Raw genomic sequence first — 121,896 nt, 5'->3', positions numbered from 1 at the left:
TGAGGGGACACAGAGCCTGATTCAGACCCGGTCGCAAGCGCTGAGCGCTCGCAAACGGGTTGATGGTGGCCCACAGCGCATGCGCACCACGGAGCCGGCTCCGTCGTGTGCATGCGCGAGACCCGGATAGCGACGGGCACTCCGTCGCTCCGGGTCTCGCAACAAAGGGGGCGAGCTGTCAATGTTGAGTGACAACACGCCCCCTTTGGTGGGCGGGCCGGGGGCGTGGCTGCCCAAACGGAGGCGTTCCCATGTGAACGCCTCCGTTTGGGGGCGGCCCCACTGACATCATGAGTGATGTCAGTGGGAGAGACTTCAGCTCTGTTAGAGCCGAAATCTCTCTGGGGCTTGCGGAAACGAGACCCTACCACAAGGGTCTCGTCGCAAGTCCGGTGGTCGCGATGGTCTTGACCATCGCGACCATCTTCCAGGCCGCTCTCAATATAGCTGTGGGTGGTCACCCACAGCTATGCCAGCGGCCAGGAGGCCGTTCTAAAAGGAAAAAAAGCCCGGCCCCGATTCAGAGCGAGCGCCCTGTCAGAGCGACTGCCTCTGAATCAGGGCCACAGTTCACCATATATTATATAAAGTATTAGTTCTCCTTTAAATATGTGTCATGCGTCTTCTATGTGTCTGGGATAAATACCTTTATTTTGCAGCCCTGATCTACATCACCTGCGAGCTGCTATATGACACGGTCATTACCCTTTTGTGAAGTACGAGCAAACCGGACTGTAGACATCCAAGTATATTGAGTCATGGATATGGAGTTAGGGATGGTACATATCATTTACTGTAGTATTCTGGCAAGAGTTCTTGTTGACCAATGGACACACAGACTGGAAACAGTCCCGCCCACCCACCCCCCCCCCCCTCCGCACCTCTTCCCCGGCTGGACATGTCCTACTGCTGCCTCCATGTTCTGTACATACCATACAGGTTTTGTTATCACCATGAAACACACACACAATCAACCACTAGACACATTTGGTTAAACAGTCTCTTGGTATTTGACTTGCAAGACCAGTCACTAGGTGTGCGGACAGGAAGCAAACACAGTGGACTTTGACACCTTCACATCAGTAACGATTCTTAGGAACTTGGCTTTTTGCTGGAAATATTGTCTTTTCTTTCCAGGCGGGTATAAGGTTCAAAGGCTGAGCTCCCTAGTCCATACCCAGGGGGTATTTCATGTAGGCCCCCCAACAAGGGACCAGGGAAACACAGAGAAGCTGGTAATCTCGGTGATGTTGAGGAAGCTAAGGATGGAACTTGAAGGGTGAAGGCTCCAGCCCCGGGAGGGGTACTGTTAATACCAGGCGACGTGCTTCCTGACGTTCCCAGGCTCGACCCGTTTGCCGATGAGGTGACTATTAGGTTTTGACTAGGAGAAAGCAAATTGGGTGGCGCTGGGACTGACAATAGTCTACCTTGTTCCAACAACCTTAAAATATTGCAGGTAGCAAATGATTCAGAGGTGGAGGAGGAGCGTTTCTCAGAGTCCCTGCTCTGGTCCTTCTTCTGCTTGGTCCTCCGGTTCTGGAACCAGACTTTGACCTGAGTGAGAGAAAAAAAAAACAGGGAGTGAAAACCATGATCAAATTCTCCTACACACTCAAAGCAAATACATAGATCTTATATAGAGGCTCTCACTAAGGGGCCTATTCATTAAACCTAAAAATTCTCTAGAGATAATTAGCTTTAGAACTCTCATGGAGTTCTACCTAATTATAGGTGGAATTCATCATTCCACCTCTCCATAAGTATCTATTCCGGTACCTGTCATTTTTGCGATGACAGCTTTTCGGGAAATAGATACTTTTCCTGCCTATACTACCTTATCGCATCTGGAAACAGTGCTGCGCATGCGCTGTTACATCTGTAAAACCAGCGCATGCGCAGCACTGCCTACAGATGCGGTAAGTTTGTGTACCCGAAACCCCCAACCCCCCCCCCCCGCCGCTCACCTCCTCCCCCCCCGACTTACCTGTCCGCGCAGCAGCCTCCGGCTCCGTCCTGCTGGTCTGTCATGTGGTTTCCCAGCAGACCACGTGACAGATTAGAAAAAAAAAAATTTTTTTTTCTCTTTCTTTACTAGGGTCTCGTCAACCTTAAGCCCCAGGGAGCTTCCTGCTCTGTTTGAGCAGGAAGCTCCACACTGACATCACTGATGATGTCAGTGGGGCCGCCCCCAAACGGCAAGCGTTCCGAAAGGAACGCCTCCGTTTGGCTGGGCACGCCCCCGGCCCGCCCAGCAAACAGAACGAGCTGTCACTCAACATCGACAGCTCGCCCCGTCTGCTACGACGGAGCCGGCTCCGTTGTGCGCATGCGCACTGGAGCAACGTCGACCCGGTTGCGAGCTCATAGAGCTAACGACCGGCTCTGAATTAGCTCCTATATAACGTAATGGGAGAATTGATCCGCTTGTTCTATTGAGTGAGCTGATACAACTAAAATATCACATTGTGTCAATCTGGAATATCGATTATTCTGACATATCCGATTATTGGATTAACCATAAATTTAGCAAAAAAAGTTTGGTTTTACGTATTTACCTGTATAGGCAAGTCATGTGACAGCGATAACAGATGGGCTTATTGCTAACAGGCTGATCGGGAAGATTAGTGCGGAGTTCAGTATAGGACCTTAGGATTTCCAGCAAACTTGTAGCGGGTGAGAGCTCTTATTTATTTTACCTTTTTGTATTATATTGAAATTTATATTTTGCTTTATGTATGTATGTAGACTTGAATGTAATGCCATCGGACACACAGATAAACAGTTGTTTTACCCTGGTGTAACTTTGATGTTGGCAAGAACGGGAATACAGTATGTATACTCTTAGGGGTACATTTACTAAAGTGAGAGTTTTTAGAAGTGAGTTTTAAAACTGATGTTGCCCATAGCAACCAATCAGATTCTACTTAACATTTACCTAGCACCTTCTGGAAGATAATAGCTAGAACCTGATTGGTTGCTATGGGCAACATCACTTTTAAAACTCACTTTAAAAACTCTCACTTTAATAAATTACCCCTTATACTCTTTAGAAACCGGTAGATTAAGGGGAAGGTTCAGTTGTCATCAGCACATTACAAGGTGTCCTTATTGCACGTAGGCCATTTTACCACAATGTTTATATTTCAGGTTTTCCGCAAATGAGGTGAAGGGATTGTAATTTTTGCAAAATAGTGATGCAATAGTACTAATAAAACCTTTGTTGATATATTGGATAACCATGACCCATTGGTGTGGAGTTTGCATGTTCTCCCCTTTGTGTGTGTGGCCTTCCCCCTGGTTGCTTCAGTTTCCACACACACTCCCAAAGCATACTGGCCCTGATTCAGAGCCGGACGCTATTTGCACTCGCTCGTTCAGAAAAAGGGGCTGGCTATTTAAATGAACCGTTCGCTGTTTGCGGTCTGTTCACGCCTCTATGTCTGAACGAGCGAACAAAACATGCGAACGTAATTTTGAAAAAAACGCCCCCTGGCCGCTCGCATCATACGTCATGTCCGCTATTTATTAGATTAATCGACTACATCGAAAGGCGTCTGAACTGCTCGCTATTCTTATGGTTGGTTTTTCCTACCGCAATCATGCGAGCAGTTCTGACTATAAAACAACCCAGTGACGTGGCCGATGACGCTGCTTTGTTAATTATGCACTCCCTTAAAACGCCCGTTTTGACCGTTAGGCACGCCTGCGTTCGGATCTCCACTCCCCGTTTTCAAGCACCTTCCCCTGTTACCACACACAAACGCCTCATCCTGTCACTCAAAATAGCAGGCACTCGCTATTTAGCGATCACATGATTTTCAGCCGCACTGACTGGTTTGCGCATGCGTATTAAAATCCGTACGCATGCGCAGTTGTGCGAACATCGGTAGGAACGAACGAGCGGCCGCTTACGAGCGGCTCTGAATCAGGCCCTCTGTTCATACTATTAGAAGCATGTTTCATGTATTACTTGACTTCTCACTTTTACACGTGAGATATCCCTAATTCTACAATCTACTTTGAAGAGCTCGTAAGTTCCCTTCACCTTCTCACATGGCAGCACATCTTGATGGTTACTTCCATGGGTGGTTTAGAAGAAGAGAGGGGCCCGTGTGCAGTCTATGTACGCCCCCCCCCCTCCATGTCACTGACGCAGTTGCGAGGGAGAGCACTGCGGCACTGAGCCAGAGTGTACTGCGCATGCTGAGGAACGCGGTGCCTAGCCATGTCCCCAGACCCCAGAGAGGTGAGTAGTATGTATGGGAGCAGGGTGTGTGGTGCGGGAGCTCCTGGACCCAGGGAGCGCATGCCCATTGTAGCTACGCCCATGGTTATCCCCAATCAGGGGAGTGTCGCAGATTTCACAAATCTACAAATTTGGTAATGACTGGAAGATAGGCAGTTTCCACGGAATGTCATGCCGGCTGTCGGGATTCCTACTGTCAAAATACCGACAGCGGCATCTCGATGGTTGGTATCCTGACAGGGGTTTGGTAAGTATACTTACCCTCCCCCCTTCTCCCCCTAACTTCTTGTAGCCTAATCCTCCGCATTATTGCCTAAACCTAACCCTCCCCACCTCGCACCCTAACCCTCCCCATTAGTGCCTAAACACAAATCTCCCCCCTTCGTGCCTGAACCTAACCCTTCCCCCTTAGTGCCTAACCCTAACCCCTCCCCAACCCCCAGTAGTGCCTAAAGTCCCCCCTCGGGGTGACTATCCCTAACCTCACTCCAAACAAGGAATGCTAACCCCGCTATGCTACCTAATCCTAACAGCCCCCCCACCTGCGGCTAACAGCTCAGGGTGCCCCGGACTTACCTCATTCGGGCTGGTGTGCCTCTGGATTCCGGCACCGGGATTAAGATAGGCATTGGTATTTCGACGCCTATCTTAAGTCCCTTGTTTTACTTCCCCCGTCGGAATTTAGACCAGCGGCATCGCGGTCATCGGTCTCATACCTACGTCCCTTTCCCACAGCCCTAGTTGGCCCCACAGTCTGCCAGAGGATGTACAGGCCATGTGATGTACCGGTCCTACAATTATAAATGGCACACATTCGGGAATGGGCCCTTCTGTCGGCAAAATGATCCCTTTTCTTCCAAAGCACAGAGAGCTATAAACGTCACAGAGATACTGCCATATTTCATAACAGTTTAGTTTCCAGCTGGCTTAGCTCTGAGGTTGTTAGTGGTTGCAGCTGCGATCTCTCAGGAAAGAAGTTGCTCTCTGCACATTGCCACACCTGCAAAAATGTCCAACATCCTTCATTGACTTTTATCAATGGGAAAACGAATCAAGAGATTAGCAGCAATTCTCAGCTACCGGTTTTCAGTTCTCATCCAGTGCAGGAAATGTCCGTAACCAGTGGGAGCTATTACAACTGCAGACACCGAGATGACTGAACGGATTTAATTTGTGCACCCATCTTACTTGAAGTTGTAATGTACAGATTTGTATTGTTAGTTCTCTTTATTGGGCATATTTGTCAGGGAAATTCTGCGGGAAATCCCCCAACATAACAGCAGTTTGCGGGGGCTACAAGTAAAAATGAAGCCTCCCCAGGATGCATGAAGGGGTGTCTGCAGCAGATATTGGGGATACCTGCTGCCGTACAGTGGCCCTGATTCAGAGCCAGACACCCACAGCTAATGCGCGCGGCCAGGATGATGGTCACGATGGTCAAGACCATCGCGACCACCGGGCTTGCGGTAGGGTCTCGTGGCCGCAAGCCCCAGACAAACAGAGCCGAAAGCTCTCCCACTGACATCACCTGTGATGTCAGTGGGCCCGCCCCCAAATGGTAGGCGTTCTCATATGAACGCCTCCGTCTGGGCAGCCACCCCCCCCGGCCCGCCCACCAAAAGGTGCGTGCTGTCACTCAACATCGATTGCCCATCGCTATCTGGGTCTCGCGCACGATGGAGCCGGCTCCGTCGTGCGCATGCGCTCTGGGCCACCATCGACCCACTTGCGAACGCTCAGCACTTGCGACCGGGTCTGAATCAGGCCCAGTATCTCCAATTTTTAAATACAAAGCAGCCCCCTCCCTTTCAGCCAATACGGGCGCTTACGCAGCCCAGTAGCCACACATGTGCATGATGGCAGCGGGTCCTTACCCAGACGTAAAGTGATAAGAGGTAGCAATCACTTTGCCAGGACTGGTTTCTCACAAGCTCCGTCCCGCCACATAAACTGCATAAATTTCTGCTTAAATATACATTTTCGTATTGCGACTTTGGTCAATATCGTCACGTCATTAGAAATGTGGATTGCGGTAAAAATGTGTCCTTAAAAGTAATAAAGTTATAATGAAATATGATTTGGGTAGAAGTTTTGCCAGTTGGCCACGGAACTCCTTGTATAAGCGGCGTTACTCTAATGTCTTCTATTGGGCAGCTAATTAGGCCGTCTCCCCCGGGCAGCAATTCATGGAACAGTTTATAGACACCCAGCAGGTTCACCATTTGTTACCAGTCTGGAGAACATTCCTACAAATAGGGATCAGGAAAAAGCTTCACCCTTTCGCTTCTCAGACATCATTTGCCGTCCTGCGCTGAAAAGCCGACAGAGGAAGGCGACGAGGAACAATGACCCCCTCCCTGCACAGCCACAGTTATAGCAGACCTGATTGTACAGTGTGATATGCAGGAAAGCATCACGTTATGCTAAACGTTTTATAATCTCTCCTGTAATGCGTCCGTTCAGTTTCTTTCCGCATGTACTGTTCATGGCGAAATGAGTAGAACAATGTGCAAACCCGGTCATATATTTTCTGTAGCCTGATGGTTTCTTTGATTTTGTGTTATCTAGAACAGAGGTTCTCAAACTCGGTCCTCAGGACCCCACACAGGTCACATTCTCCAGGTCACCCAGCAGGTGCACAGGTGTAGTCATTACTCACTGACACATTTTAAAAGATCCACAGATGGAGATAATTATTTAATTTGTAATTCTGTGAGGAGACCTGGAAAACATGCACTGTTTGGGGTCCTGGGTACCGAGTTTGAGAACCTGTGATCTACAGTAGAATGAGCAAAAAAAGGCAAGTGCACGTGGACATACCAAAGCACTTGAAAGGCTGTCAAGAGGAGATATACATGTACCTTGATTTTAGCTTCTGTCTGGTAGACAGAAGCTGATTAGTAGCCTTGATTGTCAGACCACCTGTAAGAGGCTGATAAAGGGTGTGTCCGTGCCTGAGGCCTGCCAAGAGACACTGGGTCTCATTCAGACCCGGTCGCTAGCGCTGAGCGCTCGCAACCGGGTTGATGCGCACGCGCAGCGGCCGCACTGCGCGTGTGCAAGCCCCAGAGTGAAAGAGAAACTCTCTCGCTCCGGAGCTCATTACAAAAGGGGCTGCTGTCGATGGTGATCGACAGCTCGCCCCGTTTTGTAGGTTGGGCGGGGGGGTGGCTACACATTGGAGGCGTTCCCAAGTGAACGCCTGCCGTTTTGTTTGTTGGGTGGTAACCCACAGCTTAGCTAGCGACCAGGAGGCCGCACTTAAACATACAAGCGGCCGCCCTCATTCAGAAAGAGCGATCGCTTCTTGCGACCGCCTCTGAATGAGGGCCACAGTGCTTACTGAGTGTACTGTACGTTCTGTGCTAAAAACTTCTGTTTTGTGAGGGATGTTAGGTCCTTCCACTCTGAGGGGCCCATTTATCATTGTCTATTTGAGGTATAATCCCCAAAAACACCTGTTTTCGGGGGTTAACCTCAAATTTTACGTTTCCCCCATATGTATTAAAGAGGAACCGCGGCAGGTATCTATGGGGGATGCGATGCTGCCAGATTTAGCAACATTGGCATTAGCCGCTGTATCCTATGGGGTATGCCGTGCAAAATTCGCCGACGGAGAGCTCCTCCGGAACCCTGACTGGCCGGCAGCTCTTCGGGGACCCGTGTCCCTCCATATGCACCCGGGCGCTGTGACCGCATACTGCAATGCGTTCATGGGCGTTAACGTCATGCCCAGGTCGCATTGCAATAGCGATCATTAATAAATGGGGGGGGGGGGGGGCCTGACAGAGGGAACCATTTTGTGTAGTTACAGCAGAACAGGCCAGGATTTATTTTGATGTTTTATTTTTGTGCTGCTAATAAAACTAGCTGGGGATACTTCTACCAAGGCCCTGGAGTAGTGTACTACAACTTGGCTGCTGCATGACAAGTGCAAGATCATGGTGCAGGGGCCACCTACTGGGGCAAATGGTTGCACTTGCCATATATATATATATAGAGAGAGATTTTATATATACACACTTGTAGACACCTCCATGTTTACTCTTTGTTTAGGAGCGGCATGCGTTTGGCAAAGATCCTTGGTCCTCATACCATGTAAACTGCAGGTAACGGCCACTCTAACCTGTCGCTTTCACTATGACACATTCAGTGCTCGTCTTCAAATTGCCCATAATGTTAATCGCTCACTTTCGGCAACACTGTAGCATTTATTTTGGAGAAACGGTAATTGCTTTATAGTGTTTGGGACAATGGTCCGGCTTTTGTGTCTACTGGTTGCTGTACAACTGTCACTCTAGTGGATGCCAGCTGACAAGCCAACGCCGGCGATAATAGCCAATCAATAGGAACATACAACACACCATTGTCTGCGCCGTGTGATTTGTACTCTAAAATGGTCCATTATCTCCCTCTCGGCCGGAGATCTGGAAACACCGCGTGGTTCCTTCGCCGGCAGAAGGGATTAAAAGAGCTGGGTTTTATCCACAGCCCTCAGACGCTTTCAATCCATTTAGAAAACATCCTGTGCATCATTTCATACGAACACAGTCCTGCTTCTCTCTGTATTTTACTAAACTGCAACAGGCGAATTCGCCATCGAGCAGCAGCCCGGGGCACAACTAGAAATTGCAGCGTCTGGGGCAAGATGGAAATTTGACGCTCCCCCAAAGTCATCCGTTGTAACCGAATAAATCTAAAATGTTTCTTTCCTCCCACCATTACAGATTCACGCGGCCCGGGGCGGCTGCCCCTCTCACACAGACGTGGTAACGCCACTGTCTGCCCCAACCACCAAATCGGACCACACTAGTGACCTCTGCACACATGCGCTTAATGCCCAATAACAAAAACAAGTTAAACGTAATTCATATTAATGACGCGCTTTCATGAAAAACACAAATTAATATAAATGTAAATTTAAAAAATGCAAACGAAACGAAACTAAACAAAAAACGCTTAAATAACTTGACCCTTCCAGCTGCAGTAAAATTAACTTGTGTCCAGGAGTATTACTGTGTGATTTATGGGGTGTGATTTGATATGATTGATGACGCCGTGGCGTTAACATGGTTAATGTTGACCTAGTGACTGCATCCCGGATTTATGGCACTTGCAGTCTCCTGGGCTGATCTGCAGAGCTGACGCTTTTTATAACGCTGAGCAGAGCGCCCTCACAATAAAAGATACGGAGGTGATGGGGGTGCCAATGATTTATCTCACAGTATTTCTTCCTGATTGTCCAACCAGCTCTCCAGTTTCAAAAATAAATTTGGGCCAGATTCATCACGGATCGCACCTGCAACAGCGTACGCAGATCGGCCCGATGGTGAGTACTGCGCATGCGTATATGCACTGCAGTGCACGTGCGTGAGTTGGCATTGCGATCGCACTGTGATCACGCACGCGGATACAGAGCCATCACAGACCCAGGGACGGAATGTGAGTATTTGGGCGTGGTGATGGGGGAGTGGTCGGGGAAACGCAGGCGTACCTGTCCGTTTGAACGCCAGTACTTGGACGTGCATAAATTAGACTCTGCGACGGAATACGCAGTCTGTGTACTCACTGCGTAATTTCTGAGTAAGGTCAGGGCTGCTGTAATTCTGGGTGACGGGCCGATGTTACTCGATGTCCCCGATGTATATGCAGGACTGCAAGGTATAACAGATGTGAGATAGTGGTAGTGGGCGTCTCTATGCTGGCCATGCGACAGCTTTGCGATTGCATTCATTAGCATATTTTCTCAGCAGCCCTGCGTGTGTAATCGCAGCCGCCATCGCAATAATGATCCGTGATGAATCGGGCCCTCTGTCCTCTGGTTCTATCATAGTTGCCTACCTTTAATTTCCCCTCCCTGAAAGATGTCCGGGGAGGAGGAGCAAGTGAGTTGTGATGGGGCGGGGCCTGACAGTCCGCACCGTTAAGCCCCGCCCCTTCACGGTAAATAGCTTCAATTTGCCGCCAATTTACATAGGGGGCGGGGCTAAGTAATTTAGTCATTAAGCCCCGCCCACTACACGCGGACCCGTGATTGCCGTGGAAATCCTTTCCATTCTGCCCACTTCACTAGGAAGTGGTCAGAATGCAGGAGAAGTGCCTACCCTTCCGGGGGTGTGGGGGGGTTACCCGAAAAATCGGGAGCCTGTATGGGTTCTATGCTCTCCGTCATGTCAGGTGAGCAGCTCCCGTTTGATTGGTTTGAAAAACAGTCTCATTTTAATGTTTATTTGCTGCTTTTATTACAGTAAACAACATGGCAACAGTGGTTTGACCGGTCCCTCTTTGCTGTGCTCAGGGCTCCAGGTAGCTGCCTAAACTCTACTAATTGTATTTTGCAAATACTAACAGGTTAAGTTGTATAGTTCATATAGTAATTATTGTCAGGGCCGGCTCCAGGGGTCGGAGCACCCTGTGCCGGCTCTCGACAGCGCCCCCCAACAAAATGGGGGCGTGGCCTAATTAACATAGGTTACGCCTAATACGCGCAGCATCCATTCAGACTCCGGGGTTCGGCACCGCCTCACAGCAGCATCGGTGGGGGTCCCCAACCTCCCGATTTGACCACCCGCGGGCCACTTCGGCCCACGGGTAGAACAACGGGACCGTACTGTCCCCCTGAAATCGGGAGGTTGGGGAGGGGTGCGCCCTCTATGGGTGGCGCCTCTGTTCGACCGCACTGGTCAGACACCCCTAGAGCCGGCCCTGATTATTGTAGCTTGAGGACAGTGTAGTTCAAGGTTTGATAAAGCTGGAGAATAACAGTTTTGTTCATGGCTAATATTTCTAGTAGAGAACTGTCTGAGGACTATGGGGGTGATTCAGACACGGACGCTAAGCTGCGCTCTCTCGCAGCCATCAGGGGGCGGATATGCAAATTCCGCGATCACACAGCCAGGCTAAAGGATGCGATGGCAGAGTGACATGACGCCCACTTTTCTTACTTAGCACAGATCATCTCCAGGAAGTATATAATTCATCGGTAACATCGAGAGCCATCGGAGCTGCTCACAGCCCTTGAGGGAGACCCTACCCCGCCGCAAGCACTGCAGGCTGAAATACAACCAGGTGACGTGTACAATGACGCTTCCATGCTAATTATGGACACCCATTAAACAATGTTTTGACGCCCAGACGCCTGCGTTCGCACATCCACTCCCCCGTTCACAAGCACCTTCCCTCGTTACCACCCACAAACGGCGCTATCTGTCACTCAAAGTAGCGTCCAGTCTGTGTACTATGAGCGCACGATTCCCGAACACAGTGAGTGGCTCATGCATGCGCATATTGCCACAGACGCACGACAGTCGCCCATAATGTGCGTTTGCGGCTTAGCGTTCGGGTCTGAATCAGGCCCTATATTTCTAGTTAATTATTTTATATTACTAACTGATTACTGTCTTAGGAAAAAGGTGATATTGCTGGCTGGGGAGTCTCTCGATAAAGGGGCGATACTGCTGACTGGGTTCTATCTTGGTAAAGGGCAATGTTGCTTGCTGGGGAATGACTTAGCACAGGGTGATACTGCTGGCTGGGGACTGTTGTAGTAAAAGTTGTTATTGCTGGCTGGGGAATGTTTTAGTAAGGAGCGATACTGCTGGCTGAGGACTGTCATAGTAAATATCGATACTGGTGGCTGAGGACTGTCATAGTAAAGGGCGATACTGCTGGCTGAGGACTGTTATAGTAAAGGGTGATACTTCTGGCTGACGACTGTCTTAGTAAAGGGTGATAGTGCTGGCTGAGGACTGTCTTAATAAAGGGTGACACTGCTGGCTGAGGACTGTCTTAGTACAGGGCGATACAGCTGGCTGAGGACAGTCTTAGTAAAGAACTATAGTGCTAGCTGAGGACTGTCTTAGTGAAGGGGTATACTTCTGACTGAGGACTGCCTTAGTAAAGGTCAATTTTTCTGGTTGATTACTGTCTTAGTACAGGGCGATACAGCTGGCTGAGGACTGCTTTACTAAAGGGCAATACTGCTGGCTGAGGAAGGGCAATACTGCTAGCTGAGGACTGTCTTAGTAAATGGCAATACTGCTGGCTGAGGACTGCCTTAGTAAAGGGGTATACTTCTGGCTGAGGACTTTCTTAGCAAAGGGAAATACTGCTGGCTGAGGACTGTCTTAGTAAAGGGCAAAACTGTTGGCTGAGGACTGTCTTAGTAAATGGCTATACTTCTGGCTGAGGACTGTCTTAGTAAAGGGTGATAGTGCTGGCTGAGGACTGTCTTAGTAAAGGGTGACACTGCTGACTGAGGACTGTATTAGTAAAAGGCAATATTGCTGGCTGAGGAAGGGCAATACTGCTAGCTGAGGAATGTCTTAGTAAATGGCAATACTGCTAGCTGAGGACTGCCTTAGTAAAGGGGTATACTTCTGGCTGAGGACTATCTTAGTAAAGGGTGATAGTGCTGGCTGAGGACTGTCTTAGTAAAGGGTGACACTGCTGGCTGAGGACTGTATTAGTAAAAGGCAATATTGCTGGCTGAGGACAGTCTTAGTAAAGAACTATAGTGCTGGCTGAGGACTGTCTTAGTGAAGGGGTATACTTCTGACTGAGGACTGCCTTAGTAAAGGTCAATTTTTCTGGTTGATTACTGTCTTAGTACAGGGGAGATACAGCTGGCTGAGGACTGCTTTACTAAAGGGCAATACTGCTGGCTGAGGAAGGGCAATACTGCTAGCTGAGGACTTTCTTAGCAAAGGGAAATACTGCTGGCTGAGGACTGTCATAGTAAAGGGCAAAACTGTTGGCTGAGGACTGTCTTAGTAAATGGCTATACTTCTGGCTGAGGACTGTCTTAGTAAAGGGTGATAGTGCTGGCTGAGGACTGTCTTAATAATGGCGATACTGCTGGCTGAGGACTGCCTTAGTAAAGGGAGATACTTCTGGCTGAGGACTGTCTTAGTAAAGGACGACACTGCTGGCTGAGGACTGTCTTAGTAAATGGCGATAGTGCTGGCTGAGGACTGTCTTAGTAAATTGCGATAGTGTTGTCTGAGGACTGCCTTAGTAAAGGGGTATACTTCTGATTGAGGACTGTCTTAGTAAAGGGCGATACTGCTGGCTGAGGACTGTCTTAGTAAAGGGCAATACTGCTGGCTGAGGACTGTCTTAGTAAGTGGTGATACTTCTGGCTGAGGACTGTCTTATTAAATGGCGATACTTCTGGCTGAGGACTGTCTTAGTAAAGGGCGATAGTGCTGGCTGAGGACTGTCTTAGTAAACGGCAATACTTCTGACTGAGGACTGTCTTAGTAAAGGGCGATACTGCTGGCTGAGGACTGTCTTAGTAAAGGGCAATACTGCTGGCTGAGGACTGTCTTAGTAAAGAACTATTGTGCTAGCTGAGGACTGTCTTAGTGAAGGGGTATACTTCTGACTGAGGACTGCCTTAGTAAAGGGCGATACTGCTGGCTGAAGACTGCCTTAGTAAAGGGCGATACTGCTGGCTGAGGAAGGGTAATACTGCTAGCTGAGTACTGTGTTAGTAAATGGCAATACTTCTGGTTAAGGACTGTCTTAGTAAAGGGCGATAGTGCTGGCTGAGAGCTGTCTTAGTAAATGGCGATACTGCTGGCTGAGGACTGTATTAGTAGAAGGCGATACTTCTGGCTGAGGACTGTTTAAGTAAAGGGCGATACTGCTGGCTGAGGACTGTCTTAGTAAATGACAATACTGCTGGCTAAGGACTGTCTTAGTAAAGGGCGATACTGCTGGCTGATGACTGTCTTAGTAAAGGGCGATACTGCTGGCTGAGGACTGTCTTAGTAAAGGGCGATACTGCTGGCTGAGGACTGTCTTAGTAAAGGGTGATAGTGCTGGCTGAGGCAATTTATGGGGGTTTTTTTCCAACAATGTATGAATCATAATTTTTCATTTCTTACAAACTTGGCAGATTGTACGGTAATTATATAGTTTTACACAAATTAAATCTGATTAAAATGTGACCTTTTTTCCCCTATGCTAAGGAACCGCAATTCATGTGAACAAAATATACTTTTTTCCAGTTTGTCTTTCAAGATAATGAGCTTCATGTCTAAATGTAGTTTTCCTTGTAAATATGACTAGGAAATATAAATTAAAATACATATATTGTGACCACAGGATCCAGTGTGTAAAAGATTAAGTGGCTGAACTAAATCATTCATTATAATAAAAAAATGCTGTTATTGTTAAATGAATGTGACAGACACAAAAGGTAGCACAAGTGCCTGCTGGGAAATCCCTTGCCCTAAGCCCACTCTCTTGTTTAAGTAAATCATTTTCTGTGCAGCTTAAGAAAAGGACAATTATAGTTTTCATTTGTGCCTTTACCACTCAGAGATTGTGAAGTGCGGTCCGTGCTTAGGACTAAAATGCGCCGCTCAGACCGACCCCAAGTTATTAAACACAGGCTAGCTGCGAATTGGGCACAGCCGGAAATTTGCCAACAAACAAAAGTCAAATAGTTGGATTTAAAGTCTCTTATGGCCGTAGAGGTGTATTGTGCATTATTCTACTTCGGGCATACGTGCTGGAGGTGCACACACCACAAACATATATATCTCTCTGTCTCCCAAACGTCATCCCATCTGTGTAAGCTCTGTCTGTACACTGCGCATGCATCTAAGTTATACGTCACCTGCCTCAAAGTACATAACCGTAGTCACTGGCAGCGACTATTTACTCGCAGTGTGATTGACAGGGGGTGTTTGTGGGAGGTGACGGGCATAGAACGCAGGCTTGATGCAACCGTTCTCGTGGCGAGTCACAGTCTCAACTGCGATCCCGTACACAGTGACAGCGACTCTGGCTCCTCAGTTCCAGCGACTATTCTGAACAGCCGTAGGTGGGGAATTTAATTTGAGGCGATAAATCATGAAGTTAACGAGTGTTAACTCAACGAACCTAACGCCCGTGAAACACATTTATCGCCTGTCTGCGCGTTCCCATTATCGGGCAATTCAATCCGATAACTGGTCTGCGGGAATTCACCCGTTAATTCTTGCAGGGATGACAGGCGTTGCGTTAAGTACAAGAGAAAAAGGGGAAATTAAGCCTGTACCACAATAAAAGGTAAAATAATATCTACTAACAATATAGAAGTCTATTAGTGACAAAACGACAAAGTGCTTGGGGTTCTTACATTGCATCAAATGGGTATTATAAGCAATTTCAATAGTATTTTGAAAATTATAGCAAGTATTTTTCAGCAAAACACATGCTCTAGAAACATTAGGGATACATTAAAGTGGGAGTAAGTAGGTTTTTGTGTTATTTAAAGGTACTCTAAAAATAAACCTGTCACTTCCAGCTACAATGTTTAAAACCCCCGTCCCACCCATACAGTACCCCCATATACCTGCCCCATACATAAATCAACCCCATATACCTGCCCCATCCATACAGCACCCCCATATACCTGATCCATTATTACGCAACCCACATAACCATATACCTGTCCCACCCATACAGCACCTTCATATACCTGTCCTATCCATACAGCGCCCCATATACATGTCCCATCCATACAGCACCCCCATATACCTGTCCCACCCATACAGCACCCCATATACCTGTCCCATCCATACAGCACCCCATATTCCTGTCCCACCCATACAGCACCCAAATATACCTGTCCCATCCATACAGCACCCCCATATACCTGTCCCACCATACAGCACCCCATATACCTGTCCCATCCATACAGCACACCCATATACCTGTCCCATCCATACAGCACCCCATATACCTGTCCCATTCATACAGCACCCCCATATACCTGTCCCACCCATACAGCACCCCATATACCTGTCCTATCCATACAGCGCCCCATATACATGTCCCATCCATACAGCACCCCATATACCTGTCCTATCCATACAGCACCCATATACCTGTCCCATCCATACAGCACCCCATATTCCTGTCCCATCCATACAGCACCCCCATATACCTGTCCCACCCATACAGCACCCCATATACCTGTCCTATCCATACAGCACCCCATATACATGTCCCATCCATACAGCACCCCATATACCTGTCACATCCATACAGCACCTCCTTATACCTGTCCCATCTATACAGCACCCCCATATATCTAACCCATCCATACAGCACTCCCATGTACCTGCCCCATCCATTCAACATCCCCATATACCTGACCCATCCATATAGCACCCCCATATACCTGACCCATCCATACAGCACCCCCATATACCTGCCCCATCCATACAGCACCACTATTTACCTGTCCTATCAATACAGTACCCTCATATAACTACTCAATTCATACAGCACTCCCATTTGCCTGTCCCATCCATACAGCAGTCCCATATACCTGCCCCATCCACATAGCACCCCCATATACATGCCCCATACATACAGCAAACCCATATACCTGCCCCATCCATACAACACTCCATATATCTACCCCATCCATACAGCATCCCCATATACCTGTCCCAACCATGCAGCACGCACCCCCTTATACCTGTTCCATCCATACAGCACCCCCATATACCTGTCCCATCCATACAGAACCCCCATATACCTGTTCCATCCATACAGCACTCCCATATATACCTGCTCCATACATACAGCAACCCCATATACCTGGCCCATACATACAGCAACCCCATATATCTACCCCATCCATACAGCACCCCATATACCTGGCCCATACATACAGCACCCCCATATACCGGACCCATCCATACAGCAATCCCATATACCTGTCCCATCCATACAGCACTCCCATATACCTGCCCCATACATACAGCAACCCCATATACCTGGCCCCTGGCCCATACATACAGCAACCCCATATACCTGCCCCATCCATACAGCACCCCATATACCTGCCCCATACATACATACATATATCAACCCCATATACCTGCCCCATCCATACAACATCCCCATATACTTTCCCTCATCCATACAGCACCCCCATATACCTGCCCCATCCATACAACATCCCCATATACCTTCCCTCATCCATACAGCACCCCCATATACCTGCCCCATCCATACAGCACCACTATTTACCGGTCCTATCAATACAACACCCCGTATACCTGCCCCATCCATACAGCATCCCCATATACCTGCCCCACACATACAGCAAACCCATATACCTGCCCCATCCATACATCACCCCATATACCTGCCCCATACATACATACATATATCAACCCCATATACCTGCCCCATCCATACAACATCCCCATATACTTTCCCTCATCCATACAGCACCCCCATATACCTGCCCCATCCATACAACATCCCCATATACCTTCCCTCATCCATACAGCACCCCCATATACCTGCCCCATCCATACAGCACCACTATTTACCGGTCCTATCAATACAACACCCCGTATACCTGCCCCATCCATACAGCATCCCCATATACCTGCCCCACACATACAGCAAACCCATATACCTGCCCCATCCATACAGCACCCCATATATCTGCCCCATCCATATAGCATTCCCATATACCTGCCCCATCCATACAGCACCGCATATATCTGCCCCATCCATACAACATCCCCATATACCTGGCCCATACATACAGCAACCCCATATACCTGCCCCATCCATACAGCACCCCATATACCTGTCACATACATACATCAACCCCATATACCGGCCCCATCCATACAACATCCCCATATACCTGGCCCATCCATACAGCACCCCCATATACCTGACCCATCCATACAGCACCCCCATATACCTGCCCCATCAATACAGCACCCCCATATACCTGTCCCAGTCACAGCACCCCATATACCTGCCCCATCCATACAGCACCCCCATATACCTGTCCCATCCATACAGCACCCCCATATACCTGCCCCATTCATACAGCACCCCCATATACCTGCCCCATCCATACAGCACCCCATATACCTGTCCCATCCATACAGCAGCCCATATACCTGCCCCATCCATACAGCACCCCCAAATACCTGTCCTATCCATACAGAACCCCATATACTGTACCTGTCCCATGCATACAGCACCCCCATATACTGCACCTGCCCCATCCATACAGCACTCCCAAATACCTGCCCCATAAATACAGCACTCCCATATACCTGCCCCATAAATACAGCACCCCCATATACTGCACCTGCCCCATCCATACAGCACCCCCATATACCTGTCCCATCCATACAGCACCCCCATATACCTGCCCCATCCATACAGCACCCATTATACCTGTCCCATCCATACAGCAGCCCATATACCTGCCCCATCCATACAGCACCCCCATATACTGTACCTGTCCCGTCCATACAGCACCCCCATATACTGCACCTGCCCCATCCATACAGCACTCCCATATACCTGCCCCATAAATACAGCACTCCCATATACCTGCCCCATAAATACAGCACCCCCATATACTGCACCTGCCCCATCCATACAGCACCCCCATATACTGCACCTGCCCCATCCATACAGCACCCCCATATACCTGTCCCATCCATACAGCACCCCCATATACCTGCCCCCATCCATACAGCACCCCATATACCTGCCCCATCCATACAGCACCCCCATATACTGTACCTGTCCCGTCCATACAGCACCCCCATATACTGCACCTGCCCCATCCATACAGCACTCCCATATACCTGCCCCATAAATACAGCACCCCCATATACTGCACCTGCCCCATCCATACAGCACCCCCATATACTGCACCTGCCCCATCCATACAGCACCCCCATATACTGCACCTGCCCCATCCATACAGCACCCCCATTTACCTGTCCATTGGAGTTTTTCACAACCTGACATATAATTATTGGCCAAGTTAAGCAAATTAAAAATTATTTGTGACTAATTATTCATTAAGGAGGGTGTCGTTCTGACATTTTTTACCTTAAAATAGGGGTTTTGCAAAACGTATCACCTGCTCAAGGAGTCCCATTAAAAAAGATGTGAAAACACCAGTAAAGCATTAACGCGTGTTACCTGGCCGATTACCTTAATTGGGTGAATTATATTTTAACATCTGTTTTGCTTTTTAACATGCGATAATGGGTTATCGTGGCTAACTGGATCCAGCTTATAGAGTCAGAACTAGAGATGTTGCTGGACCCCCGTGTTTTGGTTCGGTTTTGGATTTCTTTAAAAATGTATATTATTATTAACATCAATAACTTTAATTTCCAGCCATTTGCTGTCAATTCTCACCACCTCTCAGCACCTGAAACGGGAGGGCGGGTCCTAAATGCAACCAAAACACCTGAGATCCGATCTCTAAATCCGAGTTCTGAATATGCGAGAAGACCCAGGTCAGGGCTTCCGTCTACTCTAAGGGCCTGGTTCAGACACTGTATGCGTGTGCTCGCAAGTAGCCCGATGTTCTGCGTACACGCATGCACATGCCTCATTCTGCGCATGCGCGAACTACTCACTGCGATCGCATACCGCTCGCTCAACCTTCAAAGACAGCCCAGTGTAATGAGTGACAGGAGAGGCCATTTGTGGGTGGTAACAGGGGCAAGACACTAATAAGGGGGGTGTGGAGGTGCGAACACAGGCGTGCCTGAGTGTTTCAACGCCTTTTCAGAGGCGTGCATAATTAATTTGCAGCGTCATAGTACACGTCACTTGCCATTTTTTTACACTGAAATGCTCGCAGAGCTTGCGGTAGGGTATGGCTACCACAAGCATTGCGTTCGCATCCGATGGTCCTGGATGTACCAATGTTTTCATACACTTCCTGGAGATGACGTGTGCCAGTGGGCAGCTCTACATATACGCTAAGGTGTGTCAGCATACACAGATCGATCACTCGCACAGCCAAAAGTGGGTGTGCTTATGCCTTGGCGAGCGATCGCATCCCATGACTTCAATTTGGAAAATTTGCATTCGCTCAGTGCGAGCGTACGCATCTAGCGACCGGGTCTGAATCAGGCCCTAAGCCCCAAAGTGATTCTGAACTGGGACTCAGAGCCCCTGATTTTAGTTCGTTCAGATTTCTCAAAAACCGAACCTCTCAAAACCCGTGATACTCAAATGACCTGCGTCTTTGTACACAGAGGGTGCTTGGATTTGCAAAGCCGCAGGTGGGCGTTTCATTACATATCATGGCGTCTGCGACATTTACATATTTTTGCCCAGTAGCTGCCTACGGGATGGTACAGTAGCTGCGATGGCCCTAGCGTCCATCTCCTAAGCGGGCCCTGCGTTTTCTCACAACCAAGTGGTGTCATAAATCTAGCTACATCCTGGTTTAGTCATGTGTAATATCATCAGCCAAATCCTCTTTCTTTCGCTGGACCACAGATTTACCACTGCTATATAATAGCTACAGTATATAATTGTTTTACTTCATAGAACCTCGATCACTGGGTGAGGTCGAGAGGTGGCCCAGAAGCTAGGGGGTAAATTTACTAAAGTGAGAGTTTTTAGAAGTGAGTTTTAGAAGTGATGTTGTCCATAGTAATAGTAACCAATAAGATTCTACTTAACATTTAACTACCTCCTAGAAGACAATAGCTAGAATCTGATTGGTTGCTACAGGCAACATCACTTTTAAAACTCACTTCTAAAAACTCTCACTTTAGTAAATTTACCCCTAGCTCTCTACGCTGCTGTATCTTCCATAGACAGAGATGGGGAGATGTACTAAGCCTTGGGGCGGGATGTACTAACGTCACAAATTAGGTCAAACCCCCCTGAAAATGCTGTTTTTGGAGGTCTGACCGGATTTCTCATTTGCATCAAACTCCGGAACATTCTGGGGACTGTGATGCGGTGAGATGGCGTTGCCGAATAGAAGACGATGGACTTCTATTGGCGATGCAACCCATGGGAGGGATCCAACCAGATCCCTGCCAGTACCCCCCAGCGGCGCACGTCCTTCTGCGCATACACAGAAGTATGTCAGACAGACGTCTGGGTCATAGACCTGGCAGTCCCTCTAAAGGGCCACTCTTAGCAAGAGAGCTGTCCTGTGTGATTGTCTTCATGCATACCTGTGTAATTAATGCCGACATGCACGCAAAGGGTGGCGGGGTGCATCCTATCCTGAAAGAGATAAAGTGCAAACCAATCAGCTCCTGACTGTCATTTTTTCAAACACAGTGACAATTAGGAGCTCATTGGTTGGTACTTTATCGCTCTCCATTTTATCTCTCGCCAAGGCTTAGTGCATCTCCCCCACAGACATACGTCACTTGCATAATTGCCGCCCACTTGTGCACAGAAGGTAATAATCTGCAGTGAGATCCATCATGGTTACCATTATCCTGGCAATTGCTATCTCATAGGAGAGCCTGAAGGGCTATGATGATATGATGCCTTAGTGACACAATGACGTTAGGAGGAAACACTCCTCGCCGTTAGATGTCCCTATGGCCATTGCCTTTTCTCCGTGGGGTCAGTATTTAGATGCCTATCATTAGTCCCATGCCGGGATTTCAGTGTTGGGAAGCCGGCGGTCGGCATTTCGACCGTCAGCTTCCTAACTACATGCCGTTACTGTAATACACAGGTTCTCAAACTCGGTCCTCAGGACTCCACACAGTGCATGTTTTCCAGGTCTCCTCACAATCACAATTGAGATAATTAGCTTCATCTGTGGATCTTTCAAAATGTGTCAGTGAGTAATGAGTACACCTGTGCACCTGCTGGGTGACCTGGAAAATGTGACCTGACCTGTGTGGGATCCTGAGGGCCGAGCTTGAGAACCACTGCTGTAATAGTACACTATGGACCTCATTCAGACCCGCTCGCTAGATGCGATCGCTCGCATCCAGTGTATGCAAATTTGTCAAAGTGATGGCATGGCAGGCGCTCGCTCGCCAAGGCATAAGCACACCCACTTTGGCTGTGCGAGCGATCGCTCTGTGTATGCAGACACCCATTAGCATATGTAGAGATGCCCACTAGCGCACGTCATCTCCAGGAAGTGTATTAAAACATTGGTACATCGAGCACCATCGGTAACGATCGCAGCGCTTGTGGTTGCCTTACCCTGCCGCAAGCATTGCGAGGACTTCAGTGTAAAAAACAGGCATGTGACGTGTACTATGATGCTGCCTGTTAATTATGCACACCTTAAAAATGGCGTTGAAACACCCAGGCACGCCTGCGTTCGCACTTCCACACCCCCGTTATTAGTGTCCTGACCCTGTTACCTCCCACAAACGGCCTCACCTGTCACTCATTTCACTGGGCTGCCTTTGCTGGGCGAGCGAGCGGGCTGCGATCGCACAGAGTACTTCACGCACCCGCAGAATTAATCGTGCGCATGCGTGTTCGCAAACCATCAGGCCACTTGCGAGCGCACTGCATGAATGAGGTCCTACAATTCACCGTGATGCATTGCAGCAGCAATATTTAATATTTCACTATGTGACATTGGGGTTAATGCTGCCACCAGTGAAACCCTTTTTTTCCCATTTTTCCCCCAAAAAATGTGGTTATTTCATCCTCTGCTAAATGTATTATAAGGCAGTCTGTGGTATCGAACTGAGGGCCGGATTCAGCAAGGATCACAAGTGCAAAAATGCACGCACCTGGTCGATTGTTGCTTTCGCAACAGCCACTGCGATCATGCGCGTGCGCGAAACAGCCACTGTGATCGGAACTGCAGTGACTACACAGACCCATTACAGGGTGATTGACAGGAAGTACCGTTTGGTGTGGTGACGGGGGGGGTTGGTCGGCGAAACACAGGCGTGGCAGTGCGTTTCATCGCCGTTAAGCCCCTGAGCTCTAGATACCAACAGGAAGTTTAGCAGTTTGTGAGTGAGGTCTGAGCTGCCTTAATTGTGCGTGAGGCTCCGATGGTACTCGATGGTACCGATGTTTTTGCAGGCTTGCGAGGTATTACGGATGTGAGCAAAGGGAAGTGGGCGTTTTTATGTTGTGCAGTGGCCGTATTGCAATCGCATAATTTTGCCGCAGGACTGAGTACGCGCTTGCTGCCGCAATCACATCAGTGATCCTTTCTGAATCACACCCTGAGTCCCAGCTCGGATCCTTTTTGGGGTTCCGATTAGAACCAAGTCCCAGGTCTCCTGTAAGTTTAGAACTCGGATTTAAAAAACGAATATTTTGGATTGCATGTAAATAGGTCCACACTCCACAGTACATGATTATAGCTGGTTTTATCAGTTTTACAGAAATCCAAAACCAAATCCGAATCTGAACCAAAACACATCAGGTTTTTTTTACCAAAACGAAAACCATAACATTTACCAAAACCAAAACACAGCAGCTATACTTCCGTATACCCTCACACACCACCACACAGCCAGTATACCTCCGTATACCCTCACACACCACCACACAGCCAGTATACCTCCATATACCCTCACACACCATCACACAGCCAGTATACCTCCATATACCTTCACTCACCACCACACAGCCAGTATAAATCCATATACCCTCAAACACCACCACACAGCCAGTATACCTCCATATACCCTCACACACAGCCAGTATACCTCCATATACCCTCACACACCACCACACAGACAGTATACCTCCATATACCCTCACACACCATCACACAGCCAGTATACCTCCATATATCCTCACACACCACCACACAACCAGTATATCTCCATATACCCTCACACACCACCACACAGCCAGTATACCTCCATATACCCTCACACACCACCACACAGCCAGTATACCTCCATATACCCTCACACACCACCACACAGCCAGTATACCTCCATATACCCTCACACACAGCCAGTATACCTCCATATACCCTCACACACCACCACACAGACAGTATACCTCCATATACCCTCACACCACCACACAGCCAGTATACCTCCATATACCCTCACACACCATCACACAGCCAGTATACCTCCATATACCCTCACACACCACCACACAGCCAACATACCTCCATATACCCTCACACACCACCACACAACCAGTATAAATCCATATACCCTCACACACCACCACACAGCCAGTATACCTCCATATACCCTCACACACCACCACACAGCCAGTATACATCCATATACACTCAAACACCACCACACAGCCAGTATACCTCCATATACCCTCACACACCACCACACAGGCAGTATACCTCCATATACCCTCACACACCACCACACAGCCAGTATACCTCCATATACCCTCACACACCACCACACAGCCAGTATACCTCCATATATCCTCACACACCACCACACAGCCAGTATATCTCCATATACCCTCACACACAACCACACAGCCAGTATACCTCCGTATACCCTCACACACCACCACACAGCCAGTATACCTCCGTATACCCTCACACACCACCACACAGCCAGTATACCTCCATATACCCTCACACACCACCACACAGCCAGTATACCTCCATATACCCTCACACACCACCACACAACCAGTATATCTCCATATACTCTCACTCACCACCACACAGCCAGTATACCTCCATATAACCTCACACACCACCACACAGCCAGTATACCTCCATATACCCTCACACACCACCACACAACCAGTATATCTCCACATATCCTCACACACCAGTACACAGCCAGTATACCTCCATATACCCTCACTCACCACCACACAGCCAGTATACCTCCATATACCCTCACACACCATCACACAGCCAGTATACCTCCGTATACCCTCACTCACCACCACACAGCCAGTATATCTTCATATATCCTCACACACCACCACACAGCCAGTATACCTCCATATACCCTCACACACCACCACACAGCCAGTATATCTCCATATATCCTCACACACCAGCACACAGCCAGTATATCTCCATATACCCTCACTCACCACCACACAGCCAGTATACCTCCATATACCCTCACACACCATCACACAGCCTGTATACCTCCATATACCCTCACTCACCACCACACAGCCAGTATATCTCCATATATCCTCACACACCCTCACACAGCCAGTATACCTCCGTATACCCTCACACAGCCAGTATACCTCCATATACCCTCACACACCACCACACAGGCAGTATACCTCCGTATACCCTCACACACAGCCAGTATACCTCCATATACCCTCACACACCACCACACAGGCAGTATACCTCCTTATACCCTCACACACCACCACACAGCCAGTATACCTCCATATACCCTCACACACCACCACACAACCAGTATACCTCCATATACCCTCACACGCCACCACACAGCCAGTATAAATCCATATGCCCACACACCACCACACAACCAGTATACCTCCGTATAACCTCAAACACCACCACACAGCCAGTATACCTCCATATATCCTCACACACCACCACACAATCAGTATATCTCCATATACCCTCACACACCACCACACAACCAGTATATCTCCATATACCCTCACACACAGCCAGTATATCTCCATATACCCTCACACACAGCCAGTATATCTCCATATACCCTCACATGCCACCACACAGCCAGTATACCTCTGTATACCCTCAAACACCACCACACAGCCAGTATACCTCCATATAGAGCAGTAACTAGACATTTTGTGCCACAAAGCGCATTGACACCCCCCTATATTTTAAATAGGGATAGCGTTCGCCTTTGCAACTTTTTACACATTAAACCGCACAGTATAGATTTCATCTACCTCATTTATATATATATATATATATATATATATATATATATATCCAGCTGGACTTTTGTTCACTACCATCTATATGGTTCATATTTTATGTTGTTTGTATGGTTTATGTGTCATTATTTTTATATGCTAGTTCATTGTATGATCAGCAGCGTTGATTCTATGTATATTCTAGACTGAACACAGATACATTGTTGCAGTGACTAGTCAGTTGTTTTTACTATGTAGCAAAATACCTTTATTGTTATAATAAATTATTATACTGTGTCAATTGGCGGCTGTTTCTATCCAGCACAGTTTTTTCTTTTTAATTATGTATCTTTGTGGAGTTGCCAATTTTTCGCTTTTTACTAACTGCAGCAGGTTTGTTTCAGTACATTGGTAGTTTCAGGCGCTGGAGAGATTCTTTTTATTCCCTTATACATTATGCCACGCAAGGGATGTAGTTAAAAACCCGGCGGACTGGATACTGGCCCGGCCGCTGAGATACCAACGCTGGAATCCCGTCCGCCGGCAAAATGATGACACCGAATGTCCGGGGAGGTTAGGGTTAGGCACTGGTGGGGAGGTTAAGGTTAGGTACCACTAAGGGAAGGTTAGTGTTAGGGGGACAGAGGGGAAGGGTTATGGTACTTACCTGCCCTGTTTGGATCTTCATGCATTAGGAAGCCACTGTCAGGGATATGAACTGACGACTATTGAGCCGCTGGTATTCCATGCCAAACCCACCACACAGTAGTGTCCCTTACACATTATTCCACACAGTAGTGCCCCTTATTCACTTTACTCCACATAGCAGTGCTTTTTATTCACGTCATGCCACAAAATAGAGCCCCTTATATTTATTATGCCAAACAGTAGTGCCCCTTACACACATTATGCCACACAGTAGTACCTTTTATACACATTATGCCATGCAGTAGTGCCCCTTACGTATTATTGCACACAGTTGTACCCCTTATACACTTTATGCCATTGTCACGGTCTGAGTATTCTGTAGATCCAGCTTGGGACCCATAGGTATGGCTAACGTGCATAGGAAGCGAGGTGGCTTGATGATACTTTGGCTCATGGGTTTGAACAGGAGCGTAGGTACACTAGTGACAGTGTAGGAACCACAGACTTGTGATATCCATGGATACTGGACTGGAACCAGAAAAAAACAGACAAGGTCCACTGGGCGACCCCTTCCCTAGTGACCCATGAAGGCCAGCAAGACCAGGGATATACTCCAGGAACCAGGAGGACCTCGGGAACAGTATATTACTAGTAGATAGGAACTCAGAACTCAAGTTAGGAATCAGAGTCTTATGTAGTCAGAGTACAACTTGCGAGAGCTGTAACCCTGGTACTGCTCTGATGCAGACCTGGGACTGGAACCAGTGAGGAACTCAGATACTGAGAGTCGGGATAAGTAATACAGCTATTGAGCACCTGAGTGTACAGACTGGGGATGCAGTTGATAGACCGGCGGACTAAATGCCGCCGGTCTATATCCCGACTGGAGACTTAAGATAGGGTCAAAATACCGACATCTATCTTAATCCTGATGCCAGAACGACAAATGATGCCAGCCTGAACGAGGTAAGTCTGGGGCATCCTTAGCATTACCTGGGGGGGAGGTTTAGGTTTAGGGAGTGTAGCTGGGTTAGGGTTAGGTTTTGGGGGGAGATTAGGGTTAGGCACCTCCAGGGGCAGGTTAGGGATAGCCCCCCCCTGAAGGGTTAGGTTTAGGGTGCAGGAAGGGGGGGATAGTTTTAGGCACCCCCAGAAGGGATTTAGGGTTAGGCACCACACCGGAAGTTTTAGGGTTAGGCACCCCTAAGGGAGGGTTAGGGGGAGAGAGGAGAGGGTTAGAGTACTTACCAGCCAGCGTCAGGATCTCTTCCTGTCGGGCTTCTCCTATTGGGATTTGAACCGGCGGCTAAACAGCTGCCGGTATTTCATACCGATGCCCACACTGAACCCTAGCCCTGGAACCAGCACCCTTCTCTGTACCAGCCCAGGGCAATGGCACACAGTGCAGGGAAACAAATACAAGGTCAGCACAATAGTATAACCTGATAACCTGGACAACCACTAAGCACAATAAGCATCCAATAATTTAAATGGAATGTTTCTGCACAGGCCTGGATACAGCAATGAAGGAGTGTCTGAGCTTGTCAAAAATGCTAAGACCCAGATTTGTGACAGCCAAGCAGTAGCGCCCTTGCATATTATTCCACACAGTAGTGTCCTTTATTCACTTTACATAACACAGTAGCGCCCCTTATTCACTTTACATAACACAGTAGTGCCCCTTATTCACATTATGCCACACAGTAGTGCCCCTTATTCACATTACACCACACAGTAGTGCTGCTTATTCACATTACACCACACAGTAGTACCCTTTATACACTTTATGCCACTGTTGCGCCTGAGGTTTGGAATTCGTCGGAACAGGCGTGTGAGGCTGAAGAGGAGACTTGGGAGACATGGAATAAACTGGGTGACTTGAGCCAGGACTTCATGCATAATATGAGGAGGTAGATGAACTGTAGAGGATGATGGGGCGAGGGACAGTAATGTAAATGTCTTTATTACACAGCAGGTTGGAATGAGAACTCGATGATAATACTGGAGAGATGAGCAGAATTGGATTGGGACAGATGATGCTGGATTACTGAGTAGAGCCGGTATGAGACTGGTGATGCTGAATTGGAGAGCTGGATCGTTTTGAGGGCCTGAATCAGACCCGCTCACTAGATGTGTTTGCACGCAGCCAAAGTATGCAAATCCCAGGATCACACAGGAAGGCATTAGCGTGCCCACTATGTCTTGGTGTGCGATCGCGGTGTGTATTTAGACACCCACCAGCCTGACTAAAGACGCTCACTTTCCCTTAGTGATACACATCATCTCCAGGAAGTGTATGCAACAATCGGTAACATCGAGTACCATGGGAGCCATACGCAGCACTTGTGGATGACCATACCCTACCGCAAGAACTGCGAGCATTTCAGTGTGTAATTCAGCCGTGTGATGTACATTATGATGCTGCGTCTTAATTATGCACGCCTCTGAAATGGCGTTAAGATGCTCAGACATGCCTGAGTTCGCACCACCACTCCCTCGTTTCTATCGACCAACCCATTACCACCCACAAACGGCTCATCCTGTCACTCAGTCTAGCGAGGCGTCTATGTACAAGGGGCGATCACTTCGCGATCGCATGGACTAGTTTGTGCACGTTCACTGCATCTTATACACATGCGCACAATGCAAACATCGGCAGGCTACGTGCAAACGCAGTCTAGCGAACGGGTCTCTGAATTGAAGAACTTGATCGGTTTGAGACCGATGTTGATGAATTGAAGAACTGGATTGGTTTGAGACCGATGTTGACGTATTGAAGAACTGGATCGGTTTGAGACCAATGTTTGGAGATATCGGATGGGATCGTTGTTTGGAGATATCGGATGGGACCAATGTTTGGAGATATCAGATGTTACCAATGCTTGAAGATATCGGATGGGACCGATGTTTGGAGATATTGGCTGGCACCGATAGAGGTGGATATGAACAAGTCTCTGTGGTAAAACCAGACTGGAGTGCGAGAATAGGAGACTAGATTACCAGACTTGGAACTGGAATGTTACGGACTGGGGGCCTGATTCAGCAAGGAACGCAGTTGCTAATACGCACACAATCAGCCGACTGTTGCGTACTGCGTTAGCATCGCAGTGTACGTGCGCGATCTAGCTATTGCAATCGTAGTGGCTACGCACTGCCATCTCAGAGTGATTTACAGAAAGTGCCAATTGTAGAAGGTGATGGGGCGGTGGTTGGGCGAATGCAGGCGTGCCACTGCGTTTCAACGCCATTGCAGGGGTGTGCATAAATTATCCACTGCGATGGCCTATACAGCCTGAGGCCTCATAGCGTACGTGGCTGTTAGCAATTTCTGAGTAAGGTCAGACCTTGTGCAAGTGTGCGTGAGGCTGTGATGGTACTCAGTTTTACCGATGGTTTCACAGTCTTGTTAAACATTACGGATGCGTGGTAAGTAAAGTGGGCATCCTTGTGTAGGGCCGCGAGGGAATAATAATGAATTAGCATACTATCGCAGTAGAATTGCGTGCATTATCGCTATTGCATACGCAGTTGCGTACGATAGTGAATCAGGCACTGGGACCATTCAGATACTGAGTACCTGGGAACCCAGCACTGAGCTGTAGCTGTAGCTTCAGCAGAAGCAAGGTTGTACTGGCAACAGGAGCTAGTCAGGAAATGGATTTTATAGGGGAGGTTCCCCAGTGATTAGATGCTGCAGTCAGCTAATCTGGGTGCAGCGCTCTGAGTGGAGGAAAAGCATCAGGTGACAGAATCCAACATGGCTGCGCTCATACTGTGGTTTAGGAGGGAACTCTGGGCCTGATTCAGACCCGGTCGCAAGCGCTGAGCGCTCGCAACCGGGCAGATGTTTGCCCACTGGGCATGCGAACGGCGGAGCCGGCTCCGTTGTGCGCATTCGCAAAACCCGGCTAGCGACGGGCGCTCCGTCGCTCCGGGTCTCGCACCAAAGGGGGCGAGCTGTCGATGGTGATTGACAGCTCGCCCCGTTTGGGAGGCGTGGCCGGGGGTGGCTTCACAAAAGGAGGCGTTCCCAAGCGAACGCCTACCGTTTGTGGGCGGCCCCACTGACATCACCAGTGATGTCAGTGGGAGAACTTCCGGCTCTATTAGAGCCAGAAGCTCTCTGGGGCTTGCGGCCACTAGATCCTACCACAAGGGTCTCATCGCAAGGGTCTCTACCACAAGGCCCTACCACAAGGCCTTCGCAAGGGTCTCTACCACAAGGCCCTACCTCGCAAGACCCTACCACAAGGGACACTACCACAAGGGTCTCATCCTCGCCGCTCGCTATAGCTGTGGGTGGTCAGCCACAGCTATGTGAGCGGCCAGGAGGCCGCATGAAAAAAAAAATGCCCTGATTCAGAGCGAGTGCTCTTTCAGGGCCTCTGTTGTGCAGCTTGTGTACCATCAGGCTGGGGAGACATGGTGTGAGCAAGCAGCTGCGGGGAGCCATCTCCATGCTCAGTAACAGGACACTGAAAGGACAGGGCAGGGAAAGCACAGACAGAACTCAGCACCAGCCAGGAGCAATGTGCATACAGAGCAGACCTCTGTGCTATCCGGGAGTCATGCACAGCAAAGCGGACCTCAGGGCTAGCCTGAAGAGACCACCGGAGAGGTAAAAAGATGTTTTTTTGGGGTCCTCAGCATGCCATGCAGTAATGCCCCTTACATATTATTCCACACAGTAGTATCCATGATTCACTTTGACACAAAGTAATGCCCCTTATGCACATTATGCCACACACTAGTGTCCCTTACACATTATGCCACACAGTAATGTCCCTTATACACATTATTCCACACAGTAATGTCCCTTACACATTATGCCACACAGTAATGTCCCTTATACACATTGTGCCACACACTAGGGTCCCTTATACACATTATGCCACACAGTAGTGTCCCTTACACATTATGCCACACAGTAATGTCCCTTACACATTATACAACACTGTAATGTCCTTTATACACATTACATCACACACTAGTGTCCCTTACACATTATGCCACCCAGTAATGTCCCTTATACACAATACACCACACACTAGTGTCCCTTAAACATTATGCCACACACTAGTGTCCCTTACACATTATGCCACACAGTAATGTCCCTTATACACATTATTCCACACAGTAGTGTCCCTTACACATTATGCCACACAGTAATGTCCCTTATACACATTATGCCACACACTAGTGTCCCTTACACATTATGCCACACACTAGTGTCCCTTACACACTATGCCACACAGTAATGTCCCTTACACATTATACAACACTGTAATGTCCTTTATACACATTACATCGCACACAAGTGTCCCTTACACATTATGCCACCCAGTAATGTCCCTTATACACAATACACCACACACTAGTGTCCCTTAAACATTATGCCACACAGTAATGCCCCTTATACACATTACATCACACGCTAGTGTCCCTTACACATTATGCCATACAGTAATATCCCTTATACACAATACACCACACACTAGTGTCCCTTAAACATTATGCCACACAGTAATGTCCCTTATACACATTACATCACATAGTAATGTCCCTTATACACATTCCATCACACACTAGTGTCCCTTACACATTATGCCACACAGTAATGTCCCTTATACACATTCCATCACACACTAGTGTCCCTTAAACATTATGCCACACAGTAATGTCCCTTATACACATTACATCACATAGTAATGTCCCTTATACACATTCCATCACACACTAGTGTCCCTTACACATTATGCCACACAGTAATGTCCCTTATACACATTCCATCACACACTAGTGTCCCTTACACATTATGCCACACACTAATGTCCCTTATATACATTACATCACATACTAGTGTCCATTATACATTATGCCACACAGTAGTGTCCCTTACACATTATGCCACACACTAATGTCCCTTATATACATTACATCACACACTAGTGTCCATTACACATTATGCCACACAGTAGTGTCCCTTACACATTATGCCACACAGTAATGTCCCTTATACACATTACATCACACACTAGTGTCCCTTACACATTATGCCACACAGTAATGTCCCTTACACATTATGCCACGCAGTAATGTCCCTTATACACAATACACCACACACTAGTGTCCCTTATACACATTACACCACACACTAGTGTCCCTTATATACATTACACCACACACGAGTGTCCCTTAAACACATTATGCCACACAGTAATGTCCCTTATACACATTATGCCACACAGTAATGTCCCTTATACACATTACATCACACACTAGTGTCCCTTACACATGATGTCACACAGTAATGTCCCTTATACACATTACATCACACACTAGTATCCCTTACACATTATGCCATGCAGTAATGTTCCTTACACATTATGCCATGTAGTAATGTCCCTTATACACATTACACCACACACTAGTGTCCCTTATACACATTATGCCACACAGTAATATCCCTTATACACATTATACCCCACAGTAGTGTCCCTTACACTTTATGCCACACAGTAGTGTCCCTTACACATTATGCCACAGAGTAGAGCCCCTTATACACATTATGCCACACAGTAGTGTATCTTACACATTATACCATACAGTAGTGTCCCTTATACACAATATGCCACACAGTAGTGTCCCTTATACACATTATGCCCCACAGTAGTGTCCCTTACACTTTATGTCACACAGTAGTGTCCCTTACACATTATGCCACAGAGTAGAGCCCCTTATACACATTATGCCACACAGTAGTGTATCTTACACATTATACCATACAGTAGTGTCCCTTATACACAATATGCCACACAGTAGTGTCCCTTATACACATTATGCCACACAGTAATGTCCCTTATACACAATATGCCACACAGTAATGTCCATTATAGACATTATGCCGCACAGTAGAGCCCCTTATACACATTATGTCACACAACAGAGCTGTTAGGATCTGTGGTTAGCACATCATCTTGGTTGCAGCTCCCAGTCTTAGTTACTACCAGGACATTGCATTTAATCCTGTCTTGTCTGTGTTTAGTTCATAGCCTGTCATTCCTGCCTGTATGTGTGCTGATCTCATGTGTTCACTAATTACTGTCTGTCTGTGTGCAGTATTAGCTGCACACTAGTTAATTGTCTTGTCTGCATGCACAGGCCAGGTGCACACTGGTCTCATTAGGGAGACTAGCAGGTTTTGCTCTGATTGGACCCTGTATCTGTTAAATTACAGCCAGTCCTTCACTCCATGCTGGTGATAGAGTATTTGTGTTTCTGTTTCTGACTTTGTCTCCTGTCACGCAGTCGAGCTCCAGTTCTCTTGTCTATAGTATTGTGTTATTCTGCCGTTAGTGTCATCCAGGCGGCACGGACAGTACACTGAGTCCAGAGTATGCAGCCCAGTGTGTGCTGCTTGTGTCAACCCGGTGGCACAGGCCGCACTACAGCGTCAGCTGCTTGCATCACAGGCCAACTCCAGCATGTTTAGTGCGCAATCCGGCGTACCAACGCCAGTGACTTTAATGCCACATCTTGCCAAGCTGATTCAGACCTCAAGGCTGCTGCACGGCCCAAAGGCCGCTTCATATCCTACGGCCCACCGGCCACAGCTAGCCAAGTATTCCAGCTCTCAAAGCTGCTTCACGGCCGCATCTAGCCAAAACATTCCAGCTGCCAAGGCTGAAGCAGGACAACACCCTACAGAGTCATGTACGTGGCATAACAGGCACTTCCTGCCCTCAAGGCTGCTACCGGCCCTGAGGCCGCATCTCATCTACTGGCCCACAGGCCACAGTCATTCTTATTATACCAGCTGTTCAAGCTGTTACACGGCCGCATCTAGCCAAGGTGATACCAGCCCTCAAGGCTGTTGCAGGACAATATCCTACAAGTCACTCTCCAGGCTTAATAAGAGCCCCTTATACACATTATGCCACACAGTAGTGCCCATTACACATTCTGCCACACAGTATTGCCCCCTTTCATAGTGTAAAACACAGCACTTACCGTGCTGCCATTCTCTGAGCTGTGGTCAGTGACACTGCGTAAGTATGATTGGTTGCGGGCTGAGCTGGCCGCCCAATGGCCCCTTCCTCAGCACTGTGGGAGAGACGTCATGGTGTTTTTCCCTACACGAAATGCGGGAGCTGGGAGGCGGAGCTCCGTAGTAAGAAGGAGCAGGACGCACCGCTAGTAACAACATTGCAGAAGACGCCTAGCAAATGAGGATAGCGAAGGCAGCCAGTTCCGCCCACAGGGCATCCAAGATGTTCTACTAATCAATGAGATATTGTCTCTACTTATACCAAACACATAAAAGTCACAGGTTGAGTTAAACAGGTGACTTCACATTCCCACCTGTGCACTCTCACACAACTCCCGGCCTCCATGTCTGTATCAGCAGGCTTAATTGTGAGTGATGGGAGTGAGTGGTCCCCAGACCACAGTGTTCCTGGGCATTGGACTCTGAATATTACTATTATTCTACTATTTGTCTTGAATATAACCCATTGTAGCCCAATGCTCGGAATATCTAACCCAAAGCCTGAGGGCCTGATTCAGACCCGGACGCTATTTGCGGATGCTCGTTCTTAAAAAGGGGCGGGATATTTAAATTGAGCGCTCGCTCTTTGTGGTGTGTTGACGCCTCTATGTCTGAGCGAGTGTCCGAAAAATGCGCTCACTATTTTGTAAAGATGCCCCTTTGCTGTTCGCATCACACGTCATCTCCGGTATTTATTAGATTAATCGGGAACATCGAAAGGCATCTGAACTGCTCGCAGTGCTTGTGGTAGGATTTACTTCCCACTATCACTGCGAGCAGTTCAGGCTAAAAGACAACCAAGTGACGTGGTCGATGACACTCCTTTACCAATTATGCACTCCTATTAAACGCCCTTTTGACCGTTAGGCACGCCTGCGTTTGGATCTCCACTCCCTTGTTTTCAGGCACCTTCCCCTGTTACCACCCACAAACGGTACATTCTGTCAATCAAATTAGCAACCCCTTGCTGTTTTACGAGCGCACGATTTCCGGCCGCAATGACTGTTTTGCGCATGTGCATTACGACCCATACGCATGTGCAGTTGTGCGAACATCGCTCAGAGCGAACGAGCGGCCGCTTACGAGCGTCTCTGACTCAGGCCCTGAGTCCCAAGTCCTGACTTTCCGAGCATTCCACTCACGATTCGCCAGCACTGTACAAAACAACCAATTTATATTACACTTTGATGCACCTGGAGTCATTGTCCAGAGCCGAACATAAGATTATTTGCGTTACCAACGTTTGCTCGGCACCACAATAAGCTGACCTTTGTGTACCACTGCTCCTGCTGTCATTCTTATTACAGGGAAGAACCTAATTTACACCAACAAAAGGATAGAAAAAAAAACAAAATTTTTTTTTTTTTTTGCGTACGTTAGTGGGAGTAAAATGCCAGAGCGTTTTATTCTGTCAGTGTGCGCTTTCCTTCTCCTGCCCTCGCTCCTCGGGCGAGATCTATTCTAGTAACCTGGCATAGCTCCATGAAATCACAATTAGGCTTCCAGCACCCAATATGGCATCTTACGTGCGGCTCTGTTCAGGCTCCCTGCTCGCCGCATACAGAATAATGCAAACACCTAGCAATCTAGTACTGGCCATGGCCAGACAATAGAGGTCCTCACATGCAGAAGCTATGATTGTATGGGAAGACGCCAGGCACACATTTATGCAAGGAGCTAATCCCGGTAACAAGCTCCGCCACGCTATGCCGTTTTATTTTTACACCCCGGCTCTGCAATGGGCGTGCATGGCGACCAGGCGGGACAGCACAAAGGCAGCGGATGGGGGTCACCTTTCTGCATTTATTGCCCTGTTTGCTAGTGCCGGACCCGACATTATAACACTTATGGACAAAAATTATACAGGAACTGAACGGCTTTCAAGTAAAAGCTGATTTTATGTCAAAATAACCCTTTAGCGGCAGGGGTTCCCGGTCGCTGGGAACATTGAAAAAAAAAAAAATTTGTGTTTGTGTGGTTTTTTTTGGTCAGTTGTAGCTGTTTTGGGGTTTGTACTTTTCCACTGGATACACGCTTTCCACAATTATTACAGACCTGGGGCTGGGGAAGAGCGGTGGCGCCCCGAAAAGCAGATGCAGTTTACATTCACTAAAAAAAGACGCTATTGCGCGTCTATTAATAACTGCTTGTACACGTGCGCAGGTGCGCACAATACATCCAAACAATATATTGCATCTGCCGTGCTACGCATATATATACAGATGCGCTGAACGCTATATCGTGCAGTGCGTACCCAGCATACGCCATCAATTACCCTTCAAATACTTCTATGATACATCAGAAGCAACTGTCCGTCTCGCACACAAGATAAACACAAACATTTGCTGAAAAACATTCGCAAGACCAGGGATATGGTCAATAGCGCTTGGAATACCTGCGCCAGAATCCCGACACCTGTCAGAATCTCAATGACGGCATCCCAAAGGTAAGTAACGGGGTTATCGGGAGGGTTAGGGGTTAGGCTCTAGGGGGAGAGTTAGGTTTAGGCACTAAGGGGGGAGGGTTAGGGGTTAGGCTCTAGGGGGAGAGTTAGGTTTAGGCACTGGGGGGGAGGGTTAGGTTTAGGCACTAAGGGGGGAGGGTTAGGTTTAGGCACTGGGGGGGAGGGTTAGGTTTAGGCACTAGGGGGGAGGGTTAGGGGTTAGGCTCTAGGGGGAGAGTTAGGTTTAGGCTCTAGGGGGGAGGGTTAGGTTTAGGCACTGGGGGGGAGGGTTAGGTTTAGGCACTAAGGGGGGAGGGTTAGGTTTAGGCACTAGGGGGGAGGGTTAGGTTTAGGCACTGGGGGGGAGGGTTAGGTTTAGGCACTAAGGGGGGAGGGTTAGGTTTAGGCACTAAGGGGGGAGAGTTAGGTTTAGGCACTGGGGGGAGGGTTAGGTTTAGGCACTAAGGGGGGAGGGTTAGGTTTAGGCACTAGGGGGGAGGGTTAGGTTTAGGCACTAGGGGGGAGGGTTAGGTTTAGGCACTAAGGGGGAAGTTAGGTTCAGGCACCTGGGAGGGAGGGTTATGGGTAAGGAGGGGGTTAGGATATCTACCGACAGGTGTCGGTATCTTAACTCTGTAAGGATGCCGCCATCTAGATTTTGACAGCTGGGATCCCGAGCATCGACATCCTGTACCCAACCTGCAAGACCATAATATATGCAAGAGCGATGTAGAAATCGCCAATCAGCGCCGGAGGTGTATTACTTAATCGCCAATCACAAGTGGTCCCCTAGTGCTGGTGGTGGTAATCATTGTCATCACTCGCTATCGCAAATAATACACTGTTTTCCAAGGTGTATAATGTTTGCCAGCACTAACGAACACTTGTGATTGGCTGATTCTGGATTCTCCTTTGATTTTTGTTGATCACGTGTACATTAAGATAACAGGGGGCTGACTAAAGGTGGGTACACACTATGCAGATATATCTGCAGATGATGGTTGTTCGTACACACTGAACAACCATCATCTGTGCCTGCCCCCAGGTCCCGGCGACCAGGGGGTGTCCCGCCCCCCTCCACGCGGCTACCGTTGTGTGTGTACGGGCGGTCTGCAGACCTCCCATACATACCTCCCGATGGACAGATATGTCTGCCGCCGGCGATGTGTTTGTTTTAGCAGCCAATGAGAGTCAGATAGACTCTCATTAGCTGCTTTATCCACAGAGGGAGCCGGGCGGAGCTGAGCCCCGCCTTCCGGCTCCCGCAGTGGTGATGGGAGAGACGTCATGACGTTTCTCCCATAGTGCCGAGCTGAAGGACAGAGGAGCGGATGGTGGCAGGTGCAGGAACGGGGATTCAGGTAAGAAATCTGTGTGTGTTATGTGTTATATCTGTAAGGGGCACTACATAGGCGGGACCAACTACTGAGGGCATCACATAACGGGGCACTGCATAGGAAGGGCCACTACTGAGGGCACTGTATAAGGGGCACTACTGGGGGCACTGCATAGGAAGTGCCACAACTGAGGGAACTGTATAAAGGGCACTACTGGGGGCACTGCGTAAGGGGACCACTACTGGGGGCACTGTATAAAGGGCACTGCATAGGGGGACTGGCATAGGTTATGGGGGGGGGGTAAATTTTAATTTGGGGGTGGGGGGGCACCAACATTTATCTTGCCTCCGGGCACCTGGGATGAAGTTACGCCTCTGGATAAGGGAGTTAATGTTTTGATGAACAGATAACATTAGCGCTATCAGACTGTTTAGCCTATCAGAGGTTACTATTAGTTTAAATCGTGCAGCTGTGAGAGCTGTGTCCTTTCTTTAATTTTATGCTTATTATGTTTCATTATGTATGATGTTTGGGTTATGTATTTACTACTATTTCTCTTGCGGAGGAGGAAAAGCAATACTCTTCAACGGCCACAGGTGGCGCAAGAGGTAGGTGTGGAGCACTTCTCCTTTGGAGGGGTGAGCTGTCACTGCCTGCGAGTTAGGGCACAGTAGTGGGTTGACCACAATCCAGGTTGCGTTGAGGGCTTACGTCCGCCCCCAGTTGGTTTTGTAGTGGCCCAGTTATTAATTATTGTGTTTTTGACACGATGATTAGAATGTCTTATCATCGCCATTCGCAGCAGTAAGAAATGCGGATCCCTCGCCCTGGGCTTTTTTGCGGAGTGGAGCCTATGGACTACGATGGGAAACACCATATCCAGCTTCACATTCAGGAGCTTGGCAAATCTGGAAAGGGGGCCGCTATAGAGATCAAAATGGGGGACCCCCTGTAGATAGACCAAGGGATACATAATATTTGCTGAGATAGGGTGTTGGCTGGAGCTGATGATCTGCAATGGTCACCCATCTTATTATCATTCAATGGATGAAAGTGGTGAGTTTATATCGCCAGTCAGGTGTCTGTGTGATTTTCTAGTCTTGTTTAGTAAGTTGGGGAGGTCCTTTAGAATAGCGTTATTAAGCCTAGTCATTAACCCACACTCTCCTGGAATTCTGGGACACTCCCCAATCTCGGGTGGCTCTCCCCTATGCCCAGGAGAGAGGGCAAGTCTACTGTAGTCCCCTCGCAGCTTGGTGACGCAGTGTGCGCTTAATCTCGTCATCGTGCCCCCTCCCTGACGGGTTAGCTAGAAAGTAGGAAAGTATGCATTAACCTCTAGGACACTTTTTGGGCTCTGGAGCAGCTCACCACTGAATGCTATTTATAGGCAGTTCTTAGATCTGATGTACTGTACATCTGATTAAGCCTGGCAGAGGTGCTGCTGGGTGCCCCATGGGATGCGCGTAATTGAGAATATATAATACATACACTATTTTTATATGCGTTTATTTTGCCAGCAATACACGCCATGCTCCCTGCACAGTCATCCAGCCAGCAATAAACGCCATGCTCCATGCACGGTCACCCAGCCAGCAATACACGCCATGCTCCCTGCACAGTCACCCAGCCAGCAATAAACGCCATGCAGCCTGCACAGTCACCCAGCCAGCAATACACGCCATGCTCCCTGCACAGTCACCCAGCCAGCAATACACGCCATGCTCCCTGCACAGTCACCCAGCCAGCAATACACGCCATGCTCCCTGCACGGTCATCCAGCCGGCAATAAACGCCATGCTCCCTGCACAGTCACCCAGCCAGCAATACACGCCATGCTCCCTGCACAGTCATCCAGCCAGCAATACACGCCATGCTCCCTGAACAGTCACCCAGCCAGCAATACACGCCATGCTCCCTGCACAGTCACTCAGCCAGCAATACATGCCATGCTCCCTGCACAGTCACCCAGCCAGCAATACACGCCATGCTCCCTGCAGTCAGCAATACACGCCATGTTCCCTGCACAGTCACCCAGCCAGCAATACACGCCATGCTCCCTGCACAGTCACCCAACCAGCAATACACGCCATGCTCCCTGCACAGTCACTCAGCCAGCAATACACGCCATGCTCCCTGCACAGTCACTCAGCCAGCAATACACGCCATGCTCCCTGCACAGTCACCCAGCCGGCAATACACGCCATGTTCCCTGCACAGTCACCCAGCCAGCAATACACGCCATGCTCCCTGCACGGTCACCCAGCCAACAATACACGTCATGTTCCCTGTACAGTCATCCAGCCGGCAATAAACGCCATGCTCCCTGCACAGTCATCCAGCCAGCAATACACGCCATGCTCCCTGCACAGTCACCCAGCCAGCAATACACGTCATGTTCCCTGCACAATCATCCAGCCGGCAATACACGCCATGCTCCCTGCACAGTCACCAAGCCAGCAATACACGTCATGTTCCCTGCACGGTTCCCAAGCCAGCAATACACGCCATGCTCCCTGCACAGTCATCCAGCCAGCAATACACACCATGCTCCCTGCACAGTCACTCAGCCAGCAATACACGCCATGCTCCCTGCACGGTTCCCAAGCCAGCAATACACGCCATGCTCCCTGCACAGTCATCCAGCCGGCAATAAACGCCATGCTCTCTACACAGTCACCCAGCCAGCAATACACGCCATGCTCCCTGCACAGTCACTCAGCCAGCAATAAACGCCATGCTCCCTGCACGGTCACCCAGCTAGCAATACATGCCATGCTCTCTACACAGTCACCCAGCCAGCAATACACGCCATGCTCCCTGCACAGTCACTCAGCCAGCAATACACGCCATGCTCCCTGCACAGTCACCCAGCCAGCAATACACGCCATGCTCCCTGCACAGTCACCCAGCCAACAATAAACGCCATGCTCCCTGCACAGTCACCCAGCCAGCAATACACGCCATGCTCCCTGCACGGTCATCCAGCCAGCAATACACGCCATGCTCCCTGCACGGTCATCCAGCCAGCAATACACGCCATGCTCCCTGCACGGTCACCCAGCCAGCAATACACGCCATGCTCCCTGCACGGTCACCCAGCCAGCAATACACGCCATGCTCCCTGCACGGTCACCCAGCCAGCAATACACGCCATGCTCTCTGCACGGTCACCCAGCCAGCAATACACGCCATGCTCCCTGCACGGTCGCCCAGCCAGCAATACACGCCATGCTCCCTGCACGGTCCACCAGCCAGCAATACACGCCATGCTTCCTGCACGGTCACCCAACCAGCAATACACGCCATGCTCCCTTCACGGTCACCCAGCCAGCAATACACGCCATGCTCCCTGCACGGTCACCCAGCAAGCAATACACGCCATGCTCCCTGCACGGTCACCCAGCCAGCAATACACACCATGCTCCATGCACGGTCACCCAGCCAGCAATACACGCCATACTCCCTGCACAGTCACCCAGCCAGCAATAAACGCCATTCTCCCTGCAGGTCACCCAGCCAGCAAAACACGCCATGCTCCCTGCACAGTCATCCAGCCAGCAATACACGCCATGTTCCCTGCCCAGTTATCCAGCCAGCAATACACGCCATGCTCCCTGCACAGTCATCCAGCCAGCAATACACACCATGCTCCCTGCACGGTCCCTCAGCCAGCAATACACGCCATGCTCCCTGCACGGTCCCTCAGCCAGCAATACACGCCATGCTCCCTGCACAGTCACCCAGCCAGCAATACACGCCATGCTTCCTGCACAGTCCACCAACCAGCAATACACGCCATGCTCCCTGCACGGTCACCCAGCCAGCAATACACGCCATGCTCCCTGCATGGTCCCCCAGCCAGCAATACACGCCATGCTCCCTGCACAGTCACACAGCCAGCAATACACGCCATGCTCCCTGCACAGTCACTCATCCAGCAATAAACGCCAAGCTCCCTGCACAATCACTCAGCCAGCAATACACGCCATGCTCCCTGCACAGTCACCCAGCCAGCAATACACGCCATGCTCCCTGCACAGTCACCCAGCCAGCAATAAACGCCATGCTCCCTGCACAGTCACCCAGCCAGCAATAAACGCCATGTTCCCTGCACAGTCATCCAGCCAGCAATACACGCCATGCTCCCTGCACGGTCATCCAGCCAGCAATAAACGCCATGCTCCATGCACGGTCACCCAGCTAGCAATACACGCCATGCTCCCTGCACAGTCACCCAGCCAGCAATAAACGCCATGCTCCCTGCAGGTCACCCAGCCAGCAAAACACGCCATGCTCCCTGCACAGTCATCCAGCCAGCAATACACGCCATGTTCCCTGCCCAGTTATCCAGCCAGCAATACACGCCATGCTCCCTGCACAGTCATCCAGCCAGCAATACACACCATGCTCCCTGCACGGTCCCTCAGCCAGCAATACACGCCATGCTCCCTGCACGGTCACCCAGCCAGCAATACACGCCATGCTCCCTGCACGGTCCCCCAGCCAGCAATACACGCCATGCTCCCTGCACGGTCACCCAGCCAGCAATACACGCCATGCTCCCTGCACGGTCCCCCAGCCAGCAATACACGCCATGCTCCCTGCACGGAAAGCTTTTCCCACCACCCTACCTTACGGATCGCTGTGAAGTGAGTTGAGCAGGTGCGGGGGGGGGGGATGACGGGAGGGAAGAGGTAGAGGAGATGTGATCGGGTCATGTGCTGCTTACCAGCTGTACTTGGATCAGTTCGGCCCCCAGGGTTGCGGAGTTCCATTATAGAAGTGAAATGATACATACCATGGGACGGGCCCCAGTTTTCCAGGAACAAGGTGCCCATGATATGTTCCCAGTGATTTTTCTACTGTGCATGCGCAAATCACACTGCTGCCATTTTACAGGTGATTTGTGCAATGTCGATGATGTGGTACTCCGAATAGAGTATTAAACATGGGAGCAGGAGGCGCGGTGTGTGGGCCCACCTGGACCTGCACACTCGGCACCCGCCATTGAAATGCCGCTGTGCCCTGGACTTGTGAATCAGTCTGTATATCAGGGGCTGATGGGAACCTCTGCAGTGGCTGAAACAGGTGTCGGGTGGATGTTGGTTGGTAACATCTATTATGGAATAAGACACTTTCCACTACTGCGCAGTGAGTGCCGGCTCGTCATCTCAGGAACATAAGGCCTGATTCAGAAGCGAGTTGATGGTGGCCCAGTGCGCACGTGCATGCGCGAGCCCCATAGCGAGTGAGACCTTCACTCGCTCCAGAGCTCGTAGCAAAACGGGGCGGCTGTCGATGTTGATCGACAGCTCGCCCCATTTTGTAGGTGGCTAGGGGGGGTGGCTGAACAAACAGAGGCGTTCCCAAAGGAACGCCTGCCATTTGTGGGCGGCATTACTGACATCACTCATGATGTCAGTAGTGGACTTCCGGCTCTATTAGAGCAGGAAGTCCACTTGGCATTGCGAGCGCTGAGACCCGATCACAAGGGTCTCCTCGCAATGCTGATGGTCATCATAATCGTGACCATCGCCAGGCTGCTCGCACAAGCTGTGGGTGGTCACCCACAGCTGTGCGAGCGGCCGGAATAAAAAAAAATAGGAATGCCCTGATTCAGAGCGAGCGCACATAAATATCGTGCACCTCTGAATCAGCCCCATAGTCCATTTGTTAATCGCTATACAAGGGCACCCAGGTACTTAAGTTCTGGGAAAAGAGTGCCGAACCATTGATCATATATATATATATACACACCAGGACTGAGTGCTGCTTGCTTCTGTATACTCTTTATATGTTATTCTTACCTACTGTGGGGGGAGAGGGAAGGTCCCGCCAGTGTACTCGGCACCATGCTGTGCGCCTATAATGACAAGAATCGTCTAGAGTCGGCGTCGCACCAATTTTATAATGAAGGGGGTTTTTTTTGAGAAAACTATACTGGTCTCAAATTTCACACAAAACATTTTGTGCTCAGTGACTATGTATCAGGTAACCATTTAACCAGGGAACCTTAATCATTTAATCAGGGATTCCTAACCCACGAGTCACAACACTGTAAAATAGTCCTCAAGACGGGTAAAGTGGATATATTTTGTGAACTATGAAATAAGCATCTAATCGTTCAGATTATTTTACCATTGCTTTATTCTTATTTTAATGAGCCTGACATTTTTTTTTTACATTTTAGTATGTTAAGAAAAGTAATTATCAAGAAATAAATGAATAAATAAATATATAGAGGTTGAGTCTCCCATATCCAAATATTCCATGATACAGAATTTTTTACCATGACTGAGATAGTGAAAGTTTTGCTTTTTGATGGTTCAGTGTACACAAACTTTGTTTAAGGCACAAATTATTAAAAAGATTGTATACAATTACCTTCGGGCTGTGTGTATAAGGTGTATACAAAATATAAATGCATTCTGTGTTTAGATTTTACCCATTCCAAATATATCACATTAAGATATGCGAATATTCCAAAATACGGAATATTCTGATATCCAAAATACCCCTGGTCCCAAGCATTTTGGATATGGGAGACACAACCTGTATATATATATATATATATATATACATATATACACCAATCAGCGGCACTCAATGGTCTTTTTCTCAGATTATAAATGTAGGACACCTTAATTCTTAAGCTGCATACACACACAACGATTTTCTAAATGAACAATTTAGGTAAACGATTTTCGTTAATTTTTTCAAGGGAAAAATGAACGAAAATCGTTTACTAAAATCGTTCATTTACAAAATGTAATGAACGATTTTTTTGAACTACAAACGGTTTTTGTAACTTTCCCTTAATGAAAATCGTTGAGCTGTTCAGTCAGAATGGACGATGAACAACAAACTACAAACGTGAAGGCGCATGAACGATAATCGAACAATAATACAACGATTTTTTTAAACCATCGAACGATAACGACGTCGTTACAGTTAAATCGTTCAAAAAAATCGTTGTGTGTGTACGCACCTTTAGATGAACATTTGAATTCTTATTAGAATTTTCATCAGGATCTCCTAATCAGACTTGAAACGTTGAGCTAAGGATTAAGGTCTCTGTGCCTTCATTTATACTATTAGAAAAAGATCATTGATTGGTATGTTGTTTATATATATATATATATTTTTTTTTTTTATTTTTTTTTCCACATAGGAACAATGGATAATTGGCGGATAATGTAAGCACCTCAGCATTATAATAGACCTATAATGATACAACTGTGTGTTTTTGATTTTGTTTTTTATAACAGGGGAAGATAAAGGTACGGTAATATTTGTGTGTTAAAGCACCACAGTGACAGATGAGCCCCGATGTGTCATAACATGGGGGGCACAAGACCAATTCAAAAACACATTTATAATGGACTATAATCCTACAGGCTGCCTTAATAAGGTGAGGACAGGACGGCCGGGTGTATGGAGGCCAGCAGCCATAGGAGGCTGGCAGTTTCCAGGGTGCAGCGGCGAGGCCTGCGAGCAGGAAAATGAAATGGAAGCAGACGGCAGAGAGAATTGCGGCGATTTCAGCTTTCCCGGTGGAGCTATTAGCGAGCATCTTGAAAAAGCACTTACTGTAAGAGGCGTGTTTTTTTTTTTTTCTTTAGGATTCAATTCAGGAGAACGAAGGCTTGTTTTTATAAACAGGCAAATGACTCAGCGTGCCATCTCAGCTGGCGACCATTCAATTATTATTATAACTGAGCCACCTGCTGGAGCTTTCCATATTTCATCCGCCGCCAGCGCACGAGAAGCACAGCCTGCCTGGTTATTCTCTCGCCTGCACTAAAACTCATTTCTCTTTACCAGGTGATACGTGGAAACCTGGCACAGGAGCGGCGACATGTTATACACGGCTGCCCGCTGGCACAGTGCTCTGCGCCGAGCAACAGGCAGTACGTGGAACGTACATCACGTGCGGCTACTTGTGGCGATGGCTGGTGTTTAATAGGTGTCACAATAATCAAAAATAGTTAACTATTGCCAACATAGTCGCTATTCCTAAGCCAGATCGTGACCCCTTGGAGATGAAAAATTATAGACCAATTTCTCTTTTGAATGTTGATTTGAAATTGTTTGCTACTGGTCATCAGATTAGCTCCTATCTTACCTCATTACGTACATCCGGACCAAGTGGGCTTTATTCCCAATAGACAGGCATCGGGTAGCACAAGACGATTAATAAACCTTATTCATCTTGCACAAAGCAGATCTACGTCGACCCTGGTGGTGGCCCTCGATGTGGAAAAGGCTTTGGACAGAGTGGTATGGCCATTCATTCAGCAAACCCTTACCTGCTCCCCGCCGTCCCGGCAAAGCCGCCTGGAGGAAGTGAGGAGGTGACGGAGTGATCCGCTCGGATCCCTCTTCGCATCCCCGGAACTCCTTCCCATAGGAAGGAACAGGGATCCGTGACCAAACACCGTCTGAAGATGGCGCTTGTTCTCGGCAGCAAACTCCGAAAACTTTCAGTTTTCTGAGTTTGCTGAATACCGGTGGGGTCCTATCGAAAAATGCGGAAGCTAACGTTTCTGCATGGTTACCGGGCCATTTATCGGTTTATGAATAGGCCCCTTAGAGCATAAAATCGCTCTGTCTGCAGTTGATGTTATATTGACCCTGACTGACCCCAATTCCATCCTTCCGAACTTACTTTCTGAAATTGCTACCTATAGTCAACTATCTAATTATAAAATCAATTCAGATAAAACGGAAATTTTAGACCTCCAGGTTCCCCCTGCTGATCTTCGCTTATTACAATCCGTGTTCTCCTTTCGATGATAAACTGATAAGTTAAAATACCTGGGAGTTTATCTCACCATAACCTATTCGACCCTTTATGTAGCCAATTTTCCGAGATTATTTGCCTCCATTAAATCTGATCTTTCCACCTGGAATAAGCTCTTTATCTCTTGGACAGGTCATATGGCCGCGGTCAAAATGTCTATATTACCTCGACTGTTATACTTATGGCAGACTCTCCCGATCCATATCCCTATTATGATTCTGAGAAACCCCCAAATAGAGATTTCGCATTTTATCTAGGCAGGTAGACGGCCACTGGTAAAGATGCGTTTATTGCAAAAACATCGCACCTCTGATAAGAACTGCCCTTTGTGAATCAGCCGACGCCGGGTGAGGGGGTATCCGTGGGACCCCGCACTCTACGAGCCCTGGGAACTTTCTGCTGGTGACCTGTACAGGAAGTCTCGGGCTCCTCCTCCTCCTCCTCCCTGCACCCAGAAGATTAGGTAAAGGCGGAGAACCCAGGAGGACCGCGGGACGGTGACAAAGAGACTCAGGTGAGTGGGGCCAGTGCTGGGCGACTGCGGGGTGGCAGCGAAGCATTGGGTGCGGGGTGCGGTAAGAAGCCCATAGGCTTCTATAGGGTAACGCCAGGTTTTTCTGGCATTACCCTCCGCACCAATAATAGGGTGGCCGGGGCTTAGTACATATGAAATTGTGCTAAAACCCCCGAAAACTGGGTTTTTACTGCATTTTTCCTTTAGTACATCCCAGAGGATACGTCCATATAGCTGGAACACTGGGGAGGAAATACGCGCCAACATGAGTAACACAACAATCCCACCGCATAACATTTCAATATGGCAGAGAATACAAAGGTAGCAACCTATCTAGCCCTCCTCCTGGATAATCCAATGTATGCTGCAGAAACGTGAAGGAATGACTACTGTGCCACAGAGAGCAGGTAAGTAGCCCCCGCAGGTCATTGCTGCCTGCACCAATGACAACACCAATGGAAACCCTTCTGCTATTCTCTTAGGGGCCTATTTACTAAGCAGTGTTAGGAGACACAGGGCCTGATTCTGAGCCGGACGCTCTGACAGAGCGCTCGCTCTGAATCAGGGCCGGGCTATTTTTATTTAAGAACGGCCTCTTGGCTGCTCGCATAGCTGTGGGTGACCACCCGCAGCTATAGCGAGCGGCCAGGATGATGGTCGCGATGGTCAAGACCATCGCGACCATTGGGCTTGCGATGAGACCTTTGTGGTAGGGTCTCGTTGCCGCAAGCCCCAGAGAGATTTCGGCTCTTAACAGAGCCGAAATGTCTCCCACTGACATCACTCGTGATGTCAGTGGGGCCGCCCCCAAACGGAGGCGTTCTCATGGGAATGCCTCCGTTTGGGCAGCTACTCCCCCGGCCCGCCCACCAAAGGGGGCGAGCTGTCACTCAACATCGACAGCACGCTCCCTTTGGTACGAGACCCGGAGCGACGGCTTGCCCATCGCTATCCGTGTCTCGCGCATGTGCACGACAGAGCCGGCTCCGTCATGCGCATGCGCACTGGCCCACCATCGACCCGGTTGCGAGTGCACAGTGCTTGCGAGTGGGTCAGAATCAGGCCCTCAGTGTAAAGTGATAAAGTGCCAGCCAATCAGCTCCCAACTGTCATTTTTCAAACACAGCCTGTGAGATGACAGTTGGGAGCTGATTGGCTGGCACTTTATCACTACTCACTCGGTCTCCTAACAGGGTTCCGGACTATAGATAGACAGTAATTAGTTAGACAAAGTCTAGATAGACACCAGATGTTAGACAGTTAATAGTTAGACAAGGATAAAAGTTCGACACAAACAGAAGTCAGACACACTAAAGTTAGACATGTACAAAGTTCGACAAGTACAAAAGATCAACAGGGTCAAAAGTTCGACATGAAAAAGATCGACACAAAAATGGTCGACACATTTTTATATTTTTTTAAGGGTTAGGGTTAGTCCCCATGGCACGCCGATGGTTACTGTAGGGCTAAAAAAAATTGTTGATTATTTTTGTGTCGCCCATTTTCATGTCGAACTTTTGACCCTTACCTTCTGAGGAAACTGGGAGCGGTGCCACCATAAGGAGACGCCAAAACGTGGATCTATTGTGAGCAACTTAGCACATTATCTGGAGATCTGTGATCCAGAACATGAGGCAGGATTGTGCAATAGTCAGGCTGATTCCTGATTTTCTTATGATACCGAGGTAATGCATTGTGGACATACAATATACACATGAGCTTTTGCATTGGATAGGTGGCTCATTCCACAAATAGGACCTCATTCAGAGTTGGTCGAAGCGGCCGCACGGTCGTACGCCACCGATGTTCGCTATACTGCGCATGCGTACAGTTCACAATGCGCGTGCGCAAACTAGCCGCTACGATCAGACATTTCTCTCTCCTTGAACACAGCCAGGTCGGTAGTTTGAGTGACAGATGGAGGCGTTTGTGGGTGGTAACAGGGGAAGGTGCTTGAAAACGGGGGAGTGGAGATCCGAACGCAGGTGTGCGTAATTATGCGGACGGCGTTTTGTGGGAGTGCGTACGGTTTATGCATAATTAACAAAGTAGCGTCATGGCACATGTGACATGGGAGGTTTGTACACTGACATGATCGTAGAGCTTAAGAGAGGGTATGGTCAACCTTAAGCTCTACAACCAGTTCCGATGGTTCCCGATGGTCTCGATTAATCCTTATATGCTCGGAGATGACGTGCAATGTGTACGAGAAGGGGGCGTATTTTTTTGTCTTCCGACCGCTTCCTCCCCTTGGTCGGCCAACTACCGATCCGAACTTAGGGACGCAACTTGCGAGGGAATCATATGCATATACGGCCCCTTTTCCCGTACGACCATGAGGCCGCTTCTACCGACTCTGAATGAGGTCCATAATCTCGTATGGTGACTATACATCAATATATCGTTTCACATCTAAAGCCTTTCTTTTCCTTATGTATATGTGATCAATTCCACATACGGTATATAGAGGGGATTGAATTTGACACTGGTCTCAAACATTCTATTGAAGCGTCTCATAGAAACATTGGGGGTCATTCAGACCCGCTCGCGAGCAAATGACGCTCGCAAGCGGGTCGACGTTTGCCAAATGCGCATGCGCACGACGGATTACATTTACCTGCATCCTCCTGGCCTCCGGTGATCTTCTCCGGGCTTCCCGATCAGGTGATCTCCCATACTGCACTGGGGCCCGATCACCTGATGACCGGGCCCCAGTGTACTATGGGAGACCAGCTGACCGAAGAGGAGCCATCACCGGAGGCCCGATCACCGGTCCCTGGATTCAGGTAAGTAAAAAAAAAATTTTCTTTTTTTTTTCTTTTTTTTACAGCAATCAGCTTGCGGTCTGCTTAGACCACATAGCTGATTACTGGTACCGGCTCCCGCCTCTGCTCTCCCCGTTAGAGCAGAGTGGGGGGAGCCCGGTAACCGGGGGAGACCCTGGATAACGCCACCTCCAGGTGGTGTTATTATCACAGGGCTTCCCCCGGTATTTTTTTACAATTTATTTTTAGTAACTGTGGTCGGATCACATTTCCCATTACAATTATGGGAAATGCGATCTGCTTTACTAAAAATAAGTGATACTAAGGGGTTGGAGTAGAATTTGACTAATTCTACTCCAATTGCCCTGTAATAACTACAGGTGAAACTAAAATAATGTGAAAAGGGTGTGAAAACACAAAACAGCCTTTTTCACTTTATTTTAGTAAAAATAATGTTAATAAATAGAGCCCTAAATGTGTGTATTAGGGGTGTATTTACTGAAACTTGTTTTTGTTTTTGTAATCGATGTTGGGTCGATTCTTTTTGTCGATTTTGCGTTTCACGGTTTAAATTACACATTCACTTAGAGATGATTTTTTTGACGTTTAAAAAAAAAAAGATGTAAAAAATCACCTGCAAGTAAATGTGTGATTTACACCCCGAAAACATAAAATCGACCAAATTTGACTTTTAGTAAATATATACCCTTTGTGTTCTAGTTAGATTAATTTTGTTAATATAGAAAAATAACAATATTTCAAACTTGCATTAAAAACAGCTAGATATTTACCATCAATCTAAACCAGCAAATTTTAACAATAGTTTGTGTGCCTGAGAAGAAACCCTTATACTTCCAATATTACATACAGGGGCATATGATGAGATAAAATTGTGAGATATATATCACCAACCAATCAGCTTCTAACTTACATGTGGCAGGCTGTGTTTAAGAAATGATAGTTTGGAGCTGATTGGTTGGTGATATATATTTCACAATTTTATCTCACATCAAGCTTTGATACATATGCCCCACAGTGTATAAGAACCAAAGAAAAATTACTTTCAGGACGTCATATTGTTCCAAAAGACTTGATTAATTGCTCAGTTTTCAACTTCCACAGTGCTTGAGGCCAGGGACGGCTTAAGCCCCTATTGATCTGATTCACCTACCCACCTCCATTTGTCAAAAAACAAACAAAACATAAATACGCATTACAGTAATCTGTGCCCCTCCGTGACCGATCTCCCTAGGCAGGTGCCTGGATTGCCTAATGGATGATCCAGTTATGCCTGATGCAGGTGATACAAAATATGTGGGTAAGGAAGGTCAAAATGGCTGCCATGTTTATTTCCAGTCAATACTGTATATAGGGATATAGGACCTCATTCAGAGGCGGTCACACTGAATCAGGGCGGCCGCTTGCATCCTGAACGGCCGCCTCCTTGTCGATCGCTAAGATGTTGGTTACCACCCACAGCTTAACGACCGACCAGGTTGATGGTCGCGATGGTGATCACCATCGCGACCATCGGGGCTTACGACCAGACCCTAAGGTTGGGTCTGGGCACTCGTAAGCCCCAGGAAGCTTTCTGCTCTGATGGAGCAGGAAGCTCCCCACTGACATCACTGATGATGACATCACTGATGATGTTAGTGTGGCTGCCAACAAAAAGGAATGCCTCCGTTTTGGAAACCACCCCCCCAGTCCGCCTACCAAACGGGGTGAGCTGTCGATCATCATCAACAGCCGCCCCTTTGGTAACGAGCTCCGGCGGTTGCTCCAGTCGGTAACGAGCTCATCGGCGCTTGCCACCGACTCTGAATAAGGTCCATAATGTGCTGGAGCAACCCCCTTTGTGTAAAAGAGATGCCTGGTATCCCTCGCATGACCGAACAACAGTATTCTGATGTATTTCCCTCTGCCAGGCGCAGCACGATGATACGACCTCTCATAAGGGGAGATGTACCAAGCCTTCATGAGAGACAAAATGGAGAAGTTGCCCATAACAACCAATCAGCTCATAGCTATCATTTATCTAGCACATATGACATTACAAATCTGATTGGCTGCTTTGGCTAACTGCTCCATTTAATCTCTCTGGAAGGTTTTGATACATCTCCTCCATAGTGCGGATTCCTGCACTGAACGCACTGCTGGCTGAGTCCGTGGAGATTCCCGGTCTGTCATTGATCCCCTTGTGCTGGAGGCCGCGTCAGGCCTGGTGTAGAGAGAGAGAGAGCTGCTGTATATAGCTCCCCGTTTCCGCATGCGTCATTCCTGCGCTCAGCTGTGCCCTGAGGACGTCCTGGGACATTCAAAGCTGCTCAGTTGCAACAATAGTGACCTCGGTCGCTTCAGTCTTGTAATATATATATATATATATATATATCTGTGTGTGTGTGTGTGTGTGTGTGTGTGTGTGTGTGTGTGTGTGTGTGTGTGTGTGTGTGTGTGTGTGTGTGTGTGTGTGTGTGTGTGTGTGTGTTTATGTTTGTATGCACTGATGCTGGCAATTGTAATGGAATAATAAATATGGCCACTGCACCAAGAGAGAATATGGAAATTATCTTAGTGAATTAGGTAGACAAATGCACATATACACATACTGATATTTCATACATTATATAATGTGTGTCAGCTCACAGCACCCCAGACTTTCTATAGGACTAGACCAAATGAACATATATATTTCATATCGAATGAAAACCAAGAGGTGAATACATGTGCCTGTCTATATACATATATAAATCTGTCTGTCTGTGGCCAGGGGGCGGCGCTGATACCGTCACAATCTCTGCATTCAGCGACCTACTTATTCCGCACTGTGCCCTCGTTCCCCCGCGTCTCAATATCCACACACCAGATGCTCCTCTGCAGATTCCCTCCTTGAACTCATGACCTATAAGAGTTTATTAACCTATCGGTGACTTGTGGAGCGTTCTGCACACATATGTACTGTATCGTTTCTCTAAATACCTTATGTTCCTGAATCCGGCACGGGAAAAACATACATGTTCATATGGTGGGAGGAGGCATTATGACAGAGAGAGGATTATTGTGGTATTCCGTGAAAACCTTTGTTATTAAAATAATCTGTTCACGTGTTTCCCAGTGAATGACATAACTAGCTCCTCCTGTATTACCCAACGTACTGGAACAAGGCAAGGAGCAGACTGATCCAGCAATATCGCCGCACTAGGCATCAGTCACAATATAGACCATTACACTTTTGGTGTCTGTACTTTACATTTACAGAAGCCCTATTTAAATGGTGGCCCTTGGGCCAAATCCCTCCCGCGATACCATGTAATCTGGCCCTACGAGAAATTGCTGGCAGCCACTGCCGATGCTTACATTCACCACGTACTTTCCAATTCCGGCAACAAGCAAAATTGGTCTCAAATTCTCAGGTCCGTGTGGGGTCTTGGCTATAAAAAACCTGGAGACCCGTCGCGCTAGAAGACACAATGCTCACCGCCAGTGGAGGCTGTAGAGGTGGGGCTTGGAGTGCGGTCCAAAACTCAAATAGGGGAGCCACACCACTGCAACCCCAAACTCTGCCAAAACATCACCGGCCGGGACTCACTGGCAGTTGGTGTGGCTCCCCTGTTTGAATTTTGGACCGTGCTGCAGATCCACCTCTGGACCTCTGGAGCTTCTAAAAAGGACCAGTAGAGAAGTTGCGCATAGCTGGCACTCAGCTTCTGGCTATCATTTTATAGAATGTAGTAGATAAAAAATAGCTTGAAGCTGATTGGATGCTGAGAGAAACTCTTCTCTACTATCTTTGGAAGGTCTGATACATCTCCTTTCGTGCTGAACTTCCTGGCTGCTAGCTACTAGGAATGGCCATCAGTGGCTCAACCAAGCAATGTTTCCATTAGTGGTTAACATCGATGATATGATAACCATCAATGGTTGGTCTCCACCATCGATGTCAAAGCCATCTACCATTGGTGGCAAGCCATCGATTCTTGATAGACAATCAATGCTTGGTGGCCATCCCTAGTACACCTAACACAAGGAGGTTTTGGGAGGTCACTAGAGCACCCCTGATAGCTGGGATATTGACTGCCGATGTAGTATCCATTTGCAGAGTTGTGCAATTGTGCATTGCATAGCTAGAGCCTGCGCACCTTGTTTAGGAGGGGGGGAGGGGAGTTCTGTGCAAACAAATGGATCAGCTACAGTGGAATCAATTCATGCTTTCCCCCCATCTGCGCAAAGTGGCCAGCCACGGGATCCGTACTATGGGGCACTTATTGGAATAATTGGGAGGGCGAGGTGTTGGTGTAAGTATGCGTAGAAACATCATGTGGGTTGGGGATATAACTGTGTCTACAGGGTTATGGTGATTAAAAGTGGGGACTCAAAAATGAGTCCCATGTCTAGAGCCTTATTTGTCCTGGATTGTGACGTGTGTGTGATAAATAATCCCAAGTACTAAAGCAAGTTACGTTGACGCGACCTTTGACTCATTGCTTCGCTTCCCTACTTCTCTGGAATACCATTCCGCGCTGTGATTGAAAATTAGCCATTTTTTTCTACATTTACTCTGAGTAGAGCTAAAATGGTGACGCTGGGATTAGGGTGGGACTGGGAACAAATTGCGCTGGCGAAAGGTACGAAGCTTCCAGGCCATACGTGTAATGAGGCGACTATGCCATACCATTTCGCCCATCGCTGTTCTGCAGTACTTCCCCTGCATTTTCCGAAACACTACTTGATAAATCTTGATTACTGTTTTCAGACTTCTCACATTAAAACCTTTCATTAGCTCCCGACACAAAGCCAGCGGGCAAACCGTTCCAGAGCTGTAAGAAAATATTTTTATATATCTCTTTTTAGCACTGACAGGGGCCTGCGTCAATGTAGACACAAGCGGCCAATGTTTCCAGTCTGCGCCGCGCTGCTTGTGCGCCCTAACACTGACCGTCATTTAGAGATCTGCGCTGTCCCTGAGCAATGAAAGGTGGCATCCCAGGGCTTACACAGACCTGCGCACGCTGGTACACAAGGGGAAGGCTGAAGCTAGCATGTGCATATTGCCGCGGCTCCGCAAAAAAAAAGAAATCGCAACCACGCATTGCAAAAGCTGCCACCTCTAAAACAGGTTCATAATTACTTATTCTGAGACGTCAGACTGAGAGAGGAAAGATGGAAGTGGAAATAAACGTAATAGGGGGAACTTGAAGGTAAAAGGTGATTAAATAAAGGTTGGTAGGATAAAAAATATTGGGATGAAAGGAAACAATAGGTAAATGTAAAATGCCCATCTCTTACATTCATATACATATATCAGACTTCTGAGCTGACAACACTGAACGCGTTTCCGCATGGCTACTGGGCCATTTATCGTTTGATGAATAGGCCCCTAACCTTTTTAGCCCTTTTATCACTGAATGAGGTTTTGTACAAGAGTTGGAATCCTTTGTCACAGTCTGTTGCAGCAAAGTACCAGTGAGAGTTAGGAACTCTCAACCCCCATCTGTCCCCGTTCCCCATTAAGGAACCCAACCTTCAGAACCGTCTGCAGCTCCCCGCAGACAGCACTAACTCCAAACAGCGCCATTTCTGGTCCAGAGAAGAAACATGTCCTCCAGTGTGTAATAAAGACTAATAGACAAGTATCAACAAAGACAGAGAGCCCTCACCTGCGTCTCGGACAAGTTGAGCTGTCTGGCCAATTCTGTCCTCTCCCTGCCGACAACGTACTGGCATCTCTGGAACTCCAGCTCCAGCCGGTACAGCTGCTCCGCCGTGAAGGAGGTCCTGGTGCGCTTCGGCCGGTCAAGGTCCAGGCCTTTGGGAAGGACAATCTCCCGGATCGTCCCTTTGGCATCTGGAAGGAAAGCGGGGAGACAGGTGAGACAACACAAATACCTCAAATGGCCAATAGCTTCTATAAAGTATTTTCCAGTATAAAAACAACACTGTGGCTGGTTTGGAACAAGGGCAACGTCATGTGCACCAACCACTTGTAGGACTTCAACGCCCGATGTGACCGCTGGGACTTGTGGGTTAAAAGAGAGGGGCGAATCAGAGGGAGGGAGATTGCGTCCTCTATAAAATAGATGCTACGGTGAGATGGTCGCATCATTAAAGGGACGTCAGAAGAATTGTTTTGTGAATAAAACAAAGGTCATCACGTTACCACTGACCAAGTGTAAGCAGATAAAAAGTCTAGTAGGCTATAATTTATCATAATAATCATCGATTGGGTGGCACTGTTCCATTGTCTTCTATGGATAACGGTTCCTCCTAAGGCAGCTGGACAAGGACTATGGTAGCTACCAACAATTGGGAGTAGGAATCCGCACCCCTTCTCTGGTTGAGATAGTATATAAATATAAATTATTTATTCGTATCAGGAGAGACTTTGCTGCCTTTTAGAGATTAGGAGGAGTCCAGAATCCCATGAGCAGAATAATGAAAAGCATTTGCTCGGGCGCAGGTCTACCGGAAAAGACCATCTAAAAGTTCATAGCGCGGGATGTACTTTATAGACCGGTGGTCATGATGCTGCCAGTCTAAATCCAGTTTCTTATATACCAACAACAGTATTTGCAAACAGGTTACGCTATGGGAATGGGATTGATATACCGACGGCTGTCGTAACCTGTTTGTAAATAGTGTTGTTGGTAATTAAGAAAGAATACTCGCCATGCTACAGGATGGATATGTTATACAGCAGACTGGGTAATATGTGTTATCATTATTATGGTGCCTTTTCAGTGCCTAATTAATTAGTATAATTATATTTTTTGTTTGCTGCTGTCTTATTTTGATTTTCATTATGGATTTTATATTATTATTATTTTTTATTATTGTTTTCTTATTTTTTTGTTTTGTGTTTTGGAGTGATACATTTGTACTTGAATTTTTCCGCGTAATATATTCTGATGAAACGAGCAGCTGTCCTGTGAAACGCGTGAAATACTGTATGATTGCATGTCTTAGGTAACATATACATTGTCTAAAACCAAACATGTGTACTAGACTGTACTGAAAGATACTTTAACATTGAATTATTGCTTTTAGTCGATTACAAATAAAATCAGTATTGTACTGCACGATGTCTATTTTCTACTATTAGATCTTACCACAGAGGGTGAATATTGTGTCTTATGTACCAACACTTTACACGTACAACAAATCACGCTATGAAGTTTTCAGTGTTTGTCATTTGCGGTTCACCTGTGCCGAAGAGACAACTTTTCCTCATCTGGCAATAAATGCAATATGAGGACCTAAGGGCTTATACAGAGTGATTAATACGCAATTCGTGTACAGCGCCTTGTGTGATTTCGCATAGTGCGTGCTCAGAAAGCGAACGCACGTAAAAAAAAACGCTAATCCAGATCCGTACACATTTGGCAAGTATCAAACCTTACAGCGGAGAAGTGGCTGGGGATGGGCACAAGGGGCGCTGTTCAGGAAGATGTGTAGTAAGCTCTGCGCATGTTCTGATGATGCTGAGATGGACTAATTTCCCGTCGTGTACGGCTGCGCATTATGTGCGGACATGCGCTATTTTTCTGAACACATTTCTTTTGAGTAATTTTCTTACCATCTCTGCATTAGCCCCGATAAATAATGTGTTTCCATATGTTTTACTGAACATTTATAGACTACTACCTGGCGTTGCCCGGGTTGAAGACTGGACCCTGAAGTACACCTGCAGCCTTTATTTGTTTGCATTGTCCTCGCCTATCACCCCAATCCATTGATCCTGAAAAGGACCCGATTGTTTGCTAACATGCGCACAAACAGTGACGTAACTACCGTGGGTGCAAGGAGTGCGTCTGCTATGGTGCCCGCAGCTCCCCCTGCTCCCAATCACGCACACAAGGTGGGCCGGTCCAGTCAGGGCCATTGAGGGGGGGGCCCGGGTGTCAGCGATGTTGATTAGTTGCCGGCCCGCAGTTATGGAGAGACAGCGCCGCCTGTCGTAAGGCAATCAGAGCTCGCGGACCGGCGCCAGATTCAAATTGCGCCGGTACTGTCTGTCCATGCCTGCCGCTGCCTGCCAGTGCGCCAGCTGTAATTAGCTGGCGGCCTGGCCCCAAATCCACACCTGCTGGCTGCTGATGGCACACAGGGGGAGGCGAGAGGCTGCTGGAGTGACACGGGGAGGTGAGTTGCTTGGGGGGCATATCTGACAAGGGGAGAATGGTGGGGGGCGTATGTGACATGAACTGGGCTACTGCCCTAAATGCTCGTTATGACCAGGGACTGACAGAATGGCAGCACGCAGCCCCATTCCCCATCAAATGCCAGAATAACATCCATTTTCCCCAAACACACATCATGCCAGCATCACAGAACCGTGCCCATGAAACACTGCCCCTACCAACCACATACAGAACCATACTGGCATTAAAGCTATATGCACACCAAAACTCATTCAGTCGTTGCTAACTGCATGATGCCATATTTCTGTGAAAGAATGTCCCATAATCTAACTCACTGGCAGATTAATACATGTATAAAACATGAACAAAAAAACAATCTTTCTAGTGTTATTTCAGTATACAGATCACAGCAGTAGCACCCACACAGAGACATAATCGTCATTACTGGTTGGAGTTTTAATTTATCCTGGAATATAAATGACAAAGGGCCTCATTCAACCTTGGACGCTGGGCCGGTTGGGACGTAGCTGTCCGACGGTTGCTTTATTGCACGACCGCTGAAGCCCCAGTGCGCATGTGCCGCCATAGCGCTGCAGCTCCTGGTGCAGTGTGGTGGAAGCTGCAGCCTGTTTGCAATTAGCCGGGGGGGTGGGGGTGGGGGGCAAGTAATCCGCCGTCTGCAGACCTAAAGCAGGCAGGGCACCAAAAATAAATATATCATATGATCTCTTCCTTTTTGAACTTCACAGAATATTTCCTCCTGAGAGTCACCATCACTCGGATACTCCAATATCTCTGAGCTCAGGGAGGGTAAAATGTCAGGAGGGCTATAATATAGTACAGGCATGAAATGTTCACAGATCAATGTGCATTGCAGATTTTGTGGAGGGTGTGGCGGGTCACAGATTGGGCAGGGTGTGGCGGGTCTCTGAATATGGGGAGTGTGCCTTGAGAACTGATAGACACCTTGGATATGTCATGTGACAAGGAAGTGCACTGTAGTGTTTAGAGATCGGAGCTGTCAGCAGCAGCTGCAAGAGAAGACACAGTGATGCAGGTAGGAGAATCAATGGACCCTGAAGCTTAGGGCCTGATTCAGAACCGCTCGCAAGCGCTATGCGCTCGCAAGCGGGTCGATTATTAGGCAGTGCGCACGCGCGAGCCCCGGAGCGAGCGCAAAAAGCAATCGCTCCGGCCCTCGCATTACAAAAGGGGCGGCTGTCGATGTTGATTGACAGCTCGCCCCGTTTGGAAGGAGGGGCGGGGAGGGTGGCTGGGCAAACGGAGGCGTTCCTGCAGGAACGCCTGCCGTTTGTGGGCGGCCCTACTGACATCACTCGTGATGTCAGTAGGTGGACTTCCTGCTCTATTAGAGCAGGAAGTCCACTGGGGCTTGCGGCAACGAGACCCTACCGCAAGGGTCTCGTTGCAAGCCCGATGGTTGCTCGCATAAGCTGTGGGTGGTAACCCACCACTATGCGAGAGGCCAAGAGACCGCAACTAAAAATACAAGCGCCCGCCCTGATTCAGAGCGAGCGCCCTCCCTGATTCAGAGCGAGCGCCTCTGAATCAGGGCCTTAGTGTAGTGAGGGGAGAGTTACAGTGAGCAGAGGGTGAGACAGGCTCCCAGCACTCAGACCCATCTCCATGTGTCACTCCCCAGCCATTCACCTCGCAGCACATCACTGAAAATCAGATATCCTGACTGACTGACTGATCAATGCCCAGCCCAAACCCCTGGACCTAGAAACATGAGATTCGGGGAGAATATTCCTTCCATGACTTAGGTGCCCACTAAGAAGGGATTTTTAAAAATTCGACTCCTGAGGGGGTGAAAAGGGCTAAAATGTTTCCTCCCCCCGTGCAATGTCCTGACTGACTGTCTCATCGTGGCTGCAGCACAGTATTAAAACACCAACTGTCACCCCAAGTGCTGCCAAACATCACTGGCAGTTGGTGTGTTTCCTCTATTTGTATAGTGAGGGAAGGGTTGGGGGTAGATATACAATATTGGGTGCAGGGTTATGGGGTATGGGTACAGTATTTATAGCAGGGTTAGGGGATAAGGGTACAGCTTTGGGTTAAGTGTTGAGGGATATGGACACAGTAGTGGGTTCAGGGTTAGCGGGTAAGTGTACAGTATGGAGTGTAGTATTAGGGACACTCTGTTACTACAGGGGTGAGGGAGGGAAATGTATTACTACACAGGTGAGGGAGGGGAATGTATTACTACACAGGTGAGGAGGGGAATGTCAGATTTGTTACTATGGGGTGAAGGAAGGGAATGTGATACAACACGGGTGAGGGAGGGGAATGTAGTACTACATGGGGTTAAATCGGGGGTAATGGGGTACTCCAGATCTTGGGGAGGGGAATAAGTTGCAACAGGTGTGAGTGAGGGTAATGTGTTACTACAGGTGTGAGTGAGGGTAATGTGTTACTACAGGTGTGAGGGAGGGTAATGTGTTACTACAGGTGTGAGGGAGGGTAATGTGTTACTGCAGGTGTGAGGGAGGGATCGCATTTCTACACAAGTGAGGGAGAGGAATGTCGAATGTGTAACAACACGGGCGAGGGAGGGGGAGGTGTTACTACAGAGGTGAGTGAGGATAATGTTTTACTACAGAGGTGAGGGAGGTTAATGTGTTACTACAGAGGTGAGTGAGGATAATGTGTTACTACAGGTGTGAGTGAAGGTAACGTGTTACTACAGGTGTGAGGGAGGGTAATGTGTTACTACAGGTGTGAGGGAGGGTAATGTGTTACTGCAGGTGTGAGGGAGGGATCGCATTTCTACACAAGTGAGGGAGAGGAATGTTGAATGTGTAACAACACGGGCGAGGGAGGGGGAGGTGTTACTACAGAGGTGAGTGAGGATAATGTTTTACTACAGAGGTGAGGGAGGTTAATGTGTTACTACAGAGGTGAGTGAGGATAATGTGTTACTACAGAGGTGAGGGAGGTTAATGTGTTACTACAGAGGTGAGTGAGGATAATGTGTTACTACAGAGGTGAGGGAGGGGAATGTGTTACTACAGAGGTGAGTGAGGATAATGTGTTACTACAGAGGTGAGGGAGGGGAATGTGTTACTACAGAGGTGAGTGAGGATAATGTGTTACTACAGAGGTGAGTGAGGATAATGTGTTACTACAAAGGTGAGGGAGGGGAATGTGTTACTGCAGAGGTGAGTGAGGATAATGTTTTACTACAGAGGTGATGGAGGGGAATGTGTTACTACATAGGCGAGGAAAGGGAATGTATTCCTATAGCAGAGATGCATTACTAAAGAGGTGAAGGATTAATGTGTTATTGGGGCGGTGAGATGGAAATGGAAACAGTAAATATCTAAGGTTTACCCGGGTGATACCGGGTACATCTGCTAGTATCTAATACTTCTAAATTGCTGCAATAAGAAATTAATTATCGCGAGAAACTACCAAAAGGTAGGGAAAGTAGGAAGAAAGATACATTACGTAGGATCTCACCATGAATAGCATGACTGTGCCGCTAAGTGGGTGAGAACTACAGAACTGACACTCCGGTTACCAATGTGACCACTACATATTTATTTATTAACACTTATTTATTACCAGTTATTTATATGGGTTGGGCAGTGGTCAGGATCCTCATAGGGTTAGAAGACACTTGTCGGTCAGTATTCTAACCCTCCCCCTCTTCCTATCCCTAACCATACCTCCCTCTCCGGTGCCTGACCCTAACCGCCCCTACTAGTGCCTAAACCTAAACTCCCCCTCCCTGCACCCTAAACCTGACCTTCCCCCCTCAGTGGTTAGCCCTCCCCTAGTCCTGCCCTTTATAATGAACACTTGTTTAGCTTATTCAGATGCCCAAAATGACGGTACAAGGTTTCTATGGTAACCTCTATTATCAGCTGGTTCTCATCACTCTCACACAGCAGAGTGACATCTCCTGGAAGAACATGAGAACTTACTATTAATCAGTATATTACCAGTGCAGCAATAAAGGACCCTGCGTGTCAAGAATCCTTCTTATATCACCTGTTTTCCAATCCACCGTGAGAGAAGTGGCTGAGACATGAAGCCTGAGACAAGAACCTGAGGCCAGGCTCGACACTGAGGCCAGGACAAGACACTGTGACCCGTGGCCGGGGGCTGACAATGGATCCTGCGGCTGGGGCCTGACACTGGAACTTGAGTCCAGGGGAAGACATTGGAATCTGAGTCCATGGCCGGACGCTTGGACCAGAGGCACTGGCCCAAAACAAGAATCTGAGACTACGGCCTGACACTGAGACTTGAGGCCGCGGCCTAATACTGAGACCTAAGGCCTGGTTCTGTCACTATGACATGAGCAGGAGGCTGACATTGGGACCTGAGGCCAGGAACTGACACTAGGACTGGAGGCCAGGGACTGACAGTGGGACAGGAGGCCAGGGGCTGACACTACCCAGGAGTCCAGGGACTCAGTGGGACAGGAGGCCAGGGGCTGCCACTGGGACCTGAGGCCAGGAGCTGAAACTGGGACCGGAAGCCAGGGGCTGACACTGGGACCTGAGGCTAATACCTGACACTGGGACCTTAGGCTAATGCCTGGCACTGGAGGCCAGGTGCTGACACTGGGACCGGAGGCCAGGGGCTGACCCTGGGACTGGAGGCCTGGGGCTGACCCTGGTACCGGAGGCCAGGGGCTAACACTGGAACCTGAGGCCTGACTGGGACCGTGGGGCTGACACTGGGACCTGAAGTCAAGGCCTGACACTGGGGACTTATCAGTTGGCATTTAAAAGAAGAGTTTACAAACCCTCTGCATCTCATACAAACAAATAAATGTACTTGGATTGTATTCTAGCCATGTACAGCACTTACTTTGTGCACAATATACAGTATAGAGCCGTAGATACCATCAGTTATAACTTTTATTTTTTTTCTCCCAACTGACATCGCAGCCTAATAACAATTGCTCATAACTCATACCTGGTACCTGCCTACTTCTATAAGAGCATTAAAGGGAGATTGTGAAAACAACACCTACTGTATGAGTGCGGTGGCAAAGTGGTCGTATAAAATTTTTTACTTAGATCCAAATGGAAACGAGCCCCAAAGAAGTTATAGTTTAGCATATATATATATATATATATATATATATATATATATAATATACCTGCCACAGCCTTGGGAGCTCTTCTGACACGCAGTGCTGCGCATGCTGGGCTGCTGTGATGTAAGAGGTGGGGGCGCTTTGCCAGGTCCGGGCCCCCACCTCTTTGCCAGGTCCGGGCCCAGGTAATTAGTACCCACTCACCCCCCCTCTTGGCGCCCCTATCTATAATACCTTACTTCGGCCGGTAATTATTAAATTAACCAACTACAGGCCATACGGTGGTTGCCCAATTTTGTTGAGTTCTTATTTCCTAACAATGCAGCAGACCCTTGCCCTCTGACCCTTGCCAGCCTGTGTTCTGCCAACACTCTGATTGGTTTACGTTGCATTATTACCTAGAAGGAAGAGGCGGCGTATAGAATGGGGCAATCGGTCAGACCTGTGGGCCTCAGGTAAGTATCGATGCCCATTAATGGCAGATGCGGGTCTAACCATGTGACGGGATGCCAGATCTATGATTGGCATTCAGTGTGCCCTATATATTTTCTTGTACATTTCATAGGCAGGTGCAGGGTGGTATGACAGGTGCATGATATTTCCCCGTCTGTCTATAGCGCGTATGAGAACAGGGTGAGTCTCCCGTATCCAAAATGCTTGTGACCACTGACCAGGGGTATTTTGGTTATTGGAATATTTGCATACCATAATAATATATCTAGGGAATGGGATCCAAATCTAACCATAAGATGCATTTATGTTTTATAGACACCTTATACACACAGCCTGCAGGTCATTTTTTATACAGTATTTTCAATAATTTTGTGGCTCAAACAAAATTTTTTGTGTACATTGAACCATCAAAAACCAAAGGTTTTGCTATCTCAGTCATGCTAAAAAAAAAAATCCAGATTTCTGAATATTTGGATATGGGAGACTCAACCTGTACAAAACATGTTACAATGCAAGGGGTGCTAGTATATTTATTTATTTATTTATTTATTTATTTGTGCATGTAGGAGAATTAATAGCTGCTTTTTGCATGTGGTCGAAAAATACTTGACAACCGTACTTTTACACTGTAATTGAGTTAGGATACACCCCTCTTAACCCTGTGACTGACTTTTTTCCTCAGAAAATGTTGTGTTGTTTTTTTTTTATTTATTTTTTTTATTTAATAAAGTTTGGAATTAATTTTTAAAAATATATTTATAATTTAATTAAAAAAAAAACATATCTAGGGAGTGTGTTACTCCACCCTACCTGTGTCCATAGGCCCCCCCATTGTAAAATCACATCCCACCGCCCATCAGAAATAGCCCCTCCCCGAAAAAAAAAAAAGATCCCCTGGCATTATCACCCTCACCCACCTAGATCTTAGTGGCACAGCCCCCACATCTGTTGCCAATGTCTATGGGCCCCCACCTCATTAGTGCTCCCCCTCCCCATGTGTCACTGTACATGAATTTGTATTTTTTTAATATATCCCTCCAGACGAAAAAAAAAATTTGTGGAGCAAAACCCCCCCAATGCCAAAAGATGACTCCCCCCATTACACCTTCCCTCCCCTCCCATGTGGTATAGCCTCACCCCTTCACCATATTGCAGAGCGCAGCGGAGCGTGGGGCAGGGGGGGACTGTCCTGGAGAAGGTTAAATCATTAGTACAAGTTTATAACAATTTACCAAAGAAGTGACTATAAAGATCCCGATTAGCGACAGCTCAGAGACCTCCATGGACGTGGCAGCATTTACTATTTATATTATTGACCTATATATGTAATATGTAACAGTATAATGCTCCCAGCCCCAGGGCGTTCGGGGAACGGCGGTTATATAAAAGCACAGCACATAGAATGTACATGTAGAAATGCACTTTATGCTGCATTTTCAGATTAAGCTTGAACATCGCTTTTAAAGTCTCGCCCGAACCCCACAACGCCCAGCAATTTCTGTCTCACGGCTGATTGTTCAGCGCCTCTGTGAAATGACACAATATTATAGGTGAGAAGTGCTTTGTTGATCCATTTTAGTAAGTATAAGGAAAATAACCTGTAATTTAAGACTAGCACCCGTCATAGCGCCTCCCAAGCAGGAAGAGACGAGAGCGTCAAAATGCCCTTTTTCCTCTACAATTTGACGGTTGCTCTGTTTTCATTGCAATAGTTGATAGAAACCAGGTGGGGGGAATTATATGCCTGCTGTAAATCACTGCAGAGTGGGTGGGGATATATAAATAAAGGATGATAATAATAAAAATTACTATGAAATACTTTGAAATTATTCTGTCTCTTTTTCAAGCCCCCTCCCATCGAAAATGATAACGCAGCAGCTGGCGTGCGGGGTGTACTAAAGTGCAAAATGCATTTTCCATATGTACTACAAAGCCTGAAAAATGTACCACCAAGGAAAGGTCTCAAGAGAATTATGTGACGGGCGTGGATTCCGGAAAAGTCACCCTACATTGTACATTTTATACTCCTGTATACACATCGCCCGTATCTCGCTCCTACATTGTGCATTTTACCTCACAATAACCTCATAGGTGTGCACAGGAATAGCCACCATGTCATGCTCCTGTATACACAAGCCCATCGGCTCCCACTCGTTCATCGATGGCTAAGAACCATTGACTCTTAAGGTGCGTACACACTGTGCGATCAGGAAAGACAGCGCGATGACGACATTGTAATCGTACCGTCGTTCCTGATCCCCTGTAGTGTCTGCACTGATCGATCAGTCGTTCAGTGCAGGCACACTCCATCATTCCTGAACATGGCCGATCTGTCGTTATCGTCAGATTGTGCTGCATGTTCAGGCGATGGACAATGTCGGAAACGACCAGCGGCCGCGCGCATCGCTGGTCGTTTCCTACATCTTAATGCACGATTTGTGCACGATTACTGAGCGATTGCATGATTACGATGTCGTAATCGTGCAATCGCTCAGTAATATCGCCCAGTGTGAACGCACCTCTAGCCATTGATGGTAAAAAAAAATATTCAACATTGCCCATAAATCATCGATGATTTCAAATCATCGATGGTCGATGGCCATCCCTAGTATGGGATGCTGCACTGGGATTTAATGTACCCGGTACTGTCAGAAGATGGGAAACACACGCACACATATATGTACCCACAGCATGAACACGAGGACATACAGTGCTGACACTTGCCCAGGTAATACCCCCTGTTGCACCAGGTAAAGATACTACAGTGCTGTCTCTGACACGCAGTATTTGTAGCATGTCACAGAGAGTATGAATACATACTACAGAGCCATATGCTGTATGCCTATGATCATGGAGGGCCACTTAGATAGATTTACAAAAAAAAAATACTTTATTATATTGATAAAGATAAATTTATTCAGGAAAACTCTGGACTTAGGCCCTCATTCAGAGCCACTCGCTAGCGGCAGTACGCTCGTTCCGAGCGATGTTTGCACATCTGCGCATGCGTACGGTTTTTAGTACGCATGCGCGAACCAGTCAGTGCGGCCGAAAATCGTTTGTACGCTATATAGCGAGTGCCTGCTATTTTGAGTGACAGAAAGAGGCGTATGTGGGTGGTAACAGGGGAAGGTGCTTGAAAACGGGGGAGTGGAATTCGAACGCAGGCGTGCTTAAAGGTCAAAACGGGCGTTTTATGGGTGTGCATAATTAATACAGCAGCGTCATTGACCACGTCACTTGGTTTTTTTTAACTCAGAACTGCTCGCAAAATAGCGGTTGAAAAAACCAACCACAAGAATAGCGAGCAGTTCATATCCTGTTCGATGTACTCGATTAATCTAATAAATAGCGGACATGACGTATGGTGCGAGCGGCCAGGGGGCGTATTTTTCAAAATTACAACTGCAAGTTTTACTCGCTCGTTCAGACTTAGAGGCGTGAACAGACCGCAAAGTGCGAACAGTTCATTTGAATAGCCAGCCCCTTTTTATAAAACGAACGACCGCAAATAGCGAGCGGCTCTGAATCAGGCCCTTAATCTGTGAGCCTGGGTTTTATTTATCGTGCTCAACCTATATCTCCTGCTACTTCATTTTTATGGAAAAAATTACAATATGTACTAAGAAAACAAACAAACAACTGGTCGTCTCTATTTTAATTTTTTTTTAAATGGTTTATTATTCTGCTAATGACACAGCAACAAAAGCATTGCAAAGTACGTCCTAAAACCTTCCACATTCTGGAATAAAGACGGGGACTTAGTGTGCCAGCTGCGGGGTGTAGCCAAAAATACATATATTATATTGTAGATCCTGAGGAATCAGAATAAGGTTCCGGACACTTTAAGGGTATATTTACTACAGTGCGGGTTTTATCAGAAGTGGCGATGTTGCCCATAGCAACCAATCAGATTCTACTTAACATTTATCTAGCACCTTCTAGAAGATAATAGCTAGAATCTGATTGGTTGCAACAACTCCACTTCTATAAACCCGCACTTTAGTAAATATACCCCTAAGAGCGCGTATAACGCTCACCAAGGACACCGTACAAGCACATATCGTATCCGACAGGCCGGCACCCACTTCAAATCTTTCCAGTCGTCCTCGTGACCCAGGTCACTGTAACCTACATAGTGCACCCTAGGTGGCTGCCTAATCGTAAAACAATTCTGTTATTTTATTAGTAATTTTCATTTTTACCCTCCATGTCTTCTTTCTATGTATTGTTTAATTTGCACATTGCAACCTATGTACTGCGACCTAGATGGCTGCTTCATCTGGTACCTTCATGGGTAGGAGGAACAACCCGTGAATCAATGTATTCAGTGGTTATCTTGTTAGTCATTTTCCATCTGCCTCTTTATATCTCTTACCTCCATGTATGGCCTATTCCAGCCAGTGTAACCTATGTACTGTGACCAAGATGGCTGCCTCGTCTGGTACTCTCGTGGGTATGATGAACAATACATGGATCTGCTGATATTGTAAAGATCGTGTTTTTCGCTTTAGTATTCCATAGCTCCCTCATTTCGTGTCATCTCGTCCAGGCATTGCGTAACCCTCCAATGTCAGCTTCGTAGTGCACCCAAAATGGCTGCCTTCCTGTCTGTACTATGTCCATGATATCTGTATTTTCTGCCAATCTAATCCTCTGTTTTTTTTGTTCGTGGTTTCTGTGTTTTCTGTAGAGGTAAACCCTCTGTATTATTATATTCATGGTTTCTGTCAAGCACCTTGAGTTCTCTTTAGGAAAAAGTGCTTTATAAAATAATATTATTATAAGGTTGAGAACACTGCTATTATGTTAATAGGCTTGTTACTCTAAAGCTGCATACACATAGCTCGATTTGTTAAATGAACGATTTTAGTGAACGATTTTCGTTCATTTTTTCAAGGGAAAAATGAACGAAAATCGTTCACTAAAATTGTTCATTTAACAAATGTGATTTTTACAAACTACAAACGAATTTTCATTATTACCATAATGAAAAATCGTTCAGTTGGACAGTCAGAATGAACGATGAACTACAAACGTGAACACGCATGAACGATTATCGTTCATCGTTTTACCTCTGAAACTGAACAATTTTAATAAACAATTGAACGATAACGATTTAATAATAGCTAAATCGTTTGAAAAATCGTTGTGTGTGTACGCACCTTTAGACTCGGCTATCTACGTCATTGATGTTGAATGGAGAAGCTTAAAAATGACCTTTAATAAAAAATACTGAATAATTCTGCCATGCCACTTACCGATGCCTATTTTTCAAATGCTTTTACTCTTAACGGGCGGCTCGCATTGTAACTAAGCGCTACGTTATATATTTTTTCGTGAATAGTTTGGTCGTTGGGGAACTTGTTATAAAGAGGAGAGAAAATATAATTTGTACTTTTTTTTTTTTTTTTTTTTTTAAATCTTTTTTGTGCATTCGTAGTTTTTGTCTATGGGGAGGTAAATGTGTGTTGAAGACACCAACGTGGTCTCCTGTGAAGGTGAATAAAAAAAACTCCTTGTCGCGGTGTATGTGACTCTGAGGAGGGGAAGGCTTTTCTGGCAGGCCTCCTGGTATGGAATCTGTGTCAGGCACAACTGCAGCCAGTTCCTGGGAACCGTGTGCTCTGGGTATACAGTATTCCTTCTGAGGTGACTCATTTATGAGACGTCATATTCAGCTCTGGGTTATCTAAGCGCACTTAATAGCTGTATCCTACCCTCGCTAACTAGCTAGACAATGCATGTGCTACAGGCCTACGCTGGTGAGGCGGCACTCATGGGTTTTTTTTAGTCCAAAACATAACTGCTGCCCCATGTTCCTTCCTCAGTGTCTACCCCATCTGTGTCACGCATGTCTGTCTGACCCTCGCCTTTAGAATGTAAGCTCTCACGAGCAGGGCCCTCTTCCCTCATGTGCTTCTTCTTCCATTACTCATACTGGTCGGGATATACTAAGCTTCGCATCCGCGGTGCCGTGCATACAGCCAATTATCGGGTACATACTGTTGATAATATCCCCGGCAGGGCCAGACTGGGACTAAAAATAGGCCCTGGCATTTAAAGAGCAAACAGGCCCAACTCGCGACAGAACCTGGCTCCTGGCATGGACTCCTCCCCTTACTATTCCTGACCCCTCCCACTTCTTAGTCTATGCTCTTACAAATATAATTAATATTAGGACAACATACAAGTACACATCATTCTCTGTATTAAACATGTAATACCTACAACAGAGCTCGCCCTGCAGGGGTTTCAAACATGTGCCATAGTCAGACATTAATACATATAGTGTTCACTACAAGAATTTTTTAGGGCAGAGGTGCTGTACGCAGAAGACACATCTGTGCACACCAAAGCAGAGCTGTAACTACACATTTTAACAAAAGAGCGCTTGTGCCGCAATCCACTGGTGAAGCAGGCAGAGTGCGTGCCTAAGGCACGTGCCAAAAAATCCAGATGTGGTCTCGCTGGGAAGGTGTGTAACCACATAGTAGTACCCCCAATTCACATTATTATTATCCTCTATTTCTATGGCGCCATAAGTGTTCCGCAGCGCCTTACAAAGTACATAAACAAATAAGTGAGCAAGAAACCAGTGACTTACAGTACAATACAATACAATGCTGCATTAGCGATCATAGCGCTCAAAATAAGCCGCAGGGAGTTAGCAATCAATTGTTAGAGCTCATTTGAGGAGTAAGAAGTAAAATAAAGTATAAGGAGAAGCACATGAGGGAAGAGGGCCTTGCTTGTGAGAGCCTACAATCTAAAGAAATGACACCGCACAGTAGTGCCCCTTCATTACATTACACCGCACAGTAGTGTCCCTTATTCACATTAAGTCACACAGTAGTGCACCTTTTTCACATTACGTCACACAGTAGTGCCCAATAATCACGTTATGTCACACAGTAGTGTCCCTTAGTCACAATACACAACACGGTAGTGTCCCTTCGTCAAACTAAACTGCACACTAGTGTCCCTTATTCACATTACGTCACACAGTAGTGTCCCCTTTTCACGTTACGTCACACAGTAGTGTCCCTTATTCACATTACACCACACAGTAGAGCCTATTCATGTTATGCCACACAGTAGTAGTGCCCCTTATAAATTGTGCCATGCAGTCGTAGTGCCCCTTATACATTATGCTACACAGTAATGCCCCTTATACATTATGACACACACACAATAATGCTTCTTTTAACACGTTATGCCACTCACAGTAATACCCTGGCATCTGCAGATGGCATCTGTCAGCAGATCATGAGGTGTCCGAAGATGGCATCCAGTCAGCTTCTCGCCCGCCCTTGCCGCGTTTTTCATCCATCAGCAAGCCGTGTCATTTTCACCTGCAATTGTAGAAATTAGGTTTTTGGGCCATTCATCAAGAAGGTAAAGCAGGAGATAGCACAGATATCTCCTGCTTACCTTCCTCTTTCGGAATGGCCCGCTGTCCCCATACGCTCTTGTGCACATGCGTGACCCGTAGGTCACACATGCGTACTTGTCTCCTCTGAAAGGAACAGTGAAACACTTTGGGGAGACAGATGATTTTCAGATCAGCTGTCTCCGTGCTGGAGCAATGATGAATTACTCCGGCGCTCGCGTAGCGTTAGAATGTTAATTATCAGGATCCGTTCGGACCCCGATAATTAACATCAAATAGACCCCTAAGAGAGGGAAAGGGGTGAGGGAGAGAGAGAGAGCGGGAGGGGGAGACAGACAGAGGGAGGAAGGGACAGGGAGGGAGACAGGGAAATGGTGCGTACACACGTTGTGATTTAAAAGAACGATTTGAACGATAACGATATCGTTACCGTAATCTTTCAAATTGTTCTTTTAAATGGTCCCTACCAAGTTACAGTCAACCAGCGATGCACGGCCACATATGGACCATAGCGATATCGTCCAACAGGCGTGCATGCCGGTCAACTTGCACGATTTCGAGCAAGTTACTATAGGGACCCGCGATCGATGATAGTCGATATTGATCATCCAGCATACCAGGGAGGGTGCATAACAATCTGCCATCGATATAGTATCAATGGTAGATAGCTACGTGTGTACAGACCATAAGAGAGGGGTTAGAAAGTGAGAGAGATGGAGAGAGACAGAGAGGGGAATTCAATTGCAGGCGAAGGGTGCGAATTGCCGTTGCCACGGCATTTAAACGCCGGCAACGGCAGCCCTTCTCGCACCTTTCGCACGGTCTGCCGAATGCCCGATTCGCTCAAAAGTGCTCGTTACCCTATGGGGAAGCGAACACTTTTGAGTGAAATCCCGCTGCCGTAAAGTGCGGCAGCTGCCGCGCAGATTCGACCGGGCGAATGCATTTGCTCCTAATTGAATTCCCCTTAGAGAGTGAGATAAAGGAAGAGAGAGGGAGGCGGAAGGGAGGGGGACAGGAGTAGGGGACGGAGAGAGAAGTTGAGGGAGTGAGAAAGAGAGAGATTGAGAGGGAGGACGCTCTGTCGTTACCTCAGGTACCAGCTTTTCTAAAAGGGGTGGGCACTTCACGGCATAAGGCCTCGCCCCCTGCTCACCCGCAAATCGCGGCATTATTTCGTCAAAGGGGGCTGACTTCCTAAGTCAGCCGCAATCATCATTTGGTTCCTGCTGCCGGGAGGTGGGAGCCAGCCAGGGGGCGTGCCTATAATCCGGCCCTGCGTGGCCGCTGGGCAGCCCTGCGCGTTGACAGCTCACAGGAGCTGTGTCACTAGCATCCACCTGCCCGGGTGGACGCTGCCCGGGAGGTACTTGGGCCCTCATTCAGAGGCGGTCGGAGGATGCAAGCGGTCGCTCAGAAACTGGGCGGCCACTTGCATCCTGACCGGCCGCCTCTGTTTCGGTCGTTAGGCTGTGGGTTTACACCCACAGCTCTAACGACTGCTAGGGTGATGGTCGCAATGGTCATAGACCATCGCAACCATCGGGGCTTACGACGAGACCCTAGGGTAGGGTCTCACTTGTCGTAAGCCCGGAGAGCTTCTGGCTCTGTCAGAGCCGGAAGCTCTCCACTGACATCACTAGTGATGTCAGTGGGGCCTCCCCCAAACGGCAGGTGTTCCCAAGGGAACGCCTCCGTTTGGGCTGCCACCCCCCGGCCTCCCTTCCAAACGGGGCGAGCTGTCAATCAACATCGACAGCTCGCCCCCTTTGGAAAGAGACCCCCTACGACCGTTGCTGTCGGTCGTAGCGGGTCTCACGCATGCGCACGAAGGAGCCGGCTCCCTCGTGCGCATGCGCACTGGACAAACATCGAGGCAGCCGTGCGGTCGTAGACCGTACGGCCGCCTCTGAATGAAGCCCTTGGTGCTGGCCGCGTCACCACGCGACTGCGTCATTGCATCATAACGCAATGGCGCGGCCGCGCAGTACGGATCATGGCGCTTCCGGGAGCATGGCGCCGCCCAGGAGGTTGTTCTCCCGGGTAAGCCTGTGCACCGTCAAACCGGCCCTTGTGGCCATCGACCCTTCTGGCATTTGCCAGAAGTGCCCAATGGCCAGTCCAGCCCTGATCCCCGGTCTGTACATAGGACATTTCCTGATAAGAGCTGTCCATTGCGATAGAGGGACTTCTGGATTTATAATGGAGAAGTCACTCCGGCGTCATTCTACGAATGCGCTGCGGGGGGGAGCTGGGAGGGATCTGAATTGGATCTCTCAGGGGGGCGTCGTGAAAAAAACCCCATAGGCTTCTATTGGGTAACTCCATCTAAAGATGGCATTACCAACCAGGTCCAAACTCCATAATGTATTGCATTCCGGAGTTTGGTATATATAAGAAATTAAAACCTGAATACTTTTCGGGGTTTTACCGCAATTTTGACCTCAGTACATCCTGCCCACTATCATCTACTGAGGGCAGCTCTGGGCACACTGAGGACAATTGGAATAGAGTGCTGGTTTCTACATACAACATATATATATATATACACACTTTGGCTAATTTATTTCAATGCCCCCCCAATTCGTTGATTTCTCTGTAAAGATGTAAAGGATGAACTTGATACGTGTGGCTTGCACATAAATGAGGCAACCTGCTGTGACTTGCGGGTGCGGCTTTCGCTGCGAAGCACCGCCCACTAACTGCAAGGCCACATCCCCTAACCACTAGGCCACGCCCCCTAATTCCTGAGGTAAAGAAGTTGGGAGGTATACTAAATAGACGGATAATGGCTGGTCCCTCAAAATAAACAAAGTACGACCGCAAGGTGACGTGGTGTTTGTAGTGATATTTAGGTACATGCCCAATGCATTTTTGAAACCGATTCGTCAGCACATACACAGTGGAAGAATTCCGGTATACGTCTTGTATTGTGATACTGTGAACACTTGTGAAAACGTGTAACGTGGTTTCGGAAATGGCTCCCAGTAAGGAGTTATCAATCGAAAAGCGATCTGCCATAGTCGCTTTGAGAAATACAGGGCATAGTTTGCGTGAAATTGCTCGCCTGGAGAAGAATTCTCTTGGTGGCACGCAGTGTACCCTCAAGAGATACGCTGTAAACAACAGTGTGCGTGATCGCCCACAGCCTGGACAACCTCAAGTGACCACAAAACACAAATTTATCAGAGTGTGTTCCAAACGGGACAGATTCCAAACAGCTTGTTAGTTCCGTGCTGCTCTGATGGAAATGAGAGATAAAAGTGTATCAATCGAGACCATCAAACGCCGCCTTGTAGATGGTGGCTTGAAGGGATGTGTTGCAGCCCAAAAACCATTGCTTAGGCTTAGATATAAAAATAAGATGCTATTGTGGGCAAGAAAGCACAGGGAGCTGGACCACTAGTCAGTGGAAGAAGGTTATTTTCACAGATGGATCAAAGTTTGAGTTTGGGTGACGGGTCCAAGAGGGGTTCAAGTTTGTTGGTCATGCAACAGGCAAGCACATGCTTCCTGCTTGCATCCAGCCCACAGTCAAGCATGGAGGAGGTTCCATTATGGTCTGTGGATGTTTCGGAGGTGGTGCGGTTGTTGACTTCGCAAAAATCGAAGGCATCATCCCGGTGCACCATGCCATCCCTTCCGCCACCGGCTTTTTGGTAGTGGTTTCACACTACAGCAAGATAACGACCCAGAACATACCCCCCAGTCTTTGCAAAAAAGGATGTTCAGTCAAAACAACGATAACAGGAGCTGAAGAACTTGGTTTGGCCACCCAAGAGTCCTGATTGCAGTCCAATTGAACTCCTTTGGGATTGTCAGGTGTTTCGAGATGTGCAAGTAACGAGCCAAAATCACCTTTGGGAGTTGCTACAAGGCAAGTGGACTGCAATCCAAGTTGAAACTTTAGACAAGTTGACCAACAGAATGCCCCGCATTTGCACTGCTGTGATCGCCGCTAATGGTGGATACTTTGATTAGAGAAAATTTTAAGGAATGTGTATGAGTACAATACATGTGTATTTGACAGAATAAATATTTATTCCTCACAAACTAGCTTCTTTTGTTCATTCCTTTCTGTAAAATCGACAATTTGGGCGGTATTTTGAAATTAATGAGCTGCAGTGTATACAAATATATATATATATATACAGTATATATATATATATATATAGAGAGAGCGAGAGAGATAGATATAGATATATATATAAATATATATATATATATATACATATATATAGCTATATATTCACATATATACTGTACATATCTGATATATATATATATACTGTATATATATACACACACACACACATATATATAATATACATGTGTGTATATATGTATGTACAGTATATACAAAATGTGTGTGTACACATATGTATGTATATGTGTGTGTGCCAAAATAGCAAAATATATCTTATTATATTTGATCAAAACAACAGCCTATTCTGTTACACATGAATGTTTTGTAACCAAAGCAAAAAATTATATTTATATGTTATAAAATGAAGATAAGCGCCTTAAGTGTTATTAAATTGTGTTACACGACTGCTGTAGCGTTGTGAAATTAGTGCTATGCATATTGTGAGATTTGTTATGGATTAAATATTTTCTTTACTAGAAATTGTGCAATAATTTGACTGCACATTATCAAATATTATTTATCATTGTACAGAAATTCAGGCTATTCTAGAATAAAATGTTTTAGTTGTTTTTTAAATATTTTATAGGAATTCCAGCCCAAAATATGTAACATGTAAATATTATGTTAGAATTCTAAAAAATTATATATATACAGAAAACAAAAAAGGTTGGGTTTTCTTTTTTTTTTTTTAGAAGATCCCTTAATGTTAAAATTTTCTGTTCACATATCTTAAATAAATATAATTTTATTTACACATTATTTAGTTGACGTGCACCTTTTTCTCAATAATTGCGCTTTCATACGATTTAAGGATAGAACAAACATACTTAAAACATGTTGTTTATGGGATTCAATTTGTGAAACCATTAAAAGATGAGAAAAAAAGCCATACGTATGGTGATCTGCCACGTTTTTATTTAAGCTGTGACTATATTTATATTGCTTTTATGGAATCCACCAATGAGAAGAGTAAATTGAGTGAGAGGTATATCATTCGCAGGTACGATTATACGATTTCCTCTTGGCATGAATGGTGTTGAGTAAGGTGGGTCCACCATTTTGCTATAAAGTGGGGAACTGTGAAACAAAATGGTGGACGCCAGTGACCATTTCAGGCGTTGCATAAAGGATTTGAGTGAAGTTTTTTTTTTTTTCATGGATAAAAACATTTAGCTAAACTCATCTTATAATTTTAGAAATAGCTGGCACAAAATGATAAATTCTAAATGTTTAATTATTCAATATATGCACAAAAATATTTGTATGTGCAGATATATATATCAGTATATATTATATATATATATATATGTGTGTGAATATATATATATATATATATATAATATTCATGTATACATGTTTAATCTAACCAGTTGTATAACATTTGTATGATTTTTACCGCAATTTTTAGTTTACTATTGCAAAAAAGTGATTTGAATATATTATAATAATTATTATGGAGTAAATAAAAATATTAGTGGTGAGCGATATATAATATATGAACATAATCTTACAGTGTTGTCTGTAATATTGCAAACAGAGCATGATTTTTTATTAAGGTACTTTAATCACATGAGGCCTCCAGGTCTACTATTTTCAGTATAACGGAATTAATAAAGTAACGTCATTCCTAACGTACCCTACATTCAGATCACTCACTAACATCTAATTAAAGATTATCGTTATAAAAGCAGTAACAGGCGGTTAGCGATAAAGTCCATACCGTGGGGCGCATGCTTAAATCGTCCATTTACATACCTGGATCTACATCCAGTAAAGGGAATGAAAGTTCCAAGTACATCTAAGACCCTGTGCTCTGGTTAATAACGATGGGTACTTTTAATGAGCAATTTGTTGTATTAAATAAAAGACTTTGCTTTCCATTTGTATAAGGCACATAGTATGCTTTAAATATCCGTTATCACACAGTGCCGTGCAGGCTTTAGAGTACATGAAGTGACACGCAGGGTATACAGTACAGATGGACAAGGACAGACAGACCACTCTCCGCTCTATAGTGTGTGGTAATAACAAAAATACAAAGGAATGACACAGGTACCATTGGCAACTACCTGGGTACTAACCTATACAAATCAATATAAATACCCCACAAACAGTATACCCCCAATATTCTGGCCAGTTCTGCCCTAGCAAAAAATTCCTAAGCCTTCCCCCTCTGATCAGTTCCAATCATTACCAGCATCGCTGGCACAGTCTGTTTATCCTTCCTTTACTATTACTAAAATAAGTGTTTGTACAACCCCCACACTACAAGAGCCCTGGATCCCTTTATAGTGATTTAGCAGTGATTGCTCCTAAAATTACACACTTCCCAAGGCAATCTGTTTGTTTACATTATGGAGAGAACCCACCTACCGGTACATTCTAGCTGTCAATCTAAACTTACTGTAGCCTTATGATCCTAGGACCAACCGCGTAACAACTGTGCCCCGCACGCCCCGTGTTCCACTCATGTGCCCCATTAATGATGGAGATATTAGACTACTTCCAAGCTATTTTACCATTACCATAAGCCCACTTGTTTATGTTGAATGTGTTGTAAAAAATAATAATATATATGTGTGTGTTACGAATGTGTTCAAATAAAAATATTATATATATATATATAATGGGAAGCACTCCTGTCAAGTATTTTTAAGCCTGCAGTGTGTGCATTACGCAATCTGAATTCATTGGAATTTTTTTTCTCTTACTTCAATTATTTTGTATTTTAGATTTTTTATTTAAAATATGTGGATTATAAAATTATTCCTAAAATATATAAGACTGTAAAAGGTTTTATTCTGTAGAAACAGCAATAGAGAAAACATTCATAGATACACAACATTATGTTTAAATGTATACTTAGAAAGATAGAAATATATACACTATAAATGTACAACATACATACACTATATACGCATGTGTAAACATGTTATCCATGCATGAACAAGTACACATACACATCTATCTATCTATCTATATATATTTATATATATATATATATATATATATATATACACACCTGTGTGTATAATTGTACCATATTCGAATATTATGAAAAAATAAATTAAAAAAATAAATACATAATTTAATCAAGCAGATAATAAAAAAAAGTTTTCAATTTCCGTCTATAACAAGTATAATTTGTAATTCCACATGTCAGTCACAATTTCAAGCAATAACGTTTACAGGTGAGTTGAGAGTATAAGAAAAAGTATTTTTATAATTATTAACTTTTCACGCTCCACTTAATTACACAAAACTGTACAGCAGACACCTCGTCTAATGGCAGCTAACTATCCCCGGAGACAACAGTGCAAACTTTACAAAGACACATGTGTTTGCCCTCTCTACTCAGCGGGCTGTTAGCGTTAACTAACTAACACTGATGCTTAATATATTTCGCACTGCGCCCCGAGACAAACCGCAGTCATATCATAATTCTTCCAATAGTCATTAGCGGGAGGGATAAAGCACATTGTAAAATAGAGGTATTTTATTTCGTATAGACTCTCCGTCTTGTCTAGTATATTAACCATCAGCTACAGAAAGGGGAGGCCTGCATCTAGAACAACACGCATACAAGTATTTGAAACGCGTATTATAACACATTCAGTTCACCTTCCAAGGAAACGTTAAAAAAATATGAAAGAAAAAGTTTGTTTTCTATTTTCCTGACTGTACAAATCGCCTTTGAGCCTGAATAAGTCTTATTGATTTGAAAGAAAGTGCTGAGTTTATTGCAGGGGAGCACGGCAGGAGCAGAACCCTGTCACTAGTTTCTGTCCAGATACTCGTGACACATAGTCGCCTTGCACAAGGCCTCGACCTGCTTTGTATTCTAAATGGTTGGACAATAAAGTTACGGATTTCTACGTCAAAAAAAAGAAAAAAGAAAACAAAAATACACTTATTTCTGAGAACTGTGAAACATGCCAGAAAAAACATAATCTATATGTACAGATGGCAGCTCCGTGACGACTGCATTAAGGGGCTTAGGGGAGCCGTTTCTATATATATATATTTATCCACGTTATTCCTTTCCTGTGCATCCTTGGTAAAGCTACGCACCGTGTGTTTCAGTCTCCTACTGGTGCACGATACAATATCATACATGTTGTGACATTTCTCGGGCGACGTATACAGAGGAATGCACCCGTCCTCCTCGTCTGCTGAGGGGAAGAGGAAGCTGGCCTCATTAGATGGAACTTTATACATATTTTATGCTTCCTATAGGCACGTCCGCAGCTATACGTATCTGTATTGACGTAGGGAGGACTGGATGCGAGTCGGAAACAATAACGGGCATTGTGCTATGCTGGGAGTCAACGATAGCTCTCAATTAAAAGAGTTTGTTATGGGGGGGGGCTAAATAAAAAAAACAAAAAAAGCAACGAGATCTCCAGCCACAGTGCGGACACTGGAGGAACTGTGAGACATCGCTATCATTATCATAATCACGTAACTTCCACATGATCACTGTGACAGGCGGAGAATGCACCTGCAGCTACGATGCCGCACTCTTCCACAACATATTTCTATTGGCTTGTTAATTAAAGTGATTGGTGCATGAGACAGAAAAAGGCAAGGGCCCCCTATGCACAGTCGGAAAGGACAAGGTTGTGTTATTTTGCTCACCCATCTCAGAGATGCCTCCATTTATCTCTCCTCTTCCTCTTCCATCCCATTCCCTACGTCCCGTTCCCCCCCCCCCCTCGTTAAATCCTTACCTCTGACCAGGATCCGTCGACAGTAATCAGCTTCTCCTGCGGACTGATTGTCTTGACCTTCCTCTTTGGACGATCCCGGGCTGGAGGTGGAGGTCACAGGGGTGTCCTTTATACTGTGGCCTCGTAGGGAACACTCCAGATCCGTCCTGGTTCCCTTGTCTCTGAGTCTCTCTGTACACGACGTAGCTGATTTGCCACACAGAGGGCTTCTCTCCTCGGGCACTCCATCGCCCATACTAGTAGCCTGATCAAACATCAGGCGAACCTCCCCTAACCCCTAAGGTGCCCCCCTCCCGCCAACACCACTTTCAGAAAAAAAAAAAAAACACAATTCACACAGACAGCAGAAGTCAGCAACCGAATGCACGTAAGGCATCAGAGGTTCCGTACAACAAGTATTCCACATAAGGTTTCGGCATGGTTACCACTGTACACAAATGCAGGGTCCCCTCGGCAACGCAGGTTTTTCTTAGAACGACCCACGACAATTTGCTCCCGGACCTGAATTTTCAAGCAGGAGAATAGGAATACCGACCACAGGCATCTATATCATGTACTGCAAAGAGTCTTCGTGAGACATTTAAATACTTAATTTCTAGGAAGGTGGCTTTTCTGCTTCTTCTTTCATCTGTCTTTTTCAGTCCAGCCAAGTATGAAAGAATTTGCCAATGAATGGGTAGAGGCGATGCAAGTTGCCACCTTGTTTTTGTTTTTTTTTTCTTTTAAGAGTTCAGTATCTGGCAGTCCAAATATTCTTTCCCTTCAACTTCTGCAGTCTGTAAATCCCAATATGTTGAGGGGAGGCAGCTTCCAGGGGCCGGTCCTCACTCATCGCCCCCAAAAGCTTGTCTCGTTCACCGCCAACATCCTCCTTTACATTTTGCCTGACAGGTTGGACTTTGAAATATGATTGCGTTGGTAAAAGATCAATACTACTTAAAAAAAAAAATATATATATATATTTTGTAGGGGATGAAGGAGGGAATGGAGGGATGGGCAAAGGGGAGGGGGGGGGGGGCGAAACAAGGAGGAGTGGATGCCGGATTAGCAGAGCTTGTCTATATGTTGGATTCTCCTCCTCTCCCTCCTTTCCCTGCTCCTCCAGATAAGCTAAGGAAATACTTTTGGGATCACAGCTACATAAATGCTTCTGTTGAGAAAGGAGGTAGGTAGGAGGCATTTTTAAATTGAGTGCTTAGCACAGCGTAATTTCCTGCTCGTCAAATGCCTGCGATTGATTGGTAAACAAAGACTCTCTTTAGTGGACGGCACTTGAATATACATAGAAGACAGGGGGAAGAGAAAAACATATCTCAAGGTGTGATATATCTGCGTCTTATCAATTCACAACGAGCCACAAACACAATGAGGAAATGGTTCGCCGACGGCGCCTGAAATGTTTGTTACAAATCCATAGAGCTTTGTTTATCATCATTTAATGAATGCAGGAACCGTTTGTACGTGCAGTGTAAAGATTTAATTCTGTGGGCACAATAAGACTCAATACATATTACTTTAAAAAAAAATAATATATATATATATATATATATATATATATGTTTTATAAGTGTAACATGTACTTTTATTTTACATAATATTTTTCTCCCATGGTCTTGTACATTTCCAATGTCATCTGCAAATTCTGATACGCTCAGTAGTAATAAATTCTTATTTGAGAAAATAATTAGTGCGCCTGATGTTATCTTTGCTTATATTGCAGATACTTGTTTTTTGTTTGTTTTTTTACTACAGACGTTAAATTAAAATCAATGCTGATCAGAACTGGAAGATTTCAAGAATAACTCGCATACCGTTGCACTTACCCAAAAGTATAGTACAGTATCACCCAGTGATTGAAATTCATTACTTAGTACGTTAAAACAAGTGAAATAAGTCACTTTAAGTATGGCAACTCAAACGAATGTCTAGGATGGAGAAAAGAAAAAAATAAATAAGTCCTCAAATACTAATTGATCACATTCTCCTTTAATTTGCATTCAATGCAATTTTATTGAAATGTGCAGCATTAAATGAAACTTTTTTATTTCAAATTTTTAAATTCCAACTGCAACATGGTATGCCATATAAAGTAGCTTTCAACCTGTTATAGTGTCGCCTACAAGTTTTTAAAAGTTAGTAATAGGGGAATAAGTGTGTGTTTCAGGTATAAGTAAAGTTGTAGACATTCCCAGGATATTCTAACTTCTACCAAAGGTGATGAGAAGCTCTTTGTGGGTTGTAAGATTTCAACAGCTTTGTAAATTCTGATTCTTTTCTAGTTTCGAGCAACTCAATCTCCAGGGGTTTGTATAATACAAAAGATTTCAATTAAATAAACAGGATCTAAATGAGTAAGTCTGTTAATTGGATACGCTTGTCTGACTCCCACAGCAGTCCAATGGAAGGGAAAAAAGGGACCAAGAGATTTGGGTAATTGATAAATAAAAGAGGAAACTCAAAGACATAAACAAATTGTAAAACACATCAAAAAGTCAAACTGAAAAGAAAAAAACAATAATACATATATAAATATATATATATATATATATTTATATATATATTCTAAAAGTATCACACTTTCAGAACTTTAACTCTAACTTGAATTTTTGGTGTAGTCAATAAATATATATTTAATATATTAAACTTTTACAAGATCTTTTTGACATTATGCATTCAAGTTTTCAGCCTTTTATAATACCGTGGATACCTAAATATGATATATTTAGTATGATTATAAAATGTCTTATGACTCACTTATCTAAGCTGGTACAGTTAACAATTCAATAAAACAAAAGTGCTTCTTATTATATATGTATAATTTTTGACAGCTTTTTTTTTTTTTTTTACTAAATTTTAAATGTAATGGATATTTTTCTACGGTTAGCAAATGAAAATATTGGTACTAAAATATAACGAATCTTAGAAGTTTTTGTACTTTCACATTTTCTTTGCCAGTAAGTCAAAATATGTATTACGAATGCCACATACAAATTATCCAGTGGTAGAAAATACCAAAAAAAAGAGAAAAGAACTGTCGTAATTTTTTTAAGTTAAAGTAAAGAAGCTTTGCTATGATTTTTATTTAAAAAAACTATTTTGTTTTGCAGACATTATTATTGGTGTGTTACTAATACAAAACTTATTACAGCCAAAATAATGTGCTTCGCATTAGAATCAGAAATTTGAGAAAACCGCTGCATAAAATATATAGAAAATATACCATATATTAATATAAGGGACTCCATTACATAACAAGACTCTTAATGGAATATGAAAATGTAAAGTATTGTAACATATTACTTATATAGCTAAACAATCCCCTGCAGCAAACTGTAAATAATCACATCCTTCTATACATTTTATGTGTATGGATTGGTGTTACATAGTGATATTCCATATAAAAATGCATATAGTACACTGCTGCTTCTGCATGTATATCTGATTAAAATACATATATATATATATATATATGTTACAATATAAGTTCAAATTTCTGTACTTATATTCTGCAAAGATGTGAATTTAAATTGAACTATTGAGCATTAAATATTGTTATTTTTCTTTAAAATTAAACAGTGCACTCTACATTTTTTTCAGACTATAGGATGAAATTACAATGTTACAATAGGTCACGGACATATATATTGGGAAAGTAACTGGTAAATTATTCTGCTGATTTCTGCCAGAACTTTCTCTAAAGTTTGCATTAGGAAACTTGAGTAGTAAAGGATGAGCCCAAATATCATAACAGGAAACTTCTCAAGTGCTGTATTCTTTAATCTGCACTAATAATATTCAGATCAAAGTCTTTTACTTTTATTATTATTATATTTACTTCTATAGCTCCAGCACATATATATGTATTACACAAGTAACAATTTTGACAGCGAATGTCATCAAATATAAGAAATGTACATAAAATAGAGGCGATAAAAAATGTGCGCTACCTGAATCTGAGTATTATTTTTTCCTGCTGTAAGAGTCAATAATGGAACAAACACTGGCAAAAGGGGGTTTAAATAAATCAGATATATGGCAACTGACCATGGCTTGAAAATACATAACACAAATATATGACATGACAAGTTCATATAATAATAAATACATCAAACATGGTCACGACAACATTTGCAATAAAGGTAAAACTGCAGACTAAGCAAAAATGATTACAAAATCCCATTAATAATAGCAACATAAATAATAACCATCATAATATAGATTTAATGTCCTATAAATTTCAAAGTACGTAATAGTTTATAATGATTACTATTATTATTATATTATTAATAATAATAATAACACTTATGGAAGTAGTAGGTTACAAAGGACCAGTGTTCCCGTGTGGGTTATATGATGCAACTTCTAGAAAGAAGTAAAATAAGTTGCTGTTCGTAATATAATTCTGGCTAAAAAAATAAATAAATAAAAATCAGATTTTAGTAACTTGGACAAACATTTATAAAACTTTTTTTTTTTTGGTCACAGTGAATATAAATAAATAACTTTCTGCCTAACCCTGGGCTGGACACGGGGACCCCCTAGCTGTGGTCTCACATACTGACGCAGGTTTTACATTGGGCATATTAACCGTCACCCGTTATCCTGGATCTATCACTTGGCGTCAGCCACAGAGTTATTTGCTGATTACACACTGTATAAATTCTATCTGGTCCTTGTGGCATCAACACAGAGGGAAAAAAATTGAGATCTGAAGTTTGTTCTGAGTATATACAGCAAGGAGGTAAGAGACATCACCCTCTGCCTGCTGTTCCCCAGAGGCGAGGAGCTTAGTGTTCAGTTATAACCAATATGTCCTTACATTTCTGGCTCACAATTCTGCAAAGCTCCATAAGAAAAATCTAACATTGAATTCAAATGCTGTATTTTCTACATCGAAACAGTCGCCCGGATAGTTGTCTATTTCTAAGCCCTTATCCCGAAGACATCGCGACGAATAAAGAAAAATCAGCGTGTTCTAAATTCCGCAAAAAGCCTTAAACTGTACCCTTAACCTATTGTATCCCAGAGAGCCCTGACGGTGTGTAATATGACATACTGTATGCATACTGTAATATCTATGCGTGTGCTCAGATCTGACCTGAAAAAGATACGTCACACCTATTCGGAGGGTATTGCATGCAACTTTTCTTCTATTCTCTTACGAAAGAGTGTGATGGATTAATAAACATTTGCAGGAGCACCTGTTAGACCCTTCACCTTCCCTGCCCTGGCATTACCCAGATATTGTTTCACCGACGACCACCGAACCGAAATTAATGGGTGAAACGCAGCCCATGGTGGTTGCTCTGTTGCAGTTTGCAACTAGTATGGTCTAACATCGGGGCTCGCAGTTCAGATTATGTGAACACTTAAATTTCATCCACAAACAAATCCTGTTCCAGTTTATGTTCCCAGGCACACAGAGTAATACAGCGTAAACAAGTTGTGCATGCTGTATGTCTACATTTACCAAAATATACATATAAATTACAATATAAGTGGACAAACCTTATGTAATCATTACTATTACCGAAGTAAGACAATAGATTTTGCAGCATTTAAAAAAAACCTGAACAATTCACTTGCCTATCTCTAAACCATGAAACTACATTAGAGAATGTAAGACTTTTTCGTCAGTGACTATTCGGGAACATTTAAAAATCACAGCATGTTAGCGTTAGGTTAGTTTTAAAATAATCATTTATATTAATTACTGTAATTTATTATTTATTATTACCAGTTATTTATATAGTGCACACATATTCCGCAGCGCTTTACAGAGAATATTTGGCTATTCACATCAGTCACTGCCCCAGTGGAGCTTACAATCTATATTCTCTATCACATGCACACACATACACACTAGGGTTAATTTTTGCTGGGAGCCAATTAACCTACCAGTATATTTTTTGGAGTGTGGGAGGAAACCGGAGTACCCGGAGGAAACCCACGCAAGCACAGGGAGAATATACAAACTCCACACAGTTAGGGCCATGGTGGGAATTGAACCCACGACCGCAGTGCTGTGAGGCAGTAACACTAACCATTACACCATCTGTGCTGCCCTAATGTCATCAATAAAATGAATAATGTAATTATTATTTGAATACATCCAATGATTAGGAAATTATTTATTAAGTGTATCAAACCATTTGTTGCACGTGATTGTGGAAAGAAGGGGTATTTGTAAAATAGATTATTGGTGATCAAACATAATAAACCAATACTTGCGTTGGGACCAAAAGGTTATATTCCCTTACATTGCCTCCTATATGTTGCAGTATATAGGGGAACAGTTGATGAATAAATGAGTTGGAATAATATTGGTATGACTAAAGCTGGGTACACACAATAAGATATATTTTCCGATATATCATTATGACGGGGATCTGAACGATATATTGTATGATATATCGTTCCAACGGGGATTGGAACAATATATTGTGCGGGCAGTATTGTGTGTACACCTGATTGCACGTGTACGGCGGTCGTCCCATATATACTGCAGTCATACACTGGATCGTGTAGTGTGTACAGCATGCGCAATATATTGTTTTATCGCGTAGTTTGGGCGCTGGGTCATACATGGTATAGTGTGGTAGTAGAGAATGCAAAATGCATTTTATATTTTAACATGATTTATCATGATGTGTTTCATTCCTAAAATATTTAGTAATATTATTATTAACTGAGAGAGTTGTCAAGCCGTCTACAGATGGCAATTGGGAATGATGCCGAAAGCAACCAATCAGATATCAGCTATCAGAGAATGTACTAGGTAAATGATAGCTAGAATCTGTTTGGCTGCTATAGACAACGCCTCCACTTGTCCACTTTGGAAAGTTTGATAAATTTCCCTTAAACGATTCAATAATAGCGCATAACCCATGACGGCAAGGCTGGTTCTCACAGGGCACTATGGTGCCACAGGGGTGAGGAGAAAAGGAACCAACATTACACAAGGATGCAATAAAAAAAGTAAAAATACAAAACTCCTACCCAATCCTGTAAAAGGTCTTGGAGCAGGAAATCATATGCAGACTCCTCTCCGGGCTCTGATTGGTCCCTACACTTCTCAGCCAATCAGATACATGAGACAAAGGGTAGAGATATACTAGACCTTCTAAAAAGGGAGAGTGGAGCTGTTGTCCATTGCAATTAATCAGATTGCAGCTCTCATTTATTAGCTAGAGTCTAGAGAATGAGAGCTGTAATTTGATTGGTTGCTTTGGGTAACACCTTACACTTTTTCTTTTTAGAAGTTTTAGTATTATTAAGCTGCCCTCACGCAAAGCTGGTTGGCGTAGGCATGATTTATTTTTTTTAAATAACCCCATGACCAGTGATGGACTGGTGTGAGATTATCACTTGGTAATTAGGAAAACGTGTGTATTATACGGTATAGCATTATCACTGAATGCAGATTACTATTGATATTAACAGTCAACTTAAATTGCGTGTATGAAAGCCCTTCTAACATCCTTATAATTTATAGTAGAGGGTACAGTCTCCCATACATTTCTTATTGTAAGGGGAAACGGTAGTATGTACTGTCCTGGACTGCTGTCTGCTCAGCCAATGGGAAGCAAGGCTGTCGCAGAGAGCAGCCTATAGGAATGCTGCAATGGGACAAGCTCATCCCACTGCGCCTCTCGGCGAACACCTGTGGCTGTCTATCTGCCGATGTGCCCCTCCCCCCTTCCCAAGCACAAAGGACTAAATTATATGTATTTTACATCAGGAATATGATCATGGAAAACTGAGGTTATGGTGATTTGAGTTGACAAAACGTAATCAAAATATTTTACCCAATTTACATTTAATAATAGTCCTCAAAGGGAGACACTAGAAAATGATTTAATCCAGCAGATCCTTACTTTAGCATTTTATTGCCGCAATTTCGGAATATTTCAGAGATACACAGAGCGGAGCTTATAAAGTCCTTATGCAACTATAAACTTTAATAACTTGGGATATTCACGATAGGTCATTCACTCTGCGGCATGCAAAAACTGAAACCTGACAGCAAAAATACAGTTTGATATATGTTTTTGAAATTTCAGTATAAGCGCTGGGATTTGCGAGGAATTGTGTATAATAACACGCTGTTGACCTTTTTTTTCCGAATGTCGGCATTTACAATCTGTTAAAAGATCTGAACAGACATAAAGTGATGAATGAGCCCAAACTTAGCAACACACGAGAAATAGCCGCCCTTGTACCTGGCTCCCCCCACCCCTCTCCTGGAACAGGTGATGCTGCGACAATGCTGCAGTGCAAACTCATAGTGTTCTAGAATTGCGAAACGCAACTGGATCACCCGGGGAGCAGAACGTTGCCGATCCTGGTGATACCACTCCCACCCCTACCAATTGATGTTTTTTTTTTTTTATCTCTTTATCTATTAAAGGTAGCTAACAGGTAAATAAAAAAGGAAAAATTATATACAGCCATAATAAAAACAAAGCAATTAAAGACTTATTTTCTTGGTTTTGGTGTTGAAAAAATGCAACATAAAAAAACAATAACATCTAGAAAATTCAATTAAGAATATAAAATAAGAGAAAACAGATATGAAGGGGGGAAGGGGGGGGGGGGTGACACCAGCCAGCAGAGTCGAAAAAGAAAATAATATTAAAAATAAATAAAATAGTTCAAAAAGTTCAAAATGAAGGTCAAACAAGGGAGGGTCATATTAAAATAAGAATACCAGGGGGTCCATACTTCATGAAATTTGGGCATTTTGTCATGGAGGAGGGTAGTGATATATTCCATGGAGGCAGTGTACCAGATTCTATTGAGTAATGCAGGAATGGGGGGTGAATACGTTTTTTTCCAGTTAATATAGCAATCAAAATTTCAGCAGCGTTAAATATCTATCTATCCATTGATCCTATTGCCCTTTTTGCATTAAGCACCAGTTTAAGATTGTTTTGGGTCACATACAATAAAATAACTTAAAGGTATACCTAGACAGCACTTTATTGTGTGTGTTTCTTTTATGTTTTTTTTTTTAGTTTGTTAGTTTGATTTTTTATTTGTCTTCATAATCTCTAAGTGGTAGCAGTAGCCATATGCGTGTCCCAAGCATTATCTTACTGTACGAGTCCCCAACACAACTGCTGGGAGACTATTCCACGGATCTATCACCCTACCTTATATTACCTTCCCCCCGCCCCCCAGTGTCTCAATTGCTGCTTGCCAGCGTCGTAGATATCCTCTTATTTGTATACATACCACTTTTTTCAGCTGTATTCCTTTATTTGGGCAACACGGTTGGTGTAATGGTCAGCATTAATGCCTCACAGCACTGAGGTCTTGGGTTTGATTTCCACCATGGCTCTAACTGTGTAGAGTTTGTATGTTCTCCTGTTGCATACATGGGTTTCCACCCACAGTCCCAAGAAAATATCTTGGGAGGTTAATTGGCTCATGACAAAAAAAAAAATTAACTACTTGTACACGTGGTAGGGAATATTGGCCCTCATTCAGAGCCGCTCGTTAGCGGCAGTACGCTCGTTCCGAGCGATGTTTGCACATCTGCGCATGCGTACGCTTTTTAGTACGCATGCGCGAACCAGTCAGTGCGGCCGAAAATCGTTTGTACGCTATATAGCGAGTGCCTGCTATTTTGAGTGACAGAATGAGGCGTATGTGGGTGGTAACAGGGGAAGGTGCTTGAAAATGGGGAGTGGAGATCCGAACGCAGGCGTGCTTAAAGGTCAAAACGGGCGTTTTATGGGTGTGTATATTTAAAACAACAGCGTCAATGACCACGTCACTGGGTTATTTTATAGCCAGAACTGCTCGCAAATTTGTGGTAGCAAACACCAACCACAAGAATAGCGAGCAGTTCATACGCTGGTCGATGTACTCGATTAATCTAATAAATAGCGGACATGACGTATGGTGCGAGCGGCCAGGGGGCGTTTTTAACAAATAAACGAGCGTATGTTTTGCTCGTTCGTTCAGGCTTAGAGGTGTGAACAGACTGCAATGTGCGTACGGATCATTTGAATAGCCACCCCTTGTTTTTAAACGAACGACCGCAAATAGCGAACGGCTCTGAATGAGGGCCATAGATGGTAAGCTCCACTGGGGCAGGGGCTGTTGTGAATTATGTAAAGCGGTGTGGAATTCTGTGGCCCTTGAGGTCCTCAGTCCGTAACCTACAAAGCTCTGCCTACCCCCCCCCCCCCCCCCCTTCGATTATCAATTCTGCAGTCTTTGATTTTCCGGCACTACATGAATATATTGTGGGATACAGTAGCTAATGCCTTGCTAGATTGTAAAGACCCTCTGGTCACTGATCCACCCGACTCTCAGTTTAGTTTAGGGTTGCTATAATATCCCGTTAATCAGGGACACATATGAATTGCACAGGTTCTGTGGCTGATTAAAACCAGGTGGGATGTGGACTTGAAGTCAGCCAGACACAAAAGAGATTAAAGATAAGTACTGTTGCGAGTGCACTCCCTCAGATCTTGTCATCCGTGTGACTTTATTCACTGAAAATGATTTCCTTACTATGTTGTGAGACTCAAAGCTGTATAGTAATTTTATTATATCCTCTTGCCTTGCTTTCTAGTGTAGTAGAATTACATTCCCAACTCTCCGTTCATCTGGAATTGCACCTGTCTGCAGCGATTGGTTAGAAACTTGCGCTAATGGCGTAGCGAGCAGTACTTTCTGTTCTGCGGATACTATCACATCTATGTCATCTGCAACCAATGTCTTATCTACTATTAATCCCCAGTGTTTAAGTAACACCTATTCTGTAGTTACTATAGTACAGCAGGGTCTATTATATATGTTCTGCTCTAGGTGACTCCTTATAATGTGCAATACAGAGCGAAGCGAGTTATCTCAGCAACTGCAATTCCTCTGCCTCCTTGAACGTATTCACATTCTTTCGTTTTTATTATTTCTATTCATTCCATTGTGTGTTTTACCTTTCAATAATGTGTCTGAAGAACAATCTATCTCCCTTTATAGAGACAGCGCAATCTTTTCTCTCTTTGTGTTGTTTTATTGCGTATATTATGTTATTGTCTATTTCGTTTTATCATATATATTGTTTTATTCTGTTTGGTCTCTTCTAGAGAAACCCCATACACTTTTAGATGCCTTTTTTTTTTGTACTCCTCTGTATGGGTCTTTATGTTATATATACTTATTATGAGCACTTATAACAGATGTCTTATTTTAAAAAAAACACATATTTTTACTGCAGAGAGGTGTCTGGTGTGCAAAGGAGAAAAAGCTACCCCCGTCATCAAACTCTTACCTATTTGATTTAAAGTGACAGGCTTTTTAGGCTCAGTGGGCCTGATTCAGAGCCGGACGCTATTTGCGCTCGTTCAGAAAAAGGGGCCGGCTATTTAAATTGAGCGCTCGCTCTTTGCAGTCTGTTGACGCCTCTATGTGTGAGCGAGCGACCGAAACATGCGCTCGCTATTTTGTAAAGACGCCCCCTAGCCGCTCGCATCATACGTCATCTCTGCTATTTATTAGATTAATCGAGTACATCGAAAGGCATCTGAACTGCTCGCTATTCTTGTGGTTGGATTTTCCTACCGCAATCATGCGAACAGTTCAGGCTAAGAGACAACCAAGTGACGTGGTCGATGACGCTCCTTTACTAATTATGCACTCCCATTAAACGCCCGTTTTGACCGTTTGGCACGCCTGCGTTCGGATCTCAACTCCCTGTTTTCAAGCACCTTCCCCTGTTACCACCCACAAACGCCTCATCCTGTCACTCAAATTAGCAGGCACTCGCTATTTTGCGAGCGCTCGATTTCCGACCGCACTGACTGGTTGGCGCATGCGCATTACGACCCATACGCATGCGCAGATGTGCGAACATCGCTCGGAGCGAACGAGCGGCCGCTTACGAGCGGCTCTGAATTAGGCCCTGTGTCCCATAAAGTGTGCCTGTTGCCAACACTCAGTGGAGGAGCCATGTTAGCTGTATCTTTATTCCTCAAGTAACATTAATAGATTGAAATATACCTAAGGTTTGATGCTTCAGAAATATGTGTTCTGTATTTCATTATTTCAGATTCTGGATTATCGGCCGACTCTCTCCAGCTGCTGATTTTTACATCAATCATCTGTATTAAGAAGACTCACTGAGCGTGACAGGTTCTTCGAACAGTTCATAGTCCCCCTAGACCAGTGATTCCCAACCTCGGACCTCAAGGCACACTAACAGTCCTGGTTTTAGTGATATCCATTATTGTGCACAGATGGTTAAATCAAAATAACTGAGGTACTAATTAAGTCACTTGTGCTCTAGTATGGCTATCCCTAAAACCTGGACTGTTAGTGTGCCATGAGGACCGTAGTTGGGAACCCCTGCCCTAGACTGTACACAAATCCCTTTATACTGAGAGGACGATTTCATTGCTTTCTTTTTGCACAAAATTTTTTTTTTAAATCACTGAACAACTATTTCCATGTAAAAGCCTATTACCATCAACGGTGCGCAATATATGAACTGAGGCATGGACACCGCAAATATGGTGTCTCTCAGGCACTATCCACTGAGGCACGGGCTACACAAATATGGCGGCTCTCTTATGTGTCACACAGTTGCGTATTAAATGGCAGGCATTGCCCATGCACTGTAGAAACTTTTTATGGAGAAAGAAAATTTGCACAAAGTACATTTTTGTGATCAGCAGTTTGGTAATTCAGAAAGAACCGTCCAGGGGTTTTGTAGTGTTTGGACAATGTGCAATTGTCAAATCCGCTGTGAGGGCGCTTATAACGGAACGCGCTGACTTGTAGGTGCTGTGTCATTGTGTCGTTCTGCCTTAGTCATTTATGTCACTCACGTTCATGAACTGAAACGGAATAACAATAATTCACTACTCAACTTACAAAAAAAAACAGTATCTCTGCTCCGTAGAATAGCAGCCACTGCTTAGAAATTTACACATGAAAGGAGGAACACAATTAATAATAATTTGCAAAATGTAAATTTTAGTTGCCAGATTGTTTTCCCATAAAGAAAAATGTCTTAAGATTTCGGTGCAGAAATGACATCTGGTGTAAACTCAGTGTGAATTGCAATTCTCTACCTCTGAATTGTCCTTTTTACGAATTACACCCCCCTGGCTTTCCCTGTGTGCGGTTCCTGTCCGCGGCCTATTGTGCGGATCTCTGTGAATACAATCTGTGCCGGCTTCCCAACGCGTCGGACTTGAAAATTCACGATAATTATCGGTACCTTTATTTTTTGTAAGACCTCTGTAGTCTGGTTGCTTTGTACAGAAGGTGTATAATGTGGTTTAGTCTTTTTTAAATTGAAAAAATAAGAAACTGCTGGGCTGTACATGCGTGTCTATATGTACAGCCCCAGTAACAATATTTTTACATTAATCTTGAAAATGAAGTTATTATTTGAATATACCAAAGTTTGTATTTTACAGTAACAATTATTTATGTGGAATAAATGTAATCATTTTAAGTAGCTGTCCAGCATTGTGTCTGTCTCATCTCTTTGCTGCGTGCTGTGCTTTGCCATTTCAGCTTTTTGCCTTATACCAGAACTCTTTGACACACAGATGGTGATTTAGAGGTAAATGCTAGTAAAACAGTTTTAGGTCTAGACGGTAACCATCGGGACGCATGTGCGGGTTGTGCATGTTTTCCCATGGTTACCGCTGGGAGACGCAGATTAAATTACATGAAGATCCATGCAATTTTGATGCCCATTTCTGGGTGGGAACTAAGGAGGGGGGCAGCAGTGACAGTGGTGGTGGCTACGGTCCTTCGAACATTTTGTACCTGCAATGACCGATGGCATGGCCGATAGTCTGCTGATAGTGACTCTTTGTATGCTCATCGGCGGATTTGCACTGCAGGCGGTGGGCGTCTCAAAAAGATACCCGTGGGCCAATAGACACAGCAGCTACTGCAAATGTATCCACCATTGGATCACCCCCCACAGTCTCAGTGGAGAAAGCAGGAAATACTCCACCGGCAAGTTTGATCTGTTTATATTAATCTCGAAAAGGAAGTCAATCCAGTCCTAAATATTAATGTATCAAAGTTTGTGCATTACAGACAAAAATAACATTTCTTGAATAAATCCAATAATAATATTTAGCTGTTCCTTGTGAATGTTTCATCTCTTCGCTGTGTGTTCTGCTTTGCCATTTGAGCTTTTTGCCCTATGCCAGCAGTCTTCTAACCACAGTCTAATATATTTATTAGCAATGGAGAATGCATGAAATACTCCCCCACCAAGGATTGCAGTCTGTGTATAATAAGAAAAAAAAAACAAATATTTGAAACAAATGCAGTAATTATATGCGGCTGTCCAGAACTGTGTCTATTTCATGTCTTCGTACTGCATGCTGTGCTTTGCCATTTAAGCTTTTCGCCCTCCATCAACATTCTTCTACCAACAATATAATGGATGATTTAGCAGTTCCACCACCAAGTTAGGATAAGATTAAATATTGCCCTTTACTTTAATATCTTATTTAATAAGAATGTTTAGAGGCCCTTTAATTGTATCAGCGCAAGACTATGGCGCCAAAGGTTACTGAATCTATCAGATTATATAAATGTGGATTCCCTAAAATCTTCTAATACTTTTGCAGCAAATGTAAATTCTAACGTCTGCGGTCATTGAAGGCAATCGCGGTAATTATTCCTAATGAACGCTGGAGCGATGACATCAGCCGGCGATCGCTAATTACAGATGACGATTTTTTACATTGTGGCTTCGGTCGCCCTGCTCGGCACAGCAGGTCCCGGTGACTCGGCAGCACCGAGTGTTGATCTCGCTCAAAGTGTCCGTCTTATTGGCGTGAATAAAACAACTGGAAGCGTCAAAACTACTTTGCCAGATTACACTGGTCAATTTGAGATGCGACATTTGCACATCTGTGTGCGACTGAGCCTAAAATCTGCATTCCCAATGCCGAGATCCGTTTCATCTGTGACTTTGTACGTGTGTAAAACTAATCGCTGTCGCAGGCCAGCGTCTCTACTGCAAAATACGGTACGATTCTCTCTGAGCGTCTCAGTGGTGCCGGGCTTCCCCTGCGTTATGACGTATAGACGCTCAATGTATGAGGTCACACCTGTATAAGAAATGACATCAGAGGTCACCATTTATACGGCAATGACCTGCGAATCACTTTATACTATATAATAGAAGCTTTTGTGTATTATGTAAGTCCTGGGCGGCAGGGTGTGAATGTGGTGACAGGATTCTATACCAGTCAACCTCAGTTCATCCCGCACAACTGAGACACAGGACAGAAAACAGCAATTTGTCCATCCAGAATACCAGCTCTAATGATAAGTGAGCATCGCAATTACCCTGTGACTTCTAGAACACCCCCGATATGGACGGACATGTCTCTCTGGTCACATAACAGGTGGCTGCCGCCTCCCCTAAGACTTTGTGTGACAAATGGGCACAGCAGGGGGACCCTGTTACCTACTGCAGCCGGAAGACTCTCCCTGCCGGGGGGACGGATTCAGGCATTGAGCATTTAAGCCCAAGTTACAAGTTACAGCATTTATAACAATGCACCTTCCATTGTGTGGGCTAATGTTATAATTGCACGCTGCGGGACAGACCTTACTGCCCACCCAACGCCTTCCATTCTCTGCATTCTGTGTACCTACAGGTGACGTCAGGGAATTATTGTTTATCGATTACGTCTTGCACTAATGAGGGTGCTGTCATTACCTTAATGAGGCTCTGCCTTCCCGCAACACAGGAACTTCAACAATGGTTCATTGTACAATAGAGGGAAACAATGTAACCTGTCATTATGTGTTACATGGGGTCAGCCCATCCCCCGCTTACTTATACCATGCTACTTATGCACCAATCCCAGAAGAGATCACCCCCAATACCAATCCATACATGTCTGCCAAGTGCCCCCTTATATCCGTAATGTCCAACAAATTATATACAGATATACAGAGCATAAAATAAGTCATACTGTGGTGCAATCTCCATACATATACTGTATATAATACATTATATACAGATAATTCAATACAGCACATACAGTAGAAGAGAAGTGATACTGTGCAGTCTCCATACATAGATCATTTATTATATACAGATAATTCCTTCCAGCACATAGAACTAGAGAAGTGATACTGTGCAGTCTCCATACATAGATCATTTATTATATACAGATAATTCCATCCAGCACATAGAACTAGAGAAGTGATACTGTGCAGTCTACATACATAGATCATTTATTATATACAGATAATTCCATCCAGCATATAGAACTAGAGAAGTGATACTGTGCAGTCTACAAACATAGATAATACAGCATATACAGATAATTCCATCCAGCACATAGAACTAGAGAAGTGATACTCTGCAGTCTCCAAACAGATAATACATTATATACAGATAATTCCATCCAGTACATAGATAATTTATTATATACAGACAATTCCATCCAGCACATAGAACAAAAGAATACTGTGCAGTCTTCAAACATAGATAATACAGCATATACAGATAATTACATCCAGCACATAGAACTAGAGAAGTGATACTCTGCAGTCTCCAAACAGATCATACATTATATACAAATAATTCCATCCAGCACATAGAACTAGAGAAGTGATACTGTGTCGTCTCCAAAGATAGATAATACATTATATACAGATAATTCCATCCAGCACATAGAACTAGAGAAGTGATACTCTGCAGTCTACAAACATAGATAATACAGCATATACAGATAATTCCATCCAGCACATAGAACTAGAGAAGTGATACTGTGCAGTCTCCAAACATAGATAATACATTAGATACAGATAATTCCATCCAGCACATAGAACTAGAGAAGTGATACTGTGCAGTCTACAAACATAGATAATACAGCATATACAGATAATTCCATCCAGCACATAGAACTAGAGAGGTGATACTGTGCAGTCTCCAAACAGATTATACAGCATATACAGATAATTCCATCCAGCACATAGAACTAGAGAGGTGATACTGTGCAGTCTACAAACATAGATAATACAGCATATACAGAAAATTCCATCCAGCACATAGAACTAGAGAGGTGATACTGTGCAGTCTCCAAACAGATTATACAGCATATACAGATAATTCCATCCAGCACATAGAACTAGAGAGGTGATACTGTGCAGTCTACAAACATAGATAATACATTAGATACAGATAATTCCATCCAGCACATAGAACTAGAGAAGTGATACTGTGCAGTCTACAAACATAGATAATACAGCATATACAGAAAATTCCATCCAGCACATAGAACTAGAGAGGTGATACTGTGCAGTCTCCAAACAGATTATACAGCATATACAGATAATTCCATCCAGCACATAGAACTAGAGAAGTGATACTGTGCAGTCTACAAACATAGATAATACAGCATATACAGATAATGCCATCCAGCACATAGAACTAGAGAAGTGATACTGTGCAGTCTACAAACATAGATAATACATTAGATACAGATAATTCCATCCAGCACATAGAACTAGAGAGGTGATACCGTGCAGTCTCCAAACATAGATAATACATTATATACAGATAATTCCATCCAGCACATAGAACTAGAGAGGTGATACTGTGCAGTCTACAAACATAGATAATACATTAAATACAGATAATTCCATCCAGCACATAGAACTAGAGAAGTGATACTGTGCAGTCTCCAAACATAGATAATACATTAGATACAGATAATTCCATCCAGTACATAGAACTAGAGAAGTGATACTGTGCAGTCTCCAAACATAGATAATACATTATATACAGATAATTCCATACAGCACATAGAACTAGAGAAGTGATACTGTGCAGTCTCCATACATAGATCATTTATTATATACAGATAATTCCATCCAGCACATAGAACTAGAGAAGTGATACTGTGCAGTCTCCATACATAGATCATTTATTATATACAGATAATTCCATCCAGCATATAGAACTAGAGAAGTGATACTGTGCAGTCTACAAACATAGATAATACAGCATATACAGATAATTCCATCCAGCACATAGAACTAGAGAAGTGATACTCTGCAGTCTCCAAACAGATAATACATTATATACAGATAATTCCATCCAGCACATAGATAATTTATTATATACAGACAATTCCATCCAGCACATAGAACAAAAGAATACTGTGCAGTCTTCAAACATAGATAATACAGCATATACAGATAATTACATCCAGCACATAGAACTAGAGAAGTGATACTCTGCAGTCTCCAAACAGATCATACATTATATACAGATAATTCCATCCAGCACATAGAACTAGAGAAGTGATACTCTGCAGTCTACAAACATAGATAACACAGCATATACAAATAATTCCATCCAGCACATAGAACTAGAGAAGTGATACTGTGTCGTCTCCAAACATAGATAATACATTATATACAGATAATTCCATCCAGCACATAGAACTAGAGAAGTGATACTCTGCAGTCTACAAACATAGATAATACAGCATATACAGATAATTCCATCCAGCACATAGAACTAGAGAAGTGATACTGTGCAGTCTCCAAACATAGATAATACATTAGATACAGATAATTCCATCCAGCACATAGAACTAGAGAAGTGATACTGTGCAGTCTACAAACATAGATAATACAGCATATACAGATAATTCCATCCAGCACATAGAACTAGAGAGGTGATACTGTGCAGTCTCCAAACAGATTATACAGCATATACAGATAATTCCATCCAGCACATAGAACTAGAGAGGTGATACTGTGCAGTCTACAAACATAGATAATACATTAGATACAGATAATTCCATCCAGCACATAGAACTAGAGAAGTGATACTGTGCAGTCTACAAACATAGATAATACAGCATATACAGAAAATTCCATCCAGCACATAGAACTAGAGAGGTGATACTGTGCAGTCTCCAAACAGATTATACAGCATATACAGATAATTCCATCCAGCACATAGAACTAGAGAAGTGATACTGTGCAGTCTACAAACATAGATAATACAGCATATACAGATAATGCCATCCAGCACATAGAACTAGAGAAGTGATACTGTGCAGTCTACAAACATAGATAATACATTAGATACAGATAATTCCATCCAGCACATAGAACTAGAGAGGTGATACCGTGCAGTCTCCAAACATAGATAATACATTATATACAGATAATTCCATCCAGCACATAGAACTAGAGAGGTGATACTGTGCAGTCTACAAACATAGATAATACATTAGATACAGATAATTCCATCCAGCACATAGAACTAGAGAAGTGATACTGTGCAGTCTCCAAACATAGATAATACATTAGATACAGATAATTCCATCCAGTACATAGAACTAGAGAAGTGATACTGTGCAGTCTCCAAACATAGATAATACATTATATACAGATAATTCCATACAGCACATAGAACTAGAGAAGTGATACTCTGCAGTCTCCAAACATAGATAATACAGCATATACAGATAATTCCATCCAGCACATAGAACTAGAGAAGTGATACTCTGCAGTCTCCAAACAGATAATACATTATATACAGATAATTCCATCCAGCACATAGAACTAGAGAAGTGATACTCTGCAGTCTCCAAACAGATAATACAGCATATACAGATAATTCCATCCAGCACATAGAACTAGAGAAGTGATACTCTGCAGTCTACAAACATAGATAATACAGCATATACAGATAATTCCATCCAGCACATAGAACTAGAGAAGTGATACTGTGTCGTCTCCAAACATAGATAATACAGCATATACAGATAATTCCATCCAGCACATAGAACTAGAGAAGTGATACTGTGCAGTCTCCAAACATAGATAATACATTAGATACAGATAATTCCATCCAGCACATAGAACTAGAGAGGTGATACCGTGCAGTCTCCAAACATAGATAATACATTATATACAGATAATTACATCCAGCACATAGAACTAGAGAAGTGATACTGTGCAGTCTCCAAACATAGATAATACATTAGATACAGATAATTCCATCCAGCACATAGAAACTAGAGAGGTGATACTGTGCAGTCTCCAAACATAGATAATACAGCATATACAGATAATTCCATCCAGCACATAGAACTAGAGAAGTGATACTCTGCAGTCTCCAAACAGATTATACAGCATATACAGATAATTCCATCTAGCACATAGAACTAGAGAAGTGATACTCTGCAGTCTACAAACATAGATAATACAGCATATACAGATAATTCCATCCAGCACATAGAACTAGAGAAGTGATACTGTGCAGTCTACAAACATAGATAATACAGCATATACAGATAATTCCATCCAACACATAGAACTAGAGAAGTGATACTGTGCAGTCTACAAACATAGATAATACATTAGATACAGATAATTCCATCCAGCACATAGAACTAGAGAGGTGATACCGTGCAGTCTCCAAACATAGATAATACATTATATACAGATAATTCCATACAGCACATAGAACTAGAGAGGTGATACAGTGCAGTCTCCAAACATAGATAATACAGCATATACAGATAATTCCATCCAGCACATAGAACTAGAGAAGTGATACTGTGCAGTCTCCAAACAGATAATACATTATATACAGATAATTCCATCCAGCACATAGAACTAGAGAAGTGATACTGTGCAGTCTACAAACATAGATAATACAGCATATACAGATAATTCCATCCAGCACATAGAACTAGAGAAGTGATACTCTGCAGTCTCCAAACATAGATAATACAGCATATACAGATAATTCCATCCAGCACATAGAACTAGAGAAGTGATACTCTGCAGTCTCCAAACATAGATAATACAGCATATACAGATAATTCCATCCAGCACATAGAACTAGAGAAGTGATACTCTGCAGTCTCCAAACATAGATAATACAGCATATACAGATAATTCCATCCAGCACATAGAACTAGAGAAGTGATACTGTGCAGTCTCCAAACAGATTATACAGCATATACAGATAATTCCATCCAGCACATAGAACTAGAGAGGTGATACTGTGCAGTCTACAAACATAGATAATACAGCATATACAGATAATTCCATCCAGCACATAGAACTAGAGAAGTGATACTGTGCAGTCTACAAACATAGATAATACAGCATATACAGATAATTCCATCCAACACATAGAACTAGAGAAGTGATACTGTGCAGTCTACAAACATAGATAATACATTAGATACAGATAATTCCATCCAGCACATAGAACTAGAGAGGTGATACCGTGCAGTCTCCAAACATAGATAATACATTATATACAGATAATTCCATACAGCACATAGAACTAGAGAGTTGATACAGTGCAGTCTCCAAACATAGATAATACAGCATATACAGATAATTCCATCCAGCACATAGAACTAGAGAAGTGATACTGTGCAGTCTACAAACATAGATAATACAGCATATACAGATAATTCCATCCAGCACATAGAACTAGAGAGGTGATACCGTGCAGTCTCCAAACAGATAATACATTATATACAGATAATTCCATCCAGCACATAGAACTAGAGAAGTGATACTGTGCAGTCTACAAACATAGATAATACAGCATATACAGATAATTCCATCCAGCACATAGAACTAGAGAAGTGATACTGTGCAGTCTACAAACATAGATAATACATTATATACAGATAATTCCATCCAGCACATAGAACTAGAGAAGTGATACTGTGCAGTCTACAAACATAGATAATACAGCATATACAGATAATTCCATCCAGCACATAGAACTAGAGAGGTGATACTGTGCAGTCTACAAACATAGATAATACAGCATATACAGATAATTCCATCCAGCACATAGAACTAGAGAAGTGATACTGTGTAGTTTTCAAACATGAATAATTTCTCCCAACACATAGAACAAAATAAGTGATAGTGTGCAGCCCCCATACATATTAATACATTATATACAGATCATTAATTAAAGTATACAGAACAATAGAAATGATACTGTGCAGTCCTCATATATAGATAATACATTATATATTACATATAGAGAATAACACCCAGTAGATAGTACAAGAGGAATGATACTGTGCAATCTCTATACACAGAGAATACATGGCATACAGATAATTCTACCTAGTATATAGAACAAGAGAAGTGATACTGTGCAGTCCTCCATTCATAGATAATATATTATATACAGTTAATTTCTCCCAGTACATCGAACAAGAGAAGTGATACTGTGCAGTCTCCATACATAGATAATACATTATATACAGTTCATTTCTCCCAGTACATCGAACAAGAGAAGTGATACTGTGCAGTCTCCATACATAGATAATACATTATATACAGTTATATACAGTGTGCACTCCCTTTCCGGGGCCCCCTCCTTTCTCCTCGGTGGCCGGCAGCCGACTGACACTAGAGTGCGCCCAGAGTCTATTTTCCAGTGATTTGTGCAGCGCTGAGACAGAGGTAAGTTTTAGATAATATAGGTGCAGGGTGTGTGGTGCGTCCTGGGGGCCCGTTATAGATACGCCCCTGCCCAGTACATAGAAGTGATACTGTGCAGTTCTCAATATATAGATAATACTATGTGGTCAATCTAATTCAGGCTTGCCTACCCTCCTGATTTGGTCGGGAGCCTCCCGAATATCTGGTGCCGCTCCCGACCCCCCAGAAAAGTAGGCAAGCCTCCAGGCTGCCGGCTGCCGGCTGCCCCCCCCCCGGACTACTACTAGAAACCCGCGCAGCGGGCCGGGGTGATGCCATGATTTGCGTTAAATCGCGTCATTGTGGCTCCGCCCCCTGCTTCACAATGCCTTTATTTTCTGAATTCTGTAGAGGGGCGGGGCCACGATGACGCGCTCGTGCGGTAACGCCCCTGGCCCCGTCCCGAATATGGAGTCATTGCCTGGCCATGCCCCCCACCACTGTATGCAGGCATTCAGCTCCCTCCCGGAAGGACGGAGCTGAATGTTGGTAAGTATGATCTAATTATGTGCAAGCAGGTCTCACGGGGAACTCACAGGTCGGGATCCCGAAGGTAAGTATCGGGGGGTTAGGGGGAGGTTAGGGTGCGGGGTTACGGTTGGGCATTAGGGGGAGGGTTAGGTTTAGGCATTAGGGGGAGGGTTAGGGTTAGGCATCGGGGAGAGGGGGTGAAAGGTTTAGGATGCCGGGAGGCGGATGTTACAGTTAGGCACTAGGAGGAGGGTTAGGGTTAGGCACCGGGGAGGGAGTGTTACATTTAGGGTGCAGGTAGGGGAGGTTAGAATTAGGCATTAGGGGGATGGTTAGGGTTAGACATTTCGGAGGGGGAGGTTAGGGTTAGGCATTAGGGGGAGGGTTAGGGTTAGGCACCGGGGAGGGTTAGGTTTTTTGGGTGCGGGGAGGGGGAGGTTAGGTTTAGGGTGCGGGGAGGGGGAGGTTAGGTTTAGGCACTAGGGGGGAGGTTAGGTTTAGGCATCAGGAAGGGGGTGTTAGGTTTAGGGTGCGGGGAGGGGGATGTAAGGATTAGGCACTAGGGGGAGGAGGTTAGGGTTAGGCACCGGGGAAGAGGGTTAGGGTAGGGGTTAGGAAAACACTTGCCATTCGTTCCTATAGGTGTGGGGATTCTGTCGGGATGCCGCTGTCGGTATACTGACCAGTGACATCCTGACAGCCGGTATATCATACCCAACCCATTAAAGACCTTCAGTAAGTTTCATACGGCCGCTAATAGTCTTTTGTATGATTCTGATAACTAAGTCATCACTTTTTTGGGGTCCACGATGATCCCCCCACTTTTTCATACCCAGGTCGCATGCTAAAAAAATTTGCACACCCTCGCCGCGAGTAGCGTTATTAGGCATTTCTAATTGCATCTCGCAATTCTCGGGAGTGCGCATTGGTGCGATGCTTGAAAGTTTAGTAACGCAGTATAATAGCATCATTATTGGAAACACATACGTGGGAATACGGAATATTAACAGAAAATAGTCCTCTTACCTACTTATAAAGACCCGGGACTGTGGACCTCATTCAGAGTCGGTCATTGCGGCCGCACGGTCGTACGGGAAAAGGGGTCGGATATGCAAATGATGCACTCGCATGTTGCGTCCCTAAGATCGAATCGGCAGCTGGCCGACCAAGGGGAGGAAGCGGCCGGAAGACAAAAAAATACGCCCCCTTCTCGTACACATTACACGTCATCTCCGAGCATATAAGGATTAATCGAGACCATCGGGAACCATGTCACGTGTGCCATGACACTACTTTGTTAATTATGCACTCCCATAAAACGCCGTTCGCATAATTAGGCACGCCTGCGTTCGGATCTCCACACCCCCATTTTCAACCACCTTCCCCTGTTACCACCCACAAACGCCTCCATCTGTCACTCAAACTACCGACCTGGCTGTGTTCAAGGAGAGAGAAATTTTTGATCGTAGTGGCTAGTTTGCGCACGCACATTGCGAACTTTACGCATGCGCAGTTTAGCGAACATCGGTGGCGTACGACCGTGCGACCGCTACGACCGACTCTGAATGAGGTCCTGTATGTGGAAAGTCGATACTGTCCGGCACCGTAGGGATGAGCTACTTCGAGATCTGATGGCGAAATTATATTATTATTCTATGCGCTGCTGTTTCTCAATATTTCTGTGTTTGTTATTATCAATTTTAAGAATAATTTTATTATTATTATTAAATGTTTGCATTCTGAACCAAGCCGTATTGGATTCTAACTTAGGGTATCATTTCTATTTATTATCTGTCAATATGTACCATATTTAGGTGATGTTCCACCAAATGTGGAGCCACTTAGTGTTAGATTGGTATTAATACTACTATTATTATAAGCGCTGTTCGATCCTTTTTTCTTCTCTTTTCTGATGGTGAAACAAGTAGGTTCAATCACCGCCCGAACAAGCCGGTCAATCTGCGGGACGATGAGGGAGGGTGCCTACACTGAATGACTAATCGTTCAGTGTGGTCACTGCAGGAGATGGGGAACGATGGTACGATTACGATGTACAAGGTACAAGGCAGAGTCTGTGCTGGACGAAGCCTGAAGTGAAAGAGTATGCTGGGTGTTCTAGTGCGCCAGGTGATGACAGCCCCTATGCTTCTGGCGGCTCAGCGGTGGTGGTACAGAGGATTGGGGGTACACTACGTTAGCCCTAATGGCACTAATGTCGCACAGAGTCTCGGGGGCACAACCATGCGCTATGGACGCCGAAAAGAAAGACGCGCGGTACAGAGCACCGGCTCATCTAAATGGATGGAAGGTTTGAAGAACCTTCTCACCCAACAAGCTTAACGTACTGTACAGTCACAGAAATAAGGACTTTTATAGTTAGGAAATAGTCGTACCCTATTTTACCTATAACCTCATTTTTGCATTAACGCTTAGATCTTGCACTCCCGTGACCATGCGGCTCCAATGACGTCAGGTAAGCCTCCATGGCCTTGGGCCGTTCTCAGTGACATGTGATAGGAAAAACAATGGGTGAGCGATAATTGATAAGGAGCACTACTGGGTCAAACGTTCAAAGTGTTATGAACTTGAGCATTGGATAACATTCATTCCTAATCACTACTGCTACTAAATCCCATAAATGTGGCATTGTACTGTAGGAGGTACCTGGTAAATAGCTGCATATGGGAAGGGGTATTATAGTGCAGAGCAGCATCAGGCTGTAGGAGGTACCTGGGAAATAGCTAGGTATGGGAAGGGGAATTATAGTACCTCCATTAGCATGAGGCTAATGGAGGTACCTGGGGAATAGCTCAGTATGGGAAGGAGTAGTATAGTGCAGAGCAGCATCAGGCTGTTGGAGGTACCTAGGGAATAGCTGGGTATGGGAAGGGGTAATATAGTGCAGAGCAGCATCAGGCTGTTGGAGGTACCTAGGGAACAGCTGGGTATGGGAAGGGGTAGTATAGTGCAGAGCAGCATCAGGCTGCTGGAGGTACCTGGGGAATAGCTGGGTATGGGAAGGGGTAGAATAGTGCAGAGCAGCATCAGGCTAATGGAGGTACCTGGGGAATAGCTAGGTATTGGAAGGGGTAGTAGAGTGCAGAGCAGCATCAGGCTGTTGGAGGTACCTGGGGAATAGCTGGGTATGGGAAGGGGTAATATAGTGCAGAGCAGCATCAGGCTGTTGGAGGTACCTAGGGAATAGCTGGGTATGGGAAGGGGTAGTATAGTGCAGAGCAGCATCAGGCTGCAGGAGGTACCTGGGGAATAGCTGGGTATTGGAAGGGGTAGTAGAGTGCAGAGCAGCATCAGGCTGTTGGAGGTACCTGGGGAATAGCTGGGTATGGGAAGGGGAATTATAGTGTAGAGCAGCATCAGGATGTTGGAGGTACCTGGGGAATAGCCGGGTATGGGAAGGGGTAATATAGTCCAGAGCAGAATCAGGCTCCTGGAGGTACCTGGGGAATAGCTAGGTATGGGAAGGGGAATTATAGTGCAGAGCAGCATCCGGTAAGGACCGCGGTCTCCGCAGTGCCTCAGCCCCGTTCGTGACACCGGGTATGGGAAGGGGTAGTATAGTGCAGAGCAGCATCAGGCTGTTGGAGGTATCTGGGGAATAGCCGGGTATGGGAATGGGTATTATAGTGCATAGCAGCATCAGGCTGTTGGAGGTACCTGGGGAACAGCTGGGTATGGGAATGGGTAGTATAGTGCAGAGCAGCATCAGACTGTAGGAGATACCTAGAAAATAGCTGGGTATGGGAAGGAGAATTATAGTGCAGAGTAGCATGAGGCTAATGGAGGTTCCTGGGGAATAGCTGGGTATGGGAAGGGTAGTAGAGTGCAGAGCAGCATCAGGCTGTTGGAGGTACCTGGGGAATAGCTGGGTGTGGAAAGGGGAATTATAGTGTAGAGCAGCATCAGGATGTTGGAGGTACCTGGGGAATAGCCGGGTATAGGAAGGGGTAGTATAACACAGTGCAGAATCAGGCTCCTGGAGGTACCTGGGAAATAGCTGGGTATAGGAAGGGGTAGTATAGTGCAGAGCAGCATCAGGCTGTTGGAGGTATTTGGAGAAAAGCCGAGTATGGGAAGGGGTAGTATAGTGCTAACGATACTACTTTGAGCCTCTATACACTCCTGCCTATACCTTCTGATATCCTGCCTATAAACCTCTAAGGGTGCCGCTATTTTTCATACGCAATCATACAGTAAATTAAGACTCCAGACCTAGAACTTGTGGTTCCAAAGCACAAAGTATTATTCCGGTAAAAGTACAGTCAGTTACACGCTATGATCTTAAGTATAATTTAGCGCAAAGGAATTATACAGACCCAAGTACAGTTATAGTTACGCAGCGCTCTGGACCAGATGTAGGCATCAGCAAGAAACCCCCGTCAATCAGCATTCAGCAAGAAGACTAGAAACCCAGGGTCAGATCACACATATTTATACCCCCCAGAAATAGACAACACAATAGAGAAGTTTGTTGCTAATACCATTGGTCCTAAAGGAGAGGGCATATGTTACAAGGCATCTAACAGGTTGGTTCAAATAGACACAGTCCAGCCTCTAACAACTGGTGGTCTCTATTTTCCCGCCTCATGCAAATCCTAAAAGTTGGTCATATAATGTACATTTTGTTGCTTGAAGTCTCTGCGGTCCATAAGTTGAGAATGCCTGTTGCGATCTCTACATCGATGTTACCGGAATACTGTTGAAAGAGTATGCATCAGTACAATACCAAACATGGCTTACTTATCACGTATAAAACCTTAGTTACCAAATAATCTTTATTTCAACGCAATTATAATAAATGAGCATACTTGAATTTTATACCATAAAGCTTATGGAACCTTGTATGTGAATATGTAATGTGTGAATATGCGAGGTTTGATGTAATGATGCCAGTTAACTTAGGGCAGATGCGTGTGCATGAAGCTAATATTCAGCGTTTTCATACAGGATCTTATGCATTTGCTAGTATGCGACTAGTTAACAGCGCAATTGTGCGTATTAATGTGTGTATTGGAAATGGTGAAAGCTGCAATCGCATGATGCTAATAGTAATATCGCCACATGTACTTAAGTGTGAGTTTATCTAAAAATGGCGCTTGGGCGGCCATTCAAAAAATGGCGTCTTGTGATTTAATTTCCAAGATGGCGTCTTGCGGCCAGTTGCAAGATGGCGTCGCTGCGATTCAATTTTAACTGATCTTTTCTCAGCCAATAATCCAGCTTCGACAGTGCAGAGCAGCATCAGGCTGTTGGAAGTACCTGGGGAATAGCTGGGTATGGGAAGGGAAAGTAAAGTGCAGAGCAGCATCAGTCTGTGGGAGGTACGTAGGGAATAGCTGGGTATGTGAAGGGTAGTGTAGTGCTTAGCAGCATCAGGCTGTTGGAGGTACCTGGGGAATAGCTGGGTATGGGAAGGGTAGTATAGTGTAGAGCAGCATCAGGCTGTTGGAGGTACCAGGGGAATAGCTGGGTATGGGAAGGGTAGTATAGTGTAGAGCAGCATCAGGCTGTTGGAAGTAACTGGGGAATAGCTGATTATGGGAAGTGGTAGTATAATGCAAAATGGGAAGGGGTAGTATAATGCAGAGCAGTATCAGGATGTTGGAGGTACCTGGGGAATAGCTGGGTATGGGAAGGGGTAGTATAATACAGAGCAGCATAAGGCTGTTGGAGGCACCTGGGGAATAGCTGGGTATGGGAAGGTGAGTATATTGCATAGCAGATTCAGGCTGCTGGAGGTACCTGGGGAATAGCTGGGTATGGGAAGGGGTAGTATAGTCCAAAGCAGCATCAGGTTGTTGTAGGTACCTTGGAAATAGCCAGGTATGGGAAGGGGTAGTATAGTCCATAGCAGCATCAGTCTGATGGAGGTACCTGGTGAATAGCTGGGTATGGGAAGGGTTAGTATAGTGTAGAGCAGCATCAGGCTATTGGAGGTACCTTGGAAATAGCCGGGTATGGGAAGGGGTAGTATAGTCCAGAGCAGCATCAGGCTGCTGGAGGTACCTGGGGAATAGCTGGGTATGGGAAGGGGTAGTATATTGCACAGCAGTATCAGGCTGTAGGAGGTACCTGGGAAATAGCTGGGTATGGGAAGGGGAATTATAGTGCAGAGCAGTATCAGGCTGTAGGAGGTACCTGGGAAATAGCTGGGTATGGGAAGGAGTAGTATAGTCCAGAGCAGTATCAGGCTGTAGGAGGTACCTGGGAAATAGCTGGGTATGGGAAGGGGTAGTATAGTGCAGAGCACCATCACTATGTTAGAGGTACATGGGGAATAGCTGGGTATGGGAAGGGGTAGTATAATACAGAGCAGCATCAGGCTGTTGGAGGTACCTGGTGAATAGCTGGGTATGGGAAGGGGTAGTATAGTGTACAGCAGCATCAGGCTGTTGGAGGTACCTTGGAAATAGCTGGGTATGGGAAGGGGTAGTATAGTCCATAGCAGCATCAGTCTGATGGAGATACCTGGAGAATAGCTGGGTATGGGAACGGGTAGTATAGTCCAGAGCAGCATCTGGCTGTAGGAGGTACCTGGGGAATATCTGAGTATGGGAAGGTGTAGCATAGTCCAGAGCATCATCAGGCTGCTGCAGGTACCTGGGCAATAGCTGGGTATGGGAAGAGGTCGTATATTGCAGAGCAGTATCAGGCTGTAGGAGGTACCTGGGGAAAAGCTGGGTATGGGAAGGGGTAGTATAGTCCAAAGCAGCATCAGGTTGTTGTAGGTACCTTGGAAATAGCCAGGTATGGGAAGGGGTAGTATAGTGCAGAGCAGCATCAGTCTGTGGGAGGTACCTAGGGAATAGCCGGGTATGGGAAAGTGAGTATATTGCATAGCACCATCAGGCTGCTGGAGGTACCTGGGGAATAGCTGGCTATGGGAAGGGGTAGTATAGTCCAAAGCAGCATCAGACTGTTGGAAGTACATTGGAAATAGCCGGTTATGGGAAGGGGTAGTATAGTCCATAGCAGCATTAGGCTGATGGAGGTACCTGGTGAATAGCTGGCTATGGGAAGTGGTAGTATAGTGTAGAGCAGCATCAGGCTGTTGGAGGTACCTTGGAAATAGCCGGGTATGGGAAGGGGTAGTATAGTCAATAGCAGCATCAGACTGATGGAGATACCTGGGGAATAGATGGGTATGGGAAGGTGTAGTATATTGCAGAGCAGTTTCAGGCTGTAGGAGGTACGTGGGAAATAGCCGGGTATGGGAATGGGTAGTATAGTCCATAGCAGCATCAGGCTGATGGAGGTACCTGGTGAAAAGCTGGGTAAGGGAAGGGGTAGAGCAGCATCAGGCTGTTGGAGGTACCTTGGAAATAGCCGGGTATGGGAAGGGGTAGTATTGTGTACAGCAGCTTCAGTCTGTTGGAGGTACCTTGGAAATAGCCTGGTATGGGAAGGTCTAGTATAGTCCAGAGCAGCATCAGGCTGATGGAGATACCTGGGGAATAGCTGGGTATGGGAAGGGGTAGTATAGTCCAGAGCAGCATCAGGCTGTAGGAGGTACCTGGGGAATATCCGAGTATAGGAAGGTGTAGTATAGTACAGAGCATCATCAGGCTGCTGCAGGTACCTGGGTATGGGAAGGGTTAGTATAATACAGAGCAGCATCAGGATGTTGGAGGTACATGGGGAATAGCTGGGTATGTGAAGTGGTAGTATAATACAGAGCAGGATAAGGCTATTGGAGGTACCAGCTGAATAGCTGGGTATGGGAAGGGGTAGTATAGTTCAGAGAAGCATCAGTCTGTGGGAGGTACCTAAGGAATAGCTGGGTATGGGAAGGTGTAGTATAGTATAGAGCAGCATCGGGCTGTTGGAGGTTCCTCGGGAACAGCTGGGTATGGGAAGGGGTAGTATAGTGCAGAGCAGCATCAGGCTGTAGGAGGTACTTGGGGAATAGCCAGGTGCAGTATGGGAAGGCGTAGTATAGTCCAGAGCAGCATCAGGCTGCTGGAGGTACCTGGGGAATAGCTCTGTATGGGAAGGGGTAGTATATTGCAGAGCAGGATCAGGCTGTTGGAGGTACCTGGGGAAAAGCTGGGTATGGGAAGGGGTAGTATAGTGCAGAGCAGCATCAGTCTGTGGGAGGTACCTAGGGAATAGCTGGGTATGGGAAGGGTAGTATAGTGCATAGCAGCATCAGGCTGCTGGAGGTACCTGGGGAATTGCTGGGTATGGGAAGGGGTAGTATATTCCAGAGCAGTATCAGGCTGTAGGAGGTACGTGGGAAATAGCTGGGTATGGGAAGGGGAATTATAGGGCAGAGCAGCATCAGGCTGTTAGAGGTACCTGGGGAATAGCTGGGTCTGGGAAGGGGTAGTATAATACAGAGCAGCATCAGGATGTTGGAGGTACCTGGGGAATAGCTGGGTATGGGAAGGGGTAGTATAGTGCATAGCAGCATCAGGCTGATTGAGGTACCTGATGAATAGCTGGGTATGGGAAGTGGTAGTATAGTGCAGAGCAGCATCAGGCTGTTGGAGGTACCTGGGGAATAGCTGGGTATGGGATGGGGTTGTATATTGCAGAGCAGCATCAGGCTGTTGGAGGAACCTGGGGAATAGCTGGGATTGGGAAGGGGTAGTATAGTGCAGAGCAGCATCAGGCTGTTGGAGGTACCTGGGGAATAGCTGGGTATGGGAAGGGGTAGTATAGTGCTGAGCAGCATCAGGATGTTGGAGGTACCTGGGGAATAGCTGGGTATGGGGAGGGGTAGCATAGTCCAGAGCAGCATAAGACTCCAGGAGGTACCTGGGGAATAGCTGGGTATGGGAAGGGGCAGTATAGTGCAGAGCAGCATCAGGCTGTTGGGGGTACATGGGGAATAGCTGGGTATGGGAAGGGGTAGTATAATGCAGAGCAGCATCAGGCTGTTGGAGGTACCTGGGCAATAGCTGGGTATGGGAAGGGGCAGTATAGTGCAGAGCAGCATCAGGCTGTTGGAGATACCTGGGGAATAGCTGGATATAGGAAGGGGTAGTATAGTGCAGAGCAGCATCAGGCTGTTGGAGGTACTTGGAGAAAAGCCGAGTGTCACGCCTTGACTAGAACTTGGACCCCGGGTGGAGTCGCATGAAGTTGGGAGGATTGCCTTTTGGTACTGGAATGCAAAAGGTCTTAGAGGGGAGTAACTCATGAATGGTAACCACAACGGAGCAGATCTGATAGCAGGTGCCCGTGGAGCGGGAAACAACGGTGGCGACTCCGGCGGACTTGCAGGGAATCGGGACCGACAGGTGCACGTGGAGCGAGAGGTCAACCATGGAGACTTCGTCGGAACTCAGGGTAACGGGACCGGCAGGAACACCAGCGGCGGACGGATTCTGGAGACACACTTGGGCGACCAGGAGTCGGAGCAATATGAGGTAGTACGTGGCTCAAACCAGGATGGTGAAAACAGGCTGGAACTGTGGACAAACACTGGACGAACAGGGAGCACAGGGAACTATCTCACAGCAAACGCTATGATTGACGTTGCACTGGCAACTAAAGAACTTCCTGACAGTCCTTTAGTACCACCAAATGGCGCAAGATAGGCTGCTAGACTCCCAGGTCATGCTGCAAGTGGATTGGTCCAACCAGTAACCTAACCTGAATCCAAGATGGCGGCACCCATCGAACTACAGCGCCGAAGCGCTGCCAGGTTTACCCCTGCCAAACCACCTCCGTTTAGCCATCCTCACTCTCCGGAGCCTCACTGTGCCCAGCGCTAATTTCCAGGGACCTGCACCTTCACCGGAAGACCCCCGCCAGAGTGCCCGAGCCGGTAAGGACTGCAGTCTCCGCGGTGCCTCAGCCCCGATCGTGACACCAGGTATGGGAAGGGGTAGTATAGTGCAGAGCAGCATGAAGCTGTTGGAGGTACCTGGGGAATAGCTTTGTATGGGAAAGGGAATTATAGCGTAGAGCAGCATGAGGGTAATGGAGGTACCTTGGGAATAGCTGGATATGGGAAGGGTAGTAGAGGGCAGAGCAGCACCAGGATGTTGTTGGTACCTGTGGAATACCTGGGTATGGAAAGGGGTAGTATAATACAGAACAGCATCAGGCTGTTGGAGGTACCTGGGGAATAGTTGGGTATGGGAAGGGGTAGTATAGTGCAGAGAAGCATCAGGCTATTTGAGGTACTTGGGAATTAGCCGGGTACGGCAAGGTGTAGTATAGTCAAGAGCAGCATCAGGCTGTTGCAGGTACCTGGGCAGGGGCGTATCTATAATGGGGGCCCCGCACCGCACACCCTGCACCCATAATATTACTTACCTCTCCGGAGTCCCACGTTGGTGGGGGTATCCGGCGCTGCAAAATGACTGGAAAATGGCCGCGGCAGCCATTTTCCCATCGTTTGCTCATGCGCAGTACAGGGGACATGGCTGCCGCGGCCATTTTCCCGGTGATCTGTGCAGACACTATAGACTCTGGGCACACTCTAGTGCCCAGAATCTATAACTCCGTCGCTGGCCGCGCACAACTCAGTGCGCTGCAGGGCGCCGGGTGGAGAGGAGGGGGCCTGTGTTGGAAACTGCACACGAGTCCCCTCCCCTCTAGAAACGCCCCTGTACCTGGGTAATAGATGGGTATGGGAAGGGGTAGTATAGTGCAGAGCAGCATCAGGATGTTGGAGGTACCTGGGGAATAGCTGGGTATGGGAAGAGGTAGTATAGTGCAGAGCAGCATCAGGCGGTTGGAGGTACCCAAGGAATAGCTGGGTATGGGAAGGAGTAGTATAATGCAGGGCAGAATCAGACTGTTGTAGGTACCTGGAGAATAGCTGGGCATGGGAAGGGGTAGTGTAGTGCAGAGCAGCATGAGTCTGCTGGAGGTACCTGGGGAATATCTGGGTTTGGGAATAGGTAGTATAATGCAGAGCAGCATCAGGATGTTGGAGGTACCTGGGAAATAGCTGGGTATGGGAAGGGGAATTATAGTGCAGAGCAGCATAAGGCTGTAGGAGGTACCAGGGTAATAGCAGGGTATGGGAAGGGGTAGTATAATACAGAGCAGCATCAGGATGTTGGAGGTACCTGGGGAATAGCTGAGTATGTGGAGTAGTATAGTGCAGAGCAGCATCAGGCTGTTGGAGGTACTTGGAGAAAAGCCGGGTATGGGAAGGGGTAGTATAGTGCAGAGCAGCATCAGGATGTTGGAGGTACCTGGGGAATATCTGGGTATGGGAAGAGGTAGTATAGTGCAGAGCAGCATCAGGCTGTTGGAGGTACCCAAGGAATAGCTGGGTATGGGAAGGAGTAGTATAATGCAGAGCAGTATCAGGATGTTGGAGGTACCTGGAGAATCACTGGGTATGGGAAGGGGTAGTGTAGTGCATAGCAGCATCAGGCTGTTGGAGATACCTAGGAAATAGCTGAGTATGGGAAGGGGTAGTATAGTGCAGAGCAGCATCAGACTGTTGGAGGTACCTGGGAAATAGCTGAGTATGGGAAGGGGTAGTATAATACAGAGCAGCATCAGGCTGTTGGAGATACCTGGGAAATAGCTGAGTATGGGAAGGGGTAGTATATTGCAGACTCGCAGCATCAGACTGTTGGAGGTACCTGGGAAAAAGCTGGGTATGGGAAGGGGTAGTATAGTGCACAGCAGCATCAGGCTGTTGGAGGTACCTAGGGAATAGCTGGGTATGGGAAGGAGTAGTATAGTCCAGGGCAGCATCAGGCTGCTGGAGGTACCTGGGGTATAGCTGGGTATGGGAAGGGGTAGTATAGTGCAGAGCAGTATGAGGCTGTAGGAGGTACCTGGGAAATAGCTGGGTATGGGAAGGGGAATTATAGTGCAGAGCAGCATGAGGCTAATGGAGGTACCTGGGAAATAGCTTGGTATGGGAAGGGGTAGTATAGTGCAGAGCAGCATCAGGCTGTTGGAGGTACCTTGGGAATAGCTGGGTATGGGAAGGCGTAGTATAGTGCAGAGCAGGATCAGGCTGTTGGATGTACCTGGGGGAATAGCTGGGTATGGGAAGGGGTAGTATAATGCAGAGCAGCATCAGACTGTTGATGGTACCTGGGGAATAGCCAGGTATACGAAGTGGTAGAATAGTGCAGAGCAGCATCAGTCTGTTGGAGGTACCTGGTTATGGGAAGGGGTAGTATAATGCAGAGCAGCATCAGGCTGTTGGAGGTACCTGGGGAAAAGTTGGGTATGGGAAGGGGTAGTATAATGCAGAGCAGCATCAGGCTGTTGGAGGTATATGGGGAGTAGCCGAATATGGAAAGGAGTAGTAGAGTGTAGAGCAGCATCGGGCTGTTGGAGGTACCTGGGGAATAGCTGGGTATGGGAAGGGTTAGTATAGTGCAGAGCAGTATCAGGCTGTTGGAGGTACCTGGGGAATAGCTGGGTATGGGAAGGGTTAGTATATTGCAGAGCAGCATCAGGCTATTGGAGGTACCTGGGGAATGGTCTGGTAGAGTGCAGAGCAGCATCAGTCTTTTAGAGGTACCTGGGGAATAGCCGGGTATGGGAAGGGGTAGTATAATGCAGAGCCGCCTCAGGCTGTAGGAGGTACATGGGGAATAGCTGGGAATGGGAAGAGTTAGTATAAGGCATAGCAGCATCAGGCTGTTGGAGTTATCTGTGGAATAGCTGGGTATGGGAAGGGGTAGTTTAGTGTAGAGCAGCATCGGGCTGTTGGAGGTACCTGAAGAATAGCTGGGTATGGGAAGGGGTAGTATAGTGCAGAGCAGCATCAGACTGTTGGAGGTACCTGGGGAAAAGTTGGGTAAGGGAAGGGGTAGTATAATGCAGAGCAGCATCAGGCTGTTGGAGGTATATGGGGAGTAGCCGAGTATGGAAAGGAGTAGTATAGTGCAGAGCAGCATCAGGCTGTTGGAGGTACCTGGGGAATAGCTGGGTATTGTAAGGGTTAGTATAGTGCAGAGCAGCATCAGACTGTTGGAGGTACCTGGGGAAAAGTTGGGTATGTGAAGGTTTAGTATAATGCATAGCAGCACCAGGCTGTTGGAGGTACCTGGGGAATAGCTGGGTATGAGAAGGGGTAGTATAGTGCAGAGCAGCATCAGGCTGGTTGAGATACCTGGGGAATAGCTGGGAATGGGAAGAGTTAGTATAATGCAGAGCCGCATCAGGCTGTTGGAGGTATCCGGGGAATAGATGGGTATGGGAAGGGGTAGTATATTTCAGAGCAGCATCAGGCTATTGGAGGTCCCTGGGGAATCGTCTGGTAGAGTGCAGAGCAGCATCAGTCTTTTAGAGGTACCTGGGGAATAGCCGGGTATGGGAAGGGGTAGTATAGTGCAGAGCAGCATCCGGCTATTGGAGGTACCTGGGGAATAGCTGTTTATAGGAAGGGGTAGTATAGTGCAGAGCAGCTACAGGACTTACGAGGAGACAGCGCAGAGAGCACTCCTCAGCTCTAGTATTTACTATCAATTCTACCCAGACGCCAGAGACTTCTCTCTGAACCTCAGATTTATACTTAAAAAGAGCAGAAAACTGTGGTTACCTGAATAGAGACGAGCTTAGTGTGATGCCTATTAGCCCATTGTACATAAATAATACAATATTTCCTGTTGTGTCCTTCAGTCATTTGTAAAATATCATTGATAGGTGTACAAAAGCTGGCACTCACTACCTCAGTCTGCCCACATAGGTGCCAGCTTTTCTGTGGGTGCTCCAGTACCCCCAATATCTGTGCTTCCACTAATCATGTCTGTCGATGACATTTTTCCTTCATATGGGGTCTGGGGAGATGGGTGGGGAGTAACTCCAACACCCCAATTGGATTCTCCCCATGTCTGTGAATAAGGTAAATTGGACGACTAATATCCTCCATCTCCCTCTCCTGTCTCTGCATAACTAGAGCCTGATTTCAGTTATACGCACATATTTCTGCCCGATAAGTGATACCGTCATTTATTACTGATGAGCAGTCACGGTTATAGAGCTAATACACCCTTCCCATTCACCTTTGCCATCCTGCAATTCTGTGCAAATATGTTTATCTTCTATAAAAAGACTAAGGCTCTGATTCAGACCCGCTCGCTAGCGCTTAGCGCTCGGAAGCGAGTCGATGGTCGGCCATTGCGCACAGGCGAGCCCCAGAGCGAGTGAGAAATCACTCTCTCCGGGACTTGCTACAAGACGGGGCGGCTGCCAATGTTGATCGACAGCTTGCCCCGTTTTGTAGGCGGGTAGGGGGGATGGCTGCACAAACGGAGGCGTTCCCGAAGGAATGCCTGCCGTTTGTGAGTGGCCCTACTGACATCACTAGTGATGTCAGTAGTGGACTTCCTGCTCTATGAGAGCAGGAAGTCCACTCGGGTTTGCGAGACCTGAGACCCTACCACAGGGTCTCCTCGCAAGCCCGATGGTCGCGATAATCGCAACTATCACCAGGCCGCACGCACACGCTGTGGGTGGTCACCCACAGCTCTGCGAGTAGCCTGGAGGCCGGGCAAAAAAAAAGGGACGCCCTGATTCAGAGCGAGCGCACGCAAATAGCGTGCACCTCTGAATCAGGCCCTAATTCTGCTGTGAGGGGATTATCGCTAAGCCGCTTGGCCCCCAGTTGTTACCTGCACCTCTGCTCTGATGTCCCCTTGGCGGGGACACCTGAATAGTGACCAATCTAAAACACCTTTCCGCTTCTCAAGTGGGATCAGCCGCTATGTGTCCATTTTTCCGGGTTCGCGATTGGGGCCTAGTATTGTGTAGAACCACCCCCCAGCCCGGCGAGGTGCAGCATCTTGATGTGGCAGCGATTCCACAAGTAGATGGAAGACATTTGGAGAGATGTTGGACCATGCCGCCTGGATAGCGTCCCACAGCTCCCTGATATTTGGAGGTGCAGGATCTTGGGTGCAAATGGACCTCTCCACCACACCCCATAAATGCTCGATTGGGCTCATGTCGGGAGAACGTGGTGGCCACACCGTTTGTTGAAAATCTCCAGAATGCTCCTGAAACCAGTTCTGGACAACTTGGGGCCAATGACACTGTACATTATCCTGCTGGATCATTTTATCGTTGTGGGGGTACATGAAGTCCATGAAAGGCTGCAAATGGTCATCAAGCAATGCAACCCATGTCTCGTGAATACACCACACACCATTATAGAGCCACCAGCAGCCTGCCTGTTGGCTTGTTGACAACTGGGGTCCATGGCCTCATTGGGTCTTGTGCCACACCCAAACCCTACCATCAACCCGAAACAATGAGAATCATGACTCATCGGACCACACCACATGTTGTCAGTTCCCCAGGGTCCCATTAACGACATCACAAATCATGGGCCGGATGCACCAACGTCAGAATTGCAGTCAAACCCCCGAAAATGGTGACCACATTTCAATTATGCACCAAGAACCGGAAGCTTGGGCTTCTATTCATGACTTCCCCTGGGAGTGATCCAATCAGATCCCTCGCAGCACCCTCCCGCGGCACGCAAGTCCTTCTGCGCATACACAGGAGGATGCCACGGGGACTTCTGGGTAAGTCCCCTCTCTCGCAAAGGGCAGCTCTTACCGAGAGAGCTGTCCTTTGCTTTTTTCTTCATGCATGCCGGCTTAATTAACGCCGGCATGCATGAGATGAGTGTCGGCATGCATCGCAAGCAAATTGCGATGCGTCATGCATCCCTTCCAAGATGAGGTGCTGTGTCCAGTGTTATAGTGTTAACAGTAGCAATCTGGTGGGTCTTCTGCTCCCAATTCCCATGGAAGCTAAAGAACACTGCCCTGACCTGCTGGATATGCGCCTTGTACCTCCTGCATTGAATGTGATTTGAGCCAGTGTCGCTTGTTTGTTACTATGGACAATTCTGGCCAGACACCGCTGATCACGATCATTAAACCCCCATGGTCGGCCACTGCACTGCCCACAGTGGCTGGTATTGCCTTCAAGAGGTTTTCCCGATACACACGTAACACCGTAGATCGAGAGATGTTTAATGTCTGCACAAAATGGACGTCAGGCACCCACCATCATGCCTCGTTCCAACTCCAATAATTTACGTTGTCTTGCCGTGAGCAGACTAGCCGGTGTTCAAACTGACTCACGGAGATGTCAGACCCCAACTGATGCAGGTCTGGGCATTTCCAAGATGTCACAGTACTGTGACGCCACCTACGTACAGCTATCCCATGACTTTTGGCACTTCAGTGTATTATTACAACTTGACTATAATAAGAGACAACAAACCCATACAGTAAAATATTACAGATATGAGGAAGAGACACTAATGAGGGTGATAATAATATTAGTTGTCCCTTCGGATTGACAGGACCTGTATACAGGTACTCTGTGTCAGGGGTGTATCTAGGGATCCAAGCGCCCCTGGCAATGTGATGGACTGGTGCTCCCCTCCCCCCCTTTGCAGTGCCCCCAGTAGTAGTCCCCCCTATGCTGCATTGCCCCCAGTAGTAGTCCCCTCTATGCTGCATTGCCCCAGTAGTAATCCCCCCTATGCTGCATTACCCCCAGTAGTAATCCCCCCTATGCTGCATTGCCCCCAGTAGTAATCCCCCCTATGCTGCATTGTCCCCAGTAGTAATCCCCCCTATACAGTGCCCCCTGTAGTAATCCCCCCTATGCTGCATTGCCCCCAGTAGTAGTCCCCCCTATACAGTGGCCCAGTAGTAATCCCCCCTATGCTGCATTGCCCCCAGTAGTAATCCCCCCTATACAGTGCCCCCAGTAGTAATCCCCCCTATACAGTGCCCCCAGTAGTAATCCCCCCTATGCTGCATTGTCCCCAGTAGTAATCCCCCCTATACAGTGCCCCCTGTAGTAATCCCCCCTATGCTGCATTGCCCCCAGTAGTAGTCCCCCCTATACAGTGCCCCAGTAGTAATCCCCCCTATGCTGCATTGCCCCCAGTAGTAATCCCCCTATGCTGCATTGCCCCCAGTAGTAATCCCCCCTATACAGTGCCCCCAGTAGTTGTCCCCACTATGCTGCATTGCCCCCAGTAGTAGTCCCCCCTATACAGTGCCCCCAGTAGTAATCCCCCTATGCTGCATTGCCCCCAGTAGTAGTCCCCCCCTATAAAGTGCCCCCAGTAGTAATCCCCCCTATGCTGCATTGCCCCAGTAGTAGTCCCCCTATACAGTGCCCCCAGTAGTAGTCCCCACTATGCTGCATTGCCCCCAGTGGTAATCCCCCCTATACAGTGCCCCCAGTAGTAGTCCCCACTATGCTGCATTGCCCCCAGTAGTAGTCCCCCCTATACAGTGCCCCAGTAGTAATCCCCCCTATGCTGCATTGCCCCCAGTAGTAATCCCCCTATGCTGCATTTCCCCCAGTAGTAATCCCCCCTATACAGTGCCCCCAGTAGTAGTCCCCACTATGCTGCATTGCCCCCAGTAGTAGTCCCCCTATACAGTGCCCCCAGTAGTAGTCCCCCCTATGCTGCATTGCCCCCAGTAGTAATCCCCCTATGCTGCATTGCCCCCAGTAGTAGCCCCCCCTATACAGTGCCCCCAGTAGTAATCCCCCCTATGCTGCATTGCCCCTAGTAGTAGTCCCCCTATACAGTGCCCCCAGTAGTAGTCCCCACTATTCTGCATTGCCCCCAGTAGTAATCCCCCCTATACAGTGCCCCCAGTAGTAGTCCCCACTATGCTGCATTGCCCCCAGTAGTAGTCCCCCCTATACAGTGCCCCAGTAGTAATCCCCCCTATGCTGCATTGCCCCCAGTAGTAATCCCCCTATGCTGCATTGCCCCCAGTAGTAATCCCCCCTATACAGTGCCCCCAGTAGTTGTCCCCACTATGCTGCATTGCCCCCAGTAGTAGTCCCCCCTATACAGTGCCCCCAGTAGTAATCCCCCTATGCTGCATTGCCCCCAGTAGTAGTCCCCCCCTATAAAGTGCCCCCAGTAGTAATCCCCCCTATGCTGCATTGCCCCAGTAGTAGTCCCCCTATACAGTGCCCCCAGTAGTAGTCCCCACTATGCTGCATTGCCCCCAGTGGTAATCCCCCCTATACAGTGCCCCAAGTAGTAGTCCCCACTATGCTGCATTGCCCCCAGTAGTAGTCCCCCCTATACAGTGCCCCAGTAGTAATCCCCCCTATGCTGCATTGCCCCCAGTAGTAATCCCCCTATGCTGCATTGCCCCCAGTAGTAATCCCCCCTATACAGTGCCCCCAGTAGTTGTCCCCACTATGCTGCATTGCCCCCAGTAGTAGTCCCCCCTATACAGTGCCCCCAGTAGTAATCCCCCTATGCTGCATTGCCCCCAGTAGTAGTCCCCCCCTATAAAGTGCCCCCAGTAGTAATCCCCCCTATGCTGCATTGCCCCAGTAGTAGTCCCCCTATACAGTGCCCCCAGTAGTAGTCCCCACTATGCTGCATTGCCCCCAGTGGTAATCCCCCCTATACAGTGCCCCCAGTAGTAGTCCCCACTATGCTGCATTGCCCCCAGTAGTAGTCCCCCCTATACAGTGCCCCAGTAGTAATCCCCCCTATGCTGCATTGCCCCCAGTAGTAATCCCCCTATGCTGCATTTCCCCCAGTAGTAATCCCCCCTATACAGTGCCCCCAGTAGTAGTCCCCACTATGCTGCATTGCCCCCAGT

General features: G+C 45.9%; 1 protein-coding gene across 1 annotated transcript; it reads right to left on the bottom strand.

Moving 5' to 3' along the window:
- Positions 1–893: 893 nt before the first annotated feature.
- Positions 894–80,609, bottom strand: VAX2 (ventral anterior homeobox 2). The gene is made up of 3 exons (XM_088463859.1): positions 80,345–80,609; positions 56,061–56,248; positions 894–1,557 (listed from the first exon to the last, which is right to left on the bottom strand). Exons 1-3 carry the CDS (start codon positions 80,598–80,600, stop codon positions 1,093–1,095), a joined length of 909 nt encoding a protein of 302 aa, XP_088319985.1. The 5' UTR covers positions 80,601–80,609; the 3' UTR covers positions 894–1,092.
- Between the last annotated feature and the right edge of the window lie 41,287 nt (positions 80,610–121,896).

The sequence above is a fragment of the Taudactylus pleione genome, unplaced genomic scaffold (assembly GCF_031769625.1).
Source record: "Taudactylus pleione unplaced genomic scaffold, aTauple2 ptg001476l, whole genome shotgun sequence".
In the NCBI taxonomy this organism is placed as follows: domain Eukaryota; kingdom Metazoa; phylum Chordata; class Amphibia; order Anura; family Myobatrachidae; genus Taudactylus; species Taudactylus pleione.
Note: the sequence above shows the minus strand (reverse complement) of the source record. Positions and strands in the feature narration are given on the sequence as shown.

What these genes read in the sequence shown, in the direction of transcription:
- VAX2 (XM_088463859.1), bottom strand. Translation starts at nt 80,600, where the DNA reads ATGTTTGATCAGGCTACTAGTATGGGCGATGGAGTGCCCGAGGAGAGA. An exon ending in TCGACGGATCCTGGTCAGAG is followed by an intron (nt 56,249 to 80,344) that starts GTAAGGATTTAA and finishes CTTTCCTTCCAG; the next exon opens with ATGCCAAAGGGACGATCCGG. An exon ending in TCAACTTGTCCGAGACGCAG is followed by an intron (nt 1,558 to 56,060) that starts GTGAGGGCTCTC and finishes TCTCTCACTCAG; the next exon opens with GTCAAAGTCTGGTTCCAGAA.